Source organism: Panthera leo, chromosome B1 (genome assembly GCF_018350215.1).
Source record: "Panthera leo isolate Ple1 chromosome B1, P.leo_Ple1_pat1.1, whole genome shotgun sequence".
Taxonomy (NCBI): domain Eukaryota; kingdom Metazoa; phylum Chordata; class Mammalia; order Carnivora; family Felidae; genus Panthera; species Panthera leo.
The window spans coordinates 71,818,148-71,962,326 of NC_056682.1; the positions used below are offsets into that span (position 1 = coordinate 71,818,148).

Consider the following 144,179-nt stretch of genomic DNA (forward strand, 5'->3'; position numbering starts at 1 on the left):
TATTTTATTTTATTTTTTTAACATTTATTTATTCTTGAGACAGAGAGAGACAGAACATGAACGGGGGAGGGTCAGAGAGAGGGAGACAGAGAATCCAAAACAGGCTCCAGGCTCTGAGCTGTCAGCACAGAGCCGACGCCAGGCTCGAACTCACGGACCGTGAGATCATGACCTGAGCCGAAGTCGGCCACTCAACTGACTGAGCCACCCAGGCGCCCCCAAAATTTTTTATTTTATCTATTTTTCTTAAGTAAACTCTATCCCCAATGTGGGGCTCGAACTCACAACCCTGAGATTAAGAGCCACGTGTTCTACTGGGGATCCTGTGTGTCCCTCTTTCTCCACCCCTCCCCCACTCACACTGTCTCTCTCTCTCTCTCTGTCTCTCTGTCTCTCTCTTTCTCAAAAATAAATAAACATTAAAACAAGTTAAAAAAAAAGTCGTATCTTCTACTGACTGAGTCAGCCAAGTGCCCCTGGGATGCAGACTGTTGTGAGCTAAAGGCAATTGAGACCCTGCAAGCTCAAGAGAAATTTTACCCCTCCCTCAACTACATAGAAAAATCTAAATTGAGGGGTTTTTTTTGTTTGTTTGTTTGTTTGTTTTTCAAAATAAGGGCTACCAACTAAATTTCATCTGAATGACCCATCTGTATGGCAGGACAAACATCTAAGTATGAAATATCTGCTCTTCTTACTGCCCTGTGAATAGGATTTCTTCTGTTAAAAAAAAAGATTAAACCAAGTAAATTTGAAGATTTAACTGGCTTTATTAACTAATTCATGAATCTGTCAGCACTGTAACTAGCAAGTAGAGAGGCTCACTGAAGAGTTGCTCAAAATGGAAGGTTTTTATAGAAGAATGATGGAGGCAAGAAGGTTTTTAGCAAAATAGAAGGATTGTTTCAGGTGATGGTGGTTTCTAGGAGGCAAAGCAAGGTGTCTCATGCAGAATACCTCATCTTTCTTTGGGGGATGGAGAGGATCCGGATGACAAAATCAATGTCACAGATTGAAAAATTCCTGGCTGAATAGTTAAAGACTACATTTCTGTGGGTATTGAACTGCATTTGGATTATGTATTGAGCACTAGTTTGGGAACTCTGTCTAAGTGACACCATTTGGGGCTTGTGTTTATTTTTTACTGCGTTCCTCTGAAGTCCCAGACCTGTAGCCCCTTCTCCTTAGTTCAGGATGACATATATACCTCACTTTGCCTGACAGTCTTTGTAATCTCCATGTCTGTGGATTGCCTGTGCATACACAATTAAATTTTATTATCTCCTGTTAATATGTTATTCCAGGTAGAACACTTGAAGGAGACAGGAATTCTTGCTCTGGGACAGTTGGCATAGTTGGCAGAACACTTTAACTTCCTGGACACTGCTTTCTCTGGACACAGCTGCAGCTGAGAGATCCTGGGACATCTGACTTACAGCCGGCACAAGGTAGGATTTCTTACCATGTCAGCCTGCTGTAATCTATCTGAGAAGTCCAATGGAACAAGAGCAGCAAGAGTCGTTTTTCTCTTTTTCTAAATTTAGATTAGCAGAAGAAAATATTTGTGGAAGTTGTTCCTTGGGCTTAACAACTCTTTGGTTACTGATCCCTTTCCTCCCAGAGATGATCTTTGTTTTCTTTTGTCTGTGTCTTTCATGTCGTTTGTCAAACAGACTTCGAATGTACACATGAGGGAAAGGCTATTGCTGATGGACACCTTGGAAGCCAAAGCTGCAAAACCGGTGGACAGGAGGCGAGCATTTAAAACCTGGTAGAGCACTTGCCACTGAACTCAGAGACTCCATGATAGGATACCTTGGTCACAGAATAGGTTAGATTGACACTAAGCTACCCACCAACTTCAAGAAAACTTCTGTGCAATCAGGTACACTATAAAATGGCACAAGATCCCCAATCCCATGGCATATTTCTCCTAGGTATTAGCGTGGCTCCAAGAGAAGACCCAAAGCTTAGATAAAGCTGTTAATGTACATATTCCAGATATGATTTTTCCTTTCACCTTGTTCTGTGTCCTAAGAGCTTGGTTTTGTGGCCAATGAGAACAGTCTCTTTGGTCTCCACCTTTCAGACGGTGCACTTACCAGGGTGCATTTCGATGGCCAAATAGACTAGAATTCCAGCTGTCTCAGTTCTGCTGTGTCAGCTCTTAGGGGAGTTTGTCATGAGAGGTACGAGCCTACAGGAACCTTTGTTGTCTCAATCTTCACTGTTTGCTACTGCTGGAAATTTCCATTTCAGTAACAACAGCCTGGTGTCACAGATTAGTGGGCCTGTGACTGGAGGTATCTCATGTTTTTATGGGAAACCAGACATACACCATTCTTACTGCCTGTGCAAGGAAGCCCTTTGAGGTTTTAGACTAATTTCAGGAGTAAACTTTTGGATCATGGGGGTTGCATCATTTATACCCTCTCTAGACACCTCTTGTGTCTTTCATTAAACAATTGAAAAACATACTGGTTTCAGTGGGTAGTAATAGATCTTGCTCATTAATGGCCACCTAATGGATCCTTTAAATTGACTGGGGATGTGCAGGTGGCTCAGTTGGTTAAGCCTCTGACTCTTGATTTCAGTTCAGGTCATTATCTCACGGTCGTGGGGCTCTGTGCTGAGCATGGAGTATGCTTGGGATTCTCTCTCTCCCTCTCTCTCTCTGCCTCTCCCCCATTCATACTCTTTTTCTTGCAAAATAAATAAATAAGCATTTTTAAAAATTGGCTGTGAGATATATATATATACATATACATACATATATATGTGTGTGTATATATATATATATATATATATATATATATATATATACACACACACACACACACACACACACATACATGCAGTTGGCAGTCCCTTGGAATCTTAATATATATACACATACATATATATATATATATATATATACACACACACACACACACACACACACACACATACATGCAGTTGGCAGTCTTAACCATGTCAGTCCCTTGGAATCTATCTGTGGAGTCCAATGAAGCAAGAGTGGTAAGAGTCGTTTTTCTCTCCTTCTAAATTTATATTTGCATATAAATATTATTTATAATTTATATTTATATTATATATAAATATTATTTATAATGTATATTTATATTATATATAAATATAATAGAGAACACTCCATTGACTTAGTGGTATAGTGGCTGGCCTCAGGGACTCCCTCGGCAGGATAAAAGAACAGAAACTAGACTTAAGACAAAAATAAATATCCACACCCAATATAAAATCCCCTTCTTAAAGTCCAGCCTCATTTCCCTACAAGATTTACAGAGATCACTCAGGCCTAATCTCTAGGTACAAAGTGTAAAGGCTGCTCATGTAGATGCTGAAAGCCAGAAATGAATTTAACAAAAGCACCCAGACTGACAATAGGGCTTGCTTTACTCCTACCTTCCAGGGCTCTTGAAATCAGGCTCTGCCAGCTTCAGACATTATTACCATGCAATATCCTTTACAGGTATATCCTAGACACCCACTGCAAAAGAATTTGTGTCCTCTGGACAACAGCACATCTTTTAAATTATAAAGACCTTTTACCCCTACTTTGAAAAGATCCTACCAAATTTAGAAAGTAACTAGAGGGGCGCCTGGGTGGCTCAGTTGGTTAAGCGTCCGACTTCAGCTCATGTCACGATCTCGCGGTCCGTAGTTCAGAGCCCCGCGTCGGACTCTGGGCTGATGGCTCAGAGCCTGGAGCCTGCTTCGGATTCTGTGCCTCCCTCTCTCTCTGCCCCTCCCCCATTCATGCTCTGTCTCTCTCTGTCTCAAAAATAAATAAATGTTAAAAAAAAAAAAAAAAAAAAAGAAAGTAACTAGAAAGATTATTTGACTATATTCACAACCTTCCCTTCACAGAGGAAACAAGACAACATTTTTTCATAAGTCCTCCTACAAATGATCAGTGGAAGGCCAATATTCAGGGGCTGAAAGAACCCAAGATTGAACGGTGCACCCGGGGTGGGGTTGGGGAGAGGGCGGGAAGAAAGGCTGGTGTTAAAATGCATTACACAGACTTTACAAAGGCATAAATCTTTTGGTTCCTATTTTATTTAATTTTTTTTCCCTGATAAAAAGAAACAAATTTAGTTAAAAAGACAAGTGTGACCCTTGGTGTTTAGGCTATAATCCAGTTCTTTGGGGAATTAGAGTCAACTGTTTTTGTCTTACAAATTTCTGCAAAACCAGAAATGCAACTCTAAAAACAAGTCAAAACCCACCTATCTTTACTAATCTCTAAACCTCACCTATTCCTATCAAAATGTTTGTGCATATTATAAAAGATCAGGATATTGGAACTAAATTGTTCTGTACTTAAAAAAAAAAAAAAGGTAAGTTTTAAATAGCAATTACCCTGAGACATTAGGAAAAAATAGGTGTTTTTTTTTTTACATTCTTTCTCTATCCCTTCAAATTATAAATCTATTTTTTTTTTTTTTTTGAAATATAAACACAGCCCACAGTTGCCTGAGACTGAAGAAAGAAAAAACAAAAGGGGAAAGAGACGTTTTTAAAAATACAAACTCCAAGGGCGCCTGGGTGGCTCAGTTGGTTAAGTGTCTTGACTCTTGGTTTCTGCTCAGGTCATGATTTCATGGTCTGTGAGATCCCGCCCTGCATTGGACTCTGTGCTAACAGTGTGGAGCCTGCATGACATTCTCTATCTCTGTCCCTTACCTGTTTACGTGCTTTTGTAATGCCCGACGTTCAGAAATCTCCCACAAAAGACCACCAGAGTCGTGAGCCAAAGCCAAGTGGCAGGGATCGTTTATTGCAGGTTCGAACCTGGTCCCCCACACACTCGTCGTCGGTGTTAAAAAGGGGCCTCGAACAAGGTTGGTACAGCGTTTTTATAGACAGAGACAAATAGCATAGGGGAGGTTTTAAATTATGAGGGGCCTGATTGGCTGATTTTAAAGTAAGGACATTCGTTGTTTTCTGATTGGGTGTCCTTTGTCTGTCCTTTAGGCGGGAAGGCTTTGTCTGTTACTTGTGGCGGGAGAAAGAAAAAAGGGGAAGGGGGAAAGGGGTAGGGTAGGTAAGGAAAGCGTTAAGCAAGCAGGTTTACAGAAGCGAGAAATGCCGGTTAGTTTACGTATAATTGCTTATTTCATTACATATCAGACTTTACCTAAGGAGGTTTATAACCCATTTACCACACACGGCGGGTTACATTCAGGAAAGGTTTTACAATACTTGTAGCAAACAGCAAGCAAAACGGACTTTTCAGCAATTATATATAATTTTTTATCAAAGATCTATAATGAGCAGAAAAGAGAACTTTAGCTTCAAACTGAGGCAGGGCAGTCATTTGGAATAAGAGCCGTTCTTTTCACTTTCTCTCAAAATAAACAATAAAACATGAAAAATAAAAACTGCAGGTTCTAACACCTCTGATAATGGGCAGATGTGTTCCAAATACCCACCTTCGAAAAATCTTGGGTAATCTCTGTGTGCCTTTGTGATGTAAATTTTCTACCCCTACATTCTTTAGGACCTAAGAGCCATTCTTTGAAATACAAACTTTAAGGAAGAAATTTTTCATCAGAAAAAAAGAAAACAGAGGAAGGTATTTGAAAACTGAGCCTGTAACTGAAAATTGAGCCTATAATTTCCTCTTCACAGATATTAGTAAAAACAGTCTTATCTGTGTATTTTTTAAAATGTATCTCCATGTATGTTGTAAATGTGGTATTTTTTCTGTCTCTGGATGGTGTTACTAAAGTTAATCTGAAAAAAAGGACTCTATTTAATTGGTTTGAAGGCAAGCATTTGTAAGGATTGGGCATTCTAAAACTCAGAAAGATAAGAACTAACTCAATTTTTCAAGTTCACATTATCTGGGAAAATATTCAGTATTAAGGCAAATTTAATGTTGTTGGTTTAATTAAGATATACATGTCTTTAGAATTATCAGCATTAAATATAAAACTTTTATTCTGTTTGGGTTTACTGAAAGTCAAATAAGTTCATGGTATCTCTGTTGCAAATTATTTTTAGAAAAAAAAAGCTTAGAATGTCTGTGTCTAGTGCCTCATGAAGTTTTGTTTGTAGTATAAACATAATTGTTAAGAACAAATAAATTAAAGAGATATAAATAAGTGAACAGTTTTGTGGATACACTTTTAAATAGCTCTCCAAATCTTTGGTAATCTAAAACTTTACAGTGTTGCTAAGTTAAATGAGTTAAGTTAAATTTATTGAATATCTAGGTCATTTCCAAATTAGATAAATAACGAAACATTAAGTGTTAAACCTAGGTATCTGCTTTTGTCTTATTACAGAAAAACTAAAGGTAAATTTGTGTCTTTTTGCAAATATGCTTTATTGAAAAAAAATTCCTGTGAAAGAGTTTCTAAGAGCTATGCAATACAGTCATATATTTGCCAAAATAAAGAACTCTTGTGTAGCAAACAGTTCACAATTGCTTACTACTTAGCTTTTACTAGAAATTAAGGTTTAGGGGCGCCTGGGTGGCGCAGTCGGTTAAGCGTCCGACTTCAGCCAGGTCACGATCTCGCGCTCCGTGAGTTCGAGCCCCGCGTCAGGCTCTGGGCTGATGGCTCGGAGCCTGGAGCCTGTTTCCGATTCTGTGTCTCCCTCTCTCTCTGCCCCTCCCCCGTTCATGCTCTGTCTCTCTCTGTCCCAAAAATAAATAAAAAACGTTGAAAAAAAAAAAAAATTAAAAAAAAAAAAAAAAAAGAAATTAAGGTTTCTAAGCATTAAAAAATCTGACCGTGTAATGACGACTACTGGAAATCGTAAGGGAAACAACTTTGTATGCAAGGAAACTAAGATTTGTAATTTCAGTAAAAAAAAGTATGAAGAATGAGAGTAAAGTTTCTGGGGGGAAAAGAAAGCAGTTTTGTCCTAAAGTGAGACAAAGACTTAGGAAGACTTAGGACAAAGTCTAAATGTAAAAAGGTTGCAGATTTGTGGAGGAGGAATCTTTAGAGAGGAGTTACATGTGTGGTTGACGCTTGCTAAGATTAAGATAAATTTAAGTAGGGGCGCCTGGGTGGCTCAGTCGGTTAAGCGGCCGACTTCGGCTCAGGTCATGATCTCAGGGTCCGTGAGTTCGAGCCCCAAGTCGGGCTCTGTGCTGACAGCTCAGAGCCTGGAGCCTGTTTCAGATTCTGTGTCTCCTTCTCTCTGACCCTCCCCCGTTCATGCTCTGTCTCTGTCTCAAAAATAAATAAACGTTAAAAAAAAATTAAAAAAAAATATTAAAAAAAAAGATAAATTTAAGTAAACAAATGACTTTTAACATCAAAAGTACACTAGTGTAAAATATTTGTTTTCTCTTTGTTAAAAGGACAAATATTTCTCAAATATGGGTCTGCTCTTTTTTTTTTTTTTAAGTTCATTTATTTATTTAGAGGGAGAGCTTGCACACACACGTGTAAGTGAGAGGGGGAAGGGCAGAAACAGTGGGAGAGAAACAATCCCAAGCAGGCTTCAAGCTGCCAGCACAGAGCCCAACGCAGGGCTGGATCTCACCAAGCTTGAGATCAGGATCTGAGCTGAAATCCAGAGTCAGACATTTAACCGACTGAGCCACCTAGGCACCCCAGTCTGCTTTTAATACGAAAATAGAAACAAAGTGTTTCTTTACCTTTTAAGTTATCTGCCTAAAAAAAAAAAAAAAAAAAAAAAAAAAAAAAGGATTCTGTTTTGCCAAAATAATTTGCTATGTTTATTACAGATAATTTATTATTATAGTCCTTGATTACTTATGTAAACAGTGTAATATTAATACTAAAAGAGCTAAATTTTGCTCACAACTATGTAACCTTCTTTATTTGCCTTTGATATCTTTTATTGTCACTTCATTAAATGGATATTTCACTATTATTCCATAATGATTTCTGTTCATGTTTAATCAAATATTCAAACCTTTTCATATTTTTTGACATATTTCCCCAAATGAAATTCTAAAATGAAAAGTTTTGACCACAGTCTAACTGAAATTTCCAGTGGGCCCTGAAACATTTCAAAACAATAATATTGTGAGAAATTAAACTAATTAGGCTTATTTTGTATGTTAAGTTACAGGGGAAGCATTGTCAGATAAGTGATATTAAAGTTTCTTAGATTATATTCATAGAGATATGATATTAAAATAAGTGTTCTAAAAATTGTATAAAGTTCCCAGAAAGCTGGTGATAATAACCCAGAAAGCTGGTGTTATTATCTTGAAGTGTGTGTCACAAACTAGCCATATTTTCTTGTCAATTGCATTGTAATGAACTTGAATCAGCTCTTTAATCACGGCCATTTTTTAAGTCTTTTATTATTTACAGACAGTGATACTTTTACTCAGATGCTCTTATAAAAGTTTCCTGCAGATGTGTTTCATCTTTAGCGAGACTCATGGAAAGAACTCTGAGTACAGGTTTCTGATAGCTTTAAGATCATAAAACTGACTAGGTAAAAATTTCTGGTTCTACCAGAAAAACTGAATTCAAGTAGAACAAGAATTAATATCATGAGACTTGTATAAACTAAGGAGCTATAAATTGTATAACTTTTTGTTTGTAACGTTGCTGACTTTTTAAAGTGTTTTGTTTTTCTTAATTTAAGAAAACTTCTAAGCAAACTGATAGTAATTTGATAAAATATACTTTTGTGAACAAATTGAAACATTTGTTTTCTCCCTACCTGAACCCTCCAGAACTCAGAAACTCTCAGTTAGTACTCTTATATTTTTATGGCAGTATATTTATTTGCATAAGTTCAATAAGAACTCGTATTTCTTATGACAGGACACAACTGAAAACGTAGGTTATGTTACCAAAACTTTGACTGGAATGTCAAAGAGAGACATGCATACACTCAGATATGACCAGCTTTAAGGAATTAGGGTAGACTCAGCTATGACCAGCTTTAAGGAATTAAGCCCCTTGGAAATATCAGCCTGGTAATTTGTTTACAGACTTCCCAAAGCCTTACCAGTTGAGTAAAGAAGGTCACTTCCTGGCAGGTGCAGGAAACAGAATATTTTGAGGCCCTCGGAAAAAAGGAATTCACCCAAATGTATACATATTGCAGGCATTGTCTGATGGCAAGTATTTGGCTTGGCTTCTGTCCTTGAGAGGCTGTTCAAAGTTCAGTCTAGATATTCCTAATGAAAAGTTCCAGTGAAATAGATTTTAAAGAGTCTATATGGTACATCACTACTCTCACAGCGCTTATGCAAATAATTGGGCCAAGTTTTGTTCTGTTTTTGTTTTTTGAAACTAGACTTGTTTTGCAAATTATTGTTAATTTGGCTATCTTTGGTAGAAATGAGAGTGATTACAGACAGAAAATTTGTTTCAATAGCACACTTTTGTAGATATTAGATTTTAATACTATTCGTTATAAACTGGAATAAATCCCTATTTATTCTAGAATCCTCCAATGCCTGGCTACAACCTCTAAACCAACATTTGATTTTTTTCCCCATCTTTTCAACTTGGAATCATTTGAGAGCTAAAATTATTCTTTTTCCTAAAGCCCTGAAAACTGACTATAAACAACTTGATGTAAACGTCAGAGAAATTGCCACAATGTTCACGGATAGATGATGTTTGTGTGTATTACTCTGTGGTCCACTCAAAAAGATGGCCAGAGACATTTAAACTACAAATGAGGACAATCTGTCAGATTATCCCTGCCTGTCCTCACTGTATCTGAAAATGCTTGCAGCCTGACATCTAGAAATCTTAACTGGCTACCTTTAAGAACTCAGAAACTGGTTTATAATTTGATCCAATCAGTAACTGTTATTTTGCCTTTGTTTCTAAAGAAATACCTCTCATTTAATACCTGAATACTTGAACCATAGGCCTGACTTTGAGAACACAATTGTATCACTGCCTCCTGAAATGAATTGAACTGAATTGACTTGTTGTCAGGAGTAAGGGACGAGTTCAATGAGATGAAACAATATACCAGGTCAACTTCCCTGAAATTTCAGAGGAAGGAATGTAGGGGCCAAGGGCAGCCTTCCCTAAGATGAGCCATTTGGCATGTAGACTGTTTGACCTGAAGGCAATTGAGACCCTGTAGTCTCATGAGGAATTTTTGCCCTTCCCTTTACTACATAGGAAAATCTAAATTGGGGATTTTTTTTTTTTTCCAGACTAAGGGTTAATAGAGATAAATTTTATCTGAGTGGTCCATCTGCATCGCAGGGCAAACATCTAATTATGAAACATTTGTTGTTCTCTATATCACCCTGTGAAGCGCATTCCTTTCCTCTTAAGTCCTAGACTAATACCCTCTTCTCTAATTCAGGATGACATATATGCCTCATTTTCCTGATTGTCTTTGGAATCCCGATGTCTGTGTGGATTCCCTGCATGTACGTTATTAAATTTGACTATCTCCTGTTCATCTGTCTCATGTCAATTTGACTCTTGGTCCAGCTAGAAGGATCCTTAAAGGGACAGGATTTCTTGCTCCCTGACACCCTCTTCTCTGTATACCCCATGCTGAGAAGAATTCCTTAGGTAGGAATAGGAAGATCTTGAGGAATTCCGTAGCCAGCCCTAAAGTTAACACTATGTAGATCAGTTCAGTGCATGAAAAATAAATATATAAAAAGACAATATGTGGCCTTCAGAAATATCAGCTGAAATGACTCACATTTTCAGGTAACAAAAATGAATTAGTTAGGTAAGTTAAATATTAAATGTATTTTAACTACTGCTTTCAAGGCTTTTCAAGAGATGTGAAAATAATAAACCTTAGGTTAGTGACAAAAAGGAACACATTTTTGGAAGGTGTTCTCAGGTCTGTGCATGTGTTTTTCAAGGTTTTGATGTTTTGCCAGTTTTTTTCTACCATGGAATCAGAGCTTCTGTTTTTGGATCATTTCATGGAACAGCATGTTCTTTAAGTTCGATAATTCCTTATACAATGATTTGATTTGTATTTGTATACTTCTTAATCTCCATGGTTCAAAGCCCGATTAATATGTCTCCATGGAGCTTCTGGTCCTAGTGTTGGATGGGTAGTCAGTAATCACACCTGTTGCTGTAATTTTTGCTAATACAGTCACTTCAATACTTCAAAGCCAGGAATGAAGAATGCTTATGAGCCAAAATGACCCATTATGACCAAATGGGTTCTAAATGACCCATTAGATGATGTAGTATTGGATCAATGGAAAAAATTCAATAGTTCAGATTCCTAAAGAGGTGACATTCAGATTTCCTTTGAATTTGCAAATCAATTATGAGTGTAGTCACATACAAAGTTACCATGTTTGGATGGAACTGGAGAGTGTGATGCTAAGTGAAATAAGCCATACAGAGAAAGACAGATACCATATGGTTTCACTCTTATGTGGATCCTGAGAAACATAACAGAAACCCATGGGGGAGGGGAAGGAAAAAAAAAAAAAAAAAAAGAGGTTAGAGTGGGAGAGAACCAAAGCATTAGAGACTGTTAAAAACTGAGAACAAACTGAGGGTTGATGGGGGGTGGGAGGGAGGGCAGGGTGGGTGATGGGTATTGAGGAGGGCACCTTTTGGGATGAGCACTGGGTGTTGTATGGAAACCAATTTGACAGTAAATTTCATATATTAAAAAATAAAAAAAAACAACAACAACAACAAAAAAAAAAAACCAAACAAAAAAAAAAACAAAGTTACCATGTTTGTATCAGATTTGTTCAAATGTTTATCTTGTCATCAGAATTAATAAACAAATAAAAATAATCACACACACATAAACACCCACACACATATAGTCAAGCACTATATATATATATATATATATATATATATATATATATAAAGTTATTTACTCTGTAAATAAATGGAAAGAAATGAAAAAAGAATGAAGGATAATGCTTACTATTGATGGCTTTAGAATTAGAAGCATTAGGGTAAATCAACCCATTACCTATATTTATATTGGAATATATACAATTAAATAAAAATATGTTTTATTTCTGAGAAAACTTTATGAAAACAAGATTCAGCTCTAATTCAGCCAAACTGATTAAAATAAAAACTAACTGGTCTCAAAAACAAAAACAAAAAACTAACAATGACTGGGAAAGATTGTATATGACTGGGAGAGATTGTCAGATTTTTTTATAAGAATAGGTCTACCATGACTTTGTCAAAGCTTTATCTACTTTGAGCAGTGAAAGATAATTTAAAGGCCATTTAGTAAAACTTTATTTTTCCATATCAGGAAACCTTTTATGTACTTTGCTTTGTTAGGGGAACAATGAAAAATTAAAACCTTAGCTAAAAAATAGTAATTAGTAAAGTAATAGGTTATTGGCCTCAGAAGCCCTGAAAGATTTTAAGATTCCCATGAAATTAGAGCTAAATATACTTTCCCATAGTCTCATTTAGTGGTAGATGGAGTCTATTACTTGAGCTGCATGTGTCTATTCCAAAACAGTTCACAATTCTTAAAAGCCTCTGGATATCACATTACAATATTGATCTTTTCTAGCCTACGTTCAGTTATATACTGAGTTTACTGATATCAAAGGAAACAGGAGAGAATGAGCCACTAATTCATTTGTTTGAATATTTGTTTGATTATCTTTTTTTGGTTGGAAAAAAAACAACAAAGAACAGGGTTATTAACTATGAGGACAATATAGTGTCATAGTTAATTGCATAGATTCTTTAGTTGGACTGCTTTTGCCCCTACCATTTAGTAGTGGTGTAACATTGGACAGGTACTTGATTTTTTGAAGTGCAGTTTCATCACTTTTAAAATGGGAAAAATAGAATATTAAAAATATTACCTACCTCGCAGGTTTATTGTGAATAGCAAATTGCTAATGCAAATGTATTGCTTAAAACTTAAGAGTGGCACCCTTAAGTACTAAGAAACTATTAGTTAATACCCTTTTTGAAGTTGTTGCTGTTATTGCGGTTTTTACAATCAACCATTAACATGAGTCAACTCCTCGCATCCCAGATATGTCATAGGTCCACTGGCATTGCATGCATGACGAGAAAAGCTGGAACACGGCAATTTAGAAGATTTCAACCAGCCTTGTCAGTTACTGCTTGGCAGGTTAACCTGAGCTCCAAATTCCCCATTTTACAATGGTGATAACATTGCCTGGCCCACTTTCCTAAACTAAGGTACAAGGAGAATCAAATGAGACGTGTTTGAAGGCTTCTCCATAAACCCTAAAGAACTATACCACCGAGTTACTGATTGTATGGAATTAGTAACTAAATAAGCCAAAGACTCACATAAGAAGCACTGAGTGACAAGTGACAATCTGACAATCTCTTGACTTTGTTAGAGGCCAAGGGCAGGCTGCCCCAAGATGGACCACTTTGGCATAAACATTGTTTTGAGTAAAGAGCAAATGAAACCTGGGGTGCCTGGAGGGTTCTGTGGGTTAAGTGTCTGACTTCAGCTCAGGTCATGATCTCGTGAGTTTGAGGCCCGCATTGGGCTTTGCCCTCAATGCAGAGTGCCGAGTGGGATTCTCTCACTCTCTCCCTCTCTTTCTGCCCCTCCTCCGCACCCACACACACACTCTCTCTCTCTCTTAAAATAAATAAAACTTAAAAAAATATATGTGTATAAGAACAAACCAAACCCAAAACCCAACAGATTCAGAAAAAGCTCTTTAGCTGTTCCCAACTGCCTGCAGGTACTAGGAAGAGAGCTATTAACAGAGATTCATCTTTATCTAAGATACTTATTTGTATAATAGGGGCACCCTTTGTTTTCCAAACATCTCTCAACTTCCTCCTAATGGTCTTTCTCATCTTTATATCCTTGGACTCCTGCCATCTCCTTCTCACATAAGCCTCATGTTGCCTTACTGTCTCTGGGATTTCATGTCTATGTGGATTCCTCATATGTGTGAAATTCAATTTTTCTCCTATTAATCTGTCTTATGTCAGTTCAGTTCTTAGTCCAGCTAGAAGGATCTTGAGGGCATAGTAAATTCTTTCTCCCCAACAGCGGCATCCACCTTTGACATTCATATTTGCTGTTCTTTAGCTTTTTGTTAAAAATAAAGTCCAAACATAATGGAATGATACAATAATGTTATGCATTTTTAACAAACACAACATGAGTAAAAATAATGAAATGAAAGTAAATTGACTACTGATCCATTTACACAGAGAATAAGCTTTTTTTTCTGAATGAGTACTTTATCACCAACATAAAAGGTTAAAATGTGATAAAATATTAATCATTTAATTGACATTTAAAGCAAACCAATTGCATTGAATGTAATCACAAGTATGTTTACAAAACGTAAGTATTTAATAAAATATCATTTAGAATGAATTTTGAATGCTCTTTAACTATGATTTCTGGTGTCTCTATATGATGGCTCCCCACATAACAAAGAACATCAAACTAGAATGAATAAGCAAACAGTCCTAAACTGGTTTAATTAGATTCAAAGAGCTGGCAGTGATGTTTCACTTGAGAAGCATCAATACCTTATTGAAAAAATTAGAGTGCAAAACAACATTTGCTCTACTAGAATGATTTTAATGCTATTTAGGTTTTTTTTTTAAATACATCTTGCCTCTAAATAGCCTTTGCCATTCACCTAGTACTTGCAAGCACATTATCCCCTTGTCTATGAGGGAGATGGTTTTGCTCATTTTAGATGTGAAGACCCAAGGGCGAAAAGGGTGAGGGACTCATACAATGATAAGGGCAATGGCTCTATTCATTGATCCCTTGGCAGATCATTGATTCCAAACCCATAGCTCTTTCCTTATGGCATCATTCTTTTCCTTTATGTGTCTGGAGAAATCAACAATTGGTGTTTGTTTATTATAATGCCTAATAGAGTAAAAAGAAATCAAATCAAAAGAGAAGTTATCTGCAATGAGCTATGTAAATTGGAAGGAAATAACATAAACCTCAATTTTCTTGTCTTTAAAACAAAGACATTATAAATAGTAACTTTTATGCCTTATGTAGGATTTTGGTAGGGATCAGATGAGTAAATACAAAGAAATGCATTTTATATACAGTACAATTAATGCACGTTGTGTTTGCTCTCTTTATTATATGATTCTTTGATATGAATGGTGAACATGAGTGTTTTCTTAACTCATGTTAAAATAAACTGTGTACATTTTTATAAACACATTTCTTAAATGGATTGTAAATTCGCATATGATGAGTATTTACTGTGCACCACGCACTGTGATATGTCCTTTACATATATTATCATATTCCATCTCCACAATTGCCTTAAATCTTACAGCTTTAGACAGTTCAGTAACTGGTCCACAGTAGAACCAAATGCCAGCAGTCTTACATATCCCACTCTCCTATCTCCTTTGTGCTATTTTCTCACACGACAAAAGGGACTTTGTACATGTGAGTAAGTTAAGGATATTGATTTGGGGAGAGTCTCTTGGATTTTTCTGAGTTGGTCTAATGTAATCACAAAGGTTCTTATAAAAGAGGGACAAGAGCATCAGAGTCAGAGAAGATGTGGTGAGAGAGACAGAGGCGGGAGTGATTTGAGGCAAGAGCCATGAGCCAAGGAATGCAGGTGGCCCTAGATAGGGAAGAAGATGGATTCTTCTCTGGAACCCCTAGAAGGAATGCAACGCTGCTGACACCTTGATTTTAGGACTTCTGACCTTCAGAACTGTAAGGAAATAACTTTGTGTTTTAAGGCACTGAATTTTTGGTGATTTGTTAAAGCAGCAATAAAATACTAATACAGTTTTTTCAGTATCTTTTCTGAACCAAATTCTGAGATCTCTTGAAGACCTTGTTAGGGACTGAATGTTTATATCCCCTAAAATCCATATGTTGAAGCATTTCTTAATTCCCAATGTGATGGGATTAGGGCCCTTGGTAGGTGATTAGGTTTAGATGAGGCCATAAGTGTGGGGTCCTTATGAGGGGATTAGTGTCCTTATAAGAAGAGGAAGAGGTCAGCCATGTGAAGACACAACAAGAAAACAGACACCTGCAAGCCAAGAAGAGAGACCTCACCAGGAACCAAATCTGTCAACACCTTGATCTTAGACGTCCTAGCTTCTAGAACTGTGAGAAGTATGATATTTAAGCCACCCCAGTCTATGGTATTTTGTTATGATAGCCTAAGATGACCAAGAAAGACTTATAAGTTATATTTCTATACTGAGCTTTCAGAGATGTTGGTAATAATAGCACATCTTCCACTCTATTCCATGCATATCCTATCACTATGTGTATAGATCTCTTGTCCTGCCATTGGCTATGTTGTGTTTACTGAGAAAAGGATCATACTGATAGAGCTGATATATAATGTAGGACCACCGGTGGACCCCCTTCCCATGGTTAACCATAGCCTTCTTTGAAAGAATGATCTTTCCCCAGAATTATTGTCACAGAAATTGTTAGTCTTTCCATCAGTACAAGTTCTGCATTGCAAGCAACATAAATTAGCTATGGCTAACTTAAACACAAAAGGAAACATGAATACTGAGTAATTCACAGAATCACAAGGAAGACTGGAAAAATAGTGGGAAAAACATAAATTATGTGTAATTCTATTCATTTCCTGCATGAAGAGTGATCCAAGAGATACTGATTTGAGTCATCTGTATTGTATATATTACAAAAACATGTAGATTTGGGGACATTTCCTCTTTACAAGAAGATAGATAGTTTTATTTAATAGTTTTTCATCTGGGGAACTAAAAAATATATCTCTGCTCTTTGTGCTGGTAGCTGCCTTATAGGGTCTGAAGTTTTTTTCCTGCCTGTTTTCTTAGCGCTCTCCCTTCCACTATTACCAAAATATTTGGTCTGTTTCCCAACACTAATTAATTTTCCTTTTTTCTAAATCGCACTTGAACATCAGGAATATGTAGAGGGAGGTAGTTCATCCTGAGAGTTGAGCATAAGGTTTGAGAAAATGCCAACAGTGAAACTAGAAGGCTGGGAAAGGAAAAGGGGAGCAACATATGAAACTAATCATCTTGGGGGTAGGGAAAAAATCCCCAGAAGATGAGTCACATTTCAGTGATGAGTGTGAGAATAAAAATCAAAAGGCTATTTATCATGGGTTTAGCTAAAGATTCTGATAATGTATTTGAGAAAAAAATGCAGTGAAACCCCTGTAAACCAATTGATTGGCTTTTTTAGGTCTCAGTTCTACTATTTCATCTTCTGGTTCCTGACTTCCCTATTACTCCTTGGCACAGATTCTTAATATCTGTCATTTAGTCTTGGTCCCAAATGTAATCTGATGGTGTATGGTCTAGCATTTTAAGGTCCCTTTTACTCTAGACTCAGTTTACTGGACAGTACATATCATCTGCCTAACATACTGAGCCTTGGAGAGCTAGGAATAACCAAGATGGAAGGAATCCAAGGAAGCTGCATGTTCTTTACCTCTGTAAATACCACCATGGTCCAGAAAGTAGGGGAACTGTGAGTTGAAATGCTTACCAAGCAATCTACGTAGTTAGAGAAATATTAGTTGTTAGCAGGTCTTTCCACCTGTTGGGTAAAACCTTAACAGTTACTCCAACACTTTGAGAAGAGCTATAGTAGGTTACTGGGATTGAAAATGCTGATAAAAATCTCATGAGAAGTTTGTGTAAAATACAGATCCCTGGACCCCAGTCCTGCTATTTTAACTGTTACGTCTGTGATTGTTTCCCTGGATTCTGCAAGTTTAACAAGCATCCTATTCCTCCAATGATTCTTTTATTTTGATGTTTATTTACTTTGAGAGAGAAAACAGGGGAGAGACAGAGAGAGAAGAGAGGAAAGGAAAGAGAATCCCTAGCAGGCTTTGTGTTGCTAGCCCAGAGCCCAACGTGGGGCTCCAAAGGACGGTGAGATCATAACCTGAGCCAAAATCAAGAGTTGGATGCTTAACTGACTGAGCTACCCAGGCACCCACCTCCAATGATTCTAAAGCAAGTGGCCCACATTTAGGGTTCCACTGTCTGGTTCTCAGATGAAGTCTAATGCGTGGTACTCTTGGTCTCCTCTTATTCCTTGTCAAGGTTGAAAAATGAATGACATCCAATGTGCAGGGAACACCCTGTAAAAAAAACTATAATACATTTTTAGACAGGTTGGATCAGCTACAAGAAAATTCTATACAGACTCTTTCCAGCTCTGTCAGTGATTGGCTCCAATTAGCGATTGCTTTGTAAGGCTCCTATGCTTAGTGTAAAACGTGTCCTGAAGAAAACTGCCCTCAGTGTGCTGGTGGGGAGAGAACCAGCATGTAAGAACTGATTGGTCAGAGCATCTGGCTAATGAATGCTTCCAGAGTAACTTCATAGCTCATACTATAGCCAAAGAGTGGTGGCACCCACCATCCACATAAACAATCTATAAGTAAGAGACATTTCTTTGCCTTTGTTAGGTTATAACAAGACTCATTATTTCTTTTTAGGGGTGCCCTGTTGCCTCACCTGGGAACCACCAAGGTTTATAATAGGGAGTGCAATTTTTGCTCTTAACTCACATGTGTTTCATCTTTCCCTGGAGACAAAGGGTTCTGGGCTCTGGTCCAGTAGGCTCAGCAAATGATGGGCAAAATCCAAACAGCACCATCAATGGTTGTTCTGATCTGGGAGAGGGAAAAGGGCACATCATGCTATCCCCACAGAGGCTTAGATGCATTGCCACAGTAAGATTCTTCCTTCATTGTCACCTACTCTCAGTGCTACATGGCTTCCAGACTTGAAGATGGCCCTGATCTGGCCAAAAGCGTCCAGTCTCCTGAGTATGTAGAACTGCCAAATGATTTGTGGCACAAAGTACAAAGCACTGCCTGATCCCAGGTACGTCTTCCTTAAATCTTTGTGCCAGGAACTGCACTGATCAGCCAAGTGATCAATTACTTCCCCTTCCTTGCAGTGAAGCTGGCCATGTCACTTCGTTTAAGCTAACAAAATGTGAACCAAAGGGACATGGGTACAACCTGCCACATAAACATTCCCATTTTCTTTCCCCATCTGCCCAATGGGTATCCATGCTCAGGATGTTGCTGAAGATGAGAAAGTTTTGTCTGTCCAGGCGCGGAATGAATGGTGAAGCACCACTCTTCCCCATCCCTAGTTTGGTGAGAGATAAATAGCTCATGTGGGCTACAAACGTTCAGGGTTTTATTTATTTGAGGGTTAGCCTACCTTAAATAACACAGGACTAGCTGAGGGCCTTGCAGAGTGGATTACTCACCCTGGTAATAGGGTACCATATACAGCTTTCCCGGGACAGGAACTTGAGGAAATTGTTTCCCCTATATTCTGTCCATCCAAATGAGTGTGGGACTGTGCCTTGTCCTTGTGTTACAAATTTGATTCCAGTTAAAGGACACCTGGGTGGCTCAGACCATTAAGTGTCCGACCTCGGCTCAGGTCGTAATCTCACAGTTTGTGAGTTTGAGCCCCATGTTGGGCTCTGTGCTGACAGCTTGGAGCCTGCTTAAGATTGTGTGTGTCCCTCTCTCTCTGCACCTCCACCGCTCATGCTGTCTCTTTCTCTAAAAAATAAATAAACACTAAAAACAAAAAAAGAAAAAAAATTAAAAAAATAACTTGGTTCCAGTTAAGAGGATTACTTTTCCGTAAACAGGAAGCAAAGGTGTAATCTGCGACTTTATCTGGTCTCAAAATCATCAGCCAGAAGGTTTGGCATGAGTCATAATATTCAAGGTATTGACACAACAATCCTCTAGGGACCCGAAGCTGTGAATGTCTGTACTATTGGGCCAGCTCCAAAACACAAACCTACCACCCTGTGCCATCTACAAAATAAATACAGCTCTCTCATAGCAGAACGATGAGAGAACAGTATTAAAGTAAATCTCACTTTATAGAAGCTGTATTCCTGACAACTACATGCAGTTCTTAAGACCATACATCAAATCACATTTAGATGTACCAAGGGTAGATACTTAATGAAATCCTAAAATGAGCTAAGAGTTATAAAGGAAAGACTCTTTTGACACAGTGAACATTCCATCTTCTCATAATTTTCGTAAAGCAGGTTTGCTATCCTGGTGAAATATGCAAGAGCCACAGTCTCTAAAGCCCACTGGGTTTGGGAAGGTAATATAAAGTGATGAGGCAGTTTGAATACATTTAAGATAAAAGAGAGTGTTGGGGAATGCAGTGAACTAGTGAGTATTTTTCCAGCCCCAATGAGGCCTCTGCTACTCAGGGACAGCCTTTCATCGACAGGATAGATTGTGGGCCAATAATGCCAAATACACTGAAATTCCTTAGCGAGATCTATAACTAGATTTTTATGCAAAATAATCTAATTTTTGAATTTTGGCATTCTGTCCTACCTTTGCCTACTTGCAAGCTAACAAGTCAGCCTGAGGCAGTTCCAACGATGCTGGCAAAAAACTCCAGATTCAGGAGAGTGACTAAGGACTGTATTATTCACAACAATAGCGATAGCCAGTTTCCTGAGTCCCAATTCCCACAGGGTGATGCAAAGTGGGCCAGGAGACACCTGTGTATGCAGTGGGTTAAAAGATAGGAGCCTTGACCTTAGGGAACCTAAGTGTTTTGTCCTGAACTGTAAGGCTGCCTCCCTTTGCTCCAGAGGGAGATACTATCTGTATCTTCCAAAGTAGTTTGCTATACAAACATCCTTGAAAAAGATAGTGTGGAAAAAGACAGTCAGAGCCTCTGGTCATAAGACCCACACAAATATGAGGGGTCCATGGAAAATGATCTCCCAACTATATTCATCCTTTGTTTCTACACCATCCTGGATTCTGGTGAATTTTACAAGTATAGCACTCTGATTAATCTAATTGAAAGAGCTGAGTCCAAATCCGTTCAATTTGGCTCATACAACAGTTAATTATAGCTAGTATCAACAGCACTTGGGCGACAGAATGAGGCCATGATGAAGTACTGACCTCAACCTTGCCCCGGAGTCCCAGACAGCTGAACAAGCCCCCAAAACCACCAGATCTAATTTAGAAGGCCAGGTGGCTTTCTTGTCAAGTTTTTGTAGTGACCTCTCCACTCGGTTATGTTAGAGATTGCATAGACTCCACTTTGACCTGCAAGGGGAAAGTCTAGGGCAATTTTATCATCACTCACAATCACCCAGACCAGTCAGTTGAGGCTGAGTGTAATGCCTTGGAGGGCCTAGGTAGTGTCTTTGACTTCAGCTAAAGGTGGGGAAATTTTAATTGCACCATTCTAACTGTATGACTCCCATCACAGGAACAACTGCTTGCAGTGTATGCATAAATAGCCAGTCAGTTATTCCTCCAGGAAGCTTCCCTGAGTAATCAAGGATGGCCCCACTCTGGAGAGATCTCTGTAGCTGTGTGCAGTTGTTTACTCTGGGTGTTGCATTAAACATTTGAAGGTCTCCTGTTCCTTCCTTATTCCTCCATACCCCTACAGTACAAATCACTTGTTTTCAGAATGAATGAAAATTAATGCTGTGCATCCACATAGGGAATAGGGTCCCAGGTCGCATGTGGTGTCCCCAGAAAGGAAATGGCATTGTTTACCATTCCTGGGATCTCTCAAGTGGATCCTGCTTTATTCAGGGGGCACAGGTTGATAATGCCTCGTCTACTGCTTCCCAGCAAGCTAGTAGACATTGGGGTGCCCAGTTCTGTTTCAATACATGAATCTAGTCTTTGTTCGTGGAGGCACTGGGGGCAGATGGCCCAAGCTGTGCTGTAGATCCATGCCACCAGCCAATGATATTCATTGGGTCCATGAAATGACTGAGCAACAGTCACAGGAATGGGGTGGAGAACACAGGTAGTTTGTGTAGGATGCACATGTGCTATAGCCATCTCCTGTCTGATAGATTCAGTAAAGTTAAGGGAGGGGTAATTAATTCATGTTCAGAGTTGCTTCACAGGAAATGGCAGGCCAGTAATCAGCAAAAGTTAAGGCATTTAAAACAGTTTAGAGCCATATTAGAGCATTTTCTTTTATGAGAAAGGATCCAGGAGTGGCTCCGAATGATAAAGATCGTCAATATTCTTCCCTCTGCCACATCTCCTGGGGTTCAAAGTGTTTGCTCCCCGGGTGCCAGGGTTATTGCTCCTGCTTCGCCACCATGAATCTGGGTCTTATTTTAGTAGTTATGACTTCATCTTTTTAAAATCTTCCTCTAATTGCACCCAGACCATTTATCTAGAAAGGTTAGATGGTGAAAGACAAGGGCATTTTTTAATGAAATTTAGAAAAATGGATTGAGTTCCCCACTTTGGCCTATCTGGGGACTCAATAAAAATGACAGTCAATCAAGAGGTCATCCTTATGATTTAGGACCATGTTAACACAACAAGGGAATCCAAGCGGCTAAACTCAAATTAAGCCTGAATTTTCTAGGTCCCATTGTATATGGGGTGCCAACCTAGAGGCTGGAGAGCTATGCTGGCCTGTGATTTTCTGTTAGGAACAGAAAGAAGCATCATGTCCAGGAAAAGTCAGGGCAAAATCCCAAATTTTTAAATTAGGTCTACTTAACAGCTCTTTATCCCTTTCATTCTGTTCATTATCCAAGAAGCAGCCTAGAAGAGATGATTCCTTTCTTCAGACAACTGCATTCAGTAATCAAACTTTCTTATTAAGGAAGGTGATGGGTATACTGTCAAAAAAATTGTAGTCAATTTTTGAGAAGCTCATTCTAGTAGTCAATGATACAAGTATTTGAGGACGGTAGGAAGCATGGAGGTGAAAATTTGAGTATCAGGGGCACCTGGGTGGCTCAGTTGGTTGAGCATCCGACTTCAGCTCAGGACATGATCTCACAGCTCATGAGTTCGAGCCCCGCGTCAGGCTCTGTGCTGACAGCTTGAAGCCTGGAGCCTGCTTCAGATTCTGTGCCTCCCTCTCTCTCTGCCCCAGCCCACTTGCATTCTGTCTCTGTCTCTCTCAAAAATAAATAAACATTAAAAAAAATTTTTTTAAGAAAATTTGAGTTTCAGCACATTGGTGAGTGGCTTTTGCACTAAAAACTACAGCATTGTTAGACTGTAAATGTTCCAAGAAGCCTAAAATATAGAGCTTATGTGCAAGGACTACAATGCTTCAAGAAAGGGTCAAAGGTCTGAAACACATTGTTATGCCTGACCTATGATGACAAATGTGTTGCTATGTTAGCTACAGTGATGGATCCAGAGTAGTGATGGTGGAAATCTGAATGGTGCAGTTTCATTCAGTCCCTGCGTTCCATCCCGTATCGTTAGAGAACAGATCCTCATCGCAGGCATTTACATAAATGATTCAGCAATTGTCATTTGTTTTGACTGTTCATGGCCCCAGAGAGGGGTGTCTTTAGTCTGCTAATATGTAGCCGTCCAAAGAGCCAGGACATTAGCAACAGCCCAAGAATAGGTAAAAATATAACAGGGCACCACTGGGTTTTAGCTTAGCTGAACCATCAGTGAACCAGGCCCAGACAGGTGGGAAACCTCTGTCACCCAATGCCTCCACTGAGCCAGTAGCTTTCCTTTAAGCAGCAGAGTAGGATATAAAGTTTACCCCACAGTGACAGCTGTCACTTTTTCTTATAAAGTGGAGATGCTGCTCATGTAAGGCTCGCTGCCTGCTTGAATATCCTGTTTCTATTTACCTAGTGAAGCTTGTGGACCATTCCCACCTTGTTAATTATTGAGGCCGAGTCAACCCACCCTGAAATGGGACTATCAGACTGGACAGTCACAAGACCCTTATAAGTAAGGCATTCAGTTTTGACAAGAGTCTAATAGCATGCTGCCCTTCCTTTCTTCCTTCCTTCCTTCCTTCCTTCCTTCCTTCCTTCCTTCCTTCCAGAATTCCTTCTGGCATTTAGGGAAAAAGGAAGCACAAGCATATAACACATCAAATCTTAATATACATTCAGATATTGATGTGACAACAATGCACTGAATTAATCTAAAAGGCCCCAAACACAAGGTATGTCTGCCTCCCTTCTCCACTATGATTCCTGCCTAAATCCCATTAATTTAATTCACTGCCCCATCCCACCAAGGACAGCTAGGATGATGATGTGTATACAACAGAGGTATACAATTTGATTTCCTTCCTTACTCCTCCCCAAAGGCCTCCCAGCTCCAGATATTTAGGCAAGAGCTTATTACCTTTGATTTTCCTTGGCCCACCCATAATAGTCTTTCTCCTTAACGCAATTGAGGTCAGAGTAGAGAAGAAAGGGTAGGTCAAGGGGTATAGAGGCCAAGAGTGGCTCTAATCCACTAAGCAAGGAACATCTACTATTAGTTTGGAGCACCTGGTGGTAGCTCATGGATTGAAAAAATGAACTTCCAAAGTCTTTGACTCTGCACAACACTCTAGCAGGTGGACATCCCTTGATTCAGCAGCCACAGCAACGTTGTATTCCAACTGGGGGCTTGGGGTTTGCCTGCTTTAGCTGACAAGGGATTGACTTAGACAACAGCAACTTCTTAAGGAGATCACCTTAGTCCGGGGCAATTGTTGCCTCATTACTAAGAAAATATCTTTAAATTCTTGCCCAATTTAAATGTAAGGTCTAGGGGAGTTTTCCAAGGCTGCAGGTCTGCCTTCAATAATTGATCTATTTCAGTCTCTCATTCTCCAGTGAGTCACTTTGAGCACCATTGTAAATCCAATTCAGAGCATTAAAAGTCCAAATATAGGCCAATGTCTGTATTAGCTGCTAGGATTGCTGAAACAAGTATCTGGGTGGCTTAAACATTACAAATTTATTGTCTCCCAGTACAGAAGACAAGAAGTCCAAGATCAAGGTGTCAGAAGAGTTGGTTCCTTGTGAGGCTGTGGGAAAGAATCTGTCCTATGCCTCTCACCTAGCTTCTAGTTTTTCTTGGCAATAATTCATTTCCTTGGACTTGTAGAGTCATCACCTTGATCTCTGCCTTAATCTTCATATGGCATTTTCCCTGTGTTGTCTGTGTCTAAATTTCCCCTCTTTATAAGGTTATCAGTCAAATTGGGTTAGGGGCCTAACTGCTCTAGTATGACCTCATCTTAACTAGTTATATCTGTTCCAACCTCATTCCCAAATAAGGTCACATTCTGATGTAGTGGGACTAGAACTTCAACACATGAGTTTGGGGTAATACAGTCCAACCCATAACAATGCCTTACTGTGGTTTCCCATGGGAGTTTGTCTGTTTCAGGGAAATCTCCCCAAAAGAACCAAGCTCCCCTATGGCAGCCAGGACTATTGAAAAGAACATCAAGAACTTTAACTGTCATCTCTGAAGAGATCTAAGGTTAGCATGAAAGATTGCAGGAAGGGTTAAGCCTTAAGACTTCCCTCTACTGCCATCCTTCCTTCACGAGCATTGTGCATCCAGCATGCTCCTCTCCCAAGTGAGCAATCTGAAATTTTAATAATTCACCTGGTTTATGCAGATTTCCTTCCTTTGCTTTGAGTGTAAATGTATATTTCAGTAACTATTGTCTGAAAAGGGTAGGAAACTTCTTTTAACCTGGGATTGTTCTTTCTACCATTTATGATATTGAGGTAGACTTGGGGCTGGCAGCCTGACTAGAGAGGAAGTCTTCTTCCCCAGGGGAGTGTAAGCAACAATCAAGCTGCTGCTCAGGCAACTGGCTTTGAACCTTCTTTCTGATACTTGACATGCAAATTCCTCTCTAATTCTTCCTCACTAGCAGACAACAAAATGGAGGACCATTTATCACCCTGCCGAACATACAATTTGGTCACCATCCTTGCCCCTGATTCCTACAGACTCGTCCCTCAAACCTTGTTAAATCGGCCCACAAGACCCTCATACCCTCTCTTCCAGGAAGCCATGTCTCTGTCAACATTCCATCCTCTTTGCCAAAACTGTTGATAACTATGAGGAGTGAGATTTTACACCATTTGCAAATTAACAAGTTAAAATGCCACAGTTATGTGGATGCAGCCAGAAGACACAAGATTCCTGGGTCAGAGATTAAAGACTTCATTTCTCACAACTATGATAGCAGACAGAGAACATCAGCTTTATCTTGCACTGGTTCCCTGGGTCCCAATTTCCACAGGACAAAGAGGAGAGAACCCCTGTACACACAGCGAGTTGCATTATAAAAAAGAAGCCCTGAGCTTAGGAACAGAAATTTTTATAATGGCCACTAAATATGCCTGTCTTTTTGCTCAAGGGAAAACATCATCTCTATTTTCTAAGATGATTTCTTATACAAGCATCCTGAAAAGATAGTGTAGAACAAAGGCAGTCTGTACTCCTGTTTCTCTACAAAATACAAAGGCAGTGGGGCGCCTGGGTGGCTCAGTCGGTTAAGCGTCCGACTTCGGCTCAGGTCACGATCTCGCGGTCCGCGGGTTCGAGCCCCGCATCGGGCTCTGAGCTGATGGCTCGGAGCCTGGAGCCTGCTTCCGATTCTGTGTTTCCCTCTCTCTCTGCCCTTCCCCCGTTCATGCTGTGTCTCTCTCTGTCTGAAAAATAAATAAACGTTAAAAAAAAAAATTTTAAAAAAAAAAAATAAAAAAAACAAAATACAAAGGCAGTGATGGAAAGCATTTTTTTGGTTTTGTTTGTTTGTTTTTGTTTTTGTTTTTTTTTTTTTTTTTAGCAGATTGTACCTAAAACAAATTGTCCCCAAAGCTTATGCTACTAACCATTACACTTGGGTAGTCAGAGCACAGTTTTATTCTTAAGTTTAGGTTTAAAAAATAATTTGATATTATGGGTGACTTGAAAAACTTGGATGTGAGTTCTGTTGAAAATAAAAGCATTACATACCTAATGAAACGTATCTTGGTTACATTAGTACCATCATTAACTGTAACTTTTTGAAAAGGGATAATAGCTGTCAGTCCTGTTTTTCCACACTCTTGTGTTGGAGGTTCCCTCTATCTGTAGCAGCAAGACCTACATGAGAACAAATGTGTTTGTGCTGCTTGAAACAGCATTGCTTTCACTTGATTCAACAGTTCATTTTTCTTTTTAGACAGCACTAGTTTTAAATTTTAAAAAGGTTTTTATTTAACACTTTTGTTACAATATTTATGTGGCAGCACAAACAAGCTTCTGAGACACGGGATCACTTTTTGATAGACTTTGCAACTCTGCCAGAGGCAGAACTCAAAATAAATGTGTTATTTAAAATATCACCTGTGAAAGTAATAATAAAAGGAGTGTTGTTAGTATCAAGGTTTTCAATGCAAGGTCCAACAGTGATTCTATTTCACATAGAGGAAAAGTGAAAAGAAGTACTTAAATTAGAAAAAAAAAATTGGGATACCTCTAGCATACACATTTACCAAAAACTAGAGAAAAATAGGTCGAGAGATATGTTAAATATTGGCTGAAAAGAAACGTTAGTTGCCTGTATGTGAAGCCCCATGAATTATTCTACAGAATAGTACCAAATAAACTAATTCCCTTTATTCCTCAAAAATCAAAAGTGGTTTCATCTAAACCAAAAGTCACTGATTTCTCCTGGTTGTACACTTCTCATTTCAAACATTATTTACTATTTTTTCCTCTCTTCTAGTAAGTTCTCAGTTTGAAGGTTATGCTACCTAACAAGAGTGGCCTAGGAATAGAATCCAGGGAGCCCTCTGGAAATACAGGTAAGTCTTAGGGTATAAGGTCATATGCACATTTTTGGAAGGATGATGGTCTGTATCTATCATCTTTTATCTAGTTCTCATAGTGATACAGGACTCAGTGAAAATGAAGACCCACTAGCCTATTGCAGCAGTTTCCAAAGTAAAATATAAAGATGATTGATTCACTCGGGTTAAGTGAAGAAAATATTAGAATTTTTATTTATATTCATGCTCATTCAAAAAATAAAATAAGCTTTACCACTATACCATAGTATATCAGATTGAGGGTAGCATATTATGTTTATAAATCATTAATCTTTGTAATATTTACATTTATGCTTATGTATTGATAATATACTGTCCATGTACCAAAATATCTTACTAATATTGTACAGGACTCCAAAGATTGAAGGACACTGCTCTAGATTAGTGAATGTTAAGTTGTCATAAGATTTTGCAAGGCATCTTTAATTAACATGTGGGAGGAGGTGAAGGAACAGTATATTCTCAAATACTAATATATTTTTATTCACTTCAAATTTCCAAGACACAATTTGTTTGGGGAAAAAGTCGGCTTATTGTAACTGAACTGTGCCTAGATGCTGCATATCCCTGCTTCACTGGTCATCACTCTCTCTGAAGGCACAGAATTCCATGACCATTATCACTATAACTTTCTCGACCAGTTCAGTTTTGCCCCTTCTATTCTGCAATGTATTATGTGGGCTTGTCCAACTCCCGTAACTGTATGTTTGTTTCGCTTTGCTTTAATTTTCTCTGAGACTACCTCAGAGTTCTTTCTTCAATACAAATGGATTTGGCAACATTTCAGATGTAACAAACATCTTAGCAGATACTTTAAGGTTTAGACATTATGCAAAGTCATTTTTCTGCCAAGCAAATTTCTTCACAATCTGTAAGGTTTATTTGCAATGTAATATTTTGACATTAAATACTAAAAAAAAAAAGGAAAAGCAGCACAACTTTATCCAAAATCTTCTACCAGAATATCTGAAAAGTCCTAGATCTGCCATTTAAATTTTGTCCTGATTTCTACCCTGGTATTTAAATCTAAATTATTAACACTTTCCTGAAATGTAAATTCACTATGATGAAAAAGAATCTGTACTGATGATAAAAGAAGCATGGCTTTTAAAATATCACCTTTTTTCTCCTTTTGCTTAGTTTGTTTTTATTCTTTTTAAATCAGAATCTATGCATTTATAAAACCTATGCTTTTTTGTTTGTTTTTTGTTTTTGTTTTGTTTTGTTTTTTCAGGCATTGAATAGAAGAAATGGGGGTAGGTAGGGGAAGAGCTTTGAATGAAAAACTGTGTAGATTGTGTGAGTTAGTCAAAACAGATGTAGGTGTGACAGGTTCAGAGCAAAGCCGCTTCACAGGAAATGTATAGATGGCAACAAAATGTAAAATGTTTGAGGTGCCTTAAAGTAACAATACCAAATGAGTGCATATCAACAACACAATAAAAGAAGCACTTAAAAGGAAGTTTGCACTTTATGTAAAACCTGGAAGCAGTGGTGGCTAAGAGCAGAAGGCTGAGTGCAACAAAGACTCCCAAGGACTAATTACTCCCATAAGCTTATGCTTTTCGGGACAGGAGTGATGCTTCCCCTTCTCACTAGAGGATGCAAAGATTTCCCAGGCTTTCGGAAGAATCCTAACCGCAAATGTACATTTTTAACACTGTAAACTTTGATTAAAAATTACATTTTGGTGTTCTCTGCTCAATAAAGCAAGCTGTCCCTGCTTTTAGCTTGTATTTAGACAAGAGGATTGAACTTATCTAGGGTTTCTGTAGCATTCAGTTCTTGCATTGCAGAAGATGGTAAGTCCTTCAACAAAGGAATTGCAACACCTTTTGCCTAGCTCCTTCCAGTACTGCCCTCCCACCTCCCACAGGGCCGTATCCCCCAATCCTTCCACCTTTCAAATCTGCCTTCGTGTAACTTTCCATGTACAGCCATCTAATGAGTGAAATACCACCAAAGTGCACAATCAGGCAAAACACGTTTTATGTTGTATTGTATTGATATTCCTTTTCACTTTTTTTTTTTTTTTTTTTGAGAGAGAGAAAAAGAATGCATGAGCAAGAGAGGGGAAGATGGAGAGGGAGAGAGAGAGAGCCTTAAGCAGGCTCCTTGCCCAGCATGGAGCCCAGTGTGGGGCTGGATCTCACAACCTTGAGATGATGACCTGAGCTGAAATCAAGAGTCATATGTTTAGCTGACTGAACACCCAGGCACCTCTTCTTTTCACTTTTTAATAGTGATTTATCCAGGTAAAATCCACATGCTTAAAACTACTACAATAATTCATTAACTTATTCTTTTTGGGACTACTAACTCTTGCTTTAACAGGGATTTGAAAATTGCTTTAAAGCATTGTATAGCCCTAGACTTCATTGGGGCTTTGCATGTAAAACTCCAGTTTGGCACTTTCCCAGCTGGGGAGTCTCAGGGAGCCATGTCTATACCCCAGACACTATGTGGAGTAAACACTCCCCTTCGTTCACCTCTTCAGCTTGCTGGGCCCACCAGAGAACATCCTGTTCCATCCTATAACTGCTTTTAACTTAACCATAGGACAATACTGGAAAGGTCGGCCTTGGCATGACAGGCAATATGAGGGATAAGTAATTTGGAGAAAAGGTTAAAAAATGTTGAAGTAACTTTTCCTTCCTTTCCACCAAAGGTTCTGAAGGACTAATGGCCTTTAGAGTAATATGAAATTCCAATGCCTGCCGCACCAGTTCATAACTATGTGTACAAACCCAGGAAAAGGTATTTTTTGAGATACAGAAGAAATAAGAAGCCACATATGGAGACAGTAAAACCAGAACTGAAGGAACAGTTAGTTCCTGGCATTCCTGGAGTTAGGAGAAGCAGGCTGACTGGGAAGCCCTCTTGGGACCCACATTACTTTTTACAATAGTTGAACTGGCAACAATATTCAGAAGCGTTAGCCCCCAACCCCGTCATAGGCCCTCTCTGTCCATTTTTTCCTTCATCCTTAGTTCCACTCCTAACCTCAGAGGTGCTAGTTTGATCCCTTACTTTCCTTGAAAACTTACTTTCTTGGGTCTCTGGTTTCCATCAGTGGTCTGGATCTGAAAATGTCTCCATAACCATTACCCCCCAAAATGGATAAGAAAGAGAAAGGGACTCCTTAATGTTCTTGCCATCCACGCTGTGAATTTTGAACACACTCTATCATGGAAATGTATGTTCATCTTACTTATAATCCACAAGGTAATCTTTTGTAATTAATGTGCTTTTGTAGGCTGGGCTTGGTATCTATCACAGATGATTTAATTTCTCCATGAAAATACATTTCTGATAACTTTTTATTTGGGTAAAATGTCAAACTTATGGAGTAGTTACAGGAATAGTCCAAGGAATTCCCATATAGCTTTTACTCACATTGTTTACATTGTCTTCCATTGGTTCTGTGTGTGTGTATACCAAGAAAATACTTTTGAATTTTAATTAACTTACAAACTTAGAACATGAATTATTAAAAGATTGGGGTGTGTTTAAAATTTTGATAAAGAAAACATTTTATTCTATGCTTTTTAATTTCCTTTAATCCCTTAATTCTTATTATTTCGCTATAATAAGGGTTCATTCCAAAATTCTGTTTTCCCAAGACCTGTGATACTTTCCAATAATAGGATTGGTATTTAGTGAGATATAATCAGTGCTTCAAGATGTTGGGATATCATTTAATAAATGATAATCATTGCCATATCTGTAGTAGAAAACTGGGGATGCTAGAGGTCAATGAATGGTGACGTTTTATTCCTGAGGTCACCAGGCTAGTGTATCAATGACTCTGCTAATACTGATTTAAAGATTGCAATGTTCGTCTTTCTCCTGCTTTGAAACTGAGCTCTTTTAAAAATCAAATCCTTATCCAAAACCAAACTCTGTAGATTACTCTCTTCTTCAGAGAGCTTAGGCTAATGTCATTAAAAAAAAAAAAGTTCCGGCTCCAGAAAAATGTTTACGAATTTCCATAATGAAGTCGCAGAATCATTTTCATCAATACTAACATTCTCTTTAAAAAATAACATTGCGATATCTCAAATAGAATAGAAAAATTCACAGATGTGTACTTGATTAGACAAAAAAAACTTGATGATTCTTAGGATATACATACACACCAAAGTGTCCAACACAAATACTTAAAAAATAAGCTATTGGCAAAAAGAACAAGTCTCATTTCCCACTTTTGAACTTAAATTTCTCACTGGAACTTTATAGAACTCAACATGGCAATGCAGAATGGCTGCTGAAATAGATCCAAATCACTCTACATGTGTGTGTGTGTGTGTTTAAATGTTTTACTTCTGTACTTCATGGTATATTCTCTGATCCTTACATTACTCCCATGTTACTTCTAATTAAATTAGAATGATATTACTGCATTTTTATATTGGCTATAAGCCTATTGTATCCTGGATATTATGACATAAAATGAATTAATAGGAATTAAATTGCTAATATGAATGAAAATAGCCTTTACCAAAGTGCAGAATAATGTCAAACAAAAGTCGATATTTATTGATATGACACATTATGTTACGGCAGATATTTTTATAAAACAGTCTTTGATATTTATAGATGAACTATTTTATATTCATATTGCATCTAACCCATAATTGCTTATCTTCTTAAAAAATGGAGAAGAAACAGTGCAACAGAAAAAATACTCAACCTATTTTGTTATCTATGCTAACAGTTAAATGAAGAAATGTAAGAAAAGGCAGACTTGAAAGGTTCAAAGAGCTTATGGTATCAAAGACTATCATTTCTATTCAGAAAGCTTTTTTAAGGCAACACTATCACAAATACACTTTAACAACCATTCCACTAGGGCACACACTGCAGGTAACCCCATCAGTTTGTGCAAGTCAGGTCACTACAATTACCGGATATATGTACAAGGTGCTGAGTTTTGAGTACAGGTAATAAGTGTTTGTTATAGTAACAGAAATATCCCCCAAATGTCATTTTTGAGGCTTCTTTCCTTTTTTTTTTCTCTGAAGACTTGAAGTATTGAAGTGAATCCATTTTTGTCACGTTAAATGGAAGAAAAAGTAGATGGTGACTTAGCTCCTGAAATTTGAATATTGTTCTTAGTCATCTGCAATCTTAAAGTGCTTTCAGAGATTCCACACATGCTCGTAGGAGTCAAAACCCAAGCCTAATAACCGGGTTTACATTTTGCTAATCTATTCCTGAGGCTTTGCCTAAAAAATTGGCATTGCCATCTTCAACATCTTTCGTTTGGAACCATGGTTTTGAATTTGTTCCTTGTTGATAAGCTTCCAGAAAATGACAGATTCCAGGAATTTCACTGGGGAAGTTTGGTGGGAGTTCCTCCCTTGATCGAGGGGTAAACACAAAACCAGGACAGTCTTTGAGTAATCTGAAAAGATTAAGATAAAAATATCAATATTAAAATCTACTACCGATATAACTGTCTACGCAAGAAAAGACAACCTAAAAATGAATATTCCTGAAAATACAGATCTTCCTTGACTTATGATGGGTTACATCTTAATAAATTGAAAATATCATGAACTGAAAATATCGTAAGTTGAAAATGCATTTAGTACACATAATATACAGAACATCATAGCTTAGCCTCGCCTGCCTTAATGTTCTCAGAACACTTACATTAGCTGCAGTTTGGCAAAATCCTCTAACACACAGCTTGTTTTAGAATAAGCGTTTATTATCTCATGTAATTTATCAAATATTTTATTGAAAGTGACAAACAATGATTGTGCGAGTGCAGAATGGTTGTAAGTGTATGGGTTGTTTATACCCCTGTTTGCGAACGTGGGTCATGTGGCATACTGGTAAACCAGAGAAAAGATCAAAATTCAAAATTCAAACTATGGTTTGTGCTAAATGCATGTAGGTTTTGTACCATCGTAAAGTTGAAAATTCGTTAAGTTGTATCATTGAAAGCTGAGGACTGTCTGTATTAATAAAGCAGCCATTTTCAGTATGATTGACAGACCTTAATGATGTTAACAAACATCTTCACAGAAGAACAATGAAGAATCAGTTCACAAGAACTAAAACAATTCTACCAAATAATATATTCACTCTTATTAGGAAAAGTAATTATAAAATATTTTTGTAAAGATATAATCAATAACTCATTTAACCATGAATTCACAGTACTGGGAGAAAATGCAAAATAACCCAAAAGTCTAATAATAGCAAGAAAACCCCAAGCCCATGCAGAAACATCATGTTATAGAATAAGGCTTCCTAAGTTGAAAGACAAATAACATTGTCCCTTTAGCAATTCATTCCTTTTGTAAATACTATTGAGAAGCAATCAAGGGCAATAAATTATAGAAGAAAAATTCTATATAAGGTACGTGCCAATAATGTGAGAATAACATTTGAATCTCAATAGAATTTATATGAATTCTAGGTTAGTAGGACTAAAAGGAGATTTAATTGTACAAATTGACACTCTTCTTAACTACCTGGTATTTGAAATATTTCTTCTTATATCTATCTGTTGACCAAATTTTATTATTTACTACTATTTGTCCAGTACAGTAAAGTCATTTTATTTTATTTATTTATTTTTAATTTGTTTTAACGTTTTCATTTCTATTCCAGTTAGTTAACATACAGTTTATATTACAAACAACGTTATATCAGTTTCAGGTGTATAGTATAGTGATGTAACACTTTCATACAACACCCGGTGCTCATCACAAGTGCCCTCCCTAATCCCCATCATCTATTTCACCCATCCCCCTGCCCACCTCCCCTCTGGTAACCATCAGTTTCTTCTCTATGGTGAAGCATCTGTATCTTTTTTTTTTTTAAGTTTATTTATTTATTTTGAAAGAGAGAGACAGAGACACAGAGAGACCATGAATCTGCTGACAGCATGGAGCACGATGAGAGACTTGGATCTCGTGAACTATGAAATCAGGTCCTGAGCCCAAATCAAGAGTTGAATGCTTAACTGACTGAGCTACTCAGGTGCCCCAAGTGTCTGTTTCTTGGTTCCCAGCCCCTCTCTCTGTTTTCCCTGTGCTCATTTGTTTTGTTTCTTCCACATATGAGTTCAATTCATTTTAAATTCCAACCCTACTGATGAAGTTACTGGCTCCTCTTTCTACTTGCTTCCCTAGCTTTCTGTCAAATGCAAACTTAATAAGCGTCTTTCTAATCTATTATTCAGGCAATGGATGAAAAGATGTTGTCAGTTCTGGGCCCTAAACCAGACCATGGCCTCCAACTCATCAGTTTGTGATGTCATGTCCTGATGCAACTGGATGATGGTGCTGCATTAGATTTGGTACTGTGACACCGTTCTATGCAATGAAGGAAAAAAAAACTGAATAGAAACCTAGGTCTCACAAATGACAGTCTTCCAGCAGTAAAGAACATGTGAGTATTCAGTTAGCTCATTTTTGGAAAGTCATCAATGAATATGCAATCTGAAAAATAATTAATGAAATGATGCTTTAGTCATGATCCAGAAATATTTAAGTGTGTATTATTTATAAAGCATAATATTTGGTAATATATAATGAAAAGTTACAGAATTCCATAGTATTAAACATATAGGCTTCAAAGTCTGGTAGACCTAAGTTTGAATAGCAGCAAAAGTGTCCATTTTCTAGCCTGTGAAAAGGAATAATAGTACAGGTCTCTTAGGACAGTTGTGAAGATCAAATAAACAGATTAAACAGGACTGGTTAAGCATCAATTAGCTATCACTCAACACTCATACTGGTAACATTTCGGGAATAGAAACCTTCATATACCGCTGGTGGAATATAAATCGACAAGACCAATTTGGACAGCTAATGGATGCTCAGCAAAGCTGAACTGGATATGGCTTATGATCTGGGAATACCATTTATAGGTATGTGATCGCTGTACATGGCTTATTCATACTCTAGAATACATATTATATCACATGCACATATAGTGCCAGGCTAGATCTAGCTCATGTTGGCTTATGAGGACCAACTGTTACGCATTCAGGAATTTTATGAGCCAATGAAACCATCTGTAGCCTGAAACTTGCTATGGTAGCAGTAGGTACACCACAGAAATTGGTAAATGCTAAAAAGGTAGAGATTCTCCACTTTACCGCGCCCCACCCCACCCTCCCACCCCACCGCCCCAGTGCTGGTTTACCAGCACACCACTGCATTAGGAATAGTTTAAATAAATGAACTAGATTTACATTTCATAAAAAAAAAATCTCAAAAACATAGTATTCAACAGATTTAAGGCAAGTCGTGAAAGGATAGGAGCAGGTTGAATGGGAATCAATTTTTCTCTGGTTTTGCTTTTCTACCTGCAGGTACCTAAATGAGAGTTTAGCCTCCTGGCCTCTCTCTGTCCACTTTCTTTCCTGGTAATTAGAGACAACGTGTCTTATTGGTGAGTTTGGGAGAAGCTGCTGAACATGCTCTTCTCAGTGCCTTCCTGCCTCTCTCTCTGGGAGCCTGTCCGTCTGTAGGAAATACATGTTCTCAGCAACTCCCGCAAACCCTAAGGGGCACAGAGTCCAGCACGTCAGACAGCAGGGGCTGGGGCCTAGAATATTTTAATTTTTTAATAAAACAGCGATCTCAAAGGAAATATGGCAAAATGTTGACATTTATTAAATATTAGCATTGGCCACATGGGTATCATATTTTCTTTGATTTTTTTCTGTATGCTTGAAATATTTAAAAAATAATTATAAAAATGCCTGAAACTATAAACGTTTGATAAATAACAACATAAAATTGTAAGTGATTAAGGGCTTTCTTTTTTTCTGTCCACATTATCCCAACATTTCCTGTTAAATATGGTAATTAATTTTTTTTTCTTAACGTTTATTCACCTTTGAGAGACAGAGAGAGACAGAGCAGGAGTGGGGAAGGGGCAGAGAGAGAGGGAGACCCAGAATCTGAAGCAGGCTCCAGGCTCTGAGCTGTCAGCACGGAGCCTGATGCGGGGCTCGGACCCATGAACTGTGAGATCATGACCTGAGCTGAAGTCAGACGCTCAACTGACTGAGCCACCCAGGCACCCCTTAAATATGGTAATTATAATCATAACTTTATATGTAAATTTCTATAAAATATTCAGCATTTAGAAGTGGCTTTAAAGTATATCATTAGAATTTATTAAGTGCCTTGCTCAAGATGAGATATCTGGAAAGCTCTGTGTTTGGGGCTGTATGGCATGTCTTCTGGATACAAGTTTTACGTTTTTAAAAAATGTTTTTTTAATGTTTTTATTTATTTTTGAGACAGAGAGGGACAGAGAATGAGCAGGGGAGGGGCACAGAGAGAGGGAGACACAGAATCTGAAGCAGGCTCCAGGCTGTCAGCATAGAGCCCGACGCAGGGCTCAAACTCACAGACTGCGAGATCATGACCTGAGCTGAAGTCGGACGCTCAACTGACTGAGCCACCCAGGCGCCCCCAAGTTTTATGTTTTTTTTTTTTTTTTTTTTCAACGTTTTTTATTTATTTTTTTGGGACAGAGAGAGACAGAGCATGAACGGGGGAGGGGCAGAGAGAGAGGGAGACACAGAATCTGAAACAGGCTCCAGGCTCCGAGCCATCAGCCCAGAGCCTGACGCGGGGCTCGAACTCACGGACCGCGAGATCGTGACCTGGCTGAAGTCGGATGCTTAACCGACTGCGCCACCCAGGCGCCCCAAGTTTTATGTTTTTTAAAGAAACTTACAGATAAACACAATTAGAATGTTACGGAGTTAGAATGTTCATTAAATCATCTTTAAGAAAGGATCAGAATTTTTAACGAAAACAGGTGGAAAAAATAAAACCATTTAAATGAAAGCTTGATGGAATTAAGGCACATGAAAAGCAGCAACGGGCTCAGGCAGGTCATGGGAGTTTTCCTTACTCCTTCTTGACCAGATAACAGTTACCTCAAAATGCTGCATCAACTATCCTATTTTCTGTCATCTCTCCCACATTCTCTTTCTTCTCTTTGTTCTTTCCCTTTATAGAATTCGAGCCCTGTCTCCCTGCTATCAGTTCCCAGCTCTCTTGCAAATAAGAGTTCCGAGGTCTACTACCTACCTATACTGGGCAGTATCCATTTATATTCCCCACCTGCCATGTTTGTCTTTAATGATCTCATTAATCCACTGACCTGAAACTTGGACAATATTTCCGTTTTCTGCACTTCAGTAACAGCTAACAGGAAAGCAGAAAACTGTCCCCAATAATAAACTCCTCATGACATTTAGAATAAAGGAATGTATAACGGTCATTACACAGCAACATTCTAAATTACTGATTAGAACTGGAAATGAAAGATAAGGATTTGAGGTTAGGGTTTTTTGTGCATGTGGGTGTGTACTCTGTGTCTTAAATGTATAAGTGTTTCATAAATATATCAAGGAAGCTACATCTGATATTTTTTTATATTTTGACAAATGTCACCCTAAAATTCAATGCATTACCAATAAAGTTCTCCCAAGGAACTAAATAGGTTTTATATTTGTATAACTTTTAAAAAATTTTTTAATGTTTATTTATTTTTGAGAGAGAGAGATAGAAAGAGAGAGACAGAGAGAGAGAGAGAGATACGGTGCACGAGTGGGGAAGGGGCAGAGAGAGAGGGAGACACAGAATCCGAAGCAGGCTCCAGGCTCCAAGAGCTGTCAGCACAGAACCCCAATGCAGGGTTCGAACTCACAAACCGTGAGATCATGACCTGAGCTGAAGTTGGAGGCTTAACCGACTGAGAAACCCAGGCACCCCTATATTTGTACAACTTCTTTTTAATTTTTTTAATGTTTATTTATTTTTGAAAGAGAGAGAGACAGAGCACGAGCAGGGGAAGGGCAGAAAGAGAGGGAGACACAGAATATGAAGCAGGCTCCAGGCTCTGAGCTGTCAGCACAGAGCCCAACACGGGGCTTGAATCCATGTGAGCCAAAGTCAGACACTCAACCAACTGAGCCCCCCAGGCACCCCTGTACAACTTCTAATAGCTTCTACTATTTGTCCCCAGCTTTGATGGAACTGAAATTATGTCTCTGTTTTATAATCCACTTATTAAATTTCACAAAGCATGGACTTTTTATTGAAATTTAAATTACTCTCTTTTTAAGTTTTTCTATCATTTGGAAAAAAATAAACTATTTTTAAAAGAAAGCATTTTAAAATGCTATTAGAGGTATTTCATGTTAAATATTTTGTTCTTTCCTACATAAAGCATTTTAACTGCCACTTGCCCTTTACGTAAGACATAAATATTTCCTATATAAGATTGAGAGGTAAGTAAATTGAAAAAGGAAAAATAGTGGCACATGCACCCCAATGTTTGTAGCAGCACCATCAACAATAGCCAAATTATAGAAAGAGCCCAAATGTCCATCGACTGATGAATGGATAAATATATATATATACATATGCATATATATACACAAATATATACACACATATATATGTGTATATATATATGAATATTACTCAGCCATCAAAAAGAATGAAATCTTGCCATTTGCAACAAAGTAGATGGAACGAGAGTGTATTATGCTAAATGAAATAAGTCAGTTAGAGGAAGACAAATAGTACATGACTTCACTCATATGTGGAATTTAAGAAAAAAAACCAGATACACAAAGGGGAAGGGAAGGAAAAATAAAAATAAGATAAAACAGAGAGGGAGGCAAACCACAAGCGGCTCTTAACTATAGAGAACAAACTGAGGGCTGCTGGAAGAAAGGTGGGCAGGGGATGGGTTAAATGGGCAATGGGTATTAAGGTGGGGGGCACTTCTGGAGTGCCTTGGTGGCTGTCGGTTAAGCATCTGACTCTCGTTTTCGGCTCAGGTCATGATCTCGCAGTTTCATGAGTCTGATCCTGGCATTGGGCTCTGTGCTGGCAATGCGGAGTCTTCTTGGGATTCTCTCTCTCTCTTTCCCTCTCTCTCTGCCCCTCCCCTACTCATGCTGTCTCTATCTCTCTCAAATAAATAAACTTAAAAACAAAAAGGGAGGGGGCACTTGTGATGAACACTGGGTGTTACAGGTAAGTGATAAGTCATTAAATTCTACTCCTGAAACTAATATTACACTATACACTAACTAGAATTTAAATAAAAACTTGAAACAAAAAAAAGGAAAAAAAAGCATACCATATTTGTTTATAACAGATAGAAATAAAAATAGCAAATGCATTGATGCTCAGTATCGATTAAGTTTTCATTATCATTTATATATGTGCATATAAACACATACTAAGAAATAATTTAAAAAAAACAAAAAAGTGAATAGTTACTGTCTCTGGATACTGAAATTATGAGTTATTTTTATTTATGTATATGCAAACATGTAATATTCTGATATGCAAATATGTAACTTTCTGATATGCAAATATAACTTCTGATATGAAAATATAACTTTCTGATATGCAAATATGCATATATATGCAAATATATATAAATATAAATTTTTTAGAAAAAAAATTTCTAAAATAAGCATAGGTTACTATTATAATACAAGATATTTTATTCATAAAAGGTAACAGTGTAGTGTAAAATCCTGTTTTTGCACATCTACTAAGTGTAGTAACATGGCCAACATGCTGAATTTAAGGATTGAAGCTATGGACCTTAACCTGTTGCCGAATATATATATCAAAATGTCATGATCCTCTGTGGAAGACAAGAGATCCTATATTACGTTTTGGGAGTAAAATGAGTAGCTGATATCAATGTTTCCTATCGAGATTCAAGACAACCAGACTTGGAGATATGAAACGAAGGAAGATTTTCTCTTATGCTGCTTAAAAACAATCAGAAGAAACAGAAAATCACTTTTTCTATATGCAAAAGTTTGGTTTTAAGGATAGACACACACACACGGACTCCTCAACATGCACATGCACATGTATGACGTTATTGAACACTCACCAGCAGTGACTGGACTAGCAAATAGTCATGTGATCACAGGATTCTTACTCTCCAATCCCCCAAAGAAAGCAAAGTCAAATCCTGAGGACAGGAGTTCTCATCCCTTCTTGGTTTACCCGGGAAGCCTACAGGTCTATTACCATTACAATAATCCCTAAGAAGTTTTCCAATTCTCATGGATAGTGACTCATTTTCGTATCAAAGCGTGGACAGTCAATCAATCAATACTTTCCTACTACTGTGTGCCAGGCATTGATCTGGGAAATTGGGAGAGAAAATGTCTACCACAGGAGGCTGACACTCTACAAGGGGAGGCAGGCAATAAACACATAAAGAAAACAACATTTCAGACACAGATATGAGCTGAGAAGATGAAAAAAATAAGATAATGTGAGGTGTGTGAGGTGAAAGTTGTTCCTCTAAGTATGACAGTGAAGGAGTGTCTTTTGTTTTTGGGGGGGTGGTGCACATGAGCAGGGGAGGGGCAGAGAGAAAGAGAATCATAAGCACTCCACACTCAGCATGGAGCCCAACGTGGGCTCATGACCCTGGCATCACGACCTGAGCCGAAATCAAGAGTCCGATGCTCAACTGACAGAGCCACTGAGGCACCCCAGGAGTGTCTCTTTGAAGAGGGGATATTTGACTTAGGTCTAATTATGAGAAAGAAGAATACATACGATGATCTAGGAAAGGAGTGGAAAGCAGAGGAATAGCCAGTATCTTCGATTGAGGAAAGGGTTTAGGAAGTCTGATGAATAAAAGTAAGGCCAGGGTGGCCGGGTATCAGAGAGTGACGGAAAAAATGGAAGAAAATCAAGTGACACAGGCTGGCAGGATGTTGATCAAAGAGGACGTTTTAGTCTGTGGTAACAAATTTAAATTTCATTCCGGCTGCCATGGGAAGCCATTAGAGGGTTTTTAACACAGGAATGATGATATCTGACTTGTACTTTAGAAAGATAGTCTGGCTACTGGGTGCAGGATGAACTGCGGGGAGGAGGTGAGCAAGAAAGCGAGCCGAAGAGTGAGGACGATCCTTGGTTGGCTGAGGTGGAACAGATGAGGAGGCTTGCCTTGGGGTGTAGTACTGAAGTAATTAAAAAAAAGATGTATTTGGGGTATTTAATTGTAGGCGGAGGTGGTGAGCCGTAAGGGGGAGAAAGCGACGATCACTCTGAGGTTTATAGTCTAGGTAACACAATAGACGGTGGTGCCATTTTAAGGACATTGATAAAGCGGGGTGGGAAGTGGATTCATTTCATCAGATTGGAGTGTGTGGGAAATCGCTTGTTCTAAGACTATCATGTTAATTTTAGCGTGTCGACTAGTCATCCAAGTAGAAATATAAAATATGATACACGAATCTGTAGCTCGGTGGAGAATTGTGGGATGGGCTAGAGAGAAGAGAAAAGGTGAGTCAATAAAGTTCAGACAAAGAAGAGAATAGGGACAGAGCTTTTGGGCACTACAACATTCGAAGATTCGGTAGGGAAAGAGTACCGACATGAGACACTGAGAAGGTGCAGCCACGGGGTAATAAGAAAACCCGGTTAAGTGTGGTGTCACAGCCTAAGGAAGAAAATGTTTAAAGAAGGGAGTTCTCAAGCTCTTCAGTTGCCAGAGATGTTGAGGAACATAAGGGGAGAGAATCGACCATGATTTTAGCAAGCAACACTGACGGCCTTGATAAGAACCATTTCAGTGGGGTGCAAGGGACAAACACTGATCGAAGTGAGTAGAAGGGCGAACGGGAGTTAAAAATGTAGAGACGTGAACATAGACAGCTCTCGCAAGGAGTTTTGCTGGAAAAGGGGGCAGAAATATAGGGGAGTAGCTGAGATACACTGGGAAACAAGGAAGCAACTGTTTTAAGAGTTTTAATAGTGTGATATGTCTATATTCTGATGGGAATAATCGTTTCACCCGAGAATTTAATCATAGAGGGAGAGCAGGTATTTTCAGAAGGCAAGTTTTGGAGAAGATGAGAGGCAGCGGCACTCAGAGCAAACCTGGAGGGATCATCTGGAAAGGAGCTGGGCAGCTGGTACACAGTCACTGGCCACCGGAATGAAGTCCTAAGACCAGGGTACCCGGGACAGCTAGGCTGATGGGATCTGCCCGGGAAGGTGGTGCAGTGCTTACCTGACTGCATTTTTTTTCTTTTCCTGTGAAATATGAAGTGAAGTTATCAACTTAGAATTAGGGCCAGAAAGGAAAGGTTGTGGGGTTTTAAGGAGAAAGAAGATGCTATAAAATATTTGTCTCTGAGAAAAGAAAAGACAACTCGCTTGGTGTAGTTTGATAAATCAGCTACCACACATATCTGGAAAGCGTTTTGTTATTCAAGCATTTTCATTATGATCGGATTCTTTTTTTTTTTTAATTTTTTTAACGTTTATTTGTTTTGAGAGAGAAAGAGTATGAGCAGGTGAGGGGCAGAGAGAGAGGGAGACACAGAATCCGAAGCAGGCTCCAGGTCCTGAACTGTCAGCAAAGAGCCAGATGCAGGGCTCGAACTCATGAACTGTACTCATGAACTGTGAGATCGTGACCTGAGCCAAAGTTGGACGCTTAACTGACTGAGTCACCCAGGCGTCCCTATGGTTGGATTCTTTTTTTTTTTTTTTAATTTTTTTTTTAACGTTTTATTTATTTTTGAGACAGAGAGAGACAGAGCATGAACAGGGGAGGGGCAGAGAGAGAGGGAATCACAGAATCTGAAGCAGGCTCCAGGCTCTGAGCCATCAGCCCAGAGCCCAACGCAGGGCTCGAACTCACGGACCGCGAGATCGTGACCTGAGCTGAAGTCGGACGCTTAACCGACTGAGCCACCCAGGCGCCCCCCTATGGTTGGATTCTTAAAATGAGATGAAACGTATCCCTGTCTGACACCTGAATTAAGGATATGTTGAGGACCATGCCCTATAACTTGTGGGGACCATGCTAACTCTGGCAGTTAGCTACTGTACTGGTCAGATTAGCCGTCAAAGCACGGAGAGCATTAACACATGCTTCGAAAAGAATAGCGAGGGAAAACAGGATGTGCATCAAGGATTACAGCTGGGCTACAAATATCTCAGGAGGGTTGTTCTCATGATGCTAATGGGTAATTTTAGAAAAAGTGAGGATGATAAAGTCATTGCATTCCTTTTCCTTGCAAGATTATCTAAGCAAGAAAATGTCATGGAGGATGAAGGAAACCAAGGAAAAATACAACAACTTTGAATCAATAAAAATAATAGATTTCAGGCATTCAGTGCAAACAGTACCTGTACGTTGTCGGGCTGACGTTGATTTTCCGTGGTACGCTGCAGGACTCAAATTTGTTTGCCAAGGTGACGTTGTTTCCAAAAAGACAGTAACGAGGCATTTTAACGCCGACGACTCCAGCAAAAACTGACCCAGAATGTAGTCCAATCCGCATCTGAAGGCAAAAAGTAACACGGGGTCCTCACCGTCGGTAAAAACGTTTCCTGCTAGTCGGTATTGTACAAATGTTGTTTATTTATTTATTTTTTTTTTAATGTTTATTTATCTCGAGAGAAAACACATGAGCACTCAGGGTAGGGGCAGAGAGAGAGAAAGAGGGAGAGAAAGAATCCCAAGCAGGTTCCTTGCTGTCAGTACAGAGCCTGACATGGGGCTCGATCTCATAAACCCATGAGATCATGACCTGAGCCCAAATCAAGAGTCAGACACTCAACTCCATTGACTGAGCCACCCAGGTGCCCCAAACGCTGTTTGAATGATTTTGCCTTTTGCTGTCGCTACACCATTCCTCCCTCGGCAACACCTCCTGCCAACTTCCTTCTTTTCGCATCCAATTACCAGTGCAGGGGCGCCTGGGTGGCTCAGCCAGTTAAGCGGCCAACTCTTGATTTCGGTTCAGGTCATGATCTCAAGGTTCTTGAGTTTGAGCCCCACATCAGGCTCTGCGCTCACAGTGTGGAGCCTGCTTCGGAGCCTCTCTCTGCCCCTCCCCCACTCTCCTTTTCCCTCCTTTTCTCTCTCTCTCTCTCCCCCTGTCTCTTTCTCTCTCTCAAAAATAACATTTAAAAAAAATTAAAAAAAATTACTAGTGCAAAATCAATCACACTTCTCAACTCTTCTCCATTAAGCACCTACATCTAAACAAGGCATCTTGCACCTGCCTTCAATGTCTGAAACACATTTCCACACATACCCATCACAGTCACCAGAGTGACAAGACAAAGGGTCTATGGGCAGTTTACGTGAACCTGTTCTGTCCATCAGGTGAGACAGACATAATTCCTGGACCCCAGGTGTTGTTTCCCAATGCGCTGTCAGAGAAGGGCAAGAGAAGCCAGCTCTTAGAAAAGAAAGAATAAAAAGAACTTTAAGACAAACACTACCCTGCTGTTCAAATGACTAACAGGAAACAAGAAAGGCACTGTGATGTTTTCATAGAAAATGACAGAGGAAGCAGAGCGGGGGCTGCTTAGGCCCGCATCACAGTGACTATATCAACACTGTTGTTAAACACGCCTGGACGCACAGAAAACCAGAGTTGTGCCATATCTAGATATGAGGTGCAGTCCGGGAAATGTTGGCGTAAAAGTTTAGGAATTCTGAAGGTTACCAGTGATTTGGAGAACAATTAAAACAGTATCTTAAACTTGCATCTTCCAGAAGATCTGAATTCTTGATGATCTTAGAGGATGCGCAAATTCTTAAATTGCTGCTACAACTCAGCAAGTTCGAGTGGGGATGTTCTATATCACAATCAGACACCGTGTTCATTATTTTCAAGTCCCATGTTTAGTTGACCATTTAAAAAAAAAGGTTACGGGGCGCCTGGGTGGCGCAGTCGGTTGAGCGTCCGACTTCAGCCAGGTCACGATCTCGCGGTCCGTGAGTTCGAGCCCCGCGTCAGGCTCTGGGCTGATGGCTCGGAGCCTGGAGCCTGTTTCTGATTCTGTGTCTCCCTCTCTCTCTGCCCCTCCCCCGTTCATGCTCTGTCTCTCTCTGTCCCAAAAATAAATAAAAAACGTTGAAAAAAAAAAAAAAAAAAAAAAAAAAAAAAGGTTACATTATAGATGAATTTTAAACAAAGGCCAAGTACTCAACAGTTTAGATGTCATTCAAGAAGACTCCAGTTTTGCCTAGTTTTGCAACACATTTTTGGTATTTGCTAACAACGTTCTAGAATCGTTTGTTCTGAAGGTGTCAAATATGAATTCTGCAAAATTTTCAAACAAAGCACCAAATTCTAAATCAGGAGATCTGCATTCTCAACCAAACTTGGCTAATAACTGACGGTCTGACTTTCTGTAAGTCTCTTTATCTCCCTCTTATTATTTCCTTATCCATAAAATAGAGGATTGAATTAGTTTTACAGTCCCTTCTTTGTCAGTCTCATTTTAATCAGCAAAACTTAGACATGTTACCTCTAGCATTTTCTTCTTTATGGACAATATGGTTTTACACATCTACCAACTGATCAATATGAACAAAAAGCTATTTTCTGTGTATAAATGTCAAACACAATTTTAGCATATTTCAATCAAGAAGTTTCTGCTCTTTTTGGGCACTCTTCTGGTTAAACCAGTTTCTCTCTGTGTACTTAATTATTCTAGTTTCTTCTTTAAAAATTTTTTTTCACAGATTTTATTTAAATCCAAACCAATTAACATATAGTGTAGTAATGATTTTAAGAGCAGGATGTAGTGATTCATCACTTACTTATAATACCCACTGCTCATTCCAATAAGTGCCCTTCTAAATGCCCAACACCCATTTAGCCCATACCCCAACCAACACCCCTCTAGCAACCCTCAGTTTGTTCTCTGTATTTGAGAGTCTCTTATGGTTTGCCTCCTTCTGTTTTTATCTTATTTTTCCTTCCCTTCCCCTATGTTCATCTGCTTTGTTTCTTAAATTCCACATATGAGTGAAATCATATGATATTTATCTTTCTCTGACTGACTTGTTTCCCTTAGCATAATACCTTCTAGTTCCATCCACATTGTTGCAAATGGCAAGGTTTCATTCTTTTTGATGGCTGAGTAATATTCCATTATATATGTACACCACATCTTCTTTATCCATTCATCAGTCAATGGACACTTGGGCTCCTTCCATAATTTGGCTATTGTTGAAAGTGCTGCTATAAACATTGGGGTTCATGTGCCCCTTCGATTCAGCGTTTTTGTATCCTTTGGATAAATACCCAGTTCTTCCCATGTTGCTCTCCCTCCCCCTCTCCCCCTCTCCAGTTCTGAATTTCACTCTTAACTCCACAGCTTTCTTATCAGGGTACTTTTCAAATTCACAAGCAAATTCACAAATTCATTTCAAATTCACAAGTAAATGATCCCAAATTTAAGATGCATATCAAGCCCTGACTGGAAACCTGTTGGGGGCATCTTCCATTTGGGGACCACTTTTGATGCAGCCCACGTCCCATCATGGACATCTGGGAACAGGAAGGGGGTTAACAGGAGTCTGTTTCCATGTTCACTTTGCACTCACTGACTTTCCCTGCCACATTCAGCGCTCTGGCTTCTATCAACACTCCACCTGCAGTTTTCTAAGCCAGAGTTGAGGGGTGTCAGTAAGGAAATCAACAGCGATAGAGGATTTATACATATGGCATGCTGGAGAAACACATAGAGCTTGAGGGGAAAAAAGGAAATATTTCCTATTCTTTCACTCTGATTCCAATCCATGGGGTGGCAGGGCAAGGAGGAGAAAAGGGCTGGGCTCAGACATATGGCTTCTATTACGAAGAGCACCAAGACTATGTTTTTGTATTTTGCATTTTTCTTTCTTTTCTCTATATCTTATAGCATGCCAGACAGGATTCTGTACTATTTCAAAGGCCCATTTCTGAAGGTCATCAGTTAAGGACCGTCCAATAAAAATTAAGTGGCAGATTCAATGTAAGTAGGACAAATAAAGGTAATCTTCTTGTGTTCTATTAAACCAATGCCTAGCATGGTAATTTTAGGTTCTCATCTGCAGTAAGACATTATTCTGAGATAATTTAGAAATTTCAGAGTGTCACGGGCTTTGGAAAATATTGGTGGATTAGAGGTCGATTTTCGTTGTAGTGTAACGGCCTCCCCTGCAGGGACTGGAAAACCAAAAATTACACTTTGCCAACGCCCTTGCATTTTCTAGGCGCACTGAGGTTTGGTGAATCTGATACACTCACAAGAGGTCTGGAAGCCAGAATTTCTGCTGCGACAGCCTCCAAGTGCAAGCACAACTGTGGACGTCTTTATTCTGTGGAGGTCATTCATTCTGTGAGGGTCATGATGCAGAATTTCCACGTTACTGATTCAAAATTATATATAGTAAGTGCAGTTTTGTTCTGCAGCCAATAATGGAGGCAGCAGCTTTCTGAACACAGCAGTTTCCTGACTGTGGCTGTGGAGGTATGGTGCTGGAGCCAGGTTCTTGATCTTGGGAAAAACAATGGTTTCTGAAGTGCCGCTTTGGGAGCCATTTTGTGAAGGTTTAATGTATAGATGGCTTCTTTAGCTCTCTCGATAGTTCTGTAAGCCACTCGATACCCCCGAGTACATTCCTTCTCGCTTCCAGAAGTTAGAGATTTTGCTCTCCGTCAACCCTGAGAGCATCCCCCTGAGGGATGCACTATTCTTTGGGTACCTAAAAAGCATTCACTCTCTGTGACACTTCCCGGACAGTATCTATCTGCCTTACCTTGATAGGTTCTCCATGGGGAGACATAACTTCATCAGACAGTTCCATCATCTTCAGGGCCATCAGTGCTATCTGAACAGCATGGGTATCACTTTCTTTGTGTAATCCCCCAGCCACACAATATGCATCGCCAATGGTCTCCACCTACACAGAACAGATATTCCTTATTACAAGTTCAGAAAGAGTTAGAGTGCACATCTGAGAGCAGAAAATCTCAGTGTTTGGGTCCTATAGGAAATCAGAGTAAATCAGATACACTCAGCAATGGCTTTCCCTTTCGGGAAATTCATAAAGTTTAGATGCCTTATATCAGGCACTGCTCCGAAGGGCAGTGGGGTCCTGCGAGCCCAACGTTAGGGGGTGGCTTCTACTTCCAGACTTGCTGCTGAGTCAATACATCCATCAACTCACCTTTTTCCCCCTCACCACGTAAAATGGCTCTTTAGAGGCAAGTGATGCTATGTAAATGATATTTTGGGTTATAACAGAGATAAAGATCATTGGAATCACTTGCTGATTTTATATCCTTTTAGCCTGAAGTATTTTGAACAGTCACTACTCAATCAATGTCATATGAATTTAGTAAGAATGTGCGACATAAAATGGAGACATTTTAGCTTTTCTAAAGGATTTGGAGGTTCTCATAGCAACTCTAAGTGTCTTCATGAATATTAATCACAAAGTATAGAAACCGAGAAAGATGTCAAATAACGGTTCTTGGAAGGCTACTGAAAATTAAGCTGTTTGATAAATTCCGAGTATTATCATTGTCATTGCTGTTGTTGTAAGAAGTGATTTTTATGTCTGTGATGCTGATGACAAAGCTACCAGTTAATTTAAATCTACAAACCATCCACCCAATTTTAATCATTGCATTTTCTCCTCTAAATATTTATGATATCTTATCAGATCGTATCATTCCTCTTCTCCAAACCCTCCAATATGGAGGGATGGAGATGAGAGAGAAAAAAAAAAAAAGGGAGACTAATCTTCAGTGATTCTCCATCTCCTCAGAATAAATGTTGAAACTGTTATAACACCTCCAAAGTTCTTCTAGCTTTTCTGCGAATCTCTGACTTTATTCCCTAATCCTCTCCCTTGCTCACTTTGTCTCAGTGCCATTGAGACAAAGTTATCATGTTATCCCTCAAACATACCAAACATGTCCCTGCTTGCTATTCCTTTGCCTGCAGATACTCACTTGGCATGTCCCTCATTTCCTTCAGTGCCTGCTAAACGATCACCATCTGAGAAATGCCTGTCCCAACTGCCTTCTATAAAGTAGCAATCACCCCTTATCTTCTGCACTTCTCCTCCTTTAACTTTATCCAGAATATTACACCAATTGGAATACTATAAAATATACTCATTTGTTTATTTTCTGTCTTTCCCCCCGTAGAATATTAGCTCTCTGAGTTTGTCCGTTTTATTAACTCCTGAATTACCAGCACCCAGATATCTGCTAATGAATGAACCAGGCGGTAGTGCCTCTTATAAGATTTTCCTCAGTGAATACATAAGAAGTGCCTAAAATAATGTCTAACATATCTCCGGTGCTCAGTACGTGTCACTAATCAGAAGAAGCGGTGCCCTCACTCCTTGGTGTTCGATGCCTACTCTCTATGCTATTATAGCACCTTGTCCACATGTGTTTGGGTTCGGGCATTCACCAGGTCATAGAGATCGGGCATCGGTCAGCCCCACCGTCCTTTCCTTCCACATATGAGATATTCTCACTCATGCTGGCCAATGCTGGATGACAGGAAATATTTTCTAAAACAACCAATAAATGAATACTGAATCAACTGAAAAATGGACGAAAGGCTGAAGGACAATAAGCAAATGAAATTAAATAAAGTCCTGAAACAAACAGGTCCTGGAAAAGAAAAGTTCAACTATTCCCTGGAAGCCATCACACGCACAGGTGAGCATGTGATGATACATTCTGTATATCTTACATTTATCTCACGGTTAAGACCCTTCCTGATGTCTTCACCGCTGCCTTCAGATATTTTCATGCAAAATCAGAAGTGAAGAGAAGGTGGAAATAAGGGCAGAGCAGATGGTTCCCTATCTAGCTTGGGTTGTGGTTGGATTAACCAGGGAACTCTGTGGCTACTATCCTTGGAGCAAGGAGCACAGATCCTGAAAACTTGATTGGAATAACCACAGTGTTTCAGTTTCACCAGTTCGAAATTTGTAGAAAAGGTGGAATAACTACGGTGTTTCAGTTTCAACAATTCGAAATCTGTAGAAAAGGGCTGCTACTCCTGCAAGCAATCACAGCAGTTGCAAAGGAGACCAAGAATTTCTTCTCACAGTTTCGAGAGGAGACAATATCAAGATAGAAACGGTCTACAAACAAATACAGTCAATTCCACAAGAGGCCGTCAAGCTCAACCTAACTGAAGCCAATTATTTTATCTGTAATTATACATGGACCTCTTTTTTTCCCAAGGGAATCATGGTTCAGTCTGGAATTTCCTGCTAGATATTTTAAAAAGGAAGGCTTTACTTCTCGCATCTAGATTGTAACAAAGCAGAAGTTATGTATTCCCACAAATGGTGTTTGTTTTCTCCTCAATAATTGTATTTATTTCTTGTCGGGCAAAGCTCTGAAATGCCAGGTTGTTACACGGGCAACTAAAAGGTGAGTCAAGCCACACAAACGGGAAGGAAGATTCTTAATGCCAATAGCTAAAATAATGCAAAATACTTTAAATTAGTAAAAATATGTTTTAATTCTAAAAACACGGAACCCCAAATCACTTTATTAGTTCTCTTATTGCTAATAAAGTTACATTTTTAAAAAGTTTATTACACATTAGGGATAATTACTGTGCCTCCCTGTGCCTAGAGTGATGCGTGGTAAGCACTCAAGAAATCCTGCTGCATCGTGGATAACCGATGTTATTTTCCATAATCTTTAGAACAGTCTTGTTCATGAAGATAATGGGACATAATGTATGTTATTCATGCGTATAAACTGTAGGCGGATATCACTTTCTCTGTGTAAGAAATGGGAAAGGTTACTTGACTTTCCCAGCTTACAAAGCAAGTAGAGAACAAGATTTGAAGACAAACTCTCTTCTTCAGACATCTCTGCCCTTGGTCTCTTCAATAATGCCTTAAGTAGGGGTTTTTTTCCCCTCCTAATCAGCCATGCAAACTATCATGTTAACTCTGTATTTAGTTAATCTATTTATTTCTTTAAGTTTATGTATTTATTTTGAGAAAGAAAAAGGTTGGGTGGGGGGAGAGCACGCACAGTGGGGGAGCGGTAGGGAGAGAGGGAGAGAGAGAATCCCAAGCAGGCTCCGTGCCGTTAGGATAGAGTCCGAAGCAGGGTGAGTTAATCTATTTAAAGATCATATAATACTCATGTTTCTTCTATACTTTTATTTCTACAAAGGATAAATCTTCCCCATACAAGTCATATTTAAGAATCATCTCTCGCCTAATAACTTAACTCAGTTGCCACAGTCTAGTACCAGGTTCACTGATTCTTTTTTTTTTTAATTTTTTTTTAACGTTTATTTATTTCTGAGACAGGGAGAGACAAAGCATGAACGGGGGAGGGTCAGAGAGAGGGAGACACAGAATCTGAAATAGGCTCCAGGCTCTAAGCGGTCAGCACAGAGCCCGACGCGGGGCTCGAACTCACGGACCGCGAGATCATGACCTGAGCCGAAGTCAGCCGCTTAACCAACTGAGCCACCCAGGCGCCCCCAGGTTCACTGATTCTTAAACTGTACCTGTTCAGGGGTCCTATACCCCATCCTCCACTCAGTCAATCACCCCTACATTCTGTGCCTCTTATCTGAGAAGACAATGTGTCAGTCCTTTCGTGGAATAACAATCTCTGTTTCTGAGCAGATTCAGAGCTATTTCTGGCTGGAGAACACCCACATGATTAATGCACAATGCCGGCTCCCAGGGTGCGCGGCATGTGTAGCCCTGCAGAGAAAGCCCTTCGTCTGCCTTGTAACTCGAGACCTGGTTGCAGAGCCTTTTTTTCAGTGACTTTTGCCTGTAAAACGGGCCTTGCGCTCCTCCACCCCTACCTTGTAGACATCCAGCTCTCCGCACTGCCGGTCAAAGCGAGTGTAGAGTGCATTGAGCATGGTGATAACTTGCAGCGGAGAGCACTGGGAGCAGATGGCGGTGAACCCAACGATGTCTGAGAAGAGCATGGTGACATCACTGAACTTCTTGGCTTGCACGACTTGCCCTTGCCACAGCTGCTGTGCAACCTCGCAGGGAAATATGGAGCACAGGAGATCCACGGTCTTCTTCTTCTCCTCCTCCAGGGCTTGGTGGGCCTGCTCAAGGGTGGCCTTCAGCTTGCCCAGCCTCTTCTTCAGGCCGTCCTGTGCCCTGGCCTGCTCCCCTATCAGCACCACGTCCCTCAGTGCATTGTGAATCGGGATGTCTGAGAGGTAGAGCCCTCGTCCCGTAAAATCTTCTAATCGGTCCACACAGGGCGAGCCCAAGAACAAGACTGCACTGGATTCAACAATGTAGATCATCTGGCCTTTGAGGTCCATCACCTGTGAAGCAAAGGCAAAGCCAACTCTCATGGTTTATCCAAGTTTTCAACACCTTTCTGAGACAAAAGGAAAGGCATTAGATACAGCGACACTCCCTTTGCATTTAAACTTGATTGCTACCACTTGCAGAGAAGGAACAATATGCTTTCTATGGTTCTCATTTACTGTGCGTCCTAAAATGCATGCAGACATTTGAAGAACAGATAGACTGGAGAAACTCTATACAGAGATCATGATTTCCAATAAGCAGTGCAAAAAATTCTTGCCTCAAGGCGTTCTCACTAGGGGGAATGCTGATGCTTTTGCTATTATATTCCTTTGATAGTAGCAGATTGCGTGAAGGATTGTACCAAGGAAGCCTTGAAAGAGCTGAGGCTTTAGGTGATCATCCTGGGACACCAGATTTAGTTTACGAGGGTGAACAAATATGTATATGTGTGTTCACTGCAGCAAAGAGTTCAAATCAACACAAATGTCCTCCGATAGGACTGGCTAAATAAAGTAGAGGATAACCATACAATGGGATTCTATGTGGCCGTTGTGAAAGTGAAATAGACCAATACCTCCTGACATGGAAGAATGCCCCAAATATTGTTTAGCGAGAAAAAGGAAGTGGCAAGTAGGATTTTGTTTTGATCTATCCCAAAAATGTATATAATTAACGTCTTTGATTTTTTTTGCTGCAATGAACATCTTTAAGTATCACCTATTTTGAACATCTACCGGCATTATTTTTTATGATAAAAAGTAGTAGTAAAACTGTTTTCACTTTGGGAAAAAAAAATGCACAACTCCTGGAATTATGCATGTTTCAAAGTGATATCCATCATAAGCCTGACTGTTGGCTTTACTTACGTACCCTCAACTATGATTTTGCAAACTCTTTCCTTAGACTAAATGTTTACCAAAGTTCTCTACCATCAGAACAACCCTCCCAACATTCCTCTAACAATTAAAAAAGTTAGTGATTCTCCATGTCTATTAAATATTGATTAAAAAACCCGTTTAGTCACCTCCAATTAGAGACAAGTAGTTTTTGTGTGTTTGTTGTAGGATAATGCTTCCTATTACTCCAAACTGTCAGCTATTTGGTGATAACTGAAAACATATGTTTAAATACATATTTATCTAGTTTGGTTTATAAAATACTCTGAAAGGATTTTAAAAGGTACACTGCATTCAATAAATGTTTGTGAAGTAATAAATCAAGTAAGCAAGCCAATGATTGCAAAAAGGATTTTGCTTTAAATTGATCTCAGCCTTAAAATTATGTCAGACTTGCCTTAAACATAAATGTTTTATCAATACATTTGAAGTGATGCATATGTTTTTACCTTTTTGATTCTAGTCCTTAAACAAGAAGTGACTTATTTCATATTCAAAACACTATTCCGTTCTCCTTACCCTGGAAGATTTCTTCACAGAGTTGTCCCACCTCCTCACTCGGACCACAAACTGCATGTTCAACATGGTCAGGATTCCACTGAACGTTTGCTTGATTTTTGGAGTCAGAATTTCAAAGTACTCTTCAAAATTAGGCTTTCCTTGAAAGTCTCTCCTGTTCATCAGCCTTCTAATGCCATTGCCAAACTGCAGAATTGTCATGTCTTTGTCGAACATGAAATGAAAAGGAAAGGTCTTGCAGAAGAGGGAAGCAGGAATCACCAGCGAGGACGGGGGCTTGCCCGGGGACAGGGATGGCTTGGTGCTTTTGACGTGAAGCGAGTATAACAAATAGGGCTGATTAACGAACTCGCTGCCTTCAGTACGGAAGCAGGGAGGCATCAGTGACACATCCACTTCGGTTTCGTACAAAATGTGAGCAGCTGCCTTAATGATGCCAGGAAGAATCAGAGACGTGATTCTCTTAGGGAAAAAATAGTAAACATTTAAGAAATTGTGATCTTTATCCAGGCATAGAATGGAAGCGTCCTCGAACCTGCCTCTCTTTTCTGCCTCTTGGCAGTGGCTGCTCTGTTTCAGAAGGGTGCTGAAGCTATTTAAAAAATCTTTGAGGGTTCCTCCAACCACACCTAAGATGTGTTCATCTTCCTCATAACATATTTTAAAAAGCTCTTCACCGAGAGATTCTTTGATGATTTCTGCTGGAACTCCTGAAAGTAAATAATACATTTTTTGCCATATCAAACAGATCCTCTTGGAAGAGCTGTACCATTACTACTGTTTGTAACATTGTTTGATGATTTAGTTCCCTTTAAGTCTGGTAACAAGAGTTCCAACCAAAATTAACCACCTGTATTCAAATTATCTACATGGATTAGTTTCTAAAATCCTGGTAGCTCCAAATAAAAACTTCCCACTCAGTTAATTATACAAGAATGATTAGTTAAGTCTAACACATAATTTTTAATCTCCCTTAAGAGATGGTTCTTACAGAAGAACACCTAGAATTTACAGAATCAAGTTCATTTCAGAAAAAGCTCTCCCACCTTTCTGTTAATGGCAAAAACAGTATGTCTTGATGAAGGGGGTACCGTCCCACCTGGAGGGCCCCCAGAAGTAGGAACGTCAGACAGGAATTTAAAATCACTGCTCATGAAACTCAATTTGTCGTTTTTCTCTAGATATGACAGAAAGTAATTGTTTTTTGTTTTGTTTTGTTTTTTAGCAAAACAGCATTCTTGTTGTTTAGTGTTACCTGGAAGAATATTTGTTTGGAATATATTTACTTCCTGTAACTTCTCCTTCCGCAATCTCTTATTTTTTAAATTCTGTGTGTCATTTTTTTTTTTTTTCTCCTCTGTAACTGCAAAGACAATAATGCCCTTTCACAGCACCGTGGTGATGTGTTGGGACTGTGTTTAGAATACTGCCTGGCTCCCAGGAAGGGCTCAGGATGTTTGCCATCACCATCATCATCCTTAAATTCTTAATACCTTGTACCTTCAGAAAGATTTAACCCGTTACTCCATGCACTCCAATTTTGAAAAGGCCAGTATGACAAAGTTACTCATCTACTTGTTTTCCTCAAACTCATTAAGACGAGAACTCTGTTAATCCTTTTTCCCACGATTGTTTCCAACCTTTAAACAAAATTCTTTATTTTAGTTTGTTGAGTAAAATTTCTCATGCATAAATGAGGAATACTTAGTTTAAGTTCAAGGCCAAAGCATGTAAATGTCTATGAGTCAGCTTCCCATGCAGCCTTATCTCCTTCTCAGCAGACACACATAAAGAAGAGGAAACGTTTTAGGTCAAACAAAAATACACAAATTATTCTTTAAGTTAACACAATACATAATATTGAACACTTCATACTGGAAATCACCTTTCAGGTGAAGATATTAGTTCTACAGGTAAATATTTTCTACTAATAGAAAATATTAGTTTATAGGTAAAATATTAGTTCTGTAAGTATAATTACTCCTTCATTACATATACTTAAACAATTCTATTACCTGCTGCAATTGCTTGGTCTGTAATTATTTTTTCAAAGTCTTCTCTTTCCAAAGATTTCCTGAAAATATGTCAACATCTTAAATTATAAACTGAAAATTGGATGTTACAACTTCAGATTATAACATACAAACATGACGATGGGAAATAATTTAAACTACCTTTTCTGCAGAGGTGAATCTTGACTGTTGAATTTACAGGAAAGGAGCCAACCCAAACAATGTTGGAAAACCCTAAACTATACCTGATTTGAAGTGTTTCATCATCTTCTGAAGCATATTTACCTTTTAACTTAACTTTACCTAGGCTAATACTGTGGGTATTTACACTGGCAGGGAACCAACCAGAAGTATGAAGTGGCCAAGTAGGGGATGGTAATAAATCAGCCAACGGGTCGTCTGATAACACAACCAAAAAGAAAAAATTACATACTGATGGATTTCACTTTTTAAGTATCACCATCTTTTTTCCAAAGCAAATACGTAGCATGTCTTGCTTCTGAGTTTAAGGTTCTATACATTTAACTCTCAGGCATTATTACATTTAACTATCCACATATAAAAATTAGTAACTAAAGAAATCTATTCTTCATTCAATTACTGCATTCAGTTTTATCACATAGAGGTTGATAATATCATAGCATACATTTTGAATGACAAAAAGTTTTGGCAATTTCAACTGGATAACTTATTGATTTATGTTTGCCTAATTGTTTTTTTATGATTTCTGATAGTGACTGATTTCTGACCAAGTTGGCCAAACTACTAACAAATTTTAAAAGACACCCAAAGTTCTATTTGTACTTCAATTTGCCATTAGATAAGCCAAGTTTACAGACAGGCAAAAATCTAAATATTAGACAGATTCCAATAAAACACAAAACATGCAGAAAAGTTTCCAAAGGATATATTTTCAAGAAGGAAAACTGCTCAGTCCACTACTTTATCACATAAAGGTACATTGCTTTTAACTGTTTAAAATGTTATGGAGAAACACTTTCTTATCTAAACTGGTTGAGGGTCACTATCTAATTTTCTATTTAGTTCACATAATTTTATAACCTCTTGTTATATATTATTTTATATTAATCACTCTTCAGATTTGCTTATTTTTATCATTTAAGCAATCTCTGTTTTTTCTTTTCTTTTTCCTAAAGAATGAGAGCATTTCTGCTCAGGGGACTCTAATTCTGCCAGTTCCCAGCATCCATGATATGCGATGTGAGCAAAACTTAGTTCAAATAGCACATAACGCAATTAAAAATAAGTCTGCTATCTTTAACTTAAAAAAAAAAAGGAGTAAGCTTGCATATGTACCAGCAAATGTGTATGTGCTTGTACACACACACACACACACACACCAGCCATGCACAGATATGATGATGTGGTCAAAAGATCCCAGGGAAAGAAACAAAGCAAAAGCTCTCTGTGAAACCAACCGAGAGAGATATCACAATGACTGTACTAAAATTCATTTACTTAAAAGGTGGGGTACAGGGAGCTCCAGTCTTTCATTTAAAGACAGCTTATTCTTTAATATATTTATTCTTTGCTTTTCAAATCACACAAGATACTGAACGTTCCACAAAAAAAGAGTTAACTTATGGTCAGGCAAGCTGAGAACAGTAGAAATGGCAGCTGACTTTCCAAAATGAAGATGGGGGAGAAACAGGAACAAAAAAGAAATCCAAAAACTAAAAAAGCAAAGCAGAGAGAAGCCATTTAGCATATGAGCAGGCAGTCATGAGAAAAAAAGGTTTGTTATTTTATTTCAACAACTGAGTAATTATCATTAGGACAGTTTAAAAGTATGATCAGCTCTTGAAGAAATAACGGCAGGGATAAAAAATTTTTCAAGATTTCCAAAGAAAATGACTTTGTTTTAAGTTCTTTAATTTTTAAAGAGATAGAACGCTGGGAGTACATCCTAACTGAACCCCTGCATCTAGTTTAGGAACATTTCAGAACACAAAGCCCTGAGAATAAATTCTGAGCAAACTGGCTGCCAAAGTCTTAAGGAGACAGGCACAGTAGCATAGCTACAATGACTTGTGGCTATCTTATCAGCTTGACTGAGAATTAAGGTCAGAGGCATTCTGGAATGCTTTTCCTATCACTCGTGTAAACAAAGCTTCTGTCAGACACACAGATTCACACTCTCTCCTTCTGGACCCCTCGTGACCCCTTCTTGGCTTGCCTGCTGCCTGCAGTTTGGGACCAGTTAGTCAAGAAGGAAAATTATGGGCAGATAATCCACTCATGAGAAATAGACGGATGAATGAATTTATAAAACACTCCCAACAATGGTGCTGGTTTGCAAAGCTGCAATGTTCAATTCTGCAAATTTGAATACGAGTACTTATTCCATTATTTGCAAAAGGAATAATCCTTGAGATTGCATGGAATCAAAGAATAAAAAAGCCAATCAAATTATCCACCAGTAGTGGATGTGCCAAGATATATTTGAAAAATCAACTATATAAAGCAGGTTTCTAAAAAAAAAAAAAATCACATTATATATTAAGCCTTTACAGAAAGCATTCTTTAAAAAATTTTCAGACTACAAGAAAAAAGTATAAAAGGAACGGACACTCAGCCAGTGCACACAAATATAACCCAACTGGTTATGAAAATATGGAAACACCTCCCTAAGGATTGATAAATTGTCGCTGCTGTTAACCCCCTGAGGCAACCCATCCCTTTAAACAGCCTCCCAACTTTGATTCTTCTTGAATCTCCTCCTGATCCAGCAGCTGAAAGTTGAACCCGTGGGAGGCAAGGGCCACTGGGACCCTGCTCTACCTTTTGGCAGTATCCTTCAGGCACAGAGTCTGTATTGAGCATCCGGGATCCATGCCTTCCATGTTAAGTACTGTGGGGATGATTACCTCTTAGTAGGAAAGAACAGGTTTAATGACTTGTCAAAAGCAGCGGTATATGGCAACATGGTTAAAGCCACAGGCTCTGAAAAACCCAGGCTTGCAACTCAGATCTGCCTTTTCCTAAACGGCTGTAAAATCCTAAACATTTCACATAAATCTGAGCTTAGATGTATCAACTGTGAAAAATTAAGACACTTCCTTTCACATTAGCAGCAGCTAAAACACCTAATCCAGTTTCTGGCAGTGATTCGAAACACGGTGATGCATTTACTAAGTGATGGCCATTGGCAATGGTATCAGTGATTGTAATGGGGAGTTCACACAGCTAAAGTAAGTGGTTCAATTTACCTGCTTTCTTTTATTTTGTGTTTTGCCAATGTTCTCTGAAGTGCAAGGTTCAGCCGCTCCAACTAAAAATTGAAAAGAAAGCTTTTAAACATTCTCTTAAATAATAGTTTAATTGAAGACACGGATTTTACACATTTGTACTGTAAGCTTCTTCTCAAGCAAAAACACGATTACTGGTAAGTGTGGCGAATTTATGCTTTGGAAACAGAGACTGATTTTCTAGAAGTTTCTCAAGCCTAGAAGAACCGACGAGCCCAGACTAATTTGAGTTTGGATGTGGGCTGTGGCTCACGGGCTCTGCCCTCTGTGGGTGGTCTCCCTGACAGCCACAACACAAGGTCAAGTTGAACCGAAATCCAAACAGCAGACTCCAGTTTGGTAACGCCGGGTCTTCCAAGGAGAAATTGTAGATCACTTCCTCTGGGTCAGGAAATCCTCTTGGATGTGCTGCCAACACTTCAATCTCAGTATGGCTCTCGCCAAGCAAATTTCTGTTCTGTTCGCAAACCCTACACCCAGCCACCCCACTGTTTTGCCCCGCCCTCAACTACAAATGGGAATTTATGTTGCCTATTTCATTTACATGTCCTGGCCTAGAAAACTCTGAAGCTATCCCTGTACCGCCCCCCACCCCCCACTTCTCTAATTCTCTAATCCCTTAAATCCAAGCTTTCACCAAGGTCAGTTGGTCACTGATTTGAAACAAATCTCGGATTTACCTTAACGTGTACTAAGTTCCCTTCTTAGAACTACTAATTTTCATCAAATACTTACACTTTTACTCTCTTAGATTTCTGAGTATTTCATGAGTTTCCCTACGTGGCAAGTTATTTTTCTGTAAGTCTCCATACTTTGTAAATACCTGCCTATCAATTAATCTCTCTTAACAGCTTGTTTTCTTTAACTAGGTCGTAAGTGGCAAGTACAACATTGGATAGCAGCACTGCCAATTTTTTTTTGTTTTCCATTTCATATAAAAACCATATGTATCTATATGTGTATATATCATTGTTGACTCTTTCTGTAGTTTGCCCAGAGGAAAGTGAAAGATTTTCTGGTTACGTTCCAAGTTAGGAAATTCCTTTTTCCTTAAGAACTATTTATATCACGCTTAGAGTTTCCACTGGTCAAGTGAGGCAGCACTGTTAAGCAAAATAGAGCAAGCTTATGTTTCAATAAAATGAGTTATGAAAAGGACTTCCAGTTTTAAAATGCATATAGAGCTTAGAAACAAATCTAGAATTTATTGGGAAAAAAAAAAAAAACAAACCAGAAATGAAAAGTCTGCATTGGATGAGCAATAGCATCTTTCCAGGACCTTCTATTCTACTATTCTGGAATGACACCTCCCCACTCTAAATTTGCTATGGATCTGTGTCCCACCCCCTGCCAAAAAAAAAAAAAAAAAAGCCATGATTGTGGAGTTAAATCGGATTATCTAAAAAGCAAGAGCTATAATGTTGTCAAATGCTGTTTTGAGTCTCCCCTTTGGGTCCCTGATAGAACTGAAACTAAACAGTAGGCTAAGCATTAAATCTGTCCACTCAAAAAAGAATCAGTAAAAACAAAAACAAAAAAAAATGCTGTATTTGATCAAAGACATGCTGACATTTGGATGGCTGATGGAGTAATCTACACTGATCACCAGACAGTCCAAATGCATCCAGCACTGGGACATTTATTGTTATAAGGCAAAATGGTCTCAGTTGTCAGAGTTCTAGTTGCTAATGCCAAATGTACCTCTTTTACCCTCTAGAGTTCCTATAGCTTTGCCTTCCTTGCTACATGATGCTACAGTCAAATTTTGGTGTTTGTTCCTATGAGTTCACAAACAACACAGATTATTCTAGAAAAAGGAAAAAGAAAAAAAAAGTAAAATATCATTTATATTTGGTATTCAGAATGTTTTTAAAAGAGATTCCAAAATGTGTCTGACTTCTATGGCAGGAATTCAAAATTTATCAAACAAAATAATGAAGCCAGGATGGTAATGACAGGACCCAAGGAGAGCATGGAAGCTCTCCAGCATCCCCATCATCACCATCTGTTCATCTCACTCAGTTCTTGGAAATAAGAGTCTCAATCACTTCCCGGACTATGATGCCAACCAGCACCCTGAGAAAGGCGACATCGCTCATCCCAGCCAAAACTGGCTGTCTAGTGACTTGGGTGGGGTGAGAATAATGAAGTATTCCCATTTCAAAGGCCATTAACCAAGGCGCGATTGTGCTAATACTGTATTTGAAGTAAGTTCCCTCAACTTTCTGCTGATTCTGCTTTCTCCATCTTCAAGCTACAGTGCTAGTCTCTTCTTTCACAGTCACTCTAGGCATACTGTTGACAGCAGTAATTGCTCTACCCCTGCAAAAGTTGGGTGACTTTAGTCAAGTCACTTAACCTCTCTAATCCTTCCTGGGAGTAAGACAAAATCACTTCTAAAGTTCCAGTAAGTTCTAAAAGTCAGCAATCTGTGGTTCTTCAGTGCTCCACACAAAGCAGAGGGTTGGTGCTGGGTCAATTAAACATTTTCAACGGATTATTATAGCTGGAGTCAGATTATATCAATGGCCAATCTCCCAGATGAAGTGAGTTTACATAGAACTGTAAACACTGCCAGAAGGAGAAAGACATCATGAAGACCTTTTCAGCTGCTCTTCTCTTTAGCCCCCAGGGGGAGAGGAGCTCTCCATATACTCTGTGATTCCTAATATGTGACTTCATTAGATATTTGCCCTGGCCCCAAGGTTCTCCTATAGGTGGATGAACAGAAGGTGCTTCAGATCTTGAAGAGGCATTAGGCTACACAGCTCACAGAGCTATACTGAGAAGTGTCAGAGGTAATTTGCAAGCACAGGGCCATGACTCTGGCTCAAGGACTCTGGGTTGAACAGAGACTTCTGGGTCACACTCAGAGCCAGAGGAGGAAAGGGGAGATTTTCCCACCTCAACAAGTTGGCAGGGAACCTACGATGCTCTTTGGAATTAGAAGAAAACTGGCAGAAAATAAGTTATTCTTCAAGAAATTTAATTTAAAAATAATAGCTAACAACTACCAGGCACTTAAGGTATGGCAAGAGCTATGGATTATTTCACTTCATGCTCATTGAAACTCTAGGCAGTAGGTACTATAGATAAGGAAGCTGAGGATAAGAGGGCTTAAGCACTTGCTCAAAGTCATAAAGGCCATCGAGGCAGGATCCTTTAGAAAAGAATTCAAAATCTTAAACATTTAAGAATAAACACAATTGAAGAACATGATTGCTTGGGGCGCCTGGGTGGCTCGGTCAGTTAAGTGTTTCACAGTCTGCAAGTTCGAGCCCTGCATTGGGCTCTCTGCTGTTGGCACAGAGCCTGCTTTGGATTCTCTGTCTCTCTCTCTTGCCCCTTCCCTGCTCACTCTCACTCTCTCAAAAATAAACAAACATTAAGAAAAAATATTTTTTAAAAAAGAACATGTTTGCTTTTAAGAAGTGTTTTTAGATGTTTCTAGGAAATACTCTACATCTATTATATACATATATCCTTGAAAGTGAGAAAGCAAGTGTTTACATTCCCCTTAAAAAATGCTCTTCTACAATATTCAAAATATCAGGAAAATCTCAAAAGAGCAAGCACTCACCTCTGGGAAAATCAGTTTGCAAATGCTCTCTGCTAAAGTGTGAAGGTAGACGCGGCTCCTACTGGTCTTTCTTTGAGGAAGACTTCTTGGTACATTCTTCTCAGGAACATCCTGACAGATGGGCAGAGTTGTTTTGCCACTCTCTGAGCTTCCTGCTACCTCTTCTGCGGGCTCTTTGGGATCCTGCCCCGGTGCCAGTAAGGACAAAGGGCACTCTCCTGTGATCTTGAGATCTTTCAGCTTCGTGCAGAACATGGTGTTGGTAGCCTCTCGCCCTGCTGTGGATAGCCTCCCGATGAGCTGTTCTTTTTATGCGGGACTGACAAACAGAAGCCACTATCAGATCAAAGGTACTGGTGACTGCGGTGTCTACGGGTAATGGAGAGTCAGAAGAGAAAGGGAAGTGAGGACGTGTACTTGTGTAAACCGGAAAAGACAGGTGTAAAAAAGGCAAAGACCACAGGTCCATATGCCATTTTCAAGTAAAAAGAAAATTCTGGTGGACATGTCAGCTACTATATGGATGAAACATTTAGTAAAGACCTTAATTTAATATGTGTGCATTTTAGTATACTAAATACTCGGGTTTTGTATTCTTCAAATGGAATATAATCTTCTCCAAAATGTCCTTACCGCAAACTACTGATTTCCATTTTTATAGATAGCCCACTTCGTTAAGTTTGATTTCACAAGAGTGGAACTTTATGGTTTCATGACAGAAGCCAAGTATAAATCTGTGTCTTAGTGCTAAGTCTTACTACATTCTCATTATGTTTCCCTTCCTGAAAAATCAGAATAGCAGAAACTAGTGTCTCCAATACTTAAAAAAAAAAAGAAAAGTATGTGATGATGCTCAAATATATGTTTTTGGCTGAAATACTGAGTTTTAGAGGAAAACAAAATTAACTGAAATGATTACTGCAGGGGCGCCTGGGTGGCTCAGTCAGTTAAATGGCCGACTTCGGCTCAGGTCATGATCTCACGGTCTGTGAGTTCGAGCCCCCGCGTCAGGCTCTGTGCAGACAGCTCAGAGCCTGGAGCCTGTTTCAGATTCTGTGTCTCCCTCTCTTTCTGCCCCTCCCCTGCTCATGCTCTGTCTCTGTCTCAGAAATAAATAAACGTTAAAAAAAATTAAAAAAAATGATTTCTACAAAAGAAGACACTTGTTTCTATAAATAGCAAAATAATTTTAAAATATTATCAAAATGTAAGAAAATAATATTTTTTTCCAAGAACTCCTGATCCCTAAGCACATGCCACTGGATTTGCAGGGGTCTCCGGATCCAAATCTAGAGGACACTGGAGTAAACCTCTCAGGGGCCCACAGAAATCATATACGTGGCTATTTCAGCATGTTCCCTTCATACTTTTGTTTTTGCCGACGCGTGACTGCAAATCCTCCCACCCACAGTTTACAACCCATTTATAATTAGTAATTTGTCGCTCAAATGGTCTCATGAACTGTCAGCAATACTAAGTCTTTAGTAACTGGGTCCACCAACCATCTTCATTCTTTGAAAAGCAAAAACACAAAAAGAGTGCAAAAGAGCCCAAGCTTACTTACTTCCTACGACGTGCCTGGCACGGGGCTGGGGATTCTGTTATTTACAGTCAAGCCTCACGGGAACTGTTCCATCGATCCTGCCAACAGCCAGACGACACAATCCCCAACGATCCAGAGGCTCAAAAGTTTAGGCTATTTTCTTTCATTTGATGTGCTGGAAAGTGACAGAGCCAGGGTTCACAAGTAGGTCCATCTGACATCAGAACCAATGTGTTTTCTATCAACCCAAACTCCTAGGCCAGTTTCTAAATAATCAGGCTTTGTTCATAAACTAGGAGTAAAGATATGGTTTGCAAGTTTATATTAAAAAGCAAACAAAAACATAATTCTCCTGCTCGTTGGTTGGTGGTAGTTGAATCATCCAGGATAAAACCTTATATTTCAGTCGTTAGAACTGGAGTTCAATTACTTATTTTTTTCTTTTCTGTGTGCCTTAATGCTCTTAATATGTTCTTCATGTACACCAGCAACAGATTGTAATTTGACACAGATATGTTCTCTAGTAAGTTTAGAACAATGGGCAATTCATTTTCTGAACTGGGGCAAATAAGGAAGCTAAATTCACCACGTGATAGCCCTCGGGAGCGTCATGAGGTATTAGGTATGGGGGAAGATTATGGATGCTGACAGGCCAGAAGAAGCGGGTGCTACTCTCTGTTACTTAAAATCCCCCAAATCTGTGATCACATGTAATTTATGAATCTTCAAGAAGACACAAGGAAGATCCTATATATTCACAAGCAGAGGCCATTTCCTGCCAGAATAAAAGAAGCAGCTATCTCAGCAGGCTAGAATGACCCAAAGGTAATTTGGTAATAGAGTGAATGGTTACTTTGATTTTGAAAGACCTAAAACTCCAAGGCTCTCAAGCACACTTATCTTGATTCAATTCCACAAATATATGTTTCTCAGTCTTTAATGCATCCGAACATAACTATTACTCTTCACTCACTCCTGTCCTCATACATGCTTTTGATCAGTGGGCAGCAAACTTTTCTGTGAAGAGCCAGAGAGTAGATAACTTCAACTTTGCAAGTTTCTATCAGTGACTTAACTCCTGCCATTACATCATGAATGCAACCACAGCTGATACACAAAGGAATGGTATGCATGTGTTCCAATAAAACTTTATTTGCAAAAACAGGCTGTGGATTTGGCCCTCAGAATGGCCTTATTGATTTGGATCAGGCCATGGCTTGCTGACCCCTGGTCGTAAAAAGCTGAGCAGGTTAACTGAAGCATTTTAATCCAGGTATAATTTGGACTACAGGACCAGAGTCACTTCCTCATCTCCTCCACCCACTCCACTCCCAAAATATAGTAGCCCATGTGAATCTAGTTTAGTATAACTTGTAAGTAAAAAAGACAGTGTAGAAGATAATATTAAATAACTATAAAAATTATAATACATTACTTTATGTTAATTTTCAGGAAGAAGAGCTATATTAACTGAATGCCATGATTTCAGTCATATCAAAATATAACTAGAAGAAGAGAGTACACACAAAAAAAGAAAAAAAGCCAAAAAAATTTGAAGATTTTAGGTTGGATCTGATGAAGGTACAGAACTTCTAAAATAAGTAATTCTGGTACATATTAGAATTTTAGTTTGGGATTTAGGAGTTTGACATAAAAGAGTTTATGATAAAGTCTTCCCATTAAGTTTCTTTTTAATGTTTATTTTTTTTTATTCTTGAGGGGGGTTAAGAGAGAAAGCAGGACAGAGTATCAAAAGTGGGCTCTGTGCTAACAGCAGAGAGCCTGATGTGGGGCTTGAACTCAGGAATCCTGAGATCATGACCTGAGCTGATGTCATACACTTAACCGACTGAGCCACCCGGGTGCCCTGAAGTCTCCCATTAAGTTTAACCTTCTCATTAATGTTGGATTTCAACACTTGTCTCTGAACCCAACATTTTGACTCTCAGTTTCCTGTTAAATCTCATTGCAGAAGGATAAAACTGACCAGTCAACCTTGAAATTCTTTCTTCTCCTGTATTGCACATCACTATAATTTCCAGAAAATGTATCTAATGCTGTTTTTTTATTAAGAAAAAACAGCAACAGGAAACAAGTTGTGCTTACTTTAAGTTCAGCTAAGTGTTTAGTCTCATTAAATCACATATGTATAAACAAACTAATTAGCATTCTTCATCTGTTCAACCGATGAAATTAAATTATGAAACAGATGCTCTCAGTGCTGATACCTTGGAAACCTATGTTTGTCTTGTGTTTGCCTGCTAGGAATACAGAATACGTTCTTCGACTAAACGAGTGGTGATTTTGATGTGTAACATTAGCAGTGACTTCGGAAGTGGTTTGGTCAATGGCTGAACTCAGGCCACAGCTGGTTATAGAAATGAGGGTAACACAGTAAGGGAAAAACAAATTAATTAAAATAATAAGCTTGGTGACAAGGCCTTGGCAAGCAGTGGGATATATGTTCTCAGAAACCCAGAGATGTTATTTGCTATCCCCAAGGTTAATGATTAAACAGCCTCTGAACATATTGAATGCTCTCTCCCTCTAGCTAGTAAGTGATTAACTCTTCTATAGTGAGAAAAAGGACTCAGCTACTGGCCTCATATTAATAACCTGGATGCATTATTGTTCAGGTAAGGGGCCTGTCCATCATTTAAACTCCAGAGTTATACACAAGAATCTTGTTTTCTCCCTATCAAAGACCTGAGGGAAAACACTCACAGTAAGGACTCTGACACAGAAAGCCCCTTTTGCAGCAACTTAAATAGAACAGCAGGTCGTAAAGAGCAGGTTTCAAATTAGAAATTTCGGAAGGGGGCGCCTAAGAATTGAAGTCTCCTTAGTAGAAGTCAATAGTTACATCGAGTGTCCAATATCAGACCGAGGACCTAGCCGTGCCAAAATCCGGGGTTAAAGAGATATAAGTGTTTTAAGATCAAATTCCAAAGTCCAAAATTTTAAGTTTAGCTGAAGGGAGAAGAGAGGCTCGAAACACAAAGTGCCCTGGTAAGGGTAGAGTCTGCACACAGCAGCACAAACTAATCATGACGTTCATAAACCGATGTCAAGGAAAGAGCTTATTTTGCAGGTAGGCTGACAATCTTCAGTTTTTGTTCTTCAAAAATTGAAAAAAATTAAAACTCCGTAAGTCAAACTTTCAAAATGTGTTTCTTTTCATTTTGCAGTAGGAAATATTTATAGGACATTCCTCTGTGATATATCAGGAAAGCAGGACAAAGTACTAGAAAAACTGGTTGAGAATGCCCAAGTTACTCCAGGACTAAGTTTGAAAAAAAAACAAAAAAAGCAAGCAAATGTCAGACTCTCTCATCTCACCATGCCTCCTTCGCCTCGCCATTGTCTCTGCTCATTATGGTCACACTTCTTGAAAGATCAGGCCTTATGTGCTGGGTTCACTTCCTTACAAAATAGTAATTCCTAAGTCTACAACTCCCTGGCCTTTGCTTCCACTGGGTTACTGCCATGCACCTTGCTCAAGTCAACGACAACCTCTGAAAAGTTAAAGCTCATGAACCTTTTGGCTTGTAACATACTTGAGTTGAGCTATTTGCATTTTCTTTTTTATAATCTCCACTCCCACAGATTCTTTGATACACCGGATTACCTTCTACTGCATTCACTTTTCATTCTATTCAACAAGTATTTATGGATGACCTACTGTGTGTCGGGAATTCTTACAGACACAGGGACAGAGCAGTGAATGAAGGACATCACCTGCCCTCGTGGAGTCTACAATCCAGCAGGAGAACCATTTCTGACACATCAGTTCCATGTGTGATGCGTGCTAATGAAAGGGGAAGTGCATAGTGCTCTAGGAGTGCAAATCAGGGATCCAAACCCAGTCCCAGGAGGAAGAGACATCTGAGCTGAGCTATGACCCTGAAGCGGGTGAAGAGAGTTCCAGAAAGAATAGCATTCTTGGAGGTCAAGACAGACCTAGCCATGTTCTAGGAACTGAAATAATTCCAGAATGGCTAGAGCATGGGGTCAGGGAGAGCAGGGTGACGGTGGAGGGAGCTGAGACAGTGAGAGGTCACAATTGTGGAGGGCTCTCCAAACCTTGCTAAACAAAGGAAAACTCTATTCCAAGGGCAACTAACTGAAATCTAAGAGGTAAGGATGTGAACATATTAGGTTGTATTTTTTAAAGATTATTTGGAACGGAGAATGAGAAATGTGGCAGAGTTGGACAGGTGGCTGATCTGGGTTGGACTAAAATAGTGACCCTGAAGATGAAAAAGTGGATCAATTCCAGAAGTATTTCAGATAGAAAAATCTACAGCCCTTGGCTACTGACTGCACATGGGGTCTGAAGGACAGTGAGGACATACTCCTCTGATCTTACTTCTCAATACCACAGCCCAGGAAAGACTCTAGGCCCCATGGGGAGCAATCAAGGGTCCATAATCCATTTCCCACAACATCGGTTATTCAATCATAACCGAGCCCAGATTTTGGGTTCTCACTATTACATAACACCTTGTGGGAGTCAGAATGCTCCAACTCTCTTGCTAAAAATCTCCTTTTGGAAAGTAATTTCTCCTGCTTCAGAAGCCCAGACGTGGGAAAGCTGACTCCAGTTTATGTCACAGCAGAGAGTGTTCACCTTCCATGACTGCATTTACATGCAAGTGTAAGGTGCATCTTCTATCTGGATGAAGAGTAGGGGATACTTACCTTGAATTTTTGTAACTAGAGAGCCCATACTGTTAATCTTCCCACAACAAAGAAGTCAACTCCAGTGCTCGCTTCAGCAGCACGAACACAAAGAAATCAACTCTAAAGGCAATGGCCATGTGGAGGTTAAAGAACACCCTACTAAAGAATGAGTGGGTCAACCAGGCAATTAGAGAAGAAATTAAAAAATATATGGAAACAAACGAAAATGAAAATACAACAATCCAGATGCTTTGGGATGCAGCGAAGGCAGTCCTGAGAGGAAAATACATCGCAGTCCAGGCCTATCTCAAGAAACAAGAAAAATCCCAAATAAAGGCAATGGCCATGTCAATGCTAGGGCCCAAAATGCCAGAAATCCCCCTTTACCTGATAGCAACTACCTCGTCAGAGCCACGGTACCGATTCAAATTATGTTTAATAATAATTGCCACAATCGTATTTAATACTGATAATTACAGTTTAACAAACTGTATTAATTCTTTATTAAGAATAATAGGGGTGTGATTCACAATCTTTTTTCATTGGAATAGGGAGCAATTCTCTGATATCTTTGAAGTGATAGCAGAGTTTAGTACACTCTAGTAGGGAGATTTTATCTCTGAGAATTAGCATTGTGGGATTCTCAGTTTTTATAGCAAAATGCTTACAGCATACTTTATACAGCAAAAGTTTTGGGACTATAAATCCTAAATCTCTATGTTTAAAACTCTCTAGTGTGATTATCACCGAAACTTGAATACACGCAGTTAGTATGTCTTCAATATCATTACCACTGATGGCAGGTCATGTCAGTCATGAGGAAATCAGATAACCATTTCAATCTTTTGTTCCTGTGATATATAAAACAATTTCCTGCAGCTATTTCTGTAATTGCCATCATAGTTTTTTGGGGGGTTTTTTGTTTTGTTTTGTTTTTTACTAAAATAGTTCCTTAGAGGCTTGGTCCTTTAAAAACATATTTACTGAAAATATAACAATTATTGTGAAAGGAGTGAAATGAGAAATGGAATTCCTTCTTACCCCATAAAAAGCCATTTTGGTTTTTTATCTGTTTTCAGATAAATACTGTGTATTTCTGTGATGTGAACTGGCTCAGACACAGTCATAAAGAGGTGAACAAAGTCGGTCTAGAGGAGTAGTCATGCTGGGTCTCCATCTACCCCATGGTCTTCCTCCTAGCTCCGTTTGACCATGTGTCCTATCTCGGAAGTACTTACTACGCTTGTCCTCTATTTCTTTCCCCGTCTCCAACACTCAGCAGGCTCAGCACTTTCTTATAGCCCCTTCCCATCAAACTGCTTTCACCCTTTCCCCTAATGTCAGGCTTATAATTGCTTTCGTGCAGGATTCCTCAGAATTCAACTGGTCTCCTTAACAAGCTTATACAGTTTTTATGATTGTTACTGCTTTTGTTGGCGCTCAGGGTGTCGACTGGTTTTTACCCTAACACATTTTCTTCCCACAAGTCCTTTTATTTTTAGTGTGGTTCTGCAGCATGCGAGGTTTTTCAGGAACATATGTAATGTGTTGTTTCAGAAATGCCTGTGCTCTCGACAATGTTTGATTTCAGTTTGCAAGGTGAAAAGCGGACATAACTACTTGGAAAACACACCCAATGAGGCCGCATTCTTGAGGACGCTATAGATTCCATTATGATCTAGGTACTACAACTGGATGAAACTTTTAAAATGAAAACACGTCCATGATGATGAAACAATTGGGCTGATTGGTACATTTCGTTTAAGTAGCATAACAAAACTCCCGACTATCTTAACATCATTACTTCTCGCTTTTCTTTTCTTTTTAACGTTGGTCAGTCAGGAAGACCTGGAAGCACATGTTCGACTTGATAAACCTGCATACATGCACAGACATACCTATTTTCCCTCTCCTGCAACGGTGGGTTGTTTTTAGTGTCTGAGACTCTCTGTTTACTCATTATCTGTATCACTGTGAAGATACTTAGTGTGATAGAGACTTGGTGGTTGGGAAGATCAGTTCACACGAATGTTGGTGCCACGCACAGGTGTGCCCTGAGATAGTGGAGTTAGTGCAGCAGTGATGAGCTCAGGCTCCAGGACCAAGGACCAGATGGTCTGTGTCTGCTCCCTGCCTCTACCCTCCACTAGCTCTGTGACCTTAGTTAGATTCGTAACTGCACCTCAACTTTCTCCATCTGGAAAATAGGGACGTGAACAGCCACTATCTCATAAATGTGTTGTGAAAGTAAACAAACGGATAAGAGTAAAGGACTTAGAATAAGCACCTGGACCCAACATGTAATGATTAATGTTGACTATCTCAATTGCTATTTAGAAGGAGGGCGGCAGTGGGCAGGTTTCTCTCTTTTTTTTTTTTTTAAACGTTTATTTATTTTTGAGACAGAGAGAGACAGAGCATGAACCGGGGGAGGGTCAGAGAGAGAGGGAGACACAGAATCTGAAACAGGCTCCAGGCTCTGAGCCATCAGCCCAGAGCCCGACGCGGGGCTCAAACTCACAGACCGCGAGATCATGACCTGAGCCGAAGTCGGACGCTTAACCGACTGAGCCACCCAGGTGCCCCGTGGGCAGGTTTCTTAACTTCACTGAGCTTCTGTTACCACGATTGTAAAATGGTAAAAAAAAAAAAAAAAAAAAGATTAAATAGAGATGTAGGAAGGATTAGAAAAAAATCTATGCAAAGGCACTGTACAAGATGCAAGATGTAAACCATGCTAAAGGAAGTCACTAAATAGAAGAATGACAAATTTATTCTATTTTCTCAGAAATATAGAATAACTTGTCAAAACCAGTTTCAGGAAACTAATATATAGCAGGTGCTTGGTACTCTACAAATTTGGAAAACATTCTCCCCTTGAAATACATTAATACATACCGGGGAAAAATAACATCTATGTCAATACTTAGGGTTTATTTTATTGAATTACAAAATAATAGAGTTTACAGCACAGCCCAGATTAGTAAGATTCTAATTTGGTTTTATCTTATATAATTCCATTAGCTAATAAGTTGCATGTCAAATTTCTTTAATATGATATTAGAATAAAAATTGAAGGACGATGCTAGATTTTAAATCTCTTTTTCCACTCATGAAACCAAACCTGTTAAATAAATCAGGCAAGCCTGACATCAGTGGAGTACATAGTATTTTCCATAAATCCACACTATTTCTAATGTGGAAACATTTTTAAACAAAATAAACCCATAACAACCGAGCTTAAACAGAAATTCTGTGGTATCTGATTTTCTTTTCCTAGAATGTTAGATTGACAAATGATTAGTATTGTTACACAAACACTCTTGCCTCCAATCGTGGCTTTTATAAGCCAACTGTTCTCCATATTGATTCAGTGTTAACTCTTTTATGTACTTATCTCCTCAATATTTACTTATTTTGTATAAAGGCTTAAGAGATGGGCAGGAAGATATGAAACACTAACCAGCAATGTTAATTTTAGGATATTTGTGAAATCTAGGTAAGTCACCCAAAGTCTGATTAAAATAGGAGATGACAAGGTTTCTAGCAAGAGTAAATAAAGTGGATTCTGGTTTTCACGGTCATACCTGCAGAGCAATTGAATTAACATTTCAACAATGAGGAGATATCAAAGTGGCCTCATCCTTGAAGGGAATAAAGGGGTAATCCGTGCGGCACAGAATTCACCCTATGGTAGACAAAAGTGCACTTATCTGGGCTTTAATTTGTCGTATTTGGAGAGAAAATTCTGGAAGACACAATAGTGACCCTCATGATTCTTCTACTCCAGCCCTTGAAACTTTTCTCAAAATCCTTGAGAAAAAGGGCCACAAACTAATAAAGCCATAAAAATATAGCACTTTTCTCTCAACAAAGAGAGAAAACACAAGAACAGGAACAGATATACCAATAGTAAAGGCTCAGGCAGTGAAGGAGATGCCCATACTGGGCCAGGGCTGGCAAGGGCAGACAAAGACAAACCACCACTCAGGAACGCACTGGACCTTTCGGACCCTTTAAAGCAGACTCTGGCATAAAATGGCCTGTGATCCAAATCTAACCTGCTGCCTTTCTTGTCCAGCCCTAGAGCTAAGAATGGTCTTTACGTCACTAAACGTTTGAAAAAATCAAAAGAAGAATATTTCACGATACTCGAACACTATATGAGATTCAAATTTCAGTGTCCATAAATAAAGTTTCATTGGAACACAGCCGTGCTGTGACAGAATAAGGGATATATATTTGGTTTCTGCCTGTTGTTTCCTGGCACACAACTACTAAAACTCAAGGAATCTCCAAAGTGATAAGTCTCCTTGGATAGCTTCAGGATGGGGCCTGGTTGCCAGGGGAACCAACCAAGTGATTAGAGGGTTGGAACTCTCCATCCCACGGTGGTATCTGGAGAGAAGACAGAGTCCGAAGATTGAATTAATCATTAACAGTCAATGATTTCGTTAATCATTCCTACCTAATGAAGTCTCCATGAAAATTCCTAACCAACAGACTTTTGGAGAGCTTCTTAGATGCTGAATGCATGGACGTGCTAGGTGGATAGCATCCCTGGGGAGGGCATGTAATGGCTGTATTTTGAAAAAGACCTCCATCTTCTACAATTCCCTCAAAACTTCCACCCTGAAGACCCCAAGAAAGATGTTTCTCTGGAAGCCCCTGGGGACATGATGGGGCAGGGGGTTGGTCAAGAGCCTATGCTCTTTGTCCACTTCTCTGTTAAGTTAGCTAAATGAAAAACCATACATGTGTCCAATACCTCACTGCTTTATCAGAAGCACTGAGCACAGTATCACATATTATTTGGTATTCAATAAATATGAACTCTTTCATCAATAAAATACGCTATTATCAGGCTATTAATTATAACCAATATAAAGGACAAAACACAGACAAGAAAGTATAAAATAGAAGTAAAATGAGGCTAGATTGGAACATATAAAATGTGTTGCCTCTTGAAAACAAGTTTTATGAGCTATTAATAAATCAACCTTATTCAATCAATATTCACTAAGTTTCTGAAAAAGATAAAACTATTTCTTTCAAAGTCTAGTATGGGTGATATACATTTTCTTAAATGGCTAAAATAAAAGGTGGAGAATAGGTAGAGATAGAAAATTAATGATGTTTATAAAAAACATTGCTTTTAGGCAACAGCAGCAAAACGGTGATCAGGGAAAACTTCTTGGAATGCAGGAAATTTGAGCTTAGTTTTGAAAATGACTAGGGTTTGGGCACAAAGTCATTAGTAAAAACTCATGCCAGAGAGGGAGAACAGTATAAGTGAATGTGAGTGAAGGAAGTTGTGGGAAAGGGCAGGAAAGCATGGGTGATAGAGATATTATAAAATTAAAGTTGGCATCACATGGCCAATGACTAGGTCTGAAGAACAAGATGACTGAGGTTTTATCTGGAAAGATAATGGTGCCATTAATAGAAAGATGTAACAGAAGTAGGCTTGAGAGAAGGGATGTTGAATTTTGTTTTGTACACATCTTGAACTGCTGGCAGGGCATCTATGCAGAGATGCATTTGAAAACTGGAATATTTAATTAAGGATTAGAGATAGGAGTGTGTGGTCTGCCACACTGAGGAAGCTATTAAAGTCGACTTTAATTCAAACTGTTCATTGTCAAAGGGATGCAAGTAGAGAGGGAAAATAGCCAAACTCATTACTCTGGGGGAACATTCATTATTTAAGAGTTGGAGAAGGACATTATGACTAAGATGGAGAAGGAGCAATCAGAAAACTATGACAAAAGGGGCACCTGGGTGGCTCAGTGGGTTAAGCATATGACTTCAGCTCAGGTCATGATCTTGTGGTTCGTGGGTTTGAGCCCCATGTTGGGCTCTGTGCTGACAGCTCAAAACCTGGAGCCTGCTTCAGATTCTGTATGTCTTTCTCTTTCTGCCCCTCCTCCACTCGTTCTCTCTCTCAAAAATAAATAAACATTAAAAAAAAATTACGAAAACTATGATGAGAATGGAAACAAAAGAGAACACATGTTCAAAAAGAAGTGTGCATTTTGCAAGTCTGAAGAGGGGAAGGGGGTGTATTAGTCAGCTCAGTCTGACACACACAACAAAATACCACAGACTGGGTGGCTTAAACAATAGGCATTTATTTCTCATAGTTCTAGAAGCTGGAAGTCCAAGGTCAGGTGCCAGCATGGTTGAAGAGCAAGCTGCCTCGTCTTATAAGGGCATTAATCCCATCATGAGGGTCTCACCTTCATGACTTCATCTACGCCTCATTATCTCCCAAAGGCCCCACTTCCAAATACACTGGGGATTTTTAAGAGCTTCAACATAGGAACTTTGGTGGGGACACAATTCAGTCCACACCAGGAGGACTGAGAAAATATCATCTGACTTTTAGATTAAAAAACAATTATAATTTTTATGAGACAATTTTCAATAAGAATAGTAGGGTAAAAGTAAAGAAAACAATGGGTTATGATGAGGAAATACTACAGTGTAACTGATTGCAGATTACACTGAAAAACAACAAGTTTGAAAGAAGGATTTTGAGAATATGAAATCTTTTGTTCTTTGTTTATGTTTATTGGTAGTTTTCTGTAAACAGAAATACTTAACTAACTACATACTGTATCAAGTTAGTTCAAAGTCACAGTACAGAGTCTTCTGTAAACAGAAATACTTAACTAACTACATACTGTATCAAGTTAGTTCAAAGTCACAGTACAGAGTCTTCACTTCTGATTAGGTTGTAGAAAATCACAAGAGACTCCCACTCAAGCCCCAATGATGAGAACTAACTCGATACACTACGTAATCATAGTTTTAAAAAACCTATCAGAGGGTATCTAAAAAAACTACAGTTAAAGTCATACCCCAAGTTAAAGATTTAACACTTACGCAGGGATACCTCCTCTCACCACACCTAATCAATTGCATTGAAGTTAGATCCTAGCCATTGCAATAAGTTAAGAAAAAGAAATAAAAGACACAAAGATTAGAAAGAGAGAAGTGAAGGGGCACCTGGGTGGCTCAGTTGGGTGGCCCAACTTCCACTTGGGTCACGATCTCATGATTCGTGAGTTCGAGCCCTAGGTCGGGCTCTGTGCTGCCCCTCCCTCCTTCACACTCTGTCTCTCTCCCTCTCAAAATTAATAATAAAAGAAAAAAAAAGAGAAGTGAAACTGTCCCCGTTTGCTATATGTATATATAACTGTTCACATAGGAATTCCCAAGGGATCTACCAAATATAGGCATGTCTCAGAGACATTGCAAGTTTATTTCCAGACAATGGCAATAAAGTAAAATTGCAATAAAGTGAGTCGAATTATTTTTCTGGTTTCCCAGTACAAATAAAAGTAAAATTGTATTTACACTATACTGTAGTCCATTAAGTGTACATTAAATGTGTATTATGTCTCTGTACATACCTTAATTGAAAAGTGCTTTATTGCTTAGAAATGCTAACCATCATCTGAGCTTTCAGTGAGTTGTAATTACTGACCACAGATAACCGTAACGAATACAATAATGAAAAAGCTTGAAATATCATGATAAATACCAAAATGTGACACCGAGGTATGAAGTGAGCAAATGTTGGAAACATGGCATCAGTAGAATTGCTAGATTCAGGGTTGCTACAAACTTTTAATTTGTAAAAACACAGGATCTGTGAAGCACAATAAAGTGAAACACAAAATGAGGTATGTCTGTAACAACTATGATTAAGAAGTGAGTTTAGCAAGGTTGCAGTTATACCTATGTACTTATGTATGCTAATCTACAAAACTCCATTGTAATTTCTGTACTCATAGTAAACAACTGGGAAATAACATTTTTAAAAACCTATATGTAATAATATAAATAAATATAAAGTACTTAGAAATAAATCCAACCATCCTAGTATCCAAGATCTATAAAGAACTCACCAAACTCCACACCCAAAAACCAAATAATCCAGTGAAGAAATGGGCAGAAGACATGAATAGACACTTTTCCAAAGAAGACATCCGGATGGCCAACAGACACATGAAAAGATGCTCAATGTCACATTTCATCAGGGAGATACAAATCCAAACCACACTGAGATACCACCTCACACTGGTCAGAGTGGCTACAATGAGCACATCAGGAGACTATAGATGCTGGAGAGGATGTGAGGAAATAGGAATCCTCTTGCACTGTTGGGAATGCAAACTGGTGCAGCCGCTCTGGAAAACAGTGTAGAGGTTCGTCAAAAAATTAAAAATAGAACTACTCTATGACCCAGCAATAGCACTACTAGGAATTGACCCAAGGGATACAGGAGTACTGATGCATAGGGGTACTTGTACCCCAATGTTTATAGCAGCACTCTCAACAATAGCCAAATTATGGAAAGAGCCTAAATGTCCATCGACTGATGAATGGATAAAGATGTGGTTTATATATACAATGGAATACTACTTGGCAATGAGAAAGAATGAAATCTGGCCATTTGTAGCAACGTGGATGGAACTGGAGGGTATTATGCTAAGTGAAATATGTCAGGCAGAGAAAGACATATGTTACCATATGTTTTCATTCATATGTGGGTCCTAAGAAACTTAACAGAAGACCATGGGGGAGGGGAAGGGGGAAAAGAGTTACAGACAGGGAGGAAGGCAAACCATAAGAGACTCTTAAATACTGAGAATGAACTGAGGGTTAATGGGGGGTTAATGGGAAAGTGGGTGATGGGCGTTGAGGAGGGCACTTGTTTGGATGAGCACTGGGTGTCGTATGGAAACCAATTTGACAAATTATATTTAATAAAAAAAAGAAAGAAAGAAATCTAAACCAAAGGTTTGCAAGGCCTCTATACTGAAAACCACAAACACTGGTAAGATAAGATAAGGAAGGCAAAGAAATGGAGAGGTATATCATGCTTAATACTGTTAATGTATCCATTTTTCATAAACAGTCTACAGATTCAATGCAATCCCAGCGAAAATCCCAGGAATCATTTTGGTAGATATTGACAAAATGATACTAAGAGGTAATGAAAGACACAGAATAGCTACATCAATACTAGAGAAGAAAAGCAACACGGGAAGATTTATACACTTTATTTTTAAAATTATTATAAAGCTAACATAACCAAGAGAGTTGGATATTGGTTTGAAAGAGTAACACAGAGATCAATGGACTCTTAGAGAATCCAAAAACAGATCCAGATTTGGATGTTCATTTATACAACCAACATATCAAGGCAATTCAATGAGGAAATTTTTTTTTTCAATAAATGATGTTGGAGCAACATATGATGTTGGATATGCATATGGAAAAAAATGAACATTGACCCATATTTCACACCACATACAAAAATTAATTCTGTATGGATCACAGCCATAAGTGTCGATGTTAAAATGGTAATACTTGTAGAAGAAAATAGGAGAAAATCTTTACCTTGTATGAAGCAAAGATGTTTACTTTTTATTTATTTTTTAAAGTTTATTTATTTTTGAGAGAGAGAGAGAGAGACAGGGAACAAGCGGGGGAGGGGCAGAGAGAGAGGGAAACACAGAATCTGAAGCAGTTTCCAGGCTCTGAGCTGTCAGCACAGAGCCCGACGTGGGGCTCAAATTCATGAACCATGAGATCATGACATGAGCCGGAGTTGAACTCTTAACTGACTGAGCCACCCCCGGTACCCCAAAGCAAAGATGGTTAAATAGAAAAAACAAATCATGAAACATCAAAGCAAATGATAAATTAGAGTTCATCAAAATTTTAAATATTTTACTCTTCAAAAGATACCATTAAATAAACAGAAAGACAAGTCACACACTGGGAGAAAACATTCGCCACATATGTATCAGCAAAGTAATTAAATCCAGAATATATAAAGTTTTACCACTAAATAAGAGAGCAAACAATTCAATTAAAAATGGGCAAGAGATCTGAACAGATATTTCACTAAAAATGATATAAGAATAGCCCATAAATGTCTGTTTCTATGTTCAATAATATTAATTACGAGGCAAAACCCCACTGGAATGTCTAAAATTTGAAAGTTTGCCAATGTCAAGACTTAGTGATGATGTGAGATACCTGGCATTTTTTTTATATGTTGCTGGTGGGAATGTAAAAAGGAACAACCACTGTGGAAAACAGTTTGGTGGTTTCTTAAGACGTTAAACATGCCTTCTCATACCACCCAGCTATTCCATTGCTAAGCATTTACCCGAAAGAAAGGTAAAGATACATTCAAACAAAGACTTGTATGCAGACATTTACAGCAGTTTTATTTGTAATAGCCAACAACTGGAAACAACTTAAATGTCTTTGTTCATGTGAACAAATAAAGAAAGATGTCGTATAGCCATACATGTAAAGAGCTATTAATTAGTCAGCAGATACATGCAACAACGTAGCTAAATCTCCAAATCATTATGTTGTGTGAATGGGACCACACATACAGGAATATCTCATTTTCAGATAAAATCTAGATACTGCAAACAAACCTGTAAGCACAGAAAGCAGATCAGTGATTGTCTGGGGACAGAGGAAGAGGGAGGAATTGATTGGAAAAAGACACAAGAAAACTTTTAAGGGGTGATGGGAATCTTTTTTTATGTTGAGTTTGGTGGTAGTTTCACAGGTGTATACATCTATCAAATAGAGTCCAGTTGTGTATTTTATATATGTGGGATTTATTGTATGTAAGTTATATATTGGTTAAGTTTTTTTTTTTTTTAAAGTCAAGGACTCAGATACACCTCAATGAACTATCTTCCTAAATAAGTAAGTAAATAAATAAGTAAATAAAGGGTCTAGGAGAGATGAGGGGCTATTTTCAACCCAGATGAAGTAGTGGAAGGTTACAGAATCTCCCCCAGGCAGGGGTCAAGAAAAGTTGGTTAATTGTTTATCAAACTTTTAACTGCCGTATGACAGATTAGAATCCGGAGAAGCCCCACAATTTATAATGACTCAGTCTTCTGCACTTGCAGCTTAATGTACACGTGTGCATGAGTATCCACTGAGAAACAGAAAGCAAAGAAAATGAAATAATTGGAAATGTGCTAAAAATGAAAAATACACAATCTGCAACAAAGAATCCCATTTAATTGGCTTAACATCAGAAGAGAGGATCAGTGGACTTGAAGTCAGGTTGATAGAAACAACTCCAACAGAACCACAAAAGAACAGAATAAACAGCAAAAATACAGAAGAGCACCTGACATCTATAGAACAATGTCAAAATGTCTGCCATACATGTATTTAGACTCCCGGCGGGGAGGGGGGGTGGGTGGAGAGAGTGGGGATACAAGAAGAAATATTTGAAACAGCTAGAAATAGTCTATGTTTGATAAAGCACTAACTCACAGATCCAAGAAGTTCAGCAAATCCTCATGCACGATAAATACAAAGAAAATCACACCTAAGCATATTGTTACCAAACTTCCATAATTCAAAGATAAAAAGGAAAAAAAAAACAGCCCAAGAATCATGGAAACTAGCAAATAATGAAACAAAAAATTAAGGACTGAGGAAAGGAAACAGACAAAAACCAAACCTGTTTCCCTTAAATTATACATCCAACAAAATATTCTTCAAGAGTTAATATATGTGAAGAAAAGAGTTGCCTGACTATTGCAATCATAACTTTAGACTGATGGAAAACTTAAAGATACTTTATTTTCATTTGGCTGAATTTCTATCAAAATTCTTTCAAATGCATTAATTTTCTGTTTCATGCATTAATTTGGAAGTTCACAGGTCTTTGAAACCTAAGTCTAGAGTCTCATTTGACCCTGTAAAAGCAAATATGCTATTGATCATATGCAAAATCATTTACAAACCACCAGAAAAACATATATATCCAGGAAAGATGGTGAAGCATAGTATTTAAGAGGATGGACACTGCTTAGCTACAAACACTGGTTCCACCACTAACTGAAGGTATGACATTAAGGCAAATTACTTTTCCGCTCTTGACTCCATTTCGTCACCTGGACATTAAGTGATAAGGTAGGACATTTCTCAAGGGGCTCGGTAAAGTTTTCGTTTTAATTCCGTTTTAACAGTGCTTAGAATATAGTATGTGCTTAATAAAATGTTGACTCCTATTTTCTGAAATTAGGTACAAAATTAGTCTGGCACCTCTCTGCTACATTGTTCAAGGCTTGGTTGATCTAAGGCAGCAGCACAGTAGTTCTCAAAGTGTTGTCTGTAACTTCTTGGGGATGCCCCCGAGACCCTTTAAAGGGTGTGTAAGATCGGAGCTGTTTTCATTACAGTACTGAGATATTATGTGCGCTTTTCATTCTCATTCTCTCAAAGGCACACAGTACAGCTTTCCACCAACTATGCAACATCTAACAATGTCCTCATTCTCCCAGCTAATGGAATGTGTGCTTGTGAAGAACTCTCTAAGGTAGCGGATTTAGTGTACAAATATATGTGTGTTCAGGGATTAACTCAGTTTGTTCTTAGAACTTGCACTGTGCTCTTCTCAGCAATCACTGGTTACACTCGCTATTATCTCTGCAACCTCATCATTGTGCAGTGTTATTATTTTAAAATTCCCAAGTCTTCCTTACACCTACATGTATACACAAAAAGCAACTATACTCTGCTGTTTTGTTTTGTAGTAATATTAAATTATGTTAAAGTTTTCTAAATTTTAAATTTTCACTCAGCTGTTAGTTTAGAAGTTGATAATATTTATTTGAATTTAAAGGGAAATGTATTTGTATCTTTCATATATTTAAGGATGCACTCTTGGCTTGAAAAGATGACACTGGAAGACTTTCTCAGGCCACAAATGTACCATCTACGCCTGCCACGGCGGACTTGACATCCTCCCAATACTTAAAACTCTTTCCAGATGATAGCCACGGCGATATTAACAAATGTGGTTTTTTGATAAAATGCAAAGTGTGTCAACATTTGGAAGATCTGAAAAGCTCAGTGAACCCGTATTTTCCAATGACCATGATGTTACAAAATCATATATTAATAAAGGATCCGTTCACAGAACACAGATTTTAGTGGTTTCATATCCCATATTGCAAGTAACTTTTAAGTTATGATCATTTCAAATTTTGAAATTTTTTACACCAGAAAAATCTACAATTATCTTAAAAAAATTTTTTTTTAATGTTGATTTATTTTTTGAGAGAGGGAGAGAGACAGAGCATGAACAGGGAAGGAGCAGAGAGAGAGGGAGACACAGCATCTGAAGCATCTCCAGGCTCTGAGCTGTCAGCACAGATGTGGGGCTTGAACTCACACACTGTGAGATCATGACCTGAGCCAAAGTCGGATGCTTAACTGACTGAGCCACTCAGGCTCCCCCACAATTATCTGAAAACACTATTAAATCACTCCTCCCTTTTCAACTGTGTACCAGAGTAAGGCTGGAATTTTTTCATATACTTCAAAAAACCTGATTTTGTTTTATATTTTGTTTTAATATATTTTAATATGTTTTAATATAATAAATTATATATTTTGTTTTAATATTAAGAAAATATTACTTTTTATTTCAGACAATTATATAATTATTGTGGGCTCTTATACCAAATGCACAGTTAGTGCTTACAAATAATATACTTTTGCTTTATATCTCACAAATCAGTTGGGTAACACCACTTTACTCTTCCACAGGCTGTACCTTAATGTGACACTAACTCTATATCCAGTGGATCCTTCCCTGTGATACTGGACAAGACAATGTCTTTCCTCTTCAAAGTCTATGCATGGCTCTAGACTCTAAAGCAACATGCTTTCTCCAGGGTAATTCTTTATACTTACCTCATCTTCCCTTAAAATGTTGACTCTTTCTTCTACTAGAATCCCTCAATGTATCCATTCATCCATCCAACCATTCATTTATGTGTTCATATATCCTGGAAATATTTATTAAGCACCTCTATCATTGCATTCTAAGACATCAGGTTTCAAGAATTCAAAACAAAAAGAAACAAAAACAAAACACCACTAGATCCTTAAGGAATGTGTCACGTAGGGATTGGGGTGTGGACAGAATAAAAACACACAAATTCAATTAAAAGGTGATCTCATGTGACAAGTGATGGGGACCCAGAAAATCTGCATCTAAATCTGACATGGTACATTGGTAAATGCTTCGTCAAAAAAAAAAAAAAAAAAAAAAAAAAAAAAAAGAGTTGAGTCTTCTAGAATAAGTAAGAAATAATAAGACATAGAAAACAAGAAAGGTATTCCAAGGAGTAGAAAAATACGTTCAAAAGACAAAGACAGAAACAAAAAAAGAGTTTGGTGTCCAGTTACAGCAAAGACAATATGGCTATAACACAGATTTCAAGTAAGAGAATAATCAAACACTGAACAGCAGAGTTAGACAGAAAAGTTAGGCTGTCAGAATACCTGCTTGAAATTATGAACACTGCATGTTTTTACATCACTTACAATGGCTTTTAACACGTGGCATGCAGCAAATTCTTAATACTCATACAATGACCAATGACTATTTATCGAGGACAGTTAATGTAAAGAAACATAGCCAAGTACCATTTCACTGTGTGTAAAATAGACTAAGACAACATTCAACTACCCATTTCCACTATGTACTGAAACAGATCCAATGTTAAGATAAAAATAACTCAACCAATATGACTCTGGTTTGATTTGTGTAGATAACCAAGGCCACAACATGCTGGTGAGGGAGATGTTCTAACTGCCCCCAGTTCGGACAGGAAACAAAAGTGTGAAGAAACAACTCTTTTCAGGACCTTCTTTACTTTTTTTAACCTTACTCTTCCTGTTTGAGCACCATATTGCCACCCAATGTCCCCTACTGGTATCTACCTTTCTTATTTATGTCACGCATACTACGTCTTTCAATTTTCTTTTTCTCTTATATTTAAAAGTCTACATCAACGAAACCATGCTCTTGATTGATGGTAGAAGGCAACATAATAAATGTGACTTTTGGTATTGGGCAAACAAGTTTATACTCCTCTTCTGAGTAACAAAGTTATTCTAGGGTTCCTAGAAATAAAATCCAAAGGACTACATCGATCCAAAGGAGTTGTCCGAGTATAGGACAAGTGGAAGAAAAACTTTTGTGGTAGATGGTCTTATGATACCCCTTATATACATACCTCTTATACAACCTTCTTGCCCTTGGCCAAGCCATCAGGTGAGTTGCACGTGGTAACCCAGTCTAAGTCAAGATAAATTCTTATAGCTTCCAAGCATGGGGAAGAAAGAGAGGGGGAAATACAGCAAATTCTACTAGGTATAATTTAGACTCTAGCAAGAAATATCACAACTTTTCTATATACTGTTGCCGATATACATGTTTTTAAGCATAAGACAACAAAACATGAGCTTAAGAATTACTTGTAAATCAGTCACTACAAAAAAAAGAACCAGAAATAGATGCATGGCATATTAAATTATTATTTGGGGTAGAAGTGGAGAAAGAGGAATGTTACTTACAATTAGTGACTGTGAATATTTTAAAACATTTAAAAAACGGAATTTTACCCAAAGAATCTTCACTGAGAAAAGTGCCTTTGCTAATCACATTTACAAATGAATGTTAATCTGGTGTAAGAATATCTTGTTTTAAATACTACATATCAAGTATTGACAATGTTAATGTGTTTACCCAAATCTCTTCCATGCTACAGTTGTAATCGCCCATTGTGCTGTATCAATTAAACTCTAGGTTCACAAATACACAACTTAAATGTTTATATTATGTCAGTGGAACATTGAAATCCCTTGTCCTGTGTGTTAACAATATAAAAACCAAAGAACATTTGACTACTTATAATAGTAAGTATCTGAAGCTGCAAAATGATTGAAAATTGAGCACAATTAGCAGCTAATAATTTCAGTTCCTACAAACAAAATTAGACTAGTGAAATAACAAAACTTCTCTAATAAAACACACGGCATTAAAGTCACAGGGTTTCCCGACCTCACAGATGGAAACACCTGATGCAAGGTAAGGAGCCAAATAATCCCTCGTTAAAGCTAGAAATGCATATCAAGCTTTGAATAGTTTTAATTGATTTATGAAGGTCTAATTAAAAGTCAGGAATATACCGTATCCTGTCCCCAGACTCAAAAAACAAAATGGTTCTACATTACCTAATAAAGCGAAAACTCTGCCTGACATCCTGGCCTTTTGTAATCTAACCTCTCTTTACCTTAAATCTTTTTATAAATAAGTCCCCGCATAGCCTCATCACTCCAAGCAGGCCCCTCTCACATCACACATTTTTACTGAGTGCTTATGATCCATGGGACACTTCTACTAGGTGTCTGTGAACAGAATGAGAACTAAACAGCAATGGCGCCTCTGGCCACCGAATAGGAAGGAGTGTAATGGTGAAAACAGACAATTCGGCAAGCAATTACAGGACGATACGATCATATGACGGGCAAGTGCAGGGCCTTGAAGGAAAACATAACAAAACACTCCACGGAGACTCAGAAGGTCAGGGAAAGTTTCTGAGAAAGTAGAGCCTAGTTTGAGGTTTGAAGGATGAGTAGGTATGGGCCTCTCGATAACTGAGCAGAGGGAAAAGGGATCTAGAAGCAGAGGGAGGAGTAGAAGGATTTTCCACAAAGGAATACTGCCAAGTTGTGCTTGAGAAGTCTCGGTGTGCCCTTTCCCCCTTCACACCCCGGTTCCACGTGGACGCGCATGCACACCTGCACCCCGCACTCATCCCACTCACCTGCTTCCGGCACCGCGCCTCTCTTTTCCTCTGCCCAGAACACTCTTCCCACGCTTCTCTATATTTAAGTCCTACGGGTCCTGCAAAGTCCTACATGGGTCCTCTTTTAAAATCTCAGCTAAGAGCCAGATCCTCTCTAGAAAGCCTTCAATGTTTCCATCCTGCAAAGCGCTTTCTCTTTCAAGTTCTTCAGAACTTATTAAAAAGGCACCACGAATATTAAGCTCATTGTTAAGTGCTGACGTGTGTAATTCTGAGACTATTTCTGGGTTCTGTTATCTCTACGGGCAGACTTTAAATTCCCTCAAGTCGGGGGCTGTGTCATAAACTGTGCTTGTATGTCCCACAGTGACAACCATAATCCATAATAAACTTTATTGTGAGAAGTACAAAAAAGGGACTGAGCCTCTGAGAAGAGTATCGTAATACATAAAATAAGCCGAAGCTTCCAAAAATTACAAATTCAAAAAAAAAAAAGTTCTTTCAATTCTTTATTATTACCAGATCAAGTGGAGATGATGGCATTTGCATTAGGTGTATGAGGAGTTCAAAGACTGGGGGGGTTGTGAGAAAATTCAAATGATGGCACATGACTGGTCCAGCAGAATTACTCCACTTTCATTTCATCCCCATTCCTCAAGAAAATAATTTTCATACTGGCAAAAGTAAGACCAAAATCAAAATAACAAATTTAAGGTTCAAGATATGGAATGATGGTAAATATTCTAAATGAGTTTAAATCCATTCATTTGAAGAAACTGCATTACAACGTACTGAAAGCATTTGCGGATGAAAGAAGGGGAGAGTTAAAATCATCTTTAAAAATATTACAGTGAAGAAGAGTGTTGATAGAGAACAAAGAATCCAGTCATTGCCTCAATTTTCAAAATAGAGAAGGTGAATTCCACCAACTACAGCCTAGAGAGCTTGACATTTCATTCCAGGCATGATTCCCAAGAGATTTTTAAATCTATGGTACGGTATGGCAACTCAAAATGTGAGGTGTTGTTACCTACAAGCTAGTGAAGTGTCTCAAGGAGCATATCATTCTAAATTGATCTAGTGTTATTTCCTTTTTTTTTTTAAATGTTTATTTATTTTTGAGATAGAGAGAGACAGAGCATGAATGGGGGAGGGTCAGAGAGAGAGGGAGACACAGAAACTGAAGCAGGCTCCAGGCTCTGAGCTGTCAGCCCAGAGCCCGATGCGGGGCTCGAACTAACGGACGGTGAGATCATGACCTGAGCTGGAGTCGGACGCTTAACCGACTGAGCCACCCAGGCGCCCCTTCCTTTTGTTCTTAATAAGGGTACTTGGGATCTATTCTGCAGAAAGTGGAAATGCATTTTAGAAAGAAGTTTGACCAAGTCTGTCACCTGTCACTCCTGGGCCACACGAAGGAATGCAAACTCCAAAGAAAGAGAGTTACTTGACGATGTAACTGGTTGGACATCCATGTAAAGAGGACTACTAACTCACGGACTCATATAAAGAAGAGGAAGGTATCTAGGATCGTGACAGATGTCCTTCCAGTTAGCATTTTTAACAGTTACTTGGATGAAGACATTAACTGTATCATAATCAAATCTGTTACGGCCTCTGAATTGGGAAGAATGGCTAATCTTCATCAAGGAATCAGAATCCAAAAATACCTTGACCTTCTGGAACAACAGGCTAACTAAAGGTAAAAATTAAATTTAATTGCAGCATCTTTAAAAGTCCCAACTTAAGTGGCCAAATGTACAACTGAGTAGAAGTGTATCTTCAGAAGAGTATGGATAAAAGGATGTATAATTAAACAGTACAGTGTGGATGTAAAAAAAAGTGGGGGGAAAAACAGATTCGATTTTTAGGATGATTTACTATATGGTATCCAGAGGAGATAATCAGATATATCCAATGATATCCGTCCACTCATCCATGTTCAGCTCGGGGCACCACATTTTAAGAAAAACACGAATGCATCCAAAAGAGAAATTCCCTGATGATAAGACTTACAAACCGTGTCAATTAAGGATGAGTTGAATGAACCGGATATTACCATAGAGACACAGGAGTTGTCATATATAAAAGCATTTTGTATAAGTGCTCTAAGACGTAAAAATCAGGATACGAATATTGCAGTGTTAAATAGTTTCATTCAATATAAGAAAAGGATTCTTGGGGCACCTGGGTGGCTCAGTCAGTTAATTGTCTGACTTCGGCTCAGGTCATGATCTTACGGTTCACGAGTTCGAGCCCCGCGTTGGGCTCTGTGCTGACAGCTCAGAGCCTGGAGCCTGCTTCAGAGTCTGTGTCTCCCTCTCTCTCTGCCCCTCCCCTGCTCATGCTTTGTCTCTCTCTCTTCTTCTCTCTCTCTCAAAAATAAATAGAAACATTAAAAAATTAAAAATAAAACAAAATAAAATAGTTCTTATGCTTAGGATGGGTCAAATAAAGAAATGCCTCCTAAGTTCCAGATAATTCCTGACAAATAGTTTGCCTAGACTGATCTTACTATTCTCTGTGAATCTGGACATAAGGTCATCCACTAAGAATGAAAAAAATCAGGATAATGTGGGTGGGCTGGAAAACCTGGAAACATCTAAAACAAGCACGATGGAGAATTTGATACGGAATTATCCAAGAGAGGATAAAAGAACTTCCTAGCACTGTTAATCATCCCTTAAGCTGAAGTCAGAATGAACTAGATTCTGGTAGGTACAGTGGCTAGAGATCTGAAGTCTGCAGCAGAGTTGACATTGCTGTCCAAGATGAGTGTGGTGAGTAAAGAGGAAAACATGCGCAAATTGGGCGTGGCCAATGAACAATAACGGGAGAGAAGGATGTTGGGTAGTTGTGCATGAGTAGAAGGATCGGAAGGATAAGAGGCTGTGGAAGAAAGGACACGAAACTCTTAGCTTTCTGTTCAGCTGGGGCAATCCTGAGCAACGAGAAGACCCAGATGGGTAAATACCAGCAGACTCCAGGAGACCAGCAGAAGTAGAACAGGCCAAGGTGCTGTGAAAGCCAGACTCGTAGATGTTGAATGAGTCTTCGAACAATGACAGCTGATGAAAACCCTTCATTATTTTAGATTCCTGAGGAAAGGAGAATGTTCAGGATATCAAAAAGCACTGGTAATGGGGCGAGGGTAACATGAGTGAAGGATGTAAATTTAAAAAGATAGAGGGTAGAGGCACCTGGGTGGCTCACACGGTTAAGTGTCTGACGCTTGGTTTCGGCTCAGGTCATGATCTCACAGTCTGTGGGTTTGAGCCCCGTGTCGGGCTCTGGGCTGACAGCACAGAGCCTGCTTGGGATTGATTCTCTGTCTCCCTCTGTCTCTGTCCCTCCCCTGCTTTCTGTCTCTCTCTCTCAAAAATAAATAAACTTAAAAAAAAAAAAAAGATAAAGGGTAACTGGATGATGATAAAAGAAATAACAGTTTACAAGCAGTTCTGAACAGACTGCATGCCATGAGAGAAAAGCACAGCAGTGTCTCTGGATGATGAAGACCATAATATTCCACAGAAGGTCAGTGGAAAACAAATATATTTTTTAAAAAATTATATCCTTAAACAAAATAACTTATAGCATCAAGACATAAAAAAACCTTAATTCAATCATTACAAAGACAACATAATTAATCTTATTAGACACCTACTATGTACCAGGCACTGTGGATCCAACGCTTGAATATCCTGAAAGAGATGGGAGTCTGGTAGGCAATACAGACATATTAACAGGAATTTTTAATGCAGTGTGATGCAGACAAAGGAGATATATATGTAGACAGGTCAGACCTGGAAAAAATTTCAGGATTAAGAAGTTTTTCTTCGCCCAACTTCCTTTCCCCAGGGTGCTCCCTCTCAAAGCCATCGTCTTCTGTTGGCTTCTTGCTAATTCCTACTACACTGAGGAGGAGGAGGTGGTCTGTGAGTTAATTAATTTTAGCTGCCTTTGATTTTCTGAAAGGGAGAGTACATTTTATAAAAAAGTATGAATTGCCAGAAAGCATTTCAGGTCATTGACATGAGTAACTACAAGCAGTTAAAATCACATTTTTGTAATAAGGGGGAATCATGACCAGAGACCCTCAGATTTTATAAGATAATCATTCTCTTCTACTGTAGGCTGAGGAAGAAGCTGGCCTATCTTCACTCCTTGCAAATAACTATTCATACTCAATAACCCTCATGGCTATAGAAAGATAAAATCTGTTGGCTTGAACCCAGGAAAGAGAAAAAAAATATGAAATAGGTCAGACACTTCCAAACTGTTTGAAAGAAATAAAATAAGCAAATATGATTCAGGATAGCCAAAAACTTATCCCAACCCCAAATAAGTCAACTAGTCTATGAACAACTAAACTTGTTCATAGAAAGCCCTAAAAATTGCCCAAAGTTCTTATTGTATCAGGTCAAGATAGAGATAAACAAACTTATTGGTCAAAACAAACTTATTGGATAAACACCTAATAAATACTTACTGAATAAATCTAGATGTTCTGGAGACTAAAAACTATTGCAATTATTAATATTTTACAAAGAAAATATCTTTCTGCAAATATGCAGAAAAATAATAAGTAGTGATGTTTAAGAAAAGTTGCTTAAACAACTTTTGGATGAATATTTATAATCAAATGGTGTAAAAATTAGTGCCATAAAAGTTATATATCCTAGCAAATGAAATAGAAAAGCTAAGCAACTTCCTGGCAAATCTGACATATAGAAAATATTCTGAATAACTAATTTCCTCCAAAATACTTTCCCATCAATAATATGCTTTTTGCTTTATTCAAATACTGCTTTAGCTTTCCACTTCTCTTTACCTGGAAAAATTCATTAAGGCTAATTTGAATTTTTTTCTATTTTTGAAAAAATACTAACTACAGACATTTTGGGTATCTATATTGTTTTAAACTAACTTGTAAAAAAAATCAGTATTATCCCCTCTATAGTCATTATGAATTGTTAGCAAATGTAATGTATAAATGTAAATATAAGATTTAATTTCCCTGACATGGTTTCTGACAAAATTCAAGGTTATCTAATCTTAATTTATAAAAAAAAATGATATTAACTAAAGATTTTAGGCTTTTTTGTTTGAAAAATGTCTGCAACAAAACAGCTAACATTTAGGCACAAAAATATCTTATTGGCATATTCATAATCATATGATAATGGTTTAATCACTTCTTTAGCTTTTAGTGCAATATTAATTAAAACAGTTTTTCAAAATGACACCTTAGAACAAAATTGTTTCATAAACCATAGTTATAAGAGATATAAGGACTAAGGCTTTTGAAGTTTACCACATTTCTTTCTCCTTTGGTGTTGCCAGATATAAGTCAAATACCTTTACAGTTTCTTTCACATTCTCTAAATGACAGAAAACTATCTTAGATATATTATACCTGGAAGGGCCTTTAAGAGATTATTTATATTCACATACTTTGAAACACCACACCATGTATAAGCACTTTATCTTTTTGTTGGGTTCCAAATAGAGAAAAATATAATTTTTATTTTCTATGTCATACACTAGAAAGAGATCTCCCAGTACAAGAAGAAACAGAATGTACCTATCTATTCATCACAAATTTCTACTAAACAAACTTCACCAACCTAAGTTGCCTGATACATTTAAAAACATGCAAGTGTTATATGAAATGTTTAAATATTTCAACGCTAATTATTTTAGAATTTTCCTAGTTTATGTCTGCAGTCTTTATGTAGAAAGGCTATTGTTGTGACAAGAAGTAAAGCTTATATATTTTAACTTTGTAGTTCTTATTTTTCTGTTGAGTCAAAGATCCCTCTGGACTACCACCTAAAAATAGAGCGACTCAAATGTTTAAATACAGTATCAGGGGCTGCATGACCCTTTGAAGCAGATATACAGACTTGAGTTGGTTAATAACTAAACAGAACACAGACCATCTCACAAAAAAAGTAATAGAGTTTATATGGCTTTTTGACAAATTAAAGTTTGCTTCGAAATTTTAGATTTTCATACTGTTGTGATATTTTTGTTGCTCTTGATTTTTACCACTCTTCATAACATAGCACCTGAAATGACCCCTCTTGAAAAGAAAACATAGCCATTTTCGGAAAAGCAACAGATTATTTCTGCACTATGAACCAAGATATGAAAATCTCCACCATTAAGTGCTTCAACGTTTATGTATCTGTCACCAGAGGGTTAATGACGTTCCCACCAAGACTAGTTCAAGTAAGTAGGTAGACCTTTAATGATATCACCAATGGAGGGCTGAGCCTGAAAAAAATCACTACTGATACAAAACAAAAGCTCAAAAAAACCCATATGTATATAGATATCTAGAGAGAGAGAGAGCTCCTCTTCTATTTAAAACTCAGACGGATTTTCAATATATTGTAAACCAAGGTGCCTTTGACCAGTTACCATTAAGTGAGAGGTTCACTGTGGTTTATTTCAGAAGACACAAACTGTTTTATCAAGTGCAAAATGAAGGAAGAACCATAAGAAAATAAGCGAGCAAAAGAAAGACGCACGAAATCCATAGCCTGAATCACATGATCACGATGCACCACAGCCCCTCGCACGACCGACCGCCACAGCGAAGCTGCTCAGCTCACCACTACAGGCTGCAGCCACAGACCCGACGCGCAGAGGCTGCTGTGATCCCCTGCTTACCATTACCCCGAAGCGCGGCGGTCACAATGAAAACAGAAATTAGACTGCCAAATTAGACCGCGAGCGCGCGCGCGGGCACACACACACGCACACGCACACGCACACGCACACACTTACTCTTCGGTCGAGCCCCGAGCAGCCCGGCTGGAAGTTTGCTGGATGCTTTGTCTAAGCAATTCAGCAATCGTTCGCGGTTTGCTCTCCAGAAGGGCGATTGGCTCGCCCACGCAGCAGCCGGCGGGGTGAAGTTGCGGTAAAGCCGGGGCGCGGCCTCGAGCCCCGGCCGGCTCTGAGGTCCCCGCCGCCCTTTGCTCTGCCGCAGCTGAACCTCGCGTGCGCCGGAGGCCCGGGCGCCCCGGCCGTGGGAGAGCAGCGGCCCCAGCGCGCCCCGCGCGTTCTCACGCCCCGGCCGTGCGAGCCCGGCCGCTGGCGCTGCGCGGCCCGGCGCCTACCCCCTCAGTCCTCTTCCCTCTGGCCCCGCAGCTCCCCCGGGCCCTGAGCCGGGCCCCCGGGCGCCGTCTCCTCTGCTCCCTCGCTCCTCCCCAGCGTGGGAACCGCGCCCCGGCCCCCGGGGGCTGAGCAGCTGGGAGCGCATGGAAGTCTCCCCAGGGAGGAGAAGGGGGACGAACCCAGCCCTGGAGCCCCGGCAGATGGCCTGCCCCTCTGGGGAGCCCCGACCCGCGTGGGCACGCAACGACCACTTACTCGCTGGCTTCCCAGACCTCGCGGCTGCGTTTCGGGATCTCCGGCAGCTCCTGGGCGCGCCTCGCAAATCCCCACTGCCAACGCAGAAAGAGAGTGGGCGTCAGGAACCAGCGAGGGTGAGCGGGAGAGGGGACCCTACAGCGGCACCTGTCAGTCCGTACTCGAGTGCACCTACGGCACAGGCGACCGCGGTACTCACGCTCGGGCTCACTCCCGTCTACCTGCTCAACAGGCTGGGCGGGACGCGACGTGCCTTGCAAACCGTATTCCCCGCGCTGCTCCCAAACACTCAGTCGGTTCTGGCCGTGGTCCCTCCCTGTCTCCGTATCTGTCTGCTGACCCCGAAGGATCCCTTTATAATCCCTTTCCCTACTGCATTCAAGTTCTTTTCAGAATCCTTCCCCTTCTCTGCACCGAAAGACTGAAAAAGAAAGTAGCGACTAAAACGCACCATGGTGAGGTCACTCAGGGTCTGGGTCCTGCCGAGGCTCGTGACGCTCCCCGCCCCCTCTCCCCCGACCCAGCCTGCCGCAGGTATGGGTCGCCTAGGGCGGCTCCCAAGCTGCTCTCGGCTTTTTTGCCTGGGATCGAGAGCAGCGAAACTGTCGGAAAGCTTCGAAAAAACCTGCTTTGGAAAATCAGCTCAGTGTTGGAGTCCCACCCACTACGCCCAGACTAGGGCTGGGGACCTGAGTCCTGGCCTCTCCAGCCGTCACATCGCCATCCCAGCACTTACTGTGTGGAGACTGAGACGAAGGGACAGGGACAAAGAAAGAGAAACAAACAAAACAAAAACAAAAGGAGGGAACTCAAGGAAAATCTGCTCCCCCCTCCGCCCCCCAAATCTTCTCCACCATGCATTGCTCCGGAAGATCTGTCGTTTTCAGTAGTTAAAACCTCCAACATTTCTGCTGAGAAGTTAATCTCAGCACAGATGGTTTTCCTGTCCTGGTTTAAAGGTTTAAAAACAATCTACGCCTTTGCAAATGCAACCTTATGGTTGCACAGTATATACCATCTTCCCAATAGAGTTCTGATACAGCTTGGTTCAGTGCATTTAGTTCTGCTGGGTGTGTGTGTATCCCAGCACAGAAAAATAAATTCTGATATTGATTTTGAGTCAATTTTCTGACTTAAAAATGTCATTATGCTATTTCGTTGTGAATTCATAATTAATCATGATTACCGTGTGATCCTTCTTCAAATTCAGTAACTCTGAAACATTGTTCTTGGTTATCTACAATTCTTAAATCTCTCCCAAACCCCACCACATAATCTGGTCTCATGTTAGATTCACCACATTTGCAAAATTTTCTCCCAGCCTTGTCGACTATGCTCTCCTCGTGGCAGACATTAGTCAGAATAAGCAAAGAAGGGGAAAAAAAGTCATTTAATTTTTTTAAAAAAGGCATTTAAATAAACTTTGCCTTAGTATCAGGCAAAAAGTTCAGAGCTATAAATTTGAATTTTTTTGGTTCTACCATATCTGAAACCTTCTCTTCCCCTATAACCAACCCATGAAAATGTCTTAAGTCAGTAGGGCTTTTGTCTTCAGTGCTCTTAGAATTTAAGACCTAGAATAAAAAATAAAAATAAATACCAAGTAATGCATTGTTCACTAAAACTGCAGTAGGTGACTCTGTTAGCATTGTGTGATTGTCTCAAGCGATCTCAAGGAGAAATGAAGAACAGGAAGAACTGGAAAACCAGTTAGGTAGAGGCATGCAAACAATATTTTTACACAACCAGATATGATAGATACATAATGTATTGAGATGACTAAGGATCTTCATTGTGTCTATGTAGAAAGCACAAAACCTTAATTTTTACAACTATATTACATTTATAACTACATTATATTTTACAACTGTATAGACATATTTTTACAACTGAATTATACCTTATGATGTACAGGTATCTGGAGAAGTACTTGTGAGCACATGTACCCCTTTCCCTTTTGTATATATAATTCTCTGTAGCTAACAAGCTTTGAAGTAATTCTTCGGAGCAATCTGAAATACTATGTCCCAGGCTATAGTCCTCAGTAAGACAACCTACTGTGGGGTTGGCTTTCTTTCAGTGGACACCATCATTAGAAGAGGGCCCTTACTATAATTGTTAAAAAATAAATTTGATGATGTGGAAGCTCAGAGGACAAACAGCTATCTTCTGACAGGAGAAATACTTCTTAACAGAGCAGCATTAGAGTTAGGCCTTAAAAGTTTGGTCATCTTTAAGAAAAGATGAAATACAGGAAATGTCTGTTCATTTTGTTTTGTTTTTGGGCCAAGGGAAACTTGTGAAGAAGGGCATGGAGGTGGGAAGGCATCAAGACCAATATTCAAGAAACAGAGAGTGATGCCATTAGGTAGAAATGCCAAGCAAATGGGAAAAAAAAAAAAAAAAAAGTATAGGAAGATAAAGTGGAAACATCAGTTGGGGCCAAATGATCTCATTGGCCTGTCTTCTAGTTGCTGCACGGAAGACTTGTATAAAAGTATAAAAACAGCGTTTGTGTTTTTGTGTTCCTTTACTGGCATTACTCTTGTCAATATTCCTTTCATCCTGGAACACGACTTGCTTAACCCATTCTTCTCTGCCTTTACCATCCTGGTATCCCATAGCACACCAGAATCCATAGTACGTTTAACTTCAGTCCTCTCTGCAGGGGCCTACCAGTTTTACCAAGGGTAGACTCTCAGCTTGTATTCTCCTTCTCCCATCTTTTACGACTTCCAGGCAATGGGGTGTGTGGGAAAAGCAGCCAATCTAGGGTGCCGGGTGATCGTGAAAAACATGTTCTAATCTGAATGTTTGATACGCCCTGACAAAAGGTTAAGAGTTCCCTGCTGTTATGGAAGGAATCTTTGTAGCTAAGTGCGTAGCAATGTATACGGTTCCTAAGAGGGATTCAGTAAAATAATTATTGAGTGGCTAAATGCATATATGAGTGTTTCATCATCTTCCAGGTCTGCTCTTCTGTCTTATAATGTGTAGGTTAAAGCCTACTTGTCTCCACTTTATTGAGAATCAGAAAGTTGTCATGACAACTTAATAAAAATGTTAACAAGGACAAATATTTGGTTGAAAGCAATCCTTGGTATTCTTGTCAGCTTTGGCAGAAAAGCTCAAGTTTTTCTTCTCAAAATGCTTTGTTTTTCCTGTATCCACAATTGATGATAGCACAGAAACATTTAAATGTGTATTCTTTGCACACTTACAAATGACAATGGCAACCAGACATGTGATCTAACGCCTTGCTACTCAAGATATCAGCAATATCAGCATGACCTGTCTTCTTGTCAGAAATACAGACCCTTGGACCTCACTCCAAACCTACTGAATCAGAATATTCATTTCACAACATCTTCAGGTGAGTCTTATGCATATTAAAGTTCGAGAAGCCCTGATCTAATATCAATGCATTAAGTATGCTAGACCTAGAAACAGGTTGCATGAATCTGTTGAAATCTAGGAATTTTGAGAACGAGCATCTTTTTTTTTTTTTTCTGGAATATTATTACCAAGTCAGTTTAAATAAAGTAATGAGACTAATTAAGTCATCTCTGCTGGCTTCTTGGTCCACTTAAGAACCAAACACAACTTCATAAACCAAAGGGAATTGAGAGAGAAATGAGGGGGGGCGGGCGCAATGTGGCAGGAGGGAAGATATGAGAAACATTGTATACTTTTGTATTTTATATCCTTTTTAAATATATGTCACAGGCAGAGCTTCACTTTATTTTTTAGCCAACAAACTACTTGATTGTACTGTTTATCAAATCAGGATAACTTGTCAAACACAAGAAAGATAACTTCATTATCTTTTTCCCCTTTATTACTCTTTTTTTTCTTCCTTCTTAAGATTATTTACTTCCTAAATTTTTTAAATGTTTATTTATGCTTATTTACTTTCAATTCGTTTGAAATACAACTAGTTAGACAGACTTTACATTAGTAACTTGTAATTATGGGGGCCATGTTAGTACTCCAAAATGTCCCTTTTAGAATGTGAAGTATTAATTAGGAAAAGGCCATGTAGAGTTGGAGTCCCTAAATTTCCAGCTCTGGTATAGACATTCATGAAGCAGTTTGGACTCCAAGAGATTCTAATGGTGACAGAAATGTTCACCATGTTGTCTCAGATGGTGTTTGTTATCAGTAAATAGGGTGGTAGGCAGAATAATGTGCCCTCCTTGCCCAAAGATGCCCATGCCATCCCTGAAAACTATGACTATGTTACAATATGGCAAGGGGAAATTAGGTTGCACATAGAATTAAGATTGCTTGGGGTGCCTGGGTGGCTCAGTTGGTTGAGCATCTGACTCTCGATTTCGGCTTAAGCCATGATCTCATGGTTCATGAGTTCCAGCCATGCATGGGGCTCCTGTGCTGACAGCGTGCAGCCTGCTTGGGATTCTGTCTCTCTCCCTCTGCCCCTCTCCCTGCTGTATCTCCCTCTCTCTCTCTCTCTCTCTCTCTCTCTCTCTCTCTCTCAAAATAAATAAATAAACTTTAAAAGGAAAAAGAAAAAAAAATTTTTTTTAAAAAAGGTTGCTAATCAACTGACCTTGAGATGGGGAGATTATCTTAGATGAGCCATATGACACACTGTAATCGCAAGGGTCCTTATAAATGAAAACTGGAGGGGAGCCTGGGTGGTTCAGTCAGTAAAGCATCCGACTTTGGCTCAGGTCCTGATCTCATGGCTCATGAGTTTGAGCCCGGCGTTGGGCTCTGTGTTGACAGCTCGGACCCTGGAGCCTGCTTCAGATTCTGTGTTTCCCTCTCTTCTCTCTCTGCCCCTCCCCTGCTCACACTCTGTCTCTCTCTTTCTCAAAAATAAATAAACATTAAAAAAATATTTTTTAATGAAAAATGGAGACAAGACAGGCAGGGTTAGAGTCAGCGGGATGCAGTGTAGAAAGACCTGACCAGCAATTGCTGGGCTGGAAGATGCAAAGGGGTTATTACCAAGGGATGTGTGCAGCCTCTAGAAACGGGATTAAGGTAAGAAATCCTATTCTCCCTGAAGTCCTCCAGAAAAGAAGCAGCCCTGCCAATATTTTGATTTTTAATCTGATGAGACTCATTTCAGAGTCTCAGTTTGTTTGTTTCAAGCAACTAGGTTTGCAGGTATTTGTTGCAGCAGCAGTGGGCAACATTGGTACTGGAGAGTGAACTGCGGTGGTAACACCTAGAAATGGGGAAGTGGCTTTGAAATGGGGCATCAGCAAAGCCTGCAAGGATTTTATTGAATATGATTTTTTAAAAGCCTGAGTTGCTTTGAATGAGCTGTTAGTGAAAACATGGCTGTTAACTCTGCTAGTGAGGACCCCACGTGGTGGAGAAGTAGAAGCATGGTTGGGAAAGCCTATAGCATTCTACAGAGCACTTAACGTGTCGCGATCTGACTGGTCGAATTATGATGTTAAAAGCGCTGCCAGTGAGGACATAGATGGAGATGACGAATCCGTTACTGGAAACTGGAGGAAAGGCTTATCCTTATACACTGGCAGGACACTTAGCTGAACTGGAGTCTGCAGGTTTGCAGAAAGAATGAATTTGAACGTTTAGCGGAGATTTCTAAGCAAAGTGTTGAACGCGTGGCTTGGGCTTTTCTGGCTGCTTATTATCAAATGTGAGAGGAAAGAGAAATTGAAAGGAGGAACTATGAAGCAAAACGGAACCCGGATTGGTGATTTCGGACATCCTCAGTTCATCGAGACTGCAACAGATGCCATTCCACCCTTTTCTAGGTCCGTGTAATGTCCCTGTACTTTGGTGCCATGGAGCGGCTTTCTCGATTCTCATATTTGCAAAATCTGTTGAACATACTGATACAACAGATCCCCAGATTCTAGGCTCATGTCCTAAAGTACTAGTCACATTGACTCTTTTAGCCCCAATATCGTTACATAGCACCAGTAGTATTCGATGAATTGCGCTTCAAAAGGCGGCCAACGTCGTAGCCTACAGACCTCCATATATTTACTGCTGTTGACTTCAGAAAATTGACAAGAAAATGTAGAGTGGAGACAGTGATGTAGAAGTCCTTAAGATGAATGGGTTGATGAATACTGCAAAGGAAACACTTGAGACACTTGCTCAAAGATATTTATTGAGTGTAACTCTTCACCTTGTAAAACATATTTCATTTAAGTAAAAACTGACACATGTAAAAGGAACATTTCAGCCATACACAGATATGATGTCTGTGGAAACAAAACAAAAAGTCCATAGCTACGGTTAAGCTATCATTCTAACTTAATTCAAAACACACTTATTTTTCAATATTGCTATTTCTTCTCTAGCTAAGTCCCCATTCCCTACCATGCCTTTGTAAGATTTCTAGACTTTCCAAAATAATTGACCATATAAAGACAGATTCTGTTTTCTGAGCCTCTTATTTTACTATTTTTTTAAATAGAAAAACTAGTGCCAGCTTCTAGCAAAGGTTATCTGGACTATTTAAAATAGCCCCAAACTGGAAACAACTCAAATATCCGGCAACAGATAAGTGGGTGAGCAAATTATGATATATTCATATAATGGAATACCACTCAGCAATAGAAAAAAAAAAAAAGAAACGACTAATACAAAGAATAACAAGGATAGATCTCAAAAACATGGTGCTGGGGGAAGTGGGGAAGACATAAAAGAATACATGTCCTACATGATTGCCTTTGTATGGGATTCTAGAAAGGGCAAAGTTAATCCGTAATGACAGAGGGATGATTAGTAAGTAGTTGCCTGGGGCCAGGGTGGGAAGATGGCAGCAAAGGGGCACAGGTGACTCTGTGGGTGATGAAAATGTTTTATGTCATGATTGTGGCGGTGGTTCTGAGGGTATATACATGTATTAAAACTTATCGGACTACACACTTAAAATGAGTGTATTTTATCGTATGTACATTTGTCTAATAAAGTTGATTTGAAAACATTAACAACAACCAAAGTTATCAAAAGAAGAATGGATGACTTCTGGGATTCTAACATTTTAGTTGTCAAGAAGAATCGTAATAGTTGGCATGGTAAGATATTAAATATGTGCCAGACACAGTTCAAAGCACTACATGCATTAGGTCATTCTTTTCTTCCAGTAATCCTTTGAGGTAAGCACTATGATTATATTTGCTTCACACATGACAAATTGAGGTATAGGAAGATTAAGTAACTTTCCCAAAAGCACACAGCTAACAAGTGACAGAAACAGGACTCAGACTCAGGCCATCTGGTTCATAATCCTGAGGTGTGAATTACTCTGGTTATGTTCCAAAGAGCTTCTTAATTATGCAAAATAAAGAACCCTGGTTCAGATGTATTAAATCAGATTCTTTGATGGGGCGCCTGAATGGCTCAATTGGTCAAGTGTCCGGCTTTGGCTCAAGGTCTTGATTTCACTGTTCTGAGTTCGAGCCCCAAGTCGGTCTCTGTGTTGACGGCTCAGAGCCTGGATCCTGCTTCAGATTCTGTGTCTCCTCTCTCTCTCTATGCCCCTTCCCCACTCGCACTCTGTCTCTCAAAAATAAATAAACATTTAAAAATTTAAAAAAAAATCAGTTTCTTTGGGTACTGGTAGGTCCCAGAAACCTGCTTTTTAACAAACACCTGTGGATCATTTTGATGGTTGAGTATGATGCCCAGAAACAAATATTTCAAGGTAGTGTTGAGAATTCTTTGAACAGGGACATATTCCTGACACAATTATGCAATAGGTTTGGATTTTCAACACTTGCACTTCAAACTGTGTATATATTCTCTTAAATTCTTTGCTTGACATTAGTTTTAAGCTACCAAGTAAGCAGTGGGGAACAAAAGTCAATAGCTCTATTTTTTAATAGACTGGTTAATTAAATAAGGGTAGTATGTTCTCTATGAATTATGTATTTATAGAAAGAAAAGGGAAACAGAGAGAGAAGGAATGAAGGAAGGGAAGAACAGAGCTAGGAAGATTGCTGAAGAGGTAGGCAAAGCATTGGGAGTATATTGGTAAGCAAAGCATCTCACAGAAGAAACTATTAAGGAAAACACACTTGGGTAATTTTCTCCCAATCCTTCAAATGTCATAAAGGTTGATCTCTTCTTGTTTTCTCTTGAAGCAAGGTATGTTAAAAAGTAATCATTGGTGGGGCGCCTGGGTGGCTCAGTCGGTTAAGCGGCCGACTTCAGCTCAGGTCATGACCTCACGGTCTGTGAGTTCAAGCCCCGCGTCGGGCTCTGTGCTGACAGCTCAGAGCCTGGAGCCTGTTTCCGATTCTGTGTCTCCCTCTCTCTCTGACCCTCCCCCGTTCATGCTCTGTCTCTCTCTGTCTCAAAAATAAATAAACGTTAAAAAAAAAAAAAAGTAATCATTGGGGCACCTAGGTGGCTCAGTTGGTTAAGCGTCCGACTTCAGCTCAGGTAATGATCTCACTGTTCACGAGTTCAAACCCCCCATTGGGCTCTGTGGTAACAATGCATAGCCTGCTTGGGGGTCTCTCTCTCTCTCTCTCTCTCTCTCTCTCTCTGTCACTCCCCCACTCTCTCTCTCTCTGAATAATAAATAAACATTTAAAAAATAATCATCGATTAAATGAATGCACTATACAGAGAGTTGAAAATTCTCTAACACTTTTTATCTCTAGGCACTATATGTATAAACAACCCCAGAGCTCCTGTAAGTGAAACTCCCAAGAAATCTTGCTCCACAGGGTGACAACACTATCTCAAGGGGTTCCCGTATAGCTGGGTTAAAATACAGTTTAAAAATATCACAGTCTTAATAGAATATTACTTATAAAGGAGAGCATTTAATCAAAATGATAATTTTTATATGTGAATATAAATATGTGAACATCTATCAATCCTTCAATGTTAAAAGAAACATTCCAAGGCAACATGACCTACTGACCCATAGAAAAGAGAGCCCTCTGTGTGCAAAGACATATTTTTAATTTTTTAAATAATGGTAAATGAAATGAAAAGTATACTTTAGTCAGTAAAGGTATCCTCTCTCCTTTTAAGTGTTGTAACATAAAAACTTTGCTGCTTCCTGCATTACTCTATTATAATGCAAAGCCACAAAATGTGGTATAAGAAGCATAATATGCCTCTCACTAAGCAGCCCAGTGTGACCGTGTCCCCAGTTGTTTTCATTATTCTAACACAGGACACTCACCAACTGGTGATGTGTTCTACTAATGAGCTAGATTGAGAGTTCTACTAATGTGTCAGAAACATCTGCTCGGGGCGCCTGGGTGGCGCAGTTGGTTAAGCGTCCGACTTCAGCCAGGTCACGATCTCACGGTCCGTGAGTTCGAGCCCCGCGTCGGGCTCTGGGCTGATGGCTCGGAGCCTGGAGCCTGCTTCCGATTCTGTGTCTCCCTCTCTCTCTGCCCCTCCCCCGTTCATGCTCTGTCTCTCTCTGTCCCAAAAATAAATTAAAAACGTTGAAAAAAAAAATTAAAAAAAAAAAAAAAAAAGAAACATCTGCTGAATGGGATCAATTTTGCTTTCGGTTTGCAATTTACTTCCAAAGCCAAGATGTTTTCTTGGAGCTTTGTTTGTAAGAGTGTTTTATGTACGCTTCTCCTTCTGAGCACATGGATCTCGAAACTGGAAAAAGCAGCCAAGGAGACTGAGATGCTCTTGAATGATAGTCCCACCAGACAGGGCCAAAAGGCATCTCCTGTGCCACAGATTAAAAAAAGGGACGAATTCAACTTTCAGAGTAACTCTGTTTCAACTCTGTTTTGACACTGAAAAAAAAAAAATAGGCAAATTATGCACAGGCAGACTTGTTGAAATCTCATTTTGTGAAAATGACAGTTATAGCTGCTGCTTTTATATTTATAAAATAATGTGTTTAAATAGTTGGCAATAGTACCTAAGGGAAATAGTGCCTTACCAAATCTCTTCTTACTTGTTAAAATAGTCTATTTGGGTCTGATTATGAAAGTAACGCAAGTAATAAAACAGGTCTTCCCTTTCCAACACTATGGCAGATGTGCAGAGAAACCCTGCCTGGGACACAACACTAGACGATGCTGGATAAAAAATTAAACAAGACTTTAAGGTCTCACCAGGCTGGATGTCCGGAAAGTGTAACAAGCCCAAGCTAGATACAGTGAGAAAGAAAGACTTCCCTGGGAGGCAAGCACAGTAGCTGGGTAGCTGGCAATTGTTTAATGGTCATGTGCTTATCCACCTTGGGCCAGAGCTTGGGTTGTTGGACAACATGTGACCTAGAAGACAAAACCAAATGCAAAGAGGAAGTGACAGCACACTTACTAGGAATCTTGGAGGCCATGTTTTCATAAGGTAACTCTCTCTCATAAGGTATTGACTCAGAATGGAGCGGGGTGGGGGTGGGTGGAAAACAAGTCTCTCCTAAGTATTCCTGATCCCAAGCCAGTTTGGGACTGGAAATTAATACAAATTCAGTGGCTTGAAAATCTGCAGGCAGAACCTGTATTTTAAAGTGGTCGTGCAGTGGGAATGCTACAAGGAACCTGGCAGAAGCAGACACAAATCCCCCCCTGGGGGGGATCCATTTTAAAGAAAGTTTTCAAATAATTTCTACAGATATAGCCCTAAGAAAACTGAGCCTGTAATAAGGAAGTCACCAAATACATGAGGAAAAATACAACCATATTATAGAAAAAACGCAATAAATTAGAAGTCAGACCTACAAAGAGAAATTATTCAAAAAATATAAAATAAGTATGTTTAATATATTTTATAAAATAATATATATTCATTGTGTAAGAAAGAGACCAGAATATAAACTTGACCAGTCTGAAACTAGAACCAAAAGGAACTCTCAGGAATAAAAATATAATGATTGAGGGGGACCTGGGTGGCTTAGTCAGTTAAGCATCTGACTGTGGCTCACGTCATGATCTCACAGTTTGTGGGTTCGAGCCCCACATCGGGCTCTGTGCTGACAGCTCAGAGCCTGGAGCCTGCGTCGGATTCTGTGTCTCCCTCTCTCTCTGCTCCTCCCCTGCTCCCACTCTGTCTCTCTCAAAACAAAAACAAAAACACATAAAAAAAAAAAAAATATATATATATATATATATATATATATATATATATATATATATATATAATGATTGAAAATAATTCTTCTGCTGGGAGAGTTAAATAGCAGATTAAAGTGAAGAGAATACTAATAAACTGGAAAATAGATCTAGATAGATCTAGATAATTTTAGATAATTAGATACACAATTAGATACACAACTTAGATAATTAGTTGGGTAAAAATATAAAGGACAGGTGAAGATACTACTAAGAAGGAATAGACATCTAGTAGAAAGGTATTTAAAAAGATATTTAAAGGTATTTAAAAGGATATTAAAAGGGACAATTGATAAAGTTTTCCAGAATTTAATTCCCATCGTCCTAGGATAGATGCAGTTTTTAAAAATCCACTTATAAAACATTTGATGAAATGACCCAACCAAAGATACATAGATTTTAAAAGTAAAAAAAAAAACCCAAATTAAGATAATCTTAATTGTCACTTTTAAAATTCCATTACAATGGAATGACAGGTTGACTGCCAATTTTGCTAACTTCTGGACAGAAATGATTGAAGGTAGAAGAAAATACACTATTACCTTAAAGGTGCTAGAAAGTGCTGAGAGAAAAAGAGCTGTCAATTTAGAACTGTTTATCCAACAAAATTGACTTGCAAGATTTGGCAGGTAGGGTGAGAGGAGGGTGATTTTATAGCCATCAAATTCTTAATAACACAATGTCTAAAGATATACTCCATTTTTATTAGAAACATTTTTAGAAAAAAAAAAGTATCTCCAGTCAGACCATCGGAAAGCAAGGCAGAAGAGTCAGTTAAAAAAAGAAAAAAAAAAGGAAATATTTAATATGTTTAACATAAATTTAGACAAAGGAACTGATTGCTAAACTCTGACTAGTTTCATCAAAGACATTATAAAGAGACCAAAGAGACAAGATATAAACAAATTGAAGTTATTGACAACACATAATTAACAATGTATGAACAATTTTGTAAGTAAGTACGTTTGTTCACATGCCTTGTATTTTCCTTTATTCATTCCCAGGGATTTAGGTTTTAGAAAATGAGTTATTTTATGGTTACTAATGCCACTTGCCAAATGATTTCATAAGCTTTAATCAATTTATAATACCAATTTTGTACAAAGGATGTTCCACATGCTTGGTATTATTTTAATTAGACATTTATTTTAGGTTAAACATTTTCATGAAAAGTGAATCTCAAATTGTATTAGTTTCATAAACGATTTTAAATACTTTATTTATATACTTATGTGGTCATTATTATGGTCATTATCTCTTGTTTTTTGAAATTTCAGTGTATGCCCTTTGCCCTTGGTTGAGGTATTAGTGCTTTCTTCCTAATTCGTGTGAAGGACCTGCTTATATACTTAGAATATTCTTCTGAAATATCAAAATTATCAACCCCAAATTGAATTCTTCTTGATTAAAATTATAAGCAACTATAGATCACAATGGAATTAAAAAAAAATTTTTTTTAATGTTTATTTATTTTTGAGACAGAGAGAGACAGAGCATGAATGGGGGAGGGTCAGAAAGAGGGAGACACAGAATCGGAAGCAGGCTCCAGGCTCTGAGCTGTCAGTACAGAGCCCAACGCGGGGCTCGAACTCACGGACCATGAGATCATGACCCGAGCCGAAGTCGGACGCTTAACCGGCTGAGCCACCCAGGTGCCCCAGATCACAATGGAATTTAATGATAAACCATGAGAAAAACACTACTCAGTGCTGGGCTGATTATTACCCTTTTCAAGTGAGTTAAAACTTATGGTGACTATAGTAGACAATGAAGGAAGAACATGGCTGGAGGACTAGTCAAATAGGATAAGAACTTGCTTGAAATTAAAACATGCATGCTTTGTTTCTTCTTACCCTAGTTGGGCTTTCTCTCCTTTTTTTTTTTTTTTTTTCTGTTTACTGACACACAGGAAGAATGAAAAAGCACTCCCTCAGATTCATGCATTTATTTAACTACTTGTATTGAGTAACAATCACAATAACAGGCACTGTTCTAGAAACTGGGGACTCAACAGTATGATAAACAAGGGCCTTGTCGTCATGGCACTTTTACTATGACGGGCAATTAAAAAGATTAAAAAGTAAAAGATACAGGGTGTCAGACAGTGATTTTGTGCTATGGAGAAAAATCAAGCAGAGAAGGAAGATGGAGGTGAGGTGCTAAGGAAGAGATTCAACTATTCAACCAAGAAGATTTTTAAAAAAAAATATCTCAGCTATCAAATATCTAAGTTTTGGCATAACCACTATATCAGAATCTTTTTCTTCAGGAAAGCAGAAATCATCATGCATTTCAGGCAGAAAGAGGTGTTAGGAGAACTCCCGGAAGACCCTGAGGAGGAAAGTACAGATCAGAGGAAGATACCACTGAGGATGTTAGCTGCGTGTGGCATGCATGTGGCTGATACAAATCTCAAGAGTCTCTTTGTCAATGCAGGTGCCTGCTGCTGCCAGAGGGAAATGGCACTTCTCCTTTTCTCTGCCATCTGAAGCTCACGATTCAAACTAAATCCTGTGGGTGAGGGATTCTGGGAACTGTAGTTTCCATGCTCCAGCTTGCATCCTTGCATTGCAAGAATACAGGAAGGGGCAGGGCTGATGTTCAGTTTACAAGACTGGCATAACAACAAAGTTTGAAATAAATTTATTATTGCAAAAACTGCATAAGTGTGTTTTTGTCCTATTAGCTTATGCAATATTTTTGTTACGGGACATTGAATTTGCTCATCCAAGGTATAAATAAACCCACCAGTTTTGAGTTAATTAGCCAGAAGTTCAGGGCATGGAGATGGGGTTAGAAGAAGAGCAGGTTGCCTCTGTCACCGGGCCTCAAAGGCAGAGGAAGTGCTTCCTGGAGCACAGAGGAGGTACAAATCCTGTGAGCACGGCTTTCAGGGGAGACTCTCTTTGAAGCTCTTCCTGAATTCACAGTGGAGAGAACACGGCAGCCCAGTAAGCCAGGTGTGGAGACTGATTCTGTAGAGAAAGGGGTTCATCATGGCGGATGGCCTAAAGTGATTCCTGTATAGAAAATTACCAAGTGTTGAAGGACTCCATGCAATTGTTATGTCAGATAGAGATGGATTTCCTGTTATTTAAGTGGCCAAAAATAAAGCTCCCGAGCATGCCTTGAGAACTGGTTTCTTATCTACCTTTGCCTTGGCAACAGACCAAAGGAGCAAACTTCTTCCAAAAAAATAAAAGTATCATTCACCAGGTGGTTCAATTCGATCATTTACAGTTGGTTGTGACTTTCATAGCCAGCAGCAATGCCAGTACAGAACTAATTGTCAGCTTAGAAAAGGAACTTGCTCCGTTATTTGAAGAATTGGGACAAGTTGTGGAAGTTTCTTAATCTGGCAGTGGTTTTGATGTACACCCTGTTTTCATCATAACAGACGCAATAGCAATCCAACAATCTTTAGATGACAATAATACTTGAATTTCATGTACTCAAGAAAGGGCCCCTTTTTCTACCTTACACTAAAGAAAAGAGCCAAAAGATGTAATTTATAGACAGATTAATTGTGTGTGTGTGTGTGTGTGTGTGTGTGTGTGTGTGTGTAGGGTCTTTTCTTATTTAGTGAGATCTGGGGATACCACAGAAATAGTTCAATACATCACAACTCCCATGAAGTTAGTCCAGTCATCAAATATGCACGAGATTCTATTCAGTGGGTCAGAATCAAAATGGTGCTTTGATCCACACGGGCCATTAAGTGCTGCTTAGTATAGAATATGCCCAGGACTGCAGAATGGAAGCAGACCCTTTTTATTGTGAATAATAACAAGAACACATTTTTCTTTATATTGTTTTATTTCTTTGCATTGAATGTGAGGAAGATAAAATGACTTAGTAAAAGTAATAAAATTGGTACAACCACTAGAAAGAAAGAAAGAAAGAAAGAAAGAAAGAAAGAGAGAGAGAGAGAGGGAGGGAGGGAGGGAGGGAGGGAGGAAGAAAGAAAGAAAGAAAGAAAGAAAGAAAGAAAGAAAGAAAAGGAAAACAGAAAAGAAAAGAAAGAAGAATAAAGGAGAAAAAGAGGAGGCCAGAAGAGAACATTGTGGGGAGATGGGGCTAAGGCTGACAGCAAAGGACAGCTCTATTGCCATGCCCTTTATGAGCTGTTTGGTAAACCAAGAAAATCTAAATCATGAAGTGCAATATGAAATTTAATTCAATCAGCTATATTTCAGATTTATTCATTGATTTCACACATTGAAACAGTCTACCATTTCAGGAGATAAACTAATGCCACTAATAATAATGCTTCAATTAATTAATTAATTCTTTCACTTGATTCAATAATATGTCATTAGTTGCCTATTAACCTAACTGTTGGGATTTTTTTTTTTTTTTTACAAAAGTGATCTAATTATGGCCCTCCAGAAGTTCACAGTTTAAAAATGGAAAGGAAAATTGAAAGATAATTGCAATGCAGAAATGCAAATGCTCTGATAGAAATACTCAGAGAGTGCTCTAGGACTCCATGAAGGGTCATGAACAATTTGAAGAACTGATGATGTTTGAATTGAGATGTCAAGGCTGGCTAGTAATTTTCTAAGTGGAAGTATAAATTATTATTCCAATTTTACAGACGAAGACTTGAAGATTGAGAGGCTAACTTTGCGAAGCCATACAGTGGGCATAGTGTCGGTCACAGAACAGGGACTCCTAATATGAATATTTATTGAATGGATGGAAGGGTGAAGGGTGATTTAGTGTCCAGAGCAATGGGGATGAGGGTATTACTGACTTTACTGAAGTTTTCTAAGGTTTATATTTTCAAATTTTAGAAAATGCTTAGTGCTTGATTCAGATTCTTTTTGAAAGAATCGTGATGTACTTTTTTTTTTAAAAAAAAGACAAAATTCAGGGCACCTGTGTGGCCTCTGACTGAGGCTCAGGTCACGATCTCGTGTTTTGTGAGTTTGAGCCCTGCCTCAGGCTCAGCACTGACAGTGCAGAGCCTACGTGGGATTTTCTCTCTCTACCCCTCCTGGACTTGCTCCGTCTCTGTCTCTCTCAAAAATAAATAAATAAACTTAAAAAACTGAAATAAGACAACATTCTTATTGTGATAATAACCTACCAAACAATACCAGTAATAAAAAAAAGAATAAAGAAATAGAACCTGCTTAAAGGGTCTATTACATAATTATGTTAGATGATCATAACAAGGTGAACCAAGAAGGCAAGCAAAACCTTCAAGAAAATTCACAACTACAGTCATACATCTTAATTATGGCTTTATGTAATTCAACAAATGCTATTAAGAATTCCCAAATACTCTCTGTTTTTCCTGTAAATTTGTAATCTAAGTTAGAGATCAAAAATATAAGAACCAACTCAGACTATTGCTTTTACAAAACAATTATTTTAGCCTAGAGACCATGGAAAGTAAATAGCAAGTGTCCAGGCACTTTTGACAAGTTATCAAGTAAATTAATTATTTTAACTATAATGGAGCAGCAAGAGCATTTTTATCCTATTACCTATATGCTTTTCTTCTACAAATAATAACTTTTTCTTTTGGGTATTAAAATGGGTAAATTAAAGTACCTAGAAATTTGATATGTTAAAGAACAATTGTGGCTAGATAGAAAAAACAGTAAGAGTAGCAAAATTGCCATGGCTTAATTTTTCTTTCTTTGTACAAAGTTAATTTGGTACATGTAATAGAACTATTTTTAAGGACTTTAAGACCATCAGCTGAAATATAGAAATAATTTATAATGCAAAATAATTTAACATATTTAGTAATCAACTTTATCTGGCATTTTGGTATGGAAAATGAGCAAAACAAGTCAGTTATAATGAGCAAATAAAAAGGCCTGGCTATATTAAATTATTAAAAAGTCAGAACTGGTGATGGGTCTGAAGGTTGGAAGGCTGACTTATCTAAACTGAGCCATTTATGAGAATGAAAAAGATAAGAGCAATTATTACGTTAGGATAATGGACATAAAACAAGAATTTCCCCCGGGCAAATTGTCTCTATCTCTTTCCCCATAACACTCTTAGGCGCCTCACCTCCTACCCCCAACAGTGTGGTAGGATTGTAAGGTAATACATTTTACTGAACACAAATCCTCTGTTCCCACCACCCATATTCTCTTCTAGACTGTCAGATGCTGCAAATTTGGAATCCTTTCTTAGTTTGCCATCTCTCCAGTCTTATCAGGAAGGGTTCTTTCATCTCCCATCTTACTCAGGACGTCTTCCCCTAACCCTACAATGTCCAAGTCATGATGGACCGGTTGGCCATATTATTCTTGCCTATGGTTTCTCCTGTCAGATGCGGTAAGCAAATTAGCAGCAGCTACATGTACTACATAAATGTGGCTCACAGAGATATGGGGCTTTGTGGTAAAGGGATCTGAGGAAATGGTAGATGTAGGAACAGAAAACAATGGTCTCTGGAGAACAGGATTTTCTATGTTTGAAGTCAGAGTTGTGGGTCAGGAAAAGAGAGAGGAGATTGGATTTTTGTGTAATATTAAGGAAGGAAAGGTATCCATATAGGTTATTTTTAAAGATACCAGAAAAACAATAAAAAAGAGAGCGAAGAACAGATACGGCTTTGTGGTTATGCAAATGAAACATGATATAATCTGATATCTGGACTTCCTTCTGGTCTTGGTAAATCACAGTGCAGTAGATTAACTGTTAACGTATTATTAATGTTAGTATTTTACTTATTTTATTTGATTGTAATTTTTATCTTCTGTTGCTTCAATAAAAAGACTACTGTAATTTGGGCTGCTGTTGGCTATTAACCCTTCTCAGATACGCATTAATTTCCAGTAAATTATCTGTGTTTTACACTGAGCTGCTCAGTTACTTCTCAAAAATTTTAAATTATTCTTGTGAGCATTTATGTATAACTATTTCATGGTGAGTAACTAGACCTAGGGCACGCACACCAATTTGGCAAAGAGACTATTAGCAAAGTATAAGCTTTCCAGCACCCAGTGTTTTTCACTTTCCTTTGGAGGTGGGGTGAGAGTAAGGCTGAATCATCTCCATAGACCCTCCTGGGTTGCGAGCTTTTTATCACATGAGTATTGTGAGGACATTTAAAGGGCTGGGATGAAAATCAGAAAAAGTATATTCTTTTTCATTTCTTTTGTATGTGTTGGAAATAGGCATGCAGAAATTTAAAGAAGAAATCTTCTATTCAGTAGAAAATAAACATTGTAAGTTTAAATGCCTGTAATTTAACCTTTGTTAAAATTAGGTTGACAAGAAAAGATAAAGCTTCAAAAACAAACACCTTTAACAGAAGTTAAACAGTTAGCGATGCTAGTCCTTTAACACGTGAAGCAAAGGGTTGGGTAAACAATGCTTTTTTTTTTTCTTTTTTAAGCTAGAAAATATGTGTGCACCTGTGTTCATATAACAAGTATAATTTATACCTCTTGTGTATCTTATGTCCAAAAGCTGTTTCATTTTCATTGTATTCCCTAAAAGAAGCGAAGAATGGTCTTATTATATGAAGGATATGTTTCAATATACACAACTGAGATACAATTTTGAGAACATTAAATTTTTTGTAGAAAACTTTACTTGCTCGCTTAGTTATAAAACCATGTTTGTCCTCAGGAGGAAATTTTGCTCACCGTCTCTATGACACTTAATATACTGATTATTAACCCTTCGATCTCCTTTTAATTAACTCAACCAACCTAGAAAGACATTGCGGTGTCCTTTAAAAATGGGAAATACTTCATAATTCTCCTTGCTAATAGGGAGTTTCATAAAAAAATAAATGCGACTCTCTTAGATGAATATTATAACAGAGTACGGGATTTCAAGTTCCCATGACAGTTTGGAAGCATGGTTTGGGGGCACACTTAAGGTTGATGGAGTAAAATTTGCTGTACAATTCGATTTTTTTTAGGTGTAGGTAATGCTTCTTCCACCAGATTTTCTTTGAACAGTATAGGATAACATTTTGTACACCTTCTCTAATGCTTCTATTGCAGAGAGAAAAGCTCACTTCAGGTAACAGTGATTACTGTGGACATTAAATAATTCAAGAAGTGTGTTTTAAACTTTCTGTAACATTGCAAAACTGCAGGAACTATTACCTGGAATTAGTAAAACATTAACACTGGACTCTTAATTTAGTCTGAATTTTATTTTCTTTCAGCATAAACTTTATTTTTAGGACTTGCTTAATTTAGCCTTGATTTTATTCCATAACTACGTGGAATGAAACTTTCTCAGTGAATGTAACGTCTTGTAAGCTGGATTCTCTCAAGAATTATTTAAATTTCCTGGTAAATTGAATAGTTATACAAAGCACTAAAGTTCGTCTTCTACTTACGTCTTAACTTCTGTAAGAAAAAGTGGTTTTTGTTATTTTTGGGAAAGACAATAGCTCAGCTTTTCCAGTGTTTTCTTCTTCATTTCAGCACCTCCACTTTCTGCTCTTATTGTCAGAAATTCATAGTGAAAACATAAATGTATTTGTATAAATGGCTATTTTTATTGTGGACGTTTGGGTGAGTGCTTGGCACAAGAGCATATTTTTGTGGTGATAAAACAATTATCAGAATGTCTTAGCTCTTTTTTTAGGTGATACGATATGAATTTCACCATATTGAGAGGCAAAGTTTATTCATCACAACACAAGAAGGAAGATATCAGAATTATCCACAAGCTTAGCCTGTCTAGAAAACAAAACCGATTCACTCAGATTCCCAACATTCATCTTACTCAACTAAATTTAATCAGTGTCAAATCATTATACTGTACACCTGAAACAAATATAACACTGTATATTAACTATACTGGAATTGTTTAATTTTTATTATTTATTTTATTATTATTATTATTATTATGTTTGTTTATTTTTCAGAGAGAGACAGAGCATGAGCAGGAAGGAACAGAGAGAGAGGGAGACACAGAATCTGAAGCAGGCTCCAGGCTCTGAGCTGTCAGCACAGAGCCCGATGCCGGGCTCGAACTCATAAACAACAAAATCATGACCCAAGCCGAAGTCGGATGCTTAACTAACTGAGCCACCCAAGTGCCTCTGGAATTAATTATTTTTTTAATTTCAAAATAAATAAATTTAATGAGCATTAGCCTTAAGATAATTCCAAATCTCCTTAAGAACATACTCTTGTTTTAGATATTGAAAAAAGAGAACAAACTAAATGTTCTTGATGCTATGCTTTTATTATTGTTTAGCTATACTCATACTCCTGTAACCTAAGACGGGGCTATAGAACCCTGAATCTGTAGACCATCTTCCCCTTCATTCATCTTCTGAGAATCACCACATGAATTCATTTCTTAGGGCCGCCATAACACGTTATCACAACTTGGTAGCTTATAACAACAGACATATCTTCTCCCACAGGTCGGGAGGCCAAGAGTCAGAAGTCAAGGTGTTGGCTCCAAGGTGGGAGCCTCTGAGGGAGCACCCCTTCCATGCCTCTCTCAGAGCTTCTCCTTGCTGAGAAGGAGCAATGCTTGGCCTTCCTTGGCTTGTTGCTACATCACTTCCATCTCTGTCTCTATCTTCAGGACTTCCCCCTCTGTGTCTCCATGTCTTCTCCTTTTCTGTCTCTGATAAAGACACTTGTCATTGGATTAAGGGCCCATCCTACTCCAGGAAGATCTCATCTTGAGATCCGTATCTTAATCACATCTGCAAAGACCCTTATTCCGATTAAGGTCACATTCTGAGGTTGCAGATGGACCTATCTTTCAGGGACCACAATTCAACCCACTACAACCGAGTTATTAACAACTGGACAGTTTTCATGTAAACTCTAGTTTGCATGAAGTTTTGGTGAAGGATTTCAGGACTATCTTGTCATAAACACAAGAAATTAGGAACTTAAGAAGGTGATCTCCAGCTGTACCCCATCCATCTCTAAGAGTCTGTAACTGTGATACTGTGATAATGATTACATTATGCCATTTGCAATATTGATGGTCTTATAAAATTATCACTTCATTTTGTGCTGTATCCAAACAATGGAAATAAAATCTATTCTTTATCTATTCCTTTTCAATGAATCTAGTTTATTTTTCCACTGGAAAGATCAATGTCATTTTAAAAGATACTCTCACATAGTATCATAATTTTAAAGAAATCAATCAGCCTCCAACAAGGGTTACAAAATTAAAAATGAGTGAAAGACCAATTTTTGCTTAAAATGAACATATTAATTATTAAAATATATTTCTTTAAAAAATTTTTACATGTTTATTTTTGAGAGAAAGAGAGAGAGAGAGAGAGAGAGAGAGAGAAAGTGGGGGAGGGCCAGAGAGAGACAGAGACACAGAATCCGAAGCAGGCTCCAGGCTCTGAGCTGTCAGCACAGAGCCCAACAGGGCTCAAACCCATGAGCTGTGAGATCATGATCTGAGCTGAAGTCAGACGCTTAACCAACTAAGCCATCTAGGTGCCCCTAAAATATATTTCTTATTAAAAATACATATTCAAGAATTTGTCTACAACAAAGTTTGGTTTATTCTTAGGCTTCTACTTATATTGATATGTTTCTTCATGCATCAAGATAGATCTATATATTTATTATTTGTTATTATATATTTATGTATAATAAATATTTTGCCACATTTGCTAGTTTTTAAATAGTATAAAGAAATCAACTAGTGATACTGTATTCACCATAGACTGATTGATATTTCATTTCCAAACTACTTGTTATAAATCCCTTTTTGGACTCACAGCTCACTCTCTGTATGTGTGTCTCTTTCTCTGTCTTTCTTTCCACCTCTGTTTATCTCTCTCTCTCTCTCTCTCTACACACACTCTATATAAAACATATTAAATGTACATTATATAATTCAATATATGTAATATATATAACTTTGTATATTCATATATAACTCCATATCTATATCATATTTGTACATATATATGTAATATATATATATACATATATATGTATATATATATGTATATATATATATATATATATGTTTGTGTGTCTAACATTTTCTCCAATAAAATGTTAAACTTTACTATAGCTTTGCCAGAATGGTTTTTAGTCACTTATTTCTTAAAGTATATTTCTGCAATTATCTTTGAAGTATCCTTTTAACTTTTTTCCTGGTTATAATAGTTTCTAATAGTTTTCTTAATAGTTCTTGTTTAAAAGCATATTCTCTCAGTGTATTACCAGAGAGCCAGACTAATGATTTATTTCTTTCATATTGCCTTCTTTTAGGCTGCTAGCATTTTTCTCTGCACTTTAAATAGCAGTCATAATCAAACAGTTGATTTTATAATCAGAGTTGTGGTAAATTGATCACTTCTGTTAAAGTGAATTTTTGAAACTTCTCTTGTTCAACTTTTAAGTAGTTACATTACCTCTTTTAAATACACAGCAACTTTTATATGCCAATAAAAGATGAAATTTGTTAGGAAAGCCAAAAAGCAGGTTACTTGAATTGCTTTTGCTTGTTTTAATATCTTTTGTTACATACAAAAACGTTCTAACTTAAATACTAATTATTTATATTGGGATAATTCATTTTCAAGAACCTCTCTAGACAAAGTGGTTCCTAGTGAAGTGAAAAATCTCTCATATAGTGAATTATAATCCAAAATCATAGCCCAAGAGCACAGAGCCATACAGTTTTTCCCTGGAAGTATTACCGAGAGATGCTGATTCACCCTCTGTCAGGGCTGCTGGGTTGTGCTGGGAAGATACTTAGGGAAGGTGACATCTTACTTTACCCCATTCCATCTCTGAGATTCTGTAACTGTGATAATGGAGATTAGCTACGTCATCATTTCAATATAACCTTGAATTTCATATAGCATTCATTTATTTATTATTTAATAATAATGCAACACAAATTTAGCAGAAGAAAGAAATGATCACTATAGAGAAACTTAACAATTAAAATTAAAATTTCATGTAACATTCACCATTTTGTAATATTTTGGCAGATATATTCTTATTATTTTATTCATTCATATGCCTACCATTAAACTTCAAGTCAGAAATCAAGTCATATTTTCTTTCTTAAAATGACATTACAGGGGCGCCTGGGTGGCGCAGTCGGTTAAGCGTCCGACTTCAGCCAGGTCACGATCTCGCGTTACGTGAGTTCGAGCCCCGCGTCAGGCTCTGGGCTGATGGCTGATGGCTCGGAGCCTGGAGCCTGTTTCCGATTCTGTGTCTCCCTCTCTCTCTGCCCCTCCCCCGTTCATGCTCTGTCTCTCTCTGTCCCAAAAATAAATAAAAAACGTTGAAAAAAAAATTAAAAAAAAAAATGACATTACATTCTCCTTGCTATTAAGTACTCTAAATATTTCTAAACATTAATAGGTAATTACTAAGGATAAATTCCCCAAAATTTAACTGCTGAATCAAAGATTACTATTGTCTTTAAGCCATGTTTGTTTGTTTTTTTTTAAGTTTATTCATTTTGAGAGAGAGAGAGAGAGAGAGAGTGAGCTGAGGAGGGGCAGAGAGGGAATGAGAGAGAATCCCAAGCAGGCTCTGTACGGCCAGCATGGAGCCCAATGCAGGGCTTGAACTCTCAAACCGTGAGCTCATGACCTGAGCTGAAACCAAGAGTTGGACGCTTAACAGACCCAGGTGCCCCAAGCCATAGATGTTTTTTAAACAACTTACACATTTATGAAAGAACTATTTCTTCTAGCATTAGCAACGATCCTCATAGGGAAACTGAAGCACAATTATCAGGTGTAATAGTGTTGCCATTATAAACATATAATTAATTAGAAAAATTTTTGAAATAAAACCAAGGCAAGAAATAGCTGTTCAGAATCCATGCTGTGTGAAATGCTGCAGTGTATTTCTACATATGCCATCAGAGGATATAAAAAATGGAACAAGTTCAAAGCCTATGGGAGTTTCAATATTCTTGGAATAAAACATAGTCTGCACTATGTTTTTGGAACTCTTATAAAATAAGATGAATGACATATGATAACTAAAAAGGAAATAAAACAGATTTGTAAAACTCTCTGGACGTATTTATTTCATTCATATGAACCTTGCCATTTCGAAATTGTGTCCAGTTTTTTAAACATTTGTAATCTTCTGGGGCACCTGAGTGGCTCAGTTGGTTAAGTGTCCGACCCGGCTCAGGTCATGATCTAACAGTTCGTAAGTTCGAGCCCTGCATTGGGCTCTGTGCTGACAGCTCAGAGTCTGGAGCCTGCTTAGGATTCTTTGTCTCCCTCTATCTCTGCCCCTCCCCACTCATTCTCTCTCTCTCTCTCTCAAAAATAAATAAATATTATTTGGTGAATTATCTTTTCTCATTTACATCTAGACCGATACTAGTTATATAACATTCATTGGAGAATAGGGCTTAAGTCTTTCATGGAATACTGGTGGAGAAAGGCTGTCCTATGATATTCATGTGCTTATGTGACCCAGGCATAGGACTAAGGCACAAGAATAGAATGACCACGTGGACGCGAGAAGGTCACGATGTCAGCACTGCAAACACCAGCTCACTGGGCGGTGAGTGAAGGAGCAAGCATGCTCTGGCAGCCTGACCTGATTATCACCAAAGAAGCTGGTATTATTTCTACCTGCCCAATGGGCTGTCTCTGGGCTTTGCCTCAGCCCAATGTAAAGAACATCCTTAATTACAGGATGGAGAGACCATAGATCGTGAAAGGGTCCAATAGCATGCCTTGTTTATTCCGAGAGCTGGGGCATAACATGGGTACACCATTGGAGCTCAGTAAATGCGGTGTAGAGGACAATAAACTGCAGACATCTTAATTCCGCACTTGAACTAGTCACCATTTGAGCCTCTGTTTCTCCATATATAAAGTGAAGAACATGATACCTGTACTTCAAAGGGATTGCTTCAAGAATAAAATCAAATAATGCTGGTAAAGATGATTTTGTGAATTTTAGAACTCCAAGTAAGGGATTTTTTAGAAAGCAGCTTCCATGGGGACCAGTTCTCAAAAAGAGAATGATAACATTTTGTTGTCTGGCTAAATTGCAGTACACATTTCCTCACCGACATGCTATTGTGTAATCGAGTACAAGAAATCTGTACTACTAAAATATAATTTTCCCCATGAGATTAAAAAATATTATTTTATTTTAAATGGAAAAAAAAGAATCCCACAAAAAACTTACTTTCCAGGAATAAACTTTGTTCCAAGTAGATTGTTTAGTTGGTTTAAACAATCTAAAGTTGACTAGTTTTATGCTATTGGAAGAATTTTAGATGGACTTAGGACAAATCCCCTAAAAATTGGTAGTCATATTTACATATAAAAACTGGCATTTTGGATGTAAAGGGGACAGCACTATTGCAAAGACATATCTTCAGAGACTATATATGTAACTAGATCCAAAAAATACCTTCCATTAAAATTAAGTCTTCAAAAATAAGTAATTTTGGGACACCTGGGTAGCTCAGTCAATTGTGTCAAACTTCAGCTCAGGTCATGATCTCACGGTTCATGGGTTCGAGCCCCACTCAGGCTCTGTGCTGACAGCTCCGAGCCTGGAGCCCGCTTTGGATTCTGTGTCTCCCTCTCTCTGCCCCTCCCCCGCTCATGCTGTGTGTGTCTCTCTCTCTCTCTGTCAAAAAAAAAATAAACATTAAAAAATTTTTTTTAAATAATAATAAAAATAAGTAATTTTGTTTTCAGACTAATAAATGCCTTTATCTCATATATTTAATTCTGACTGAAAATTTTAAGAGGCCATTTATGTTTAGTAACATATAATCTATACTTGTTTAGCAAACCATTGTGATCTTTTATAAAAATTTTATTATTTTAGAGTTTGAATGTGATAATTTTTTTAATTAATTTTTTAAAGATTTATCTTTTTTAGGACAATTTTAGGCTCACGGCAAAGTTGAAAGGAAGCTACCAAGATTTTCCACATACCCTTTACGCCTATACATGCATAGCCTCCCCATTATCAACATCCCCCCCCCCCCCCCCAGTGATACATTTGTTATCATTGATCAACCAACATTACCCATCATCTGCAAAGTTCACAGTTTTGCTAGGGTTCACTCTTGGCTTTGGACACATGTATTATGACATATATTATAGTATCATGCCAGGTATTTTCACCGCCTCTTTGCTGTGCCTTTGATAGACCATTTAAATCATTAGACAGCCATTTAAAGAGGTCCATCACTACCACTCTTTTGTTTGACATCTGAAAATGTGTCATGTCAATTTCCAACAGCTATTTTGAGAATGGAATAAAAATTTTAAAGCAGGAAGAACTAAAATTCGGGGGCGTCAGGTTGGTTTCAGTTGGTTAAGCGTCTGATTCTTGATTCTGGCTCAGGTCCTGATCTCACCTCAGGCTCTGCACGGACAGTACAGAGCCTACTGGGGATTCTCTCTCCCTCTCTCTGCCCCATCCCTGCTTGCACTCTCCTTCTCTCTCTCTCTCTCTCTCTCTCTCTCAAAATAAATAAACTTAAAAAAAAAAAAAGTGGCCGTACCATTGTGAATTCCAACCAGCAGCTAATAAAAGGTCATGTTGCTCTTCATTCTCACCAGCAACTGGTATTGTCAGATTTTGGGGTTTTAGGCATTATAATGTGTGTTAGAGTATCATTTTGTGTTAACTTGCAGTTCCCTCATGACAAATAATGGGAGCATTTTTGCTCGTGTGATTATTTGGTATCTGCATATCTTCTTTGCCTATTCAGATATTTTACCCGTTTTAAAATTGGCTTATTTGCGGGGCACCTGGGTGGCTCAGTCGGTTAAGCGGCCGACTTCGGCTCAGGTCATGATCTTGCGGTCCATGAGTTCGAGCCCCGTGTCGGGCTCTGTGCTGACAGCTCAGAGCCTGGAGCCTGTTTCAGATTCTGTGTCTCCCTCTCTCTGACCCTCCCCCGTTCATGCTCTGTCTCTCTCTGTCTCAAAAATAAATAAACGTTAAAAAAAAAAAATTAAAATTAGCTTATTTGCTTTTGTACTGTTGAGTCTTAAGAGTTCTTGTATAGTTGGGCATAATTTTTTATCAGATATATGGTTTGCAAAGATTTTCTTCTAGTCTATGATGCAACTTTTCATTCTTTTCATAGTGTCTTTTGTAGAGCACAATTTCTTAAAGGGACTTTATTTAAAAGATACAGTTTTATATTTATAGAAAATTTCAGAAGTAATTACAGAGTTCCCATATACCTTACATTCAGTTCCCTTTATTATTAACATCTTACATTAATATGGTACATTTGGTATAATTAATAAACCAATAATGATAAATTATTATTAACTAATAATATTCCCTTAGTTTTTATGAGATAGTGTACTTTTTTTTTTTTTTTTCAGAATCCCATCAAGCATGCTCTCTTTCTATACTATACACTGGTCTGTAGTTTTCTTCCTTGTAATGTCTCTCTGGCTTTAATATTAGGGTAATACTCACTTCATAGAATGAGTTAGGAGATATTTCTTCTGCTTCTATTTCTGAAAAAGATTGTTGGAAATTGTTATCATTTATTCCTTTAAGTTTTGGTAAAATTCACCAGTGAAACCATCTGTGTCTGGCGATTTCTTTTCTGGAAGGTTATTAAGTTTTTACTCAATTTTTTTAGTAGGTATAGGACTATTCATCTTTCCTTGTGTGAGTTTTGGTAATTTCTGTCTTTCAAGAAATTGGTCCATTTCATCCAAGTTATCAGATTTATGGGCATAAAGCTGTTAATAATATTCCTTTTTCATTCTTTAATGTCCATACGATCAGTAATGATAACCCTTCTCTCATTTCTGGTATTAGTAATTTGTGTATTCTCTATTTTTTTCGTCATTTACCTAAGAGATTTATCAATTTTATTTATCTTTTTAAATGATCAACATTTGGGTTGACTTTCAAGTTTTTGTTTCCTACTTTCAAGTGCATTGCCATCTGCACTAATTTTTGCTGTTTCTTTTCTTCAGCTTATCTAGGCTTAAATTGACTTTCTTTCACTAGTTTTCTAAGGTAGAAGCTTAGATTTTATTTTTACATCTCTTCTTTTTTAATACATGAATTGAGTACTATAAATTTCCCTCTCAGTATCTTTCATTGCTTTTCACTTTTATTTAGCTCAAATATTTTTCAATTTCACTTGAGACTTCTTTGACCCATCGTATTCGGAAATACATTGTTTAATTTCCAAATATTTGGGGAATTTCCAGCTCTCTGCTAATAATTTCTAGTTTAATTTTATTGTGATCTGAGAAAATATGTCCTATGATTTGTATTCTTTTAAATCTGTTAATGTTATTTGTATTCTTTTAAAATTGTTAATGTGAGTTCTGTGGCCAAGAATGTGGTTTATCTTGGCAAATGGTCCATATGGGCTTAAAAAGAATGTGTAATCTGTTATTGTTGGGTGGATTATTCTACACATATCAATGAGATCAAATTAATTAGTGGAGCTATTCAGGTCATTTTTATCCTTATTAATTTTCTGCGTGCTTAATCTATTAATTATTAAATGAGAGATGTTGCCGTCTTCAACAATAGTAGTGGATTTATTTGTTTACCTATCCTTTCAGTTCAGCTTTGCCTATTTTCATGCTCTGTTGTTTTGCACATTCACGTTAAGACTGTAATGCTTTATTGGAGAATTGACCTTATTATTGTCAAAAGCCACTCTGTATACTGATAATTTTCTTTATGCTGAAGTCCACTTGGTCTGAGAGTCACACAGCTACTATAGTTTGTTTTAGATTAGTGTTGGTATTGTACGTTTTTCTCTACTGCTTTCCTTTTAGCCTCTCCATTTATATTTAAAGTGGGTTCCTTGTAGACAATCCGCTCATACAATTATCTTTTTTTAATTAGTGTATGTATACAGTTTAAGGTATTTATTGGTATAGCTAATATCCACCACACCTGCAACTTTTTTCTATTCATTACATTTGTTCATTGTTTCTTTTTCCTTCCTGCTTTTCCGTTCCTGGTTTTAAAGAGCATTTTCATGATTCTGTTTTATCTTGTTTCTTAGCATATCAGTTATATTTGTTTTTAAAAAAATTAGGGTTTTCCCTAAACTCTCTAATATATATATAATAGAATATCACTTATTTTGAAAGAGAGATTGACAGAGCATGAGTGGGAGAAGAGCAGAGAGAGAGGGAGACACAGAATCTGAAGCAGGCACCAGGCTCTGAGCTAGCAGCACAGAGCACAATGTGGGGCTTGAACTCACACTCTATGAAATCATGACATGAGCCAAAGTTGGATGCTCAACAAACTGAGCCACCAGGCACCCCCCTGTATATATAAAGTTGTTCATAATATTATATGAACAACTATATATATATATATATATATATATATATATATTATAGCATATGGATAAGTGACATGAATGACATAGTGTCATAGGGATGGGAACAGGAATAGAGAATATTCTAAGTTACCTACACTACATATGAAGCAGTCTAAGATTAGTTGAAGGATAACTTGTATTAGTTAAATATATATATACGTATGTATATATGTGTATATATACATATATACGTATGTGTATACATATGTGTATATATGTATACATATGTATACATACATATATGTATGTACATATATGTATATATGCATATGTATACATATGTATACATATACGTATATACATATATGTATATACACATATAAATATACATATATACACACATATATATATATATAAATACATATATATATATATTTAACTAATACAAGTTATCCTTCAACTAATGCTAGACTGGTTCTTATGTAGTGTAGGTAACTTAGAATATTCTCTATTCCTATTCCCATCCCTATGACATTGATGTCATTCATGTCACTTATGCATATGCTATAATCACTCAACACACTTTTACTATTGTTACTTTAAAGGAACAATCATTTTTTTACATAAACTTAAATAGGAAAAAGAAAAAATACTTTTATTGTTTCTCCATGTTATTTTTGTGGATCCAAGCTTCTGACCTATATCATGGTCTTTCTCTTTGAAGAACTTTATACATTTCTTACTTGGTTGTTGGCAATGAATCTCCTCAGTTTTTTGTTTGTCTGAGAAAGTCTTTATTTCTCTTTCATTTATAAAGGTTAATTTTGCTGGATATGTAATAGTTGGTGGGTGGATTTTTTTTCACTTAATACTTTATTTTTTTTTAAGTTTATTTAAGTAATCTTTACCCCCAACGTGAGACTCAAACTCACAATCTCAGTGGCAATCAAGAGTCACATGCTCCTCTGAGAGTCAGTCAGGTGCCCCTCACTTAATACTTTAAATATCTGACTCTACTTTCTTCTTGCGTGTTCCTGATGAGAAGTCCAGTATGATTCTTCTCTTCATTCTTCTACAGTTAGAATTTCCTCCCTCCCAACCACTCTCCAATTTTTTTTGAAGATTTTCTTTTTGCCTTTGTAGTTTTGCAGCTTGAATATTGTTATGTCTAGGTGGTTTTTTTTTTTAATTTTTTTTGTTTGTTTGTTTGCTTGTTTTGGTGTTTATCCTGCTTGGTGTTCCCTAAAATTTCTGCATCTGTGGTTTGCTGTCCTTCATTTTGGAAAGTTCTCAGCCATTATTATTTCAAATGTTTCTTTTGTTCTCTCTTCTTCTAGTAATCCAATTATGTTATACCTTTTGAAATTTTCCCATTGTCCTTGAACGTTCTATTCTGTTTGTTCTTTTTTTTTTTTTTTTTGGTTTTTGAATTTCAGTTTGTAAAGATTCCATTAAACTGTCTTCAAGTTTCTTGATTTTTTCCTTGGTTGAGTCCTATTTACTAATAAATCAGTCCAAGTCATTCTTCATTTCTATTATCCTATTTTTTATTTCTACCATTTTCTTTTCATTCTTAAGAGTTCTCATCTCTCTGCTTATATTACCCATCTGTTCTTGCAAGTTGTCCACTTTTTTCATTAGCACCCTCAATATACTAATTTTGTTTTAAAATTAGTTGGTCTAATGATTCCAACATTGGTGTCACACCTGAGTCTGCTTCTGATGCTTGCTTTGTATTTTTTTTAATGTTTATATATTTTTGAGAGAGAGAGAGAGAGAAAGAGAGAGAGAGCATGAGCGGGAGGGAGAGAGGAAGACACAGAATCCGAAGCAGGCTCCAGGCTCTGAGCTGTCAGCACAGAGTCCAACAGGGGGCTTGAACCCACAAACAACAAGGCCATGACATGAGCCGAAGTCAGATGCTTAACTGACTGAGCCACCCAGGTGCCCCAACTTGCTTTGTTTCTTTAGACTGTGGGGGTTTTTGTTTGCTTGTTTTTATCATTGTTGTTTCCTTTCATTTTTTGGCATGACTTGTAATTTTTGGAGAGAGCTGTACATATTACACTGTGTAATAGAAATTGAAGAAAATAGGACTTTAGTGTGAAAATTTATGTTAGGAAAGACATTGGGGTGCTTGATGTTTGCTTTAGCTCTAGGTGCCCGAGGCTTCAAATTCCTTTAGTTTTTTTTTTTTTGTTTTCATGTCTCCTCTTGACTCTGGGCTTCCCAGAGTTTGTATATTGTGGCAATGTCAGCTGTGATCCACTACTGCTATGCGAGAGCTCTGTCGGTGTGGTGGTGAGATGTGGAAGATGAGAAAGTGTTCTATAATCTTATGATTGAATCTCAGTCTGTCAGTGGGCCTGTGACTCTAGGATGTGACATTGATAGTGTTTTTCCAGTGGTTGCATTTGTCCCTCCCTTAGATAATACTGGGAGGTTGGAGTGGGAGGAATGCCTTCCTCCAGAAAAGATAAGGTTCTGGCAAAACTTTTTCCCCAGAGAATAGGTTTTTGTCATGGAGGAGGCAGTGGGCATATTTCACAATTATTTCTGTCTTTCCCTCTACTATTTTTCCCAGATCCTCACTATGAGAACATGAAGAGATGCCTGGAGGTAAAATCCACATGTATGGGGACCCTTATTAGACTGTGGCCTTCAGGAGTTTCTCACTCTCATCCCAGACCATTCTCAACATCTGGTGATTAATCAAAATGATCATGTGAATGTTTCTACCAGTTTATGTCATCCCCCAATTCTCCTATCTCTTTAGATTTGGGGATTGTGATTTGCTGTGCCACCTCAGTTCTCTGGTGAGTTTAAAACAATAGCTGATATTCTGTTTATTGGAATTTTTCTTTTTGTGAAAACAGGGAGTGACAGCTTCTTAGCTCTTTACATGTCAGAGCTGAAGCTAAAAGTTCAGCTTACATTCAAAGTAGTCAGTATAAAAAAGATTAAAAAGGGGTGCCTGGGTGGCTTGGTCAGTTAAGCGTCCCACTTCGGCTCAGGTCATGATCTCACGGTCCGTGAGTTCGAGCCCCCGTCGGGCTCTGTGCTGACAGCTCAGAGCCTAGAGCCTGTTTCAGATTCTGTGTCTCCTTCTCTCTCTGCCCCTCCCCTGTTCATGCTCTGTCTCTCTCTGTCTCAAAAATAAATAAACGTTTAAAAAAAAAAGATTAAAAATATCACTTTGATTTAATTTATATAGATATGTTACTTTTTTATTTTAGAGAGAGAGAGAGAGAGAGAGAGCACCAGTGGGAGAGAGAGGCAAAAGGAGAGAGAGAGAGAGAGAGAGGGAGAGAGAATCTCAAGCAGGCTCCAAGCTCAGTGCAGAGCTCAACGTGGGGCTCAATCGATCTCACGACCATGAAATCGTGACCTGAGCTGAAATCAAGAGTCAGACGCTTAACCAACTGAGCCACCCAGGTGCCCCCAGATATGTTACTTTTAAGAAGAAAATACTTTTGAAAACAGACATATTTTTAAAAAAATCCACAATATACTAAAAAAGTGTCTTATCAGAAAAAATTAAACATTTTGAAAGTTATATTTATATAATTTTAATTTTACTGTTAGCATTCTCTTGCCATCTCAAAAGTGTTTGAATTGGACTATACATGGTATGGGGAAACTTGAGAACCTACAGTTACAGAGCCCTGTGCAAGTGTTTGACTATAATGTATTCTGTTTCATCTACAATGACTCATTATCTAGTTGTCATTACCATATTCAAATATTTGATAAATATAAAATCATCCTGCATTCACAGAAAATAGTGTAGACTTGCCAATAACTAAATATACTTACCTATATTAGGTACAAACAGCAAATATTCCCATCAAGTTGATAAGAATATTGTTTAGTATCTATTTCTTTAGAAGGAGCAAGTAAATTTCTGTGCTAGGGATTTCTTGGATTTGTTATTAAGTTATTTTTATTCCTAGGTGGGAATAGATGTTAGCAATAATAACTTTCTTAGAAGTTATGGAAAAGGAAACATCCAACTTCCTCTGTTTATAACAGAAATTTCCTATGCTTCACTTTAGAAGGGCCTGTGGCTCAGAGGTCTTTTCTTTCTCAGAAGAAAATTTTTATAACTGCCAAGTTAGATGTATCAAAAGAACAGCAAAAATGAAAAAGTGGACAGTAAAGATTTTTCCCTTAAGCCTTACTTTTGAAAAAGCAAAGATAATTTTCCTTTTCGAAAATTAGAGATTATATACTAGAAGGTGCAATGGAAAATAAATAAAACATCTGATCTGAATAGTCTATGTTGAGATTCAGAAACGAAGGGTACCACTGAAGGAGTCATAACAAAGGAGTATATCAAAGATAACTTTTTCAAATATATTTAAGCATATATTTTATTTATTAACTAAAGCCTAGACTAAATACACGTTAACAAAATACAGTGGGGAGCCAAACAGTTTAATATTTTGTCCATATTCAGTGAGGTGGGAAACAATAGCCAAATATATAATTAAAAACAGCCTAAGTGCTATGAAAAAAACAAAGAACAGGGAAGAATGAGAACTTACAAAGGGGCAATCTGATTTTCTCAGATGGGAGGTGGGTAGGTGGTCAGGGACCTCCCAGAGGAAGTGAAGTTGAAGCTGAGATGTGATCTGTGCTTGGGAATTTCATGAAGTGCTGGGGAAGGAAGGGTGTTTTTTTTGACAGAAGGAACAGTATATGCAAGAGCCCTGAGGATAGGAAACAAAGCATGGTGGAAGAACTGAAAGGGAGATGAGTGTAGGTAGCTGGTATGGAAATGGCAGAGAGAAAGACATGATGGCCTTGCAATGTATAAGAACACCTTCTGACTTTGATCTGTGTTTCAAAGCGCAGTGGTCCAGGGGGGAGTCAGAGATCACATTCTCTGATCTCCATGTCCACTTTGGACCCATGTTGTACTCTATTCTCTTATAAATTTGTATTTCTTCCCAGAAAACATTACCACCTGCAGGATGCAGGGGAATTTGGCTCTGTTGTGAAGAAGCCCCAACCTCAGCCCCTTGTACACTCTTCCATGGAGATTTCTTCTTCTATTCCAGAGATTAGAGAAGCCGAGCATGGCACTGACATTCTTATGGGTCCTCCTCCCCTTGCTGCTGTAACTTCCCGTCGTTTGCGAAGTCTCCCACTCTATGCCCAAACCCTAAAGAAAGATCGAGCCTACTTCTTTTTTGTTTTGCACGTACATGGATTTAGGATTTAGGATGTTATATTGCACTATTTTGTTTACAACAGTCTGCGTTACTTGACTATGAGCTGTTTGAGAAAGAATTTCTATACATTAGAAATTAATATATATGTATTTGTTGAATGGATGAGTAAAATAAAGCTTATGTAGTTACTAGAGAATTAGAACTTTGACATTGAATTCATTCCCTTTAGGCTTTACCTAAGACGAGTGGCCTGGTCAGCAGAAAGTCTTCATTTGCAATAACCATGGAAAGGTGGCCAAAGGGGGCATTGAGTCGGGCCAGAAACAGCTGCCAATGCAAATCTGCTGCCCGTGACTCTGGGTCTCAAGGTTGTTTGTTTGTTTGTTTGTTTGTTTGTTTTCACTTTCCTATTCTTAAAGGTCGGAACTTCATCTTGACTAGACTGTATTTGTGAATCTAACTCATTTTCAGAGCAGGCCTCCTCTTTTTTTGTCTTCCCAACACATTGTGCCCCACATTCCCATGGGTCCACCTCTAGTAGGGACTGTGGTACAGGCAGAAGGGGGCACTGATTAGATAGTCTTAGAGGTGCTCACTTATGGTGTCATTCCTCACCAGCTACTCCAGAAAGCACTTTGAGATGCAAATGAGAGTGACACTATTGTAGGGATAACCTTGAATCTACTTTTATTTTTCAAGCAAAGCTTGCACGTACTTGAGGATTTTGCTAAAAATCGGTCAGGTTTTGAACGCAGTTCACAATTCAATCTTAACAAACCGTAATTTAGAACTTCTGTCTCGTTTAACACAGTCACTCCGAATGGAACAGAGTAAATTTTCTCTTAGCAAACATAGGGCCAATCGTGACATAAAAGTGAGAATCATATTAATCATCAACCTGTTAATCAAAACATTAATACCAAGCCACTTGCAGGCTCTCAGGACAGGTGAAGATTGTACACATTGCATACTGCACAGCTCTGGGCGTACCCGTCACCTGTACTCATGTAAATCGTAGCTGCACATGGAGTCTCTGTGGGCCTTCCCAGGGTATTATGTGATATGTCATTACCAAGTTAAAGATCCCTGATGTACCAGTAATGCATTCCAGACAGTTCCAAGTGCATTCACCAGATTAGTTTCCTATAATTTATTAAAGACAAACAAACAAACTACAGCCGATGATTTGTTAAAAAAATTTTCTTTTCGGTGATTTGTTCAATTAGTTTTGTCAACAGACAAGGTAAGTAGGTGAATAAATCTTGCTCAAGGTTTTTTTTGTTTTTTTTTGTTTTTCTGTTTTTTTGTTTTTGTTTGTTTTTTTTTTTTTTTTTTTTTTTTTTTTTTTTTTTTTTTATTTATTTTTGGGACAGAGAGAGACAGAGCATGAACGGGGGAGGGGCAGAGAGAGAAGGAGACACAGAATAGGAAAGAGGCTCCAGGCTCCGAGCTGTCAGCCCAGAGCCTGACGCGGGGCTCGAACTCACGGACCGCGAGATCGTGACCTGGCTGAAGTCGGACGCTTAACCGACTGCGCCACCCAGGCGCCCCTGTTTTTGTTTTTTTTTAACAGACTGATTATTTGACTTCAAGCTCCACCAAATTATAAACTCCTTAAAAACAGAGACTGCGTCTTATTATCTGTGTGTCTCTAAATCTGGCGGAAGAAAAGGTGTATGTTAGGTGGTTGAAGTGTTGGCTATATGTGAGACTAGGCATGTGTATTTTTAAGAAATACTGCTAATAAAAAATCACTTGAGTGAATCAGTCCATTTATTTAAGATGTTTAAGTAGTGATTTGTATAAATAACTTACATATATTTATTTTATTTTATTTTTGAGAAGAGAGGAGGGGAGGGGCAACGAGAGGGGGAAAGAATCCCACGCGGTCTCCATGATGTCAGCAGAGAGCACAGCATGGGCCTTGCACTTGGATCATGACCTGAGCTGAAACGAAGAATCACTCAACCGACTGAGCCACCCAGGTGCCCCATGATCTGAATGTGTTTTAATGATTATACTCCCACAATCATACAATATTCATAATAAAAAAAATAAATAACAATTTATGATAATTATAATTATTTTTTACCTAAAGATCCTTTGATAAGTAGCCATAAAAGGTTTTCATAGCAAGGACTTATTAAGTTGATTCAAAGTGAGTTTCAAATGTGGACTGTCTAAAAAGAAATATATTAAGTATTGTTACAAAGCCAATATATTAAGATTTGTTTTTAAGGAACTACATTTCTAAGATCTCATGCTAGTTAAAATTTTTTTAATTTAAATTTTAGTTAGTTAACACACAGTGCAATTTTGGCTTTAGGAGTAGAATTTAGTGATTCATTGCTTATATATCACACCCAGTGCTCATCACAATAAGTGCCCTCCTTAGCGCCCATCACCCATCTAACCAATCTCCCACCCACCTCCCTCCATCAGCCCATAGTTTGTTCTCCATCACTAAGAGTCTTTTGTCATTTGTTTCCCTCTCTTTTCTATTTCTGCCCCCTTCCCATATGTTTATCTGTTTTGTTTCTTAAATTCCAAATATGAGTGAAATCATATGGTATTGGTCTTTCTCTGATTGAGTTGTTTCACTTAGCATAATATATTCTAGCTCCATTCACATCATTGCAAATCACAAGATTTCATTCTTTTTGATGGCTGAGTATACTCCATTGCATATATATACCACATCTTCTTTATCCATTTGTCAGTTGATGGACATTTAGGCTCTCTCCATAGTTTGATAATGTTGCTATAAACATTGCTATTGCTGATAATGCTGCTATAAACATTGTGGTGCATGTACCCCTTCAAATCTATGTTTTTGCATCTTTTGGGTAAATGCCTAAAAGTACAATTGCTGGATCATAGGGTAGTTCTGTTTTTAGTTTCTTAAGGATCCTCCATACTCTTTCCCAGAGTGGCTGCACCGGTTTGCATTCCCATCAACAGTGTGAGAGTGTTCTTTTTTTTCTCCACATCCTCACCAACACCTGTTATTTTTTATGTTGTTAATTTCAGCCATTTTGACAGGTGTGAGGTGGTATCTCATCATGGTTTTGATTTGTATTTCCCTGATGATGAGCGATGTTGAGCATCTCTTCATGTGTCTGTTTGCCATCTGGCTGTCTTCTTTAGAAAAATGTCTATTCATGTCTTCTGCCCATTTCTTTTTTCTAAAAATTTTTTTAATGTTTATTTTTATTTTTGAGACAGAGAGAGACAGAGCATGAGCAGGGGAGGGGCAGATAGAGAGGGAGACACAGAATCTGAAGCAGGCTCCGGGCTCCAAGCTGTCAGCCCAGAGCCTGACACAGGCCTCGAGCTCCAGGACTGCAAGATCATGACCTGAGCCAAAGTCAGATGCTCAACCGACTCACCCACCCAGGCACCCCTCTTCTGCCCGTTTGTTAACTGTGTTATTTGTTTTCTGGGTGTTGAGTTTGACAAGTTCTTAACAGATTTTGGATACTAACCTTTTATCAGATATGTCATTTGCAAATATCTTCTCCCATTCTGTAGGCTGCCCTTTAGTTTTGTTGATTGTTTCCTTTGTTATGCAGAAGATTTTATCTTGATGAAGTCTTCATAGTTCAGGTTTGCTTTTGTTTCCCTTGCCTTCCGATACGTGTCTAGTAAGACGTTGCTCTGGCCAAGATCAAAGAAGTTGCTGCCTGTGTTTTGCTCTAGGATTTTGATGATTTCCTGCCTCACATTTAGGTAAGATCTCACATTATGATGCTATGGACAATGAGATATTATTGCATTTTTCCATGGCAGTTGGAAATCTGTTTCATGCTGTCAACCAAGAACTGTGCACTGTAATAAAGTTTCCAAGCACCCCCAGCCAAGAGGTCCAGTATAACTCTCATCACACAGCTTGATATATATATATTATAAACTATATATATAGTTTATATATACATATACATATATATACATATACATATATATATAAACTATACGTATATTTTATGATATATATATCATAAACCATAAATATCAGACATGTATTGTTAAATAAATACTAAAAGATGAATCTGTTGAAAATTTGACTTGAAAAAGGGACAGATATAAAATGTGGTTCAACAGGTGGAATATTTAAAACAGAAACAGCTGCTTATCTTCAGTCAACTCATTTTCTTTAACAAATCTCATTTCCCAGTCATTAAAACACTTTTTTCAAGGCAATGTACATAGTTTGGAATAGCTATTTTGTCAACACACGTCCACATGATCTTAAAAGCTACCTGATGTGATTTTCAATGCAATTACTGGAGTTTCGCTTGAAAGAGCCTAAAATAATGTACAAAAGAGGCAAACGCCTCTCAATAAGAAGCAAAAGGATGTATTCCAGAAGAATAATGATAACTTTCCACATTAGTGCATAATAAATGTCCATTTTGTTATTGCTTTACAAACAGTAATGAAAAGATAAGCTGAAATATGAAAAAATAAGCTGTAGTCATGGCAGTGATAAATTGCATAAGATTTTAAGTCAACATGTTCTTCCATTTCTAAAATAACAGTTTACTTGAAATGAGCGCAGTGATAATTGTTAGATGAGCATTTAATGATTAACAATTAGCAAGCACTTCATTCTTTTTGGATGGTAGTGAAGGGTGACAGAGAGGATACTGGCCAAAAGTAATAATTCAATATTCCATAAGTCGTGTTAATACCTGTAAAAAGTAGTTGTATAGGAGTTTCACGCTTATAGCATAATTTAAGTTACAAGAAAGATTTGTTTTTACACTCAAAGATTGTATCTACATACAAGATGTATCTACTATACAGTAGGATGAAATACATTTATGTTTCGGTGTTTACCACTATCTAGACTGTTGGTCTCAGAGTGGCAAATCAGTTTCTCTTCTTTGCCAATTCTAAGTGATTGGTAGTGGCTGCCTGTTGTGTTGTGTTGAGAGAGATTCTGAGGACACTTTGAGAAGATATATAATGACAAGTTAGTGACTTTGGGGGTGGGGGTGGTGGGTGATGGCCCATATACTTAATATATATTATTTCTAGAGCTAAATTACATTAGAAATGAACCGTAAAGACCAAAATTTCTAATTATATATCCCTTAATATATAGTTAGCATTTTATTCCTCAAAACTCAACTTTAATTGTATGTATAGTGAAGGTTTTATTTCTTTTTCTCTCTAAATCACACTTAATACTTTCTGTGGTATACAAAAACTTTCAGATTGCTTTCAGGTTTGGGGCAATTTGGGTTTGTGAAAATAAAACAAAGAGATTACAGTACACTGAAAGCATAAATCCTACTCTTGACAGAATACTTAAAGTAACACTTTAAAAAATAACACTTGACATACAACCAAGAGTCCAAACTGTCTTATAAACTGCTTGGATAGTGGGTACTAAAGAGTTTTTACATCCGAGTTGACAATAACAAAACATATAAACAACGATAGTGAAGGTTGGCTCTAATCTAAATAAATAAAAATTGTTGAAAAGGAGGTTGTAATTACTGTTGGAAAATATAAGTCATAGGAAACACATTCACTGGGCCATTGGGGGTGCAAACACTCAACTCCTGGTTTCTGGCCTCTAAACAAGTCTTCTGGAATTAATTTTTTTTATAAGTACGATGGTGTTCAAAGTTTTTGGTTCATACAGAGCTCCACAGGAAAGATTGCTGAAGATTTGGTAACGTAATTGGAAAATGGAACTATTTTATCCACCATTCAAGCGTATCTGCCTGAGGGGGGAAAAGACAAAGATTAAGGTTAGGGTTAGGGCCAGAGGGCAACACATATAGAAGTAATAGACACGTCCAAAACGAGCAACGTGAAAAACAGCAGTCTCACATGGAAAAGACTTCCTAAAACTTTTGTTTTCCTTCAGTTTCTATTTAAAAGGAGCTGACCCTTATCTGATACTTGGTTTTCAAAGGAAGAATGAGTCATGTCAGAAATGTTGTCAATTTTTCTTTTATGAGGTTTGGCAAAGAACTTTCTATTTTCTGCGTATTTTATGAGACCTCGAAATAGAGTTAGGAATTTCCCCTCCTAGAGTGAACATTATAATACCAGTTTGTATTGAAAAGGTACTTTTCAGCTTCCAAAGAGCTTTCGTCTATATTATTCAGCTTTGCCCATTCTGACAACCTCACTCAGTGTGGAATAGGGGTGTTAGCACCCACGTGTCACCAACGAGAGAATTAAGACAGGGCTGATTAAAGGTTTTTCCAAGAACACATGGTTGCTATGAGCAAAACTGGGAACTGAGACGCAAACCTCACGACTCACTAGTGAATTGGTCTGACCACACTAAGATGAGTGCTGGGGGCGATCCTGAGGAAGCACCTAGGGCCCTTCTCAGAGAACGATGGCCCTTCCTCTACCAGCGGACTAATAAAAGTATGGGGAGTACACTTTCAATAAAGGCCGGAGAAAATCTCTGCACAAGAAAAATATGTTGTGCTGCATTAAATTTTAATACTCTCTCCTTTCATACCATCACCCTGGATGACATCAGTCACTCTATAGCTTAGTTTACACAAACTGTATCCTGATGACTCCCGTATTTATATCTCTCTGGCTTGGATTTTCCTTCTTCCATAACTTTAGATCTAAATGAGTGCCTGCCTGCTGGATACTTTCAGCGGAATGCCTTCCAGGGAGCCGCACTCAAAATGTCCCAAACAGATTTCCCATCTGTTCCAAAACCTGATCCCTCTCTGTGTTTTCTGCATTGGGATTAATATCACTCTACCAAATCAAAAAACAAACAAACAAACAAAAACCTTGAGCTGCTTCTTTACTTCCTTTCCTGTTAACCTCTCATATCCAAGCATTCTCCAACCACTGCTGAGTCAGTTTTCCAAACATTCCATAAATCTTAGTGGCTTTTTCTATTCCTTCTGGTTTTATTTGGGTCTCATGATTTTTCAACCGGCTTAAGACCCACACTTTCAAACTGGTCCCTCTTACTTCGATCTGTCCTGTCTCCAATCTAGTTTCCATGTTCCAGTAAGTCATCAAAGGCTACCCAAAGCATTTATGAAAAGGTTCTCACTTCTTAATTGCCCTGTAGAGCTTACTTAATCCAGCTCATGCTCACTAATCCAGCTTTATGCCTGGTCACTTTTCTGCTTCATCATCTAAGCTCTAGCAAATTGAAATCATTTTAAGTCTTAGGCTATACCAAATTCTGTGTTGGGTCTGTTCCTTTGTTTATACCGCTGATAGATGATTTAATTGTTCTGCTATTACATCCAGTTCTCAATGTGGCTCCCCTCCCTGCCCATTGGGTGATTATACATCCTTGTCCTGTGGATTTGGCCACATGATTTGCTTTGTCCAATGAAATATAAACAGAAGTGGCACTTGTCACTTCTGGATGACAGCTTTAAGAGCCATTGTGTGCTTAAACAGGATATATATCTTCTGCCACACACAGCCAATGCCTCAACTGAAGGATGATTCATCAACTTGCATCCTGGAAAAAAGAAGATGTGGAGAAAAGCTGCAACCTATCTCTGATGGACACACAGAATGGAAGCAAAATCAGCCTCCGTAGTTGAAAACCATGATACTTGGAGATCTTGTTATCTCAGCATAACTTTGCCTACCTACTTTTACTAATACATCTGCCTGGAAGAGTCTTCTCCTTCTTTGCCCATCTTACTCCTATCTCTTGTTTCAGCTGAAGTTTTATTCTGTTCATAATCCGTTTCTCAATTCTTGACTGGTACCAACTCTCGTGTTTCTATAGCACTCTGTAATAATAGTGCTCATTGCATTGCATTGTGATTATTTGGTTGTTTGTATCCCGTACCAGATGGTCAACTCTGGGAGGACATGGCAGTCTTTCTTTTTCGTCTCTTAGTACCTTGAGTACCATGGCCATGTTGTATGAATGAATGACAAACAAATAAATGAAGGAAAAGTAGTCAAAGCAGTTCTCACATCCGTAAATGTTGGGGGAGATTGTGTGAGCGACAACGCTACATCGAGATTTTCTCTGCTGTGGTGACAGATGGGATTCTAAAAGGAAAAGCGTTACCACTGACCTATAACGCGCACCAGTCCCACTTTGTGTTAATCACACATTTTCAAACTACAGAACTCTGTGAAAAGTTTTAGTCATAAACTGCAGCCTAGATTACATTTTTGTCAGATGAGTCCCCTGAATGTGTTCAATTTCATCGTGGTAGTCATGCCCCCTAATGATTTCAGCAGCCACAAAGGACAATTTATCCTTGGGTCACAAATGTGAGACAGCAAGGCCAGCCTATTTCAGGCAGACCTATAGAAGTTTTACATGAAGATTTGGTAAATCACCATCTTCCTTAATCTGCTTTCTTCTTTATGATGTATATTTTTATCAACAATGTTTGGCAGTCTAATTTTGATCTAGAAATATGATAATTTTAGTTTTACATTAACATCACAGTATAGTTTTAGGTCCGTGTTTATGATATATGTTGCTGACTCTCTAGTGTCATACATGCAATAGGTTTTTCTTTTCTTTTTTTTTTTCTTTTAGTTTATTTATTTATTTACTTTGAGAGAGAGAGAAAGAATGAACAGGAGAGGGGCAGAGAGGGAGAGAGAGAGAAAGAGAGAGGGAGAGAGAGAATCCCCAGCACTAACAGTGCAGAGCCTGATGCAGGGCTTGATCCCACAAACAGTGAGATCATGACCTGAGCTGAAACCAAGAGTCAGTCAGATGCTTAAATAACTGAGCAACCCATATGCCCACATGAAATAGGTTTTTAATAAATATTTTTCCCAACCTACCTCTTGCTAATACGTACTTTCTCCCCTTCACTATTAGATGTCTTGAAAGCATTTAAAGAATAATTTATGTATTTTCACCTTCATTTTCTAACATTTCATTTACATTTTAGCCCATTGCTTTTTAGTTTTTACCATCACACACACACACACACACACACACACACACACACACACACCAGCCAGGTAAAAGATTTTAGCTTAGATCATGATGATTCTGTGACAAAATTCTTCTAAGAGAAATTTCCTAGAACATTTCTCCACCTCATTTGTGTTTTTCTCCCTTCTGCCTAACTCTTTTAGATTGTTGATTGTCTTGGGTAGTATAATTGGCTTTGGATTCAGATTCTTCCTAAGATGATATCTTAAATTATTATTTTGTGCTACATATTGTAGCCCGTGGGTGAGAGATGCCTGTCTTATAATTTACCCAGACTCCCAAATACTGTACCCCAACTCTTGCTCAGAATTTCAGATCCTGATTACTTAGGAAGGGGAAATTAGAGAATCACAGGCTCTTTTACTCCCCTTCAGTAATGTTGAGCACCACCTGGGAAGAGGGGTGCTTGTTGAGAACTCTCCTTAAATCTAGGGGCCTCTGATAATTTAGCTTTAATGACACCATCTGGAAAACAGGAACATCTGAAGAAAAGTCATAAAGTGTTAGAACTAGAAGAGACCTGATGCCACACACCCTCTGCCTCATCTCATAGACGAAGACATTGAAAGCAGGGGATGTGTAATAGTTTACTAGCACTAATCAGTGGGAAGTACAGAAGTAGAACCTGGATCTCCTAAAGCTTTATTGAGTACTTTTTTTATTTACAGCGTCTTTTCTTTTTTAATTTTTTTAATGTTTATTTTATTTTTGAGAGAGACAGAGACAGAATGCGAGTGGGTTAGGGTCAGAGAGAGATGGAGACACAGAATCTGAAGCAGGCTCCAGGCTCTGAGCTGTCAGCACAGAGCCTGACACGGGGCTCGAACTCACAAACCACAAGATCATGACCTGAGCCGAGGTCAGAAGCTTAACCAACTGAGCCACCCAGGCGCCCCTATTTACAGCATCTTTTTTCTTTTTCCTTTCCTTTTCCTTTCCCCCTCTCTTTTTTCTTTCTTTCTTTCTTTCTTTCTTTCTTTCTTTCTTTCTTTCTTTCTTTTTTCTTCTTCCCTTCTCCTTCTTTCCTTTTTTAACAATTTTCTTACTCCAACCACAAAAATAAATTCAAAATGGATTACAGACCTAAATGTGAGAACTGAAACCATAAAAATCCTAGAGAAGAACATAGGCAGTAACCTTTTTAACATAAGTCATAGCAACTTCCCTCTAGATATGTCTCCTGAGGCAAAAGAAACAAAAGGAAAAAAGAACTATTGGAACTGTATCAAAATAAAAAGCTTCTGCACAGCAAAGGAAACCATCAACAAAGCTAAAAGGCAGCCTATGGAATGGGAGAAGATATTGCAAATGACATATCTAATAAAGGATTAGTATCCAAAATCTACAAAGAACTTAGACAACTCAACACACAAAAAAAGAATAATCCAGTTAAAAATGAGCAGGAGACATGAACAGACATTTCTACAAAGAAGACATACAGATGGCCAACAGACACATGAAAAGATGCCCAATATCACTGATCATCAGGAAAAAAAAAAAAAAAAAAGGAAGAAGAGATACCACCTCACAACTGTCCAAATAGCTAAAATCAACAACACAAGAAACAACAAGCGTTGGTGAGGATGTAGAGAATAAAGAACATTCTTGCATTGTTTATGGGACTGCAAATTGGTACAGCTACTGTGGAAAACAGTATGGAGGAGTTCTAAAGATAGAACTACCTTATGATCCAGCAAATTTACTCCCCAGCATTTACCCCAAAAATACAAAATACTAATTCAAAGGGATACATATGATACATATAGCCCCCTACATTTATAGCAGCATTATTTACAATAGCCAAATTATGGAAAGAGTCCAAATGCTCGTAAACTGGTGACTGGGTAAGGAAAATATATATACAATGGAATATTACTCAGCCATAAAAAGAATGAAGTCTTGCTATTTGCAACATGAATGGAGCTAGAGTGTATAATGTTAAGCAAAATAAGTCAGTCAGAGAAAGACAAATATCATAAGATTTCACTCATATGTAGAATTTAAGAAACAAAACAAATGAGCAAAGGGAAAAAAGAGAGAAAGAGAGACAAACCAAGAAATAGACTCTTAAGTATAGTGAACAAACTGATGGTTACCAGAGGGGAGGTGGATGGGGGGATGGGTGAAATAGATGAGGAGGATTAAAGAGGGCACTTGTGATGACCACCAGGTGTTATGGAAGTGTTGAATAACTACATTGTACACCTGAAACTAATATTACACTGTATGTTAACTAACTAGAATTTAAACAAATCTTAAAAACAGTGCCTATTTCTCAAGTAGTTTCTGAACCTCATTTGACTTACTGTTGACATTTCAAAAGAAGCCCTTCAGAGGACCTGTTGCAAAACCCAGGCATTCTGCACATGGGGTGACCAATCAATAGTAAACTAAATAAACTGATATCTCAGATGAACGAGTTGGAAGAGAACATAGGAAATTAGAGCAGTGGTTTTCTAAGTATTAGGAATAACTTAAGGTAGAAGGCTGACACGATGTATATGGTTGGGATAATGTGCTATTAAAGTTTTTTTTAGGAGAAAAGAGAAGGAAGATTACAAGTTTAGGTTTAAATATATTGAATTTGAAGTGACAATGATTTACCCTGCTGGAAATATCCAGCAGGCAGTAGGGATGAAGAAGAAGGAGAAGAAGAAGAAAGAAGAAGGAGAAGGAGAAGACGAAGAAGGCAGAGGGGGAGGAGGAAGAGAAGGAGAGGGAGGAGAAGTGGGGAGTAGAAGAGAAGTCAAGAGAAGTCAAGGCTGATGAAAGATGTTGACCAGGAGAGGTGTTCTTTAAATGTTGAGTGTGCCTCTGAAGAGGAAGTTTAGAGACAGGCAAGAGAGGGGAGGCTATGCCTACAATGAGTACTTCTGGCAAAGGAAGCAGAGAAAATGCAGCCAGAGGTGTTCTCCTTCTCTAAATAATAGTGATATAGTTTCCTAGAAACCAAGAGTGGAAAGATTCTGTGGAAACAGTTAAGACTACAGGTAGGAGGAGGGGCGCCTGGGTGGCTCAGTCGGTTAAGCGGCAGACTTCGGCTCAGGTCACGATATCGCGGTCCGTGAGTTCGAGCCCCGCGTCAGGCTCTGTGCTGACAGCTCAGAGCTTGGAGCCTGTTTCAGATTCTGTGTCTCCTCTCTCTGACCCTCCCCCGTTCATGCTCTGTCTCTCTCTGTCTCAAAAATAAATAAACATTAAAAAAAATTAAAAAAAAAAAAAGACTACAGGTAGGAGGAAGCATGATGATGTGTTTGGCTTGTCCCTCAGACGCTTTCTCTAGGACTATTGACTCTTCCTTGAAGAAGTGAACTTGGACTCCTACACAAAGAAGCTTGGAGACTGAAATAAGCAAGGTTCTTGGTGTGTGAGAAAAACAGACTGCTTTAGCCACGGGAACTGGGCAGCCAGCAAATCCTGTGGCCTCTTTGTTCTTGCCAGATTTCCTGAGCAGGTCCTCAGCTTCCCATTGATCATGAAGTCCCTGATTCTGCTCAAAATTCTTTCTTATTTCAGATGGCCAGCACCAGTTTCTGTTTCTTGTTGCAAAGCACCATTTCTGACACACTGGGTGTCATCATATTATTTCTGGGAGCCTAGAGAAGTATTGATTTCTGCAAGTAGGACTGGGAATGGCAAGGACTAAGAAGGAGCTATATTTAATGTTGAAGAAGTCATCGGTGATCTTAAAGGGGTCAAGTTTAATAGCCTGTGGAAGGTTAGATGTTGCCATGTAGGGAATCATTATGCAGGGAATGAGGAACTGGTGATTTAAAAGAGGCCATAAGTACAGAAAAGTTCAGGCAATTTGGAATTATTATGAATCTTCAAATTTATTTGTGGATAGGATATGGATGTATGGCAGGGGCGGTACAAATGTCATGAGGATAAATGTGACAAAATCAAACATAGCACACTTAGGGTAGATCAACCAAACAAGTAACTAGATGTGTTGGTGAGGGTGAGGTGACATGGCATTATAGCCACGGAAGTGAATAGAATTATTTCTGCATATTAAATGCTAATGTGATGGGATTTCACTATTATAATCTTTATTTATACCAATATCACAATTGAGATAAATTATATTACACTAAGAAAAAACCGTCAATAAATTGCTACCATTAACCTACTTGATCATCACTATTATTATTTTTTTTTTTTTTTTTAATTTTTTTTTTCAACGTTTTTTATTTATTTTTGGGACAGAGAGAGACAGAGCATGAACGGGGGAGGGGCAGAGAGAGAGGGAGACACAGAATCGGAAACAGGCTCCAGGCTCCGAGCCATCAGCCCAGAGCCTGACGCGGGGCTCGAACTCACAGACCGCGAGATCGTGACCTGGCTGAAGTCGGACGCTTAACCGACTGCACCACCCAGGCGCCCCAACTATTATTGACATAAACTCAAGCACCAATGAAAGTAGGTTCATGATTATTGGCTAAGAAGGCATTTTCCCCCAATTGTTCCATATATCCTAAATTATGAAACATTTTTGACACCTGAAACCTTTTACATGGGATTGGGGAAATATACCCATCTAGTGTATGAAAATTCACTGTTGATGTACGAATTAGTTCTCTTAACATACATTAGTCAGTCACATTTATTTTTCCATGAGAAATCATGTTTTGGTCATACAGAGCTTTAGAGGAAGTATGATTAAATATAGAATAGCTTTATTTTTTTTCCCTCCACTGTTACTGCAGATAGAGGAGCCATATTGTGTGTGTGGGATGATTAGCAAATTTCACAGTTGTCAACAAATTTATAAAACATTGCATTTAGTAATTTCATAAAAAATTTTGTTTCTTTTATGTTTCAAATATATTTTGAGTTAATTTGAAGTAAAGAAATTTTAAAGTCCAAAGAAGAATTTTTTAATGTTATTAAATTGTAGAATCTTAAAAAAAAGCAAACACTAGGGGCACCTGGGTGGCTCAGTCGGTTAAGTGTCTGACTTTGGCTCATGGTTGGTGAGTTCAAGCCCCACATCGGGCTGTGTGCTGACAGCTCAGAGCCTGGAGCCTGTTTAAGATTTTGTGTCTCCCTCTTGCTCTCTGCCTCTCCCTGGCTCATGCTCTGTCTCTCTTTCTCTCTCAAAAATAGTAAAAATAAACATTAAAAAAAAAAGCAAACACTAAAAAGAACCATTGATTCTTTTGGTTAATTTCTTGACAGAAAACATCAACATGTTGGATATATACATAGAGTAGACTCCATGGAGCCACTAGTATGTCTATTCACCATTCTGCTCTTAGCACCTGGCACTGAGCTCAGCACATGGTAAGTATACAATAAACACTGGTGAATTAGTGAATGAATGGGTGGATGAATGATACTTATGGGAAATACCTTGATTAAATGACTTATACGTAACTGGTTTCTATAATAGCCACTCAGTACCCAAAAAGCCAAGGAGGGAACAAGTAGTAATCTCTGTATCTCTACAAAACTGTGAAAGTTGAAGCATACCAAACAGGCTAATGTTAAAATTTCCTGCATCTGGGGGCACCTGGATAGCTCAGTCCGTTAAGCAACCAACTGTTGGTTTCTGCTCAGGTCATGATCTCCTGAGTTCGTGGGATAGAGATCTGCATGGGGCTCTGCACTGAGAGCAGGGAGCCTACTTGGGATTCTCTCTCTCCTCTCTCTCTGCCTTTCCCCCTGCTCGCATGTGTTCTCTAAAAAAATAAAAAATAATAATAAATTAAAAATAAATAAATAAATAAATAAGCAAGCATTTAAAAATCCATGCATATGGCATGGAAAGCTTACCTTTCAGTGGGAGGCTTCTGGCATGAAATTAGCTTTAACTGATAAATCTATATCTATATATATTTACATCTCTATCTATAGTTTATCCATATCCATATCTGTAGTGATAAAGTATATATTATATTTAATATATCGATAATATATATAGTCATGCAAAATTTAAAAAAATATATGAAGCTAAAAAACCTTGTTGAAAAGTCTTATAGTGCTCTGGATATAATAAGTTAATAAAACTAAACATTTTATTTTGATCACTTAGGAATAGTCTAATTTTTATAATAGTAAATTTTTTTTTTTGTATATGGCAATTATTATTTCATGACCCAAGACACTACACATATAGGAACAAGTTGGAAGACTTTTAAGACTGAACAAATTCTTTTTTTTTTTTAAAGCATTTACTTTTCTGAGAATTGAATAATCTTGAAATTGTGCTATTATTTGATCAAACTGAGTCAAGAGAAGGAAAAGAAAAAAGTGCTGTTGAAGAGCTTGTTGAAGAGCTATGATATGATACTATCTCAAAGAAATATAGCAACTTGCATTTTTTCAAAATGTGGTTCGTCATGATGAAATTTTGACAAAGTCATATGTCATAAGATGAGAAAGATACTATCTCTGGTCTAGAAATAAAATGTTACAGTTTTCTGAAATATTAATTAACTTGGTACCACAGTCATACCATTAATTAAGAAACAAATTAGTAACTAATACACATGACTCCTGTCTGCTAAATGAATACATGTTATATGCATGTTTCTTTTTTTTTTTTTTTAATTTTTTTAACGTTTATTTATTTTTGAGACAGGGAGAGACAGCATGAATGGGGGAGGGTCAGAGAGAGGGAGACACAGAATCAGAAACAGGCTCCAGGCTCTCAGTTGTCAGCACAGAGCCTGATGCGGGGCTCGAACTCACGGACCACGAGATCATGACCTGAGCCAAAGTCGGATGCTTAACCGACTGAGCCACCCAGGCGCCCCTGCATGTTTCTTATAAACATCTTAATTTTATGCTGTGTACCTTCCGACTATCTTTCAGTAATGACAGTGAAGACTCTCCTGACTTTGGCGTGAATACAATGTTAACAACATCAATAAATGATTATGTATCCAAGTCATAATGTTAAGTGTAGAAAGAAATTTAAACATGGTTCTCCTGCTCTTCCTCAACAGCAACAAAAAATGGATTTTTTTAGTTACTAGTATTGAGATTGCTCATTTACCAGCCACAATAGGGATCTTTAGAGTATAGGGATAATACGGAAAATTAAGTAACCACAAACTATGGCTTTTAATTATGTCATTTTATAATTGTTTTGGAACCTATAGGATTGAGCAATAAATTAGCAAACCAGGATTTAAAAGATTTCACGTATTACATTCTTTCTGACATCATAATACCTTCAATATCCTCAATATCCTTCCAATTCTGCATTCACCAAACATTTATCCCATCCTATAGGAAGAGTCAAGGCTTATTAAATACATTTTTTCTAAGGACCGGTTTTCATATTTATATATAGAATTGACACATCAATTGTATTTAAGAACACTCATGACTGAAATAAGGGTCAGGCTTTGCTTTTATGATCTTATCTAAATTAGGAAAATTAGTTTTCTATGAGAAAGAAGAGGGACTATAGTTACAAAAAATATCTCATGCCCTAGAGGAGATCTTAAAGT

At 38.2% G+C, this 144,179-nt stretch overlaps 1 protein-coding gene, 1 long non-coding RNA gene and 1 pseudogene across 8 annotated transcripts; 2 read left to right on the forward strand and 1 right to left on the reverse strand.

Moving 5' to 3' along the window:
- Positions 1–30,888: 30,888 nt before the first annotated feature.
- Positions 30,889–94,123, reverse strand: GUCY1A1 (guanylate cyclase 1 soluble subunit alpha 1). Of its 7 annotated transcripts, none has more exons than XM_042935219.1 (11): positions 94,035–94,123; positions 93,299–93,372; positions 64,578–64,731; positions 63,014–63,382; positions 59,395–59,456; positions 56,168–56,226; positions 54,153–54,862; positions 52,263–52,748; positions 48,199–48,342; positions 43,779–43,933; positions 30,889–32,989 (listed from the first exon to the last, which is right to left on the reverse strand). In XM_042935219.1, exons 4-11 carry the CDS (start codon positions 63,266–63,268, stop codon positions 32,788–32,790), a joined length of 2,073 nt encoding a protein of 690 aa, XP_042791153.1. In that variant the 5' UTR covers positions 63,269–63,382; positions 64,578–64,731; positions 93,299–93,372; positions 94,035–94,123; the 3' UTR covers positions 30,889–32,787. The 7 variants fall into 7 exon arrangements, with proteins under 7 accessions (XP_042791153.1, XP_042791152.1, XP_042791154.1 ...); XM_042935218.1 differs by lacking the exon at positions 94,035–94,123 and adding an exon at positions 93,750–93,837; XM_042935220.1 differs by lacking the exons at positions 93,299–93,372; positions 94,035–94,123 and adding an exon at positions 92,711–92,958.
- On the forward strand, positions 88,710–92,585 carry LOC122217763. Its single transcript, XR_006201664.1, has 3 exons — positions 88,710–88,930; positions 91,984–92,149; positions 92,376–92,585. It is a non-coding gene; the product is annotated as an uncharacterized LOC122217763 (long non-coding RNA).
- Positions 94,124–107,357: 13,234 nt separating the features above from the next.
- On the forward strand, positions 107,358–107,715 carry LOC122216954 (annotated as a pseudogene).
- The last annotated feature ends 36,464 nt before the right edge of the window (positions 107,716–144,179 follow it).

What these genes read in the sequence shown, in the direction of transcription:
- GUCY1A1 (XM_042935219.1), bottom strand. Translation starts at nt 63,268, where the DNA reads ATGTTCTGCACGAAGCTGAAAGATCTCAAGATCACAGGAGAGTGCCCT. An exon ending in GCAAACTGATTTTCCCAGAG is followed by an intron (nt 59,457 to 63,013) that starts GTGAGTGCTTGC and finishes TTCAATTTTTAG; the next exon opens with TTGGAGCGGCTGAACCTTGC. An exon ending in CCCATGGAGAACCTATCAAG is followed by an intron (nt 43,934 to 48,198) that starts GTAAGGCAGATA and finishes TTTTGCCTTCAG; the next exon opens with ATGCGGATTGGACTACATTC.